At 49.3% G+C, this 144,179-nt stretch overlaps 1 protein-coding gene and 2 pseudogenes across 3 annotated transcripts; all 3 read right to left on the bottom strand.

Moving 5' to 3' along the window:
- Positions 1-11,921: 11,921 nt before the first annotated feature.
- LOC308252558 (phosphofurin acidic cluster sorting protein 2-like) lies at positions 11,922-15,274 on the bottom strand (annotated as a pseudogene). The gene is made up of 3 exons: positions 14,678-15,274; positions 13,480-13,791; positions 11,922-13,250 (listed from the first exon to the last, which is right to left on the bottom strand). The product of its transcript is annotated as a phosphofurin acidic cluster sorting protein 2-like (transcript).
- Positions 15,275-75,587: 60,313 nt separating this feature from the next.
- On the bottom strand, positions 75,588-78,398 carry LOC308252557 (phosphofurin acidic cluster sorting protein 2-like; the record flags this gene model as incomplete). Its single annotated transcript, XM_080677354.1, has 1 exon — positions 75,588-78,398. The coding sequence occupies one exon, from the start codon at positions 78,396-78,398 to the stop codon at positions 75,588-75,590; it is 2,811 nt and encodes a 936-aa protein (XP_080533480.1).
- A 75-nt stretch (positions 78,399-78,473) lies between these two features.
- Positions 78,474-119,107, bottom strand: LOC308252556 (phosphofurin acidic cluster sorting protein 2-like; annotated as a pseudogene). The gene is made up of 5 exons: positions 118,520-119,107; positions 107,171-107,384; positions 105,783-105,991; positions 104,208-105,561; positions 78,474-79,256 (listed from the first exon to the last, which is right to left on the bottom strand). The product of its transcript is annotated as a phosphofurin acidic cluster sorting protein 2-like (transcript).
- Between the last annotated feature and the right edge of the window lie 25,072 nt (positions 119,108-144,179).

Genomic DNA, 144,179 nt, shown 5'->3' with positions numbered 1-144,179 from the left:
ACTTCCAATTTCCCCTTTCTAATAGCTGACAATTTCCACATCAAGGTGGTTCTGGGTGTGTGGGTCAGGGCCCCAGAGTGGAGGTATCAGCACATTTCTTTGGTCAGACCACAGTGATGATGGTTGTATGTGGACATGTGACTTCAGTGAGTTTAATAAGATTCTTTATACTTGTGACCAGAAGAAAATTCTGGATGTTCTCAACTAAATTAGAGCAGCCAGCGAGTGAGAGAAAGAGACAGAGCTGTTCACCTGTAATAGTTGGGAGCCAGTGGACTGAAGGGTCTTGGGTTTGATTCCAGTTAAGTGTACATACTCAGTTGCAGGCTAGATCCTTAGCCCTGGTCTGGGCAAGCGAAGTAGGCAGCCAATCAATGTCTCTCTTTCTCACATCAATGTTTCTCTCTCTCTGTCTTCCTCCCTCCCTCCCAATCTCTCTAAAAACCAAGGGAAACTTATCCTTGAGTGAGAATTAACTAAAAATATTTTTAGTGAGAAGAATGGCACTGCCACTTGCATTGAAACCTCAGGCACGTTAGCTGAGTTCATTAAGGCTTGTTTTTTTTCACTTGAAAGATGAGTTGTAAGAATAAAATTGAGTAATAAAGTGCTTAACATAAAGAGTTGGCATGTGGTGGGCACTCAATATATATTACCCATTACTATTATAAATACAATAGAGGCCTGATGCACAAAATTCGTGCAAGGGGCTTGGCCCTCGCAGCTACTCACAGCACCGGCTTCATCAGGAATGTCGTCCGGACAGTCATTCGGCTTTTTGGTCTAATTAGTATATTAGCTCTTTATTATATAGGATATGTATGTAAACAATCATCAGGTGGAAATACAAAGTGTGACATCGACAAAATAATCTAAAGCAGTAAGATGTTAACAGGAATTGCCCAGGACCTTCCAATGTTCTATTTCTCCATTTAATCATAAATGCACGGACTTACTAATTTCTGAATAGAAAGATAAAATATCGCAAAGGCACATGTTCTCCTGAATTAGTCTAAAATTTACTTATTTGAAGTAAAAATCATAACAGGATTTTGGGGAAACAAAAAATATTCTAAACCTTATCTAAAAATAAATATGCAAACAAATCAGCAAACAGTTGAAAAGAATGTAATGGGACTTGCTCTGTCAAATAGACAGGATTCTCAAGCAGTGCGGAATGGGTGCTGGAGTGAGCAGGCCACAGGAGCTGGGCAGCGACATCAGGAACAGGGCTGAGCACAGATAGGACTGAGTGGATCATTATGGAGGCCCTTTGGCAATAAATAGCACTGGGACAGCTGCTCAGTTATTGAGGGGAAAACTTTATTTATTTTTTAAATATATTTTATTGATTTTTACAGAGAGGAAGGGAGAGGGATAGAGAGTTAGAAACATCGATCAGCTGCCTCCTGCACACCCCGCACTGGGGATGTTCCCGCAACCAAGGTACATGCCCTTGACTGGAATCGAACCTGGGACCCTTCAGTCCACAGGCTGATCCACTGAGCCAAAACAATTGGGGGATTGAGGGGAAAACTTTAGATCAATATTTCAGATCTTACAGAAAACATTTAAATGTATTTTAAATTAATACATTTTACTGTGTCTTTTTCCTTTTGAAAATCTAATGCAGGTGAAATGAAAATTTTAAAAATAAAAAATGAGAGAATATAAATAGACTCTATTTAATTCCATGATATAGAGATAGAGAACACTTTCCACATGTTGATGTCTTTTTTGGGTGAGATGTAAAGGAGAAAAAAGTCAGTCCTATGAAGTCCTGAACAAAGAGCCTTGCAGACAGAGAGGTGTGTGTGCCAAGGCCTGAGGTGGAGAAGGGCTCACTGGGTTGAAGGAATGAAATAGGGCCAGTGTGGCTGGAGTAAAGAGGAGAGTGTGAGACAGGAAGTTGTGCAGGCCAAAGGGGTGCAGAGCCTGCAGAGTCTTGTTCAGGCTGTAAAATTTATTCCAAGTGCAATGAGGCCTTTTAGAGGGTTTCAAGTGAAAGACATTTAGCAACTATCTTTCCGTTTGTATTTGACAATAGTACTTTAATAATCAGATATGGCTGTTGCATTTTTGATCAGACGCTTTTTCAGTGCCTATCACTTTTTATTAACTTTTATTAAGATACGTTTTTAAATTTTAGAATATTTATTCCTAGGTTTAATTTTATAAAAATCCTACAGCATCTGAGAAATTTATTTTTTATTTTTAATTTAAGTATAGTTGATATACAATCTTATATGGTTACTAGTGGCCTGGTGCACAAAATTTGTGCACAGGGGGCGGAGGGTTGTGTCCCTCAGCCTGGCCTGCACCCTCTCCAATCTGGGACCCCTCAGGAGATGTTCGACTGCGGGATCAAGCCTAAACCGGCAGTCAGACATCCCTCTCACAATCCGGGACCGCTGGCTCCTAACCGCTCACCTGCCTGCCTGCCTGATTGCCCCTAACCATTCTGCCTGCTGACCTGCTCGCCTCCAACTGCCCCCCCCTGCCGGCCTGATCACCCCCAATTGTGCCCCCCTGCCAGCCTTCTGGCCTCCAACTGTCCCCCCCCTGCTGCCCTGCTTGCCCCCAGCTGGTCCTCCCTGCCAGCCTGCTCGCCCCCAACTGCCCTCCCCTCCTGGCCTGATCGCCCCTAAACAACTCTGCCTTGACCCTGCCACCATGGCTTTGGCCGGGAGGATGTCCAGAAGGTCTCCCGGTTTGATTAGCATATTACCCTTTTATTAGTATAAATATTGTTTCAGGTGTATGATATAGTAATTGGACCATTTTATCACCTCACCAATTCTTATAATCAATCTGTCACCATGCAAACTTATCACAATATTATTGACTATATTTCCCTTCCCCTTTCACCCATCCCCCACACTGTCCCTTCTGGTAGCTATTCCTTTTTCTCTCTGTTTTTTTTTTTTTTTAATGAGTCTGTGTTTTGTTTTGTTTTTAGAGTCCACATATAAATAAAATTCTATGGTAATTGTCTTTTGCTGCCTGAGTTAGTTCGCTTAGTATAATACTCTCTAGACCAGCTGTGGGCAAACTACGGCCTGCAGGCCGGATCCGGCCTGATCGGCTGTTCTATCGGGCCCACGGAGCCGAAAGAGCGGAGGGTTCTCTTGCTCTCCCCTCTGCTTCTTCACCAGCAGCAGTGTTAACATGGCAACGTCGGGAAACACGGCCAACAGCTCCTTCTTCTGAGTGGGCAGATTTATATCCGCCCATTCAGTAGAAGGAACAACCTCTCAATCTTCCAGAGGCTCCTTGTAATGCCCGCGGACGGGTCCCCCGACATCACCCTGGGAATGCGTAGACATGTTATGGTGGTGATGTAGGGAGACACGCCCCTGGAGAGCACTGTATCAGAGCATTAGCTAAAAAGGAGACCAACAGCACTGTTCCCACTGAAGTTGATGTTTTAAAGACCAAAAACCTTTCAACCCAGTCTACATTGCCATCTACATCTACGTCCCGGGCATAATTTGGAAGTTGCACTAAAGAAAATGTTTAATTTACTGTTTACACATTTTGTTCTTTTCTATTTGTTTTAGTTTTAAATTATTTTATTATATTTAAGTTTCATTTGAAAGGCTATTGTACCTTTCCTTTGTTAGGCAATTTTATTTTGCCTTTGCCATCTTCAGTATAAGGTATGTTATTGTGCTATGATTCCTCCATTTTTTGAAGTTTCAAATTATAATAATTAGTGTTTACATTCTTCTTGTTAAAATGTTTGAAATGAATAAAACTATTGAAATAAAAAAAAAGACCGTACCCTTTTATGTAATGATGTTTATTTTGAATTTATATTAGTTCACACAAACACTCCGTCCATGCTTTTGTTCCAGCCCTCCTGTCCAGTTTAAGAACCCATTGGGGCCCTCGAGTCAAAAAGTTTGCCCACCCCTGCTCTAGACCCACCCATGTTGTTGCAAATGGTAAGATTTCCTTCTTCTTTATGATCCAGTAATATTCTGTTGTACATATGCACCACATCATCTTCATCCATTCATCTGTTGATGGACACCTAGGTTACTTCCGTATCTCGGCTATTGCAAATAATGCTGCAGTGAACATAGGGGTAGAGCATAGAGGCAGGGCTTTTAGAAGCTCTCCTAATATTAAACCATACTTGTGTTCCAGTATAACCTAATGAAGTAGATATGCTAATGTTTTATTTAGGCTTTTGTAGTCATATTTATTAATAAGTTGGTCCACAGCTGGTTTTTTGTGTGTGCCAAACTTACTTCTTATTACGATATCTGTTGCATTAACTTCCATATTGAATTTGCACTCACATATGTTTATTTTCTAATATTTGGATTTTGTTGAATTTTCTTTAATATCCTTAAGTATAAAATGTAAAGGAAGTAAAAATCACTCCAGGTCCTGTTTACATTTTCGTGAAAATTCTTCCAATTTTGTTTTCTTACTAAATTATTTTTATTCACTCAATGTGCTGGTGAACATACTCTGTAAATATTTTCATCATTTTTAATGGATGCATGCTATTACATTTTATGATTGCATCAGATATATTTTTAATCAATATTGTGATGATAATATTTAGCTTTTTTCCTGTTTTTCCTACTACAGACAATGAATCAGTAAATGTCTTTGTACATTATTTTTGGATATATTTCTAGGTACATTCAAAGGGAAGCACACTTCATTTTTATACATATTGCCAGAGTGTCGCTCTGGAGTGCCTCAGAGCAGCATGCCATTTGGTAAAGCCAGCATCCACTCTATTCTATCCACTGGGATTTTGTCTCTCAGGGCCAGACAGCAAAACAAAGGCACCAACTCAGCAAACTCTTTGAATGCCAACTGACAAATGCATTTGCAGAGCATGCCATGTGCTTCTCTGGGCACTTGAAGAAAAATGTCAAGGGAAGTCTCAGGGTCCTTGCCCCCAGTCAAAGATTCAAGGGATCACTTTAATCCACAGCCATTTATTGATACCTAATGGGTGTCTACTGCTGCCCTGGGCACCTAGGCACAGGCTACCAGACATGGTAGAAGTTTGGTCCCCAGATCTCCTGGGACCAGGTCAGAAACTTGTGCAAAGGCGAAATAACAGGACGTGTTAACCTGGATTATCTCTGAACCCAGAGATAAGACCAGGCTCCATGGAGCCCCCAGGGAAAGGAGGAACTAGGGTGAGAGGGAGCATCAGGAGCACCCACCAGGTCAGGCATGAGACTGCCTCAGTGCAACCATCTGTGCCCTCACTAATGCGGCTCCAGGGAGGTTCTGCCTCCTCCTCCCTCCAGGTTCCTTGACTCAGATGCTGCATTAATCACTAGGAAGGTCTCTGCCATCCAGGTCAACCCACTTAGTGGGTAAAAGTTGGATTATTTGGAAAGTTTCTCAGAAAACCTATTCCCCATCCCAGACATGGGTCTCCACAGGGCGAAGGAAAATAATGGGTAGGGAGGAGGGTGGTTGCTGTTTTGATTTTTGTTTTCTTGGTTCAGGTCTCCGTAAATCATATGCCTCAATTCATGACACCTCGTCACCACCATTCCTTGCAAGATATCTTCTTAATATTATTGTCTTTTATTACATCGAATCTCCATTCCCTTCTCCCTCCACAAAGGTAGCCACTTAAAAATAGGTATTGCACTTGAATAATTCATGTCTTTGTATGCTTGTGTGTTTTATATACACACAGTGTTGTGCTATAAACCCCATAGTGTTTCTTACTTTCTGAGCTAACATTATAATTTTTATGATCCACTCTGCTTGCTGTGTGGATACTCAAATACCTGCTTCTTTTATCTTTTTCCAAACCATTCTCTCTATACACAGATGAATTTTCTTACTCTAAATCAAACCCTATCTATTTCTTGCTCAAAGCATTTAAAGAACTTCCCATTACAATTAAAAATAAAGGAAACTAGCCTATGAGGTCTACTTGTTGGCTCCTACATACATCTCCAACCTCAACCAGTGTCCTTCTCCTTCTTCTGCTCCCCACACTTCAGCCATACTGGCTTTCACTCAGTTTGTGGAATTCACAAAGCTCTTTCATCTCAGAGCCTTTGCCTTCTCCCCCTCCCCCACCTCATCTCTTGGAAGGGCTTCCTCGTTCTCAGCCTTCAAGCCTCTCCTAACTGTGGACACTGGTGCAGCCCTTTTGGAGAGACCTTGGCAATATTAGTCATCTTGCGCCAGGCTCCCTGGAGGCAGTGACTCCTGGGAACTGGGACAGAGTTTAGTGAAGGAGTGACCGCAGAAGGAGAAGATGGAGGGAGGTGAGCAGAGATGTGGACTCAACACCTTACGTTCAGCCTGGTCTTAAGAGGAAATCTGGGACAGGAATGGTACCCATTGAATGAGTCCCATTGGAGGTAAGGAGCCAGGCTTGTCTACCCAGTGCCAGTCATTACTGGCCTCTGGCTGAGCCTACATCCCAGGGCAGTAGAGGGGGAGCACCTACCCCCTCTGGACAGGGAAAGGGCAGTCAGGAGCCATGAGCAGCCAACATCCAAGCAGCTGGGAGGCGGGGATGGCTGAACCAGCCAGTGAAGTTGCACCCACTAGTAAAAACTAAGGCATACATGGCCTTTCTGCTAGAAGTTCATTCTTAGCAACATACTCTAGAGAACCTTCATTCACGTGCCCATGAAGAAGGATACAAGAAGTCAATTTTAGCATTGTTTATGATGGTGGAAATCTAAAGATAACCTAAATGTCCTTCAACAAGAGAATAAAGTAATCATAGTAAATACCTAGTAAAGCGGTAAAAGTAGTGGACTTGAGTATGTGTAGCAACGTGGACAAATCTCATAAAGCATGGTTTGAGTGAAAAACCAACACTAAATATAACTTGTGTCTACACAACTTTCGAGTAAAATTATAGAAACCGACTTAAGGACAAGCACAAAGTGGATGATAGTAACTAGATCTGGGGAAGGAAAAACTGGGATGGAATCAGGAGTTCAACTGTCTCCCAACTCTCACCCTAATGTTCTATTTAAAGACACACAGGAATGGCAGCATTTTAAGATTCAGTAGTAACACAGGTGATCATAATTTATTCTACATATATTTTATTCTTTTACATTTAATCCATAATATTCACACTTTAAAATTATAAAAAATATTTATGTGGCTATATGTACACCTACAGTGATACTTTTTGTTTTTCCTGCATTATCATTTTACTTGCAAATAACAACAGAAACAAGTACACGGATGATCCATTTTCCTTTTTTAGGCTCCATCACAACACCTTGCCACGTTTCATCATGACACATGAGTTTGTTAGCCATGCTGTTCATATACAATATGATTAACATCGCAGAAGGATGTTTATGTCAGTGGAAAAATACTCATAAAAAGGCTAATGTTTTTGAGAGGGAATTGATAGGATAAGGTTTGGAAACCCACTTATTCCAGCTGTCTCTTTGCTATGTATTCTATAAAATATTTCCAGTGGTCCATTCCCACCCAGTGATGCTGATCAGAAGAACCAGGTTCAAATGAAACTAAAGCAGTCATATTTTTGTGCAAAAAGTTAAAATTTAAAGTTATCAAGACTGCATTATAAAATTTACAAAAGCCTCCATTAATCAAAAAAGGGGGGATAGTAGGGTAATATCATGTAAGGAAAAATATCCTATAAGTAAATTACATCTAGAAAATTTTTACTTTACAAAATTAATTTCTATTTGTAATGCTAACAGCAAAACACACATGGTGTCTAAATAAGACAAAGGAAAATCGTCTGGGCAAAAATAAAAAGGATCCCAAATCAATTATATAGAAAAGATTCCTTTATTAACTTTTGGTCGAGAATATGTTTGTATATTTTCAGAAAACAACTCCAAGACCATGTGGATTCCTGCAACAGAGAGGAATTGACAGGTCTGCTCCAACCATGAAGACAAGAGGAGAAACAGTCCAGAGATGGGAGACGCTGATGACGCCTTGCCACGCTAGCAGTCAGAAGCTGTGCGACGCAGCACTTGCCTTGGACCAAACCAGAGAGGATTGGACCTGTATTGCCACCATGTGCCCACCATCCAGATATCATTGCTGACATGTACACATAAGGAACTGTTTGACATTGAAACGGGGAATCAGAACTGTTGGACATTGAAATTGGGACTCAAACATTTATTTGTTATTTTATGTCTATTTCTAGTCTGCAGAGGCAAGATTTTTTAAAGGGAAGAAAGGGGGGAAAAATAGATACAGAAGCAAAGAAGCATTGAACAGACTGTCCAACTACAGTGGAAAGGCAGAGGAGGTTTTGGGGGGAGGGGGGCTGTAAGAGATCAACCGAAGGACTTGTACGCATGCATATAAGCATAACCAATGGATAAAAGACACTGGGGGGGGGGGGGGGCAGGTAAAGGCATGTACTGGGGGGAAGGGGAGGGTGGGGGGAGGTCAATGGGGGAAAAAAAGAGACATATGTACTACTATTTTTAATACTTCAAACAATTAAAAAAAATGTAAAAAAAAAAAAAAAAAGGAAATAAAACAGCAGGGCATAAGAGAGTGACAGTGAAAAAAAAAAAAAAAAAAAAAAAAAAAAAAAAAAGAACCAGGTTCATGCTCTTAGACTCTGGGGGGCTATATTTTGACACAGAAGCCCTGCTTTTCCCCTGTGTCCCAGCCGAGGAAATGTTATTCAAAAAGTGATCAGTTCAAGCTTGAGAATGAGAGGCCTATGTTATAGGTTCTCCTACAGCAGTGGTCAGCAAACCGCGGCTCGCGAGCCACATGCGGGTCTTTGGCCTTGAGTGTGGCTCTTCCACAAAATGCCACGTGCGGGTGTGCACGTACAGTGCAATTGAAACTTCATGGCCCATGCGCAGAAGTCGGTTTTCGGCCTGGGTGAATCTATTTTGAAGAAGTGGCATTAGAAGAAATTTAAGTTTAAAAAATTTGGCTCTCAAAAGAAATTTCAATCGTTGTACTATTGATATTTGGCTCTGTTGACTAATGGGTTTGCCGACCACTGTCCTACGGTGATTCTTCATGTTCTTTGGACTTAGCATAATTATATATGTGAATATTCAAATATCTAAGAGCATATTTAATTTTAATTTTGCTAAGTACTTATAGATGGGCCTCCTGGGTGCCTGTACTAGTTTACAGTCCCATCAGTCCACGATGTTTCCATTTGTCCCATAGACTCACCAACACTTGGCATCATCACATTCTAATCGTCATGCAGATTGGTGTAAAGAGCGCCTCATTACTTCTCTGACTACAAGTGCAATTTAACGTCTCTTCATATCTTGTTAACGTTTTGGGTTTCCCTTTATGAAATTCCCTTTTCATATACTCTACCCATTTTTTATGTGACAGACATTTCTTAAAAACTCTAGATATTAATCCCAACAAGGGATTTCAGAGAAAGCTTGCAAGTTTTAAGATGGAGCTCCTATAGGCATTTGTGCTCAGGTTTTTGAGTGGATGAAAGTTTCCATTTCTCTGGGATAAGTGCCCAGGAGTGCAATAGCTGGGTTGTGCGGTAGTTGCATGTTTAGTTTTATAAGAAACAACCAAACTGCTTTCCCCAGTGGCTGTAATGGTCTACATTCCCACCAGCCCTGAATGAGTGAGTTTCTCCACATCCTCACCAGCATTGAGTGTTATCACAGTCGTTTATTTTAGTTAGTCTCCTTGTGGTTTAATTAACCTTTTCCTAATGGCTTATGATGTTGAACTTTTCAAGTGCGCATGTGACATGTTATAGCCTCTTCAGTGAAGTGTCTGTTCATTTATTCCGTTTAATTCTCCAGTGAAACCACGTGGGCCTGGAAGCCCCTCATTAGAATGCTTTAACTACAAATTCAGTCTCTTTAATAGACTAGTCAGCGCATCACTTTCTTCTGAGGAAGGTTGTATAGTTTGTTTCTTTCCAGGAATCGGTCATTTCACCTAACCTGTTGGAACTATGTGCACAGCGCTCTTCTATTTCTTGGTCAGTCTGGCTAGAAATCTGTTTATTTTACCAATATTTCTAGAGAAGCAGTTTTCCAGTTTGTTGAGGGCTGTTTTGAAATTCTTTGTTTTACTGATTTCTGCCATTATGTTTTCCCCCTTCCTTGTTTCTTCAAGGTCACTCTATTGCTCTCTCTAATTTACTATTTGGAGACTTAGATCTCTCTTCACAGCTGTAATTCTTCCCTTAGAAGTCTATTTAAAACTAAAAGTCTCTTCTATAGCTGCTTTGATTGGCAGCTTTTCTTTATTGTTTTTTAGTTGTGAGTATTCCATAATCTCACTCATGATTTCCTTTGAACTCAGGGTTTATGTAGAATATACTTCACTTCAGCTTCAGTTATACCTTCTTCAGTGTCCAGATATTTGGGAATTTTAAAGTTATCCTTTATTATTAACTTCTTACCTTAATGCATTATGTTAGAGAACACATATGCATCATGCATTATGCATTATGGTTCATGAACATGTCAATGGAGAACAAACATATATTTCTTCACTGAAATTTATTGAGACTTCCTATGTGGCATACTACGTGGTAATGATGTATTTTGTTTAAAAGACTGGGTATAATCTGTTAGTCTATGTATAACAAAGCAAACAATAACTTCCATTTGTCAAATTTTCTTCTGATTTTTAGAAAATCATTTATTGCTTCTCATTTAATAGGTCCTATTTCTTAAAGGAGGTTAAAAATTAACACATTCTATTTTGCAAGACAGGATGCTTTCCCTTAAGTTAAAACACATTCAGTTAAATGTATCCCTGTGGTTTCTTACACATGTCTATATTTTCCTCAGCAAGACACGCTCTTTAACATGCTGTCCCTCATCCACTACACAGTGCTGACACTAACTGGTATTTTAGAATTTTTTTCACACTTTTTCTGTATTCTTTTAGTCAAGAATAAACTTAGCATGGGGCCCCATTGCTCACTCCTGGGATTTTTGGTTCTGGCTTCACCCAGGACATGGACCCCTCATAGAATCTCTAATCTCTGTATCTAAGGAGAAAAGACCTTAGCCCAAGGCCTCGTGGAGAATCACAAATGAGATAGAGGCTTTGTCACGAGGAAGAGAAAATGGCCAATGAGCTCAACCACAGCCCGTCCAGCAGACCTCTCCACTGTCCAGGCACCCAGACAGCGCTTTCCAGGGAGGACCCCACTGAGTCTCTACAATAAACCTGTGAGCTTGATCCTAAGCTCACCCCGTGTTTAGAGGCACAAGCACTCAGAGACACAAAGTGACCTGAAGGCTCACAGCAAGCAGGTGGCCAAGTGACCACTGTGCAGTGGAGGGGCAGGGTGCTCACCTGGTAAATAGATGGTCCCAGACCTGTTTGGTGGTACAAATGTTCTGTAATAACACAGAAATATGAGGGTGGAAGTGGAGTCCCTGCTCAGGAAGGCGGGCAGCTGGTATTCCACCAGTTTGTCTAGTCGGTGTTCCTGGAGGTCTGCACCATAGAGGTATTTTTTTAGGGAACCACGAGTGGGTGGTGCTAGGGCCACTGGGTGGTTGGCAGCTGGGGCCCAGGGCTGGGCTGACTGGCCTCCGTGTTCTGCTTAGGACTCCCCCATTGGGAGGCCAGCCCTTGGCATCTGACCACCAGCTCTGAGTTCTGTGGGGGCAGAGTCCTGGCTTCCAGGAAGGGCAGGTAGAGAAGGTGAGAGCCCTTCTCGCTGGGAGTGTTAGGGGTCCTGAGGCCAAACTCACCTCCCATGAGTCTCCAGCTCAGCACTGCCCGCCTGACCTCCCACCACCAGAGAGTTCTGGGTAATCAGCAGAGCAGTTGGGGGCTCCCACTGGGGGCACCACATTAGTTTCTGGGTTGTGAGCACATTCGCACTTAAGAAGGTTTCTTTTTGTGTTTCCAGGGTCGGTCTCTGTACTAAACTGAAACGTCCACAGAAAAGCAGCTGGGCCCTCCTGTGCTTGGCGTCAGCAGGGCCACAGGCAGGGCTGGAAGGTGGAGTCGGAGTGTCTGGAGTTGCAGATGGGGAAGTGCTGGACGTGGGAGGACCCCGGGCTGCCAGCTGGAAGAACTTCAGGTCATTCCACACCACACCTTTGATGAGGACCCGCAGCATGTTCTGCTGGTGCTGGCCCTGCGGACTAGGCAGCTTATGCCCTCCAGGCACTGGCTTTTGGACTCCACGACCTTGTCCTTGGTTTTCTTGGGCAAAAAGAGCACCTTCTTTTTCTTCTCCTTGGTGAGCACTGTCATGCACATGGTGGGTGTTGCTGCAGCCTCTCCCTTGCTGTGCAGCCTACTGACCTGGAGAGAGTGGAAGGTGCACTTGAGGGTGTTGTTGGTGGTAGACAGGTCTTTCTTCTTCGAGTCTCTCTTCCTGTCTGTGGGCTGGGCTGCAGTCCAGTAATCCACCTGCCGCTCCATCAGCTTCGTGCCATCGCCCTGGCTGGAGGTGGACAAGCCCCAGTCACTGACCGGGTGCAGAGTGGGGTGACAAGGCCTCATTGGCAACCAGAGGTATGGAGAGAGGGATGAACGAAAGCATGCTGCAGCCCAAGGGGGCCCATTATCTGAGTCTCCTGACATGTCTGAGGACTGTTGCACTATCCCAACTTTCACCCCCTCCCCGAAGGGAATGAACCATAAGGATTCCTCGTGGGGGCTCTTCTGCTTGTAGGAGAGCAGGGCTTCCTCGACGGGCAGCTGGTAGGCACAGTTGTCCCCATGATGTACTGTGTGATTCTCGTCACGATGTCCAGTGTGTCCTGCATGGCGCTCTGGGCCTCCAGCTTGTGGAACAGGTCCCGCCAGGCCAGGTCCTGGAAGAAGCTGTTGTAGAGGTAATGCATGGAGCCCAGGTGCCTGGCCACAGGGTGGGAACCCAGCGGGATGTCCAGGAAGTACATGTATCACAGCCAGTCCAGCATCTTGTAGGACAGCAGCTCCAGGAAGATGCGCAGCACAGCGCTGAAGTAGTTGTGCCCCTGCCACCAGTATCTTCACCGGCTTCGGGGGCTGGGAATTATAGTGACAGTATCTCTGTATCTGCCAGATGATGAAGATGAAGGCTGCCTGGACGTCAGCCATGAAGCAGGAGCACAGCAAGGCAGCGTGTGCCCTTGCAGGGTGTCCGAGGGGAACTGACCCTGCCAGTTGGAGGTGTTAACGAGGATGATGTTCTCCGGCAGCTGGTCATCAGAGATGAGGATGTGGTTCAGCTGGTTGTACGTGGTCTTCCTGGGGATCTGCAGCTGACTCCCTGAGTCCGGGCAGCGCTCATTGTCTAGGGCCCAGGCGTCCTCAAACTACAGCCCGCTGGCCACATGCGGCCCACCGAGACATTTATATGGCCCACCGGGTGCCGCTGCCTGTCCTGCTTAGCAGCCGACTCGTCCCAGGCCCGCAGTGAGCATAGGAATTTGTTCATAGTTTTTTTTTAAACCATAGTCCGGCCCTCCAATGGTCAGAGGGACAGTGAACTGGCCCCCTGTTTAAAAAGTTTGAGGACCCTGGTAGGCTGTTGACCTGCTTGTTCTGTGGCTGTGCCGTCTGCCGCTCCTTCAGGTACCTGCCCCAGTCATGGTGGCTGGGATGCTTCCCCTTGGCCTTGGTGGAGGGGATGATGAGAGCTTCGGTCTTGGTGATGCACCCACTGGGCAGTAGCTTCTTGGTGAGCATGTCCAGGGCTGAGGTCTCTACCTCGGGGCTGTCCTTGGGCCGTGCTGGCTGCTGCCCTGGGTGGGCATGCTCTGAGGCGCTAAGTGGGAGACACTGTCACTTGGCTATTGCTGCCTGGGCTTGGTCTTCTCGGGCACTGCGGCCAGACTAGGAGGCTCCTTTGTTTTGTTAACCTTCACTGGAGGTTATTTTTCCACTGATTTTTTAGAAAGTTGAAGCGAGGGGGAGAGACAGAGAAGGAGAGAAGTATCAATGTGAGAGAGACACATGGATTGGTTGCCTCCTGCATGTGCCATGACCAGGGCTGGAGATCAAGCCTGTAATCGAGACAGGTGTGCCCTTGACCAGAATTGAACCCGGGACCCTTTAGTCCATGGGCCAACACATTAGCCCTCAGTGAAACCTACCAGGCTTGGAAGCTCCTCTTGGAGCTGGGCACCATGGATGCTCCCCATGTCCATTTTCGAACTGAAATATGACAGGCCTTCTCAGTATGGCCAGAGCTTAGGCTTGATGGTACTGAGAAGGCTGTCATCTTCCTCCCTGTCTAGGCTACTGTCGCTGGTTCTCCAGCATCTTAGACAGAAGGTACAGGTCCTCCTCCATTCGGGGACATGATCTGCAGGGTCCTGCTCTGAGTGTAGGACCTCCTCTGACACTTGGGCCCTGCTCAGCCACGCCATGACATTCTGATTTAAATTTGGATGCCTTGTCATGGACATGGTTGTGACTTTCAATAGTCGCTGCTAAGTGGGCTCCCTCATGTCAAAGTCGTCCTGGTCTGGGTCCTACCCATGGGCGGCATCTTCACTGGCCTCCTGCTCTGAGAAGCTCTCATACTCCTCCTTTGAGTAGTGATCTGTGGACTTGGCCTTGGGCCGGCCTGCATGGCACTGTCCTCATGCAAGTCATGGAGAAGGTACAGGCCCAGGAGACCTTGGGGTTGAGGGTGCTGTGGGCCACCGTGTTCCAAACACTATCGATGGGCTATTTGATGCCTGAGGCTCATGTGTTCTCTCACACTTTGGCCAGTTTTGCAGGCTACTGTTGGTTCCGGGCCCTGTGGATGCTCCCCATCTTTGTCTGTGAGCTGGAGTGTGCCAAGCCTTCAAAGTACAGCCTGAGCTTGGGCTTGGGAGTGCTGAGGGTGCTGTTATCATCCTCCATGTCTGGGTCACTGTCTCTGGAGTTTTCTAGTGTGTCGAATAGAAGGTCGAGATCCTCCTCCAACCTGGGGACATGCTCGAGTCCACAACCTCCTCTGACACTTTGAACTTGTCCAGCCATGCCACGACTTTCTCCTTGATATTTTGTGGCCTGGTAATGGACGTCTTTCCTAATATCCATGGCCTCTGCTTCTTGGGCATCCCCATGACAATGCCCTCCTCAGCCCGGTCTAGGCCATGGGTGGCATTGTTGCTGGCCTGTTGTTCAGATGAGAAGCTCTGATATACCCCCTTGGAGTAGTTAACCCTTGACTTGGCCTTGCATCTGGCCTGTATAGCACTGTCCTCTTGGAGGATGGGCTGGCTGACAGGGAGCAGATCCACATCTCAGCCACTTTGGCAGAAGCCTCCTTGATGCTGCTGCAGAGGCACAGCCCCTGGCCACCCTTGAGGGGTTGCTGCCTGACCTCGGCCATGTGGATGGTGCCCACAGGGAGTGTCTTGTAGCTCCAGATGATCTGGTTCTTTTTTTTTTTTTTTTTTTTTTAAATATATTTTATTGATTTTTTTACAGAGAGGAAAGGAGAGGGATAGAGAGTTAGAAACATCGATGAGAGAGAAACATCGATCAGCTGCCTCCTGCACACCTCCTACTGGGGATGTGCCCGCAACCAAGTTACGTGCCCTTGACCGGAATCGAACCCGGGACCTCTCAGTCCGCAGGCCGACGCTCTATCCACTGAGCCAAACCGGTTTTGGCCAGATGATCTGGTTCTTAAAGCGCTTCCTCCAGTGCACAGGACCTGTAGCTTGTTGTAGCTTGTTGTCTTCTCCCGAGGAAGTTGGGGTCTTGCAGTGAGGTCAGCCCCAGGTCTGTCTCCAGTTGTCCACTAGGGAACAGCACACTCTCATAGGATGTGCTTGTAGCCCTGCATTTTCATGGTGATCACCATTGATATGAGGTTGGAGCCCTGTATCTTCATGGCAATCACCATGGAGATGAAGTCCTTCTCGAGCTCTTTGAAGACCACCATCTTCACTAAGGTCAGGTTGCACAACCTGGGCACGAATCTGAGGCTGGGGCTGTCCAACTCCTGGGTAGCAAACAGGTTCTTGGGCATTGATGTGTTGAGCCTGGGCACGGGGCTTGGGGTGCAGGGTGTTGTGGAGACCAGGACTGTGGGCATCAAGGAAGCTGCAGCTGCTTGCCCCATGCAGGTCCTTTCTGTATTCTGGGGTGATAGTTTCTCTTCCTGTGTTGGGACAGAAGAGAGACATTCCATCAGGGGCAGCTTATGAAGGTGGCTTGGGGGCTATAGTTCAGACTGAACCCCTAAGCACTCAGTTATTATTGTCAGGAGGTGGGACACGAGTGATCCAAGGACAGCGTATGCGAAAAGGGACCACATGCTCACTGACTAGCTCAGGGAAGGCCTGTGCGGTGTTCTTGCAAACTCAGAGACCTAAAGTTATTACAAAGGATGTTCTGAAATGAAAACTTTTAAGCTAAATGCAGTTTATGGTGGGTAGTCATGTCCTAGGCTGGCATCTTCCCTGACAAAGGTCAATCTTTACCTTAACTGAGCCTGTCTATTGTCTATTGGCATCTACAATAACATATCTTTGGAATGTCAAAGGAATTTCCCTTTTTCCGGACCCCTCAAAGCATAGACAATGCTCTGTGGAGACCACAAATGCCCTCATTGTACCCTAGATAATTGGTGACTTGAAACTCTCCTATATCCACCTATGTAAAAGAAATATGTCTGTATCATTTTAATGTTTATCCAGTCACATAGAATTCCCCACTTTGATTTCTCTGGGACCCTAATGTATCACCACTGGATTTCATGTTACCAACATACATCTCCTGTTTTAATTGAAATGTATAAAATAAGATGCACAACCGCCATTCTCCAGAGCATTCTCTCAATCTGCTGAGATTTTCTTCCCACCAATTGTTGACAGCTGGACTTAAATAAACTCACAAAAATTCTTCACAAGTTTGAGTGTTTCTTACTTTGACACTTACTTGGCATAGTGGGTTAGGATTCCAAAGAACCCGCTCCACCCCCCTCCTGGACCAAACTGTGGACCCGGTGCTAGGATTCAACAAAAAATCCATTGAACCCACTGGTTCCCCACCCATCAGGTGAACCTGGGTGAATTGTGTCTTAGATCTAGGACTTACCCTCTATGGTCATAGAGGGTTTGATTTATTTGAGCTGTATTTTTTTTTAATATATTTTATTGATATTTTACAGAGAGGAAGGGAGAGGGATAGAGAGCTAGAAACATCGATGAGAGAGAAACATCGATCAGCTGCCTCCTGCACACCTCCCACTGGGGATGTGCCCGCAACCAAGGTACATGCCCTTAACCGGAATCGAACCCGGAATCCTTCAGTCCGCAGGCCGACGCTCTATCCACTGAGCCAAACCGGTTTCGGCCTGAGCTGTATTTTTAAATACTCCAGGTGTAACTAAGATTAAGGGTTGAGGGAACTTAGGCTAAGACAAGACAGAAGGAACAATGGGTGCCTGGTTTTATACTGTGGTTTTCCAATTGGAATTGCTTTCTGAGAATCTGAGAAAAATTAACCTTTGCTGTATAAATTAAAGTTGAACTCGATCAGCTCCAAAAATACAGGGGCATGTCCTCCCTCCAGCCTGAATATCGGGTATTCTCAGGTGACTAAGAATCTCTGTGGAGGTGTCAGGTCATTCCTCATGACATGCAGGGGCCCCAAAGCAAAGATTTCAACTCAACTGCAATTAAAGTGACTGGTTCTGGTGGGGGAGCACCCATAAGTTTTGTTCAACTAGTTCCCTGAACCCTCTGGTTGTTTTAGACAGCAGGGAGATAAACCAAGGCAAATAAGAGGGTTGAATGTGACTTGAGGGGTGAGAGCCTCATGGAGCTCAACCATAAGCAATGCATGTTGACCAGCTACATTATATAACAATCCTAGAAAATTTGCTCAGATTCTGCAGATATCAGAAAAACAAACAAACAAAACAACAACAATAACACACACACACACACACACACACACACCCACACACACACACAACTACAAAACAACAAAAACAAAACACACCTAAAATTAACATGGGATTGTGCCTCCAAGGCCAGGAGATGCCAGATCCCAGCCCTCATTAATACTCCTGATAGGAAGCTTTTACTTGCAAGTGTTTTACAGAAATGGGAAGATTTAACTAGAAAATATTCTACTAAAAATGGCCAAAATGCAGTTTTATTTGCGTGCCTAATTTAATTTTTGGCATGCAAGAAAAATGCCAGGTCTAACATTAAACTGAATGAATGAATGGAAGCATATCTTGATTTGGAAATGAGGAGATTCTAAGGAGAAGCACATATAAATTCTTTTTTAAAAAATTAAGGAATTAGAAATTTTAGAGACTGTCTCTGAACTCTTCCAAAGCTAATGAATGCCAACACCCTATTCTTCCGCCTTCTCTAGTTCCACCACTACATCCTTCGCCCTTTCCCTCCCTTCTTCCTTCCCCTTCAGTCCCCTCCACTACCACTCCCCACTGACTTAAGGAATAATGAGAATAGGAATTCCAACAGCTTCCTTTGGAGAAAAGCTTGTCTCAGCAAAAGAGGAACCAGCAATTGTTCCTGATTTTCTCAATGACCCTGATGGGTTCACAAAGACATTTAACTGTTAGAACATGTAATCCTGGCTATTCTAACCAATTCCAATGGATATAGCTAATGGTTTCTGCCAGCAAATGCAACACAATTTCTAAATAAGGTTTGCAAGGAAATTCCTGTAGCGAAGTCTGTCCACTGTTAGAATCATAGAAAACTGAAATAGGATGTAGAAAAAGGAAAAAAAAAAGAAAAAAAAAAAACACAAAACAACCATAGGGTTGACCCAAGGGTGTTTCTCCTTCTCACTGATAGTTTGGGAGAAGTTAAAATGATCATAGAAAGGGAAGCCACTAAGACCCCTGTAGATACTGGGGCTACTTTATTTGTTCCTAACCACATCCAACTAAAAGGAATTTTTATTTTATTTTATTATTCTTTTTATTGTTTAAAGTATTACATATGTTTCCTTTTCCCCCGCCATGGGTCCCTCCCCAGCCACTCCCAACCCCTTGTGCATGCTCCCACACCCCCAGTGTCTGTGTCCATTGGTCAGAGTAAAGCTTCTGTGTAAATGGCAGGAATATTTAACCAATGTCTGTTTTTAATCAAAACCTGTTTCCAACTAGGGAATGTTATAGCAATATTAGCAAATATATATCTTTGCTAATAAAATCTGCCCCAATTCAACTGATAGGGAGAAGTGTTTTGTTTCTTAATTTGTTTTATGAAATCAGTGATACCCACACTTGCTTTTTACAGAAGGGTAATATGCATTTAGAAATAAATGAACAAGATACCGAACCCAACAGAGCCTCAGATCAATCCAGTAGGGTGTCCTTAAAGTTGGGATCCTGGCTGCAACCAGGTTTCCTCAGGGGCTCTGGAAAAGGATCTGCTGGTGGAGTCATGCACAGACATGGAGAGGCATGGGGGAGATGGTGAGCATTCAGCAGGCAAGATGGGCATTTGGCCAACATTTGTCTGAAAAGGAGCCCAGAGTTGGAACCACATACATGCACCTCTGTCCTATACCCACCCAGGGGGGAGGGAGCTGGGCCCCTTTGTTCTGAGCTCAGGCTTATGCAGTTCTGAACCCAATCCTCAATGGAAAATGAGGAAACTGATGTCCATAGAGTGGTAGATGTTACCCAATGTCCATGACATTCAGAGCCCAGAGTTCAGGAGTGTTCAGACCTTCCAGGCCAAGGATCCCACCTCTCCAACAGAGTTGGTCTTGACATTAGAAATCCTGACATACTGGGAAGCTCCTGCCTATTCTTCTGTATCTAGGGCCTAGGGTGGGAGGGAGGGGGTGCTTTGTTCTGGGATCCAGAAAGAGCACTAGCTCTTTTTTTATTTTTTTCCAAAGAGGAATTTTTATTTTATTATTTTTTTATTGTTTAAAGTATTATATATGTTTCCATTTCCCCTCATGGACCCCGGCGCAGGCACTCCCACCCGCTAGCACATGCTCCCATACCCCCAGTGTCTGTGTCCATTGGTTATGCCTATATGCATGCATACACGTCCTTTGGTTGAACTCTTACTCTCCCCCAGCCCCCCACACACTCTCCCCTGCCTTCCCATTGAGATTTGAGAATCGGTTCGATGCTTCTCTGTCTCTGGATCTATTTTTGTTCATCAGTTTATGTTGTTCATTATATTCCACAAATGAGTGAGATCCTGTGATATTTATTTTTCTCCGACTGGCTTATTTTGCTTAGCATAATGCTTGCCATGTCCATCCAAGCTGTTGTGAATGGTAAGAGTTCTTTCTTTTTTCACAGCAGCACAGTATTCGATTGTGCAGGTGTACCACAGTTTTTTATCCACTCATCTGCTGATGGGCACTTAGCTGTTTCCAAATCTTAGCTATTGTGCTGCTATGAATATATGGGTGCATATATGCTTTCTGATTGTTGTTTCTGATTTCTTGGGATATATTCCTAGAAGTGGAATTACTGGGTCAAATGGGAGTTCCATTTTTAATTTTTTAAACAAACTCCATACTGTTTTCCACATTGGCTGCACCAATCTGCATTCCCACCAGCAGTGCACAAGGGTTCCTTTTCCTCCACATCCTCACCAGTATTTGTCCTTTCTTGATTTGTTGATGATAGCCACTCTGACAGGTGTGATGGTATCTCATTGTGGTTTTTTTTTAATATATTTTTATTGATTTCAGAGAGGAATAGAAACATCAATGATGAGAGAATCATTGATTGGTTGCCTCCTGCACACCCACTATTGGGGATCGATCCCCCACCCTGGGCATGTGCCCTTAACTGCAATAGAACCCTGGACCTTTCAGTCCGCAGGCCGACACTCTATCCACTGAGCCAAACCGGCTAGGGCACTCATTGTTGTTTTGATTTGCATCTCTTGGATGATTAGTGGCTTTGAGCATATTTTCATAAGGACAAGAGACATATGAAAATAGAATTTTTTTTCTTGTGACTAATAAAAAGAATTTTATTAAACTCACTGAAGTCACATGTCCACATACAACCATCATCACTGTGGTCTGGCCAGTGAGATGTGCTGATACCTCCACTCTGGGGCCCTGAACCACACACCCCAGAACCACCTGGATGTGGAAATTGGCAGCTGTTAGAAAGGGGGAAATGGAAGTCATGTCCACCACAGGCCATTTCAAATAAAACATTGACTTCTGGTTCCCACTCTGACATATAAGAGCTTGGAAGTCCTTACGCTCATTCTTACAATAAAAAAAAAAAAAAAAAAAAAAAAAAGATGAACAATCCAAAAAACAGAAACTCTTTTTCAATCCATCTGAAATTAACTATGACTGTGAAGTACAATACAAGCTAGCCTATCTTCCTGATAAGATGGAAAACATCTTTTCCACTCAAAGTGAGAGACAAAATAAAAAAGCATAAGAGAAGACAGATCTGAACACATCAAAATGTAACACCTCTATTTGGCAAAACACACATCAAATTGAGACAAATGGTAAGCTAGAGAAACCATTTGCAAGTTACATGGCAAAAAGGTGATATCCATAACAGTTCAGATTTCCTAGCAATCCAATGGAAAAGAAGACAAAGGGTCTCAAACCGAAATTCCAAAACAAGGAATAGGCCAAAAAAGCATGTAAAAGATATCCAACTGCAGTTTAAACCAGAATGAACAATTCAAATGAAAATATTGCTCTTTCTCACCCTGGACAGGGTGCCTCATCAGTTGGTTGGGGAGTCATCCCATACACCAAAAGGTTGCAGGTTTGATTCCCGGTCAGGACACATACCTAGGTTGTGGGTTCTGAAAATGTTCTGGAACTACAGAGTGTTTGTGATGTTATGGAACAGTTGCAAAAAATTGTGAATGTACTTGATGTTGGAATTTATACTTGGAAGGATCAAAGAACTAAAATTTATATAATTTAAATTTCTTTTAATATAATATTTAAAATACATTTTATTTTACTCAATAGTATAAGGAAAATGCACTAAAGTTCTAAGTATGTGTAAGATAAACACAAAAATGTTTTAAATTGCTATTATTGGGGAGGGGAAGCCCTCTCTGCCATGGCAGCTGAAACAGGCTGCCGCCCAGGACCTGGGACCACAGGCCTCGCAGGAGCTGAGGCGAGTTGCTCACAAGCTGAGGTGGGTCCACATCTGAAAATTCAGTGACAGCTGTGCCTGGAGCCTGCTCTGGCTCTGGAGACGGCACCAGAGTTGGCGTTTCCTCTTTAGGTATTTCTTCATCTTATTCTGGAGCTGCTTCTAGAGATCCAGGAAGAGAATATGTTACACCATGACTGCCTTTTGTGTACCTTCCAAGGAAGGGAACCTCCCATCTCCATCACTAAAATCCCAGTTCAAACCCAAACCCAGGAAGTCCTCCAGACTGCAGGCCATGGGCACTGACCTGAGCAACTCTGTGCTCCTGCCTAACCCCAGCCTCTGGGAGCTCTTCTCTGTGTGGTCCAGCCCCATCCCACCCCCTCACACACACCACCCTCTCTGACTCCGCCTCCTTCTGTGTCTCAGCCTCAGTGGGCTCAGGTGCTCCAGCTGTGAGGGAGATACTGGGCCTGGTTTGGCAGGTCTGGGACTGGAAAGGTGAGCTCTATGGAGGCCAAAAGCGTGATCAGGCTGGGAAATTCTGGTGGCCGATAAAAATCTTGAGGGTACTGGTCCAGCCAGATGCCCAGAGTGCAGGAGATGGCCCTGGGGAGAGAGAGAGGTGGACAGCAGGGTCTGAGGCCTGGCCTTTCATTCCACATGGCCCTCCCAGAGCACCACTCAGAGAGACTGGGGTCCTGTGCCTGCTGCTCCTGCCCATCCAGAAGCCAGACCTACTCCTTGTCCACCTTCAACCTGGCAGTCCTGGCAGAGACGCGCCTGGTCACCCAGGAGGGGCTGGCAGAAAGCCCTCCTAACTGACAGCTCTGGATCAATGAGGGAACCACTTGTACCCCTTCTTCATGGGAACCTGACATGCTCTCTCAGTGTCCCTGTTCCCTCCCCCTACCCTCCCACCCAAATGTCAACTTCATGAGGACAGGGAGGGCTGGTGTCTGCTCTGTTCATGTCACTCATTGGCACACAGTAGGTGCTCCAGGAATAGCTGACCAATGAGCGAACAAAGAAAAACCGTCTCCACCTCTGCCGACCCAGAGACCTCCTAACACCTCAGACTTTGGCTCCTGGACCTACATGCTGCCCAATTTACTAGCTGCCTGATTCACTAGCTGCCTGTGGGGTTCTTCTCCTCCCGTTGACATTTACCTCCCATGGGTAGAGAGCAACAGCCACACTGCCACTGAGGAGGTTCTACAGATTAGTGAGCAAGGTCCCTGGATAGGGGTGCAGGCAGGGCTGGGATTAGGAGTGGACGGGTATGAATTTTCTGAGGGGCTCACTCTGTCCACTGACCTCCCCACTCGCCCACACCACCCATATCCACATGCACAGCTCTCTGATTCATGTCCTTTTCTCTAGGAGAAGCCCTCAGACCTCTGCCCTCTTGCAGAAATCCCACCATGAGTGGGATCCAGGGTTCTGCCAGCACCTTGAATTCACACTTTCCATACTCCTCTCCTGGCTCTGACCCAAAACTGACTCACGTTTTCTGCTGGAACAGAGGTCCACCGTCCTCTTCACAGTACGGGAAGATGCGCCATAGGTAGAGGAGGCCAGGATGATGTCACATCGGCTGTCCTGTGGACACTATGAGCCTGTGACTGAATCGCTGAGCCAACTGCAGAATCGCTCCCGATTAGAAGGAAGCTCTGCAGTGCAGGCTTGGAGTCTGCTCTGAGCACTGGATATGGTCAATGCCTAGAGACATGTCTGTACCTGGCAGACTTCTCATATATTTGCTGAGTGAGTGAGCCCAAACCAGCCCCATCTCAGATAGCTGGGTGAGCCTGGGCCCCACTGCTCACCCCTGGGGTTTCTGATCTGGCTTCACCCAGGACAGGGACCCATAATGGAATTTCCAAACTCTTTATCTAATGAAAAAAGTGCTTAGCCCTAGGCCTTGAGGAGAATCACGAATTTGGCAGAGACTTTGTCAATAGTAAGAGAAAATGACCAATTGGCTCAAACACAGCCCCTCCAGCAGACATCTCCACTGTCCAGACACCCAGAGGCACCCCACTGAGACCCTACAATAACCTATTGGGCCTCATTTCTCCCCATGTTCCGAGGAACAAAGACTCAGAGACATGCAGTGACCTGAAGTTTCACAGAAAACAGGTGGTCAAATGACCACTGTGCTGTGCAGGGGCAGCAGCTCACCTGGTACATGGCTGGTCCCTCACCTGTTGTAGCAAATGCTCTATAATAACAACGAAAGGTGGGGACAAATGTGGGGTCCCTGCCCAGGAAGGTGGGCACCGGTTTTTGAGCCCAGGTGGTCAGTACCACACTGGTCCTTTGCTTTTCCTCTTCTGTTTTGCCTTGTGAGGAGGGAGTTTATTGGACACCAGAGAGGGTGGGACTGGGGCCACTGGGCTGGTTGCAGCTGGGCCCAGGGCTGGCTGACCGGCCTCCGTGTTCTGTCAGGTGCTCCCATGGGAGGCCAGCGCTGAGTCGGGCACACAGTGAGGCTGACTCCCCGGGAAGCAGAGTCCTGGCTTCCAGGAGGGGCAGGTCTTGACGGGAGAACCTTTCTCAATGACGGTTTCTGGGTCCTGAGGGCCATCACCTTCAATGATTGTCCAGCTCAACCCGTCTGCCTGACCCCCCACTCGCCAGAGTGTTCTGGGTAATAAGCAGAGCAGCTGGGGGCTCCCTGTGGGCTCCACCACGTTACTTTCCAGGTTGTGAGCTCATTCACACTGAAAAGGGTTCCACTTTGTGTTTCCAGAGTCTGTCTCGGTGCTAAACTGAAATGTGAACAGAAAATGCGGCTGGTCCTTCCCGGGCTTGGCCAGGGCAGGGGAAGGGCATGGGACGGGCAGGCTTGAAGGTGGGATTGGAGCGTCTGAAGATGCAGGTGGGGAAGTGCTTGACGTGGGAGCTTCACGTTGTTCCACTCCACGCCGTCGAAGAGGACCTGCAGTGTGTCCTGAGGGTGCTTGGCCCTGCAGATCAGGCGGCTGATGCCCTCCCGGCACTGGCTCTGGTACTCCACGTCCTTGTCCTTGGTTTTCCTGGGCAAACACATCACCTTCTTGTTGTTCTCCTTGTCCACAGTCATGGACCTGGAGGGCGTGGCTGCAGCCTCACCCCTGCTGGGCAGCCTGCTGAGCTGCAGAGACTGGAAGGTGCACTTGAGGGTGCTGTTGGCAGTAGCCTGGTCTTTGTTCTCGGTGTCTCTCTTCCTGTCTGTGGGCTGCCCTGCCATCCAGTAATCCACCTGCAGCCCCATCAGCTCAGCACCAGCACCCTGGCTGGAGGAGGACTCGTCTCCACTCACAGAAGGGGAGGAGGGAAGGATGTGTGAGGCCTCCTTGTTTGCCACAGACCTGTGTGGCGGGGTGGACGACAGCACGCTAGAGCCCAAGTGGGCCACATAATCTCAGTGTCCTGATGCGACCCAGAATGGTCCCACAATTCCAATTCCACCACCCCCACAAAGGGAATGATGGTCAAGGACTCCTCATTGGGGCTCTTCTGTTTGTAGGTGAGTGTGGCCTCCACGATGAGCAGTTGGTGGGCACAATTGGCCCCTGAGACGTACTGTGTGATTCTCAACACCAAGCCCAGCGTGTCGTGGACAGCCCTGTGGGCCTCCTTGTAGAACAGGTCCTTCCAGGCCAGGTCCTGGAAGAAGCTCTTGTAACAGTAACGCACGGAGCCCAGGTACCTGGCCACAGTGTGGGAACCCATCAGGATTACCAGGAAGCGAATGTAGCCCAGCCGGGAGGGGCGGGGGGGGCAGATTGTAGGACAGCAGCTCTAGGAAGAGCCACAGCACAGCGCTGAAGTAGTGCAGTGCCCCTGCCACCACGATCTTCACAGGCTTCGGGGGCTGGGAATTGAGGTGACAGTACCTCTGTATCCACGAGATGATGGTGCTGAAGGCCGCCTGGACCTGAGCCTTGGAGCAGGTGCACACCCCGGGCAGCATGTGTTGCTGCAGAACTCAGACGGGAACTGCCCCTGCCAGTCGGAGGCATTGAGGAGGAGGATGTTCTGGGGCAGCTGGTGTCAGAGATGAGGATGTGGTTCAGCTGGTCGTACACCGTCTCCCTGGGGATCTGCAGGTGGCTCAGCGGGTTGGGGCAGTGCTTGTTGTCCAGGCTGTGGACCCACTTGTTCCTGGCTGTGCCTCCTGCTGCTCCTTCAGGAATGTGCTTCAGCCCCAGCAGCCCTCCTGCTCCTCTGGGATCTGGTGGAGGGGATGAGGAGAGACTCGGTCTTGGTGATGCGCCCACTGGTTGCTTGGGGCTCGTCTTCTCAGGCACATGGGTTGGACCTGGAGGCTCCTCCTGGCACTGGCACTGTGGATGCTCTATCTCTCCATGAGAGCTGGGCTGGGACATGTCTTCCAAGTATGGCCTGAGCCAGAGCTTCGGGGTCCTGAGGACACGCTCATGGGCCACTGTCCCTGGGGCTCCCTAGTGAGTCATACAGAAGATCCAGGTCCTCCACCTCAGGGACCTGCTCCGAAGACTCCTGCTCTGAGTCCAGGACCTCCTTCCACACTTGCACCCTGCGCAGCCACGCCCCAACTTTCTTGTTGGCATCTTGTTGCCTGGTCATGAATGGCGATCTTACTTCTCCTTGGCGCTGCTTTTTGGGTGACTCAAAGTCAAAGTCCTCCTCCTCCTGGTCCTGCCCGTGCCTGCAATCATGGCTGGCATGTTGCTCCGAGAACATTTCATATTCCATCTCTGAGTAATGAACCCTGGACTGGGTCTTGGGGCCGGCCCGCCCGGTGCTGTCCTCGGGGTCAATGGGCTGGCTGCACGGGGAGGCGATGCTGACCTCACCCACGTGGGCACATGCCTCCATGATGGTGCTATCTGAGGCTCAGAATCTGGCCACCCTCAAGGGGTCGCTGCATCACCTCAGCCATGTCGATGGTGCCCAGGGCGAGCTTCCGGTAACCCAGGATGGTCTGGTTTTTAAGACACTGCTTCTGCTGCAGCATGATCTGTAAGCTGTTGCCTTCTCTCTTTAGGAAGTGAGGGTACTGCAGTGAGGTCAGTGCCAGGTCGGTCTTCACGTGACCGCGAGGGGGGCAGCAGAATCTCGTCTGACCTCAAGATGTTTTTGGAGCCCTGCAGTTTCACAGTGATCCCCACAGCGCTGAGCTCCTTCTCCAACTTCTTGTAGATCAGCAGCTTGGCTAAGGTGAGGCTACACAGCCTGGGCAGGCAGGTGGGGCTGGAGCATTCAAAAACAAGTTCATGGGCACTTGTGTGTTGAGTGCGGTGAGCATGCTGTCCAGGCCCGCAGGCGCCAACATAGCATTCTGATTTCTACCCTGTGTTGGGAGAGGGGGCACATGCCATCAGAGGCAGCTCATAAACTGCCAGGTGAGTTGGGGGCTGCAGCTCAGACCGAACTTCCAGGCACTCAGTGATTGGCAGCAGGAGGTGGGACAGAAGTGACCACAGGTGCCACATGCTAACCTGGCGGCCTTGCAAACTCAGAGACCTAAAGTGACCACAAAGGATGGTCTGAAATTAAAACTTAACTAAATGCAGTTTGTGGTGGGTAGTCAAGTCCTAGGCCTACATCTTCCCTGACGAGGGTCAATCTTTACCTTAACTGAGCCTATTGTCTTTTTGCATCTAGAATAACATATCCTCTGAATGTCAACATAATTTTCCTTTATTCAGATCCCTCAAAGCACAAGCGCCACTCTGCTCTCTGCAGAGACCACACATCCCCTCATTGTTATTGGGTTCGTTGTTGACTGTTAACTACCCTGCACACACCCAAGTGAAAGAAGTACGTGTCACCATTTTACTATTCATCCAACCTCAGAGTTTTCCCCACTTTGCTTTCTCCTGGCTCCCTAGTCTATCACCAATGGATTTCATGGGACCCACAGAGGTCTCCTGTTTGAATTTTAATGTATAAATAAGGTGCAAAGCTGCCATTCTCCAGAGCATTATCTCCATCCATTTGAGATTTTGTTTCCCAGCAATTGGTGACACTTTGGCTCAAATAAATTCACAAAAATTTTTCACAGGTTTGAAAATTTTTTACATTGACATGAGAAAAGATACTTGACAGGAAAAGTAGAATTGTAGGGGAGGAATGATGAAAAACATTAGTACCTTAGGTCATTTCTTAGCAGAGGATGGACAGCACCTCCCTGTATTAACAGCATCAGTCCTGGGATTTCTGACAAAACATCTCATTCTAAGATGGGAACACAGAGGCTTTTCCTGGGGTGGGAGGGTCTGGATATTAGGACAATGGGGTGGGACTTGTATGTGATCCCACAATTGACATGTCAACAGGGCAGCACAGCTGACATGTCAACAGGACGGGATCATATCCAGGTCCCACAGCAGTGAAGAGATGGATCGCTAGCCTTGATAACAGGTCTCCCTCCTGGTATGTTGTGCAGCCCAAGGAGACCTCAGCTCCTGACCTGGAGGGTCTATGGGGATGTGGTTCTCGGGGCAGCAAAGGGTAAAGCAAAAGACTTGGTACCCTGAGCCCCATGTCCTTTTGGCAAAAGCATCCCCACTAATCACGATGATGTGTAAGAGTGGGAGAAGGTGTGTAAGGATTGTCAGAACAACATGGACACATGGAGATGGGCGTTAAAAAGAGAAAGTCTGTAGAAAAATGCAAAAATACTCTTGACTGAGAATAAAGTGAAATGGAACAATGTCTCTCCTCTGGTATTCCTAACACTTTGTGGGCAGTGACTTTGCATCTCTTCTGAAAGGGGCTGGACAGTGAGAGTGGGTTGTGGGGAGGATACGGGCCCCAAATTCCTTTGGAAATTGGACTCTAGGAGGGACCTAGGGGCCTAGCAGAGCAGCTTCTGGAACCCAGGGCTCTCTTCAACTACATGGGATCCTGGAGTCAGGGTCACCTCAGCACCTGCACTCACCCCGCAGCCGTGCTGCACACTGGAGGATGGATGGGGCACCTGTGCCTCCTGCAGGGGCATGGAGTTGAGGACCCCATCTGATGCCTCCAGTCCGTTCTCCTGTGTGGAGCTCTGTAAAGACAGTTCCCAGTCACCAGGGGAAAGCCTCAGAGCCCTGTTTTGCTGGTTCTGTGACCCCTGTGACCCTCCACTCCAGAAACACACACAGTGTGATCCGTTCAGACCTCCACTGCAGAGGAAAAGGAGTGACAGCCTGAGGGCCTAGGACTCCCATTGGCGCAGATAAGGGACCCCTCTGGAAGCCCATCTCCAATGGCCTGCCCTGCCCTGCCCTGGGGTGTGATCACAGCAGAGCCTCTAGGTGATCCTCTGCCCCAAAAGCTGTACCTGCCCCAGGGTTCTCCCTTCAGGTTCCTCTTCCCAATACATGAAGAGGAGGGGATGTGGGTTGCACAGGGATGGTGCACAGAGGTGGCCTGGCCTGAATGGGTCTGACCCAGCCCACCTTGTGTTACCTGAGGCCATATTTTTGAAAATGCCAAAAAACGTCAGGGACAAGGGTTGAACCAACGTCTGCACCGTCTGGAAAAGCTCTCACTGCAGGGTCTCCGGAAGCAAGAGCACCAATCACTGGGAACACAGCAAGAGAACATCTTGCATTGGCAAATGCCTCTTGGCAAGTGAGCTGCCTGTGGGGCTAGATGTGGGGGCCTGGTTACAGGGTTTCCAAGTTCTATTGGTTAGTGACCTCAGTACCTGGGATTGTCTTGCCTGAGTCCCCTCATCTCATGACAGCTATGCAAATAGTCCTGTGGGCGCTGTCAGTGGACCTCTCTTCCCCGTGAAGCACCTGATCTGTACACAGTTGCACCAACACACCCCTAGCCCCCTAGAAACTCTGGGTGCAGCCAGGATCCCAGAGTTGAGGAAACTGACTTGGGCTCAGACTCAACCCCTCATTCTTACTTCTTCTGGATCCTGGATAAGTCATTGTGCCTGTCAGGGTTCGTCTTTCTCCTGCCCGCACAATGGGTTATGCAGCAAGTGCTTCTTAGGGCTGTTCAGGCTCATGTGGGGAGTAGCTGTAAAGTAGGAGGAGGACTGTCACATGTAGGTAGTGCCTCCAACCTCTTTTTCCCTCCTGTTATCACCTCCTCTGAGTCTGCTTTTCTTCTAATCCCACCCAAGATCATCACATCTAGAGTGTGTGTGTGTGTGTGTGCGTGCGCGTGTCCATGCCAGTGCTCCCTTTCTGGATCCCAGAACAAAACAGCCCCACATAGGGAGGAACAGGCAGGAGCTGCCCAGTAAGTCAGGATTTCTAATTTCCAGACCAACTCTGTTGGGGAGGTGGGAGCCTTGGCCTGGAAGGTATGAACATTCCTGAACTCTGGACTCTGAATATCATGTACCCTGTCCAATCCCTGCCTGACTATGGGCTTCTGTTTCCCATTTATACAATGAGGGTGTGATTCAGGACTGTGTAAGCATGAGCTGAGCATAAGGGGGCCCAGCCTCAGCTTTCTCCACCATGGGTGGGTTGTGGACTGAGGTGCACCTTTGTGATTCCAGATCTGGGCGCCTTTTCAGACAAATACTGTCTAGGCTGCCAAATGCTCACCGTCTCCCCCAGGCCATTTCCATGTCTGTACACGATTCCACCAGCACCGCCTTTTCCAGAGCCCCTGATGGAACCTGGGTGCACCTAGGACCCCACCTTGAGGACACACAGCTGGGTTTATCTCACGCTCTGCATTCTGACCATCTGTGATCCTGGGCAAGGCATGGACCTCTCGGGTCACCGGTTCTCTCCTCAGTGACTCCCCATGGTCTTCACCTTCCTCATGTGGTGTGAATGTGTGCCCTCCCCTTAAGTGTGGGTGTCAGTAGTGACTCCATAGAAGATGGCAAAAGGATCCAATGACCTCCATGATTTGGTTCTAAAAGTTAGTGCCTAGCCCAGCCAGAGTGGTTGAGCATCATTCTGGGCACTGAAAGTTTGCTGTTTGGTTCCTGGTCAGGGCACATACCTAGGTTGTGGGTTTGATCCCTAGTTGGGGTGCATACAGGAGGCAACCAATTGATACTTCTCTCTCACATTGATGTTCCTCTCTCTCTCTCTCCTCTCTCTCTCTCTCTTCCCCTCCTCACCCCCCGCTCTGCCTCAAGTCAATTTTTTGAAAAAGAAATTTAATTTAACAATTTTAAAGCAAATTCATTTTTTTTATTTTTTAATCTTTATTGTTGAAAGTGTTACATATGTCCCCTTTTTCCCCCATTGATCTCTTCTAGCCAATCCCTGCCCCCACCCCAGGCCTTCACCACCCTATTGTCTGTGTCCCTGGGTTATGCTACATGCATTCAAGTTCTTTGGTTGATCTCTTCCCACCCTGAAAAGTTTTTTAAAAAGTCAGTGCCTACCACTTGCTCACTCTGATCTGTTCTCTTCCCCACACACACACACTGAGGAATAAGCCTCTGTGCTGTGAGCTGCTATCTGGAGAGACCCCCATGGCCTAGCACTGAATGAGACCAACAGACAGAGAGGAAGTCAGGCCTTCCATCCAAACTGAATCCCAGAGTCCCCCCCGAGTGAGCTCAGACCCTCAGTGACATGGATCCTGCCTCAGGTGACACCACAGTAGTTCCAGCTGAGCCATGTAGGATTCCTCGTCACAGACGTGTGAGCTAATAAGTGTGTCTTGGTTAAGTCTCTAATGTGGGGGAACTCTCAGCAATAGATCACTAGCACGGTCATCCCACATCAGGCCCTGGCCCTGCCCTCCTATCTCCCTCATTTTTCTCCTTCCAGGTCCCTCCAGCCCCCACCCTCTAATTTCTAACACCCTCTGCCTCCAGTTTTGAGGATGGCTGTGAAACTTAGGAAAGGACCCTGGAAAGTAGAGCCAAACTGAAAAGTGTAATTTAAAATAGGAAACAGCATCTGTTGAGACCACAGTTCTGAGCTTCCAAGGTGAGGAGACGCTCCACGCAAGGCGGGTGGCTGCTCCTCCAGGCCCATTGCCAGTGCGCACAAGTGCACTGACCATCACCACAGACCTCTAAGGTAGACCTGCCCCTTGATTTCCAGACCTCCATTTAATTTCACAAAGCTTTCATCGGCTGCCATTGTGAAATCAGGATGAAGAGGGTAGACAAGTACTTACTCTTCTTTCTGGTTTAGGAATTGCACCCTAAAGAGAGTCTGTACAATGTTCCCGCGATGGGCTCACGTTCTCAGTGCTTATGGTCCTCAGGGTCAACGGTAGGACTCCTCACACTCCATTAGAATTTCCTTCCTATCCGTGTCACCAACAGGGCTGAACTCCTTGAGAGCAGGGACCCTGGGTGTGGTCCAAAGTTAACACCCATTTGTCCTGAGACGGTGTAGCTTGTGTCATGCAGGGTGCCATACGAGGCTGTTAGTCTATCCTTACCCGGTGGTTCAGAGCTTCGAAGAGGATTGATGTAAAGGGAGAAGCCAGGCTGATCCACAACCTCGTTCAGCCTTGGGCCATGAGAAGGAATGGCCGCTGGGCTCTGGTGAGACGGAAGAGCCTCAGGAAAAAGCTCAGCTGAACCAGGGCTCAGGGGCTGAGGTCGGAGAGAGGCTCTGACCCCAAAGAAGACTTGGAAGCGGTACCTGTGGAGGAGATGAGTGTGGACCCCGGGCCCTGGGACATTCCCTGTCCCCTCTTCAGTGCTATGGGCCAACATAGGAGATGCTTGGAATGCTATTCAGTGCAAGTGGAGGAGGGTGGAGTTTCTGTCCAGGTGCAGGTGGCAGTCAGTGTTCAGGAACAGCTTGCTGCTGGTTAAACCCTACAGCATTCTGCAACGTGGAAGCCAGGGGGTGCTTAAGACCATGCTTTGCCCATGTGCTGGTGGGAGATGAAGTCAAATGAAATGTGGATTCCTAAGGACATTCGTGACATAAAGGGTCCCTGCCCCAATGCACATCAGTCAGTTCCACCCACAGTCCCATTGTCCTCGGTCTCAAGAATGTCACATCCTTAAAGCAGGTGGCTCTTCGGGGACAATCTATTCCTAACCTTAACTTACGGTAACACAACCAAGGCCCAGAGAAAAACTGACTTGCTCAATATTATGAAGGTTGTTTGGTGACACTGCTGACCACAAGGACAGTCCCCTGATTCTCAGTGAACACTCATGCTGGTTCCAGCCTTTGCAAATTGCTAACCTGTCTTCCATTGATTTCCTCAACTTTAGATGAGTACTATTACCTCACTACATTTGATGGGCACTTTTACACCCTTTATCTCATGTGATTGAGTTGAGTATCCTGTGGGGAATGATTCTTATTCCTCTTTGACACTCTGCTAAACCAAGACAAGGTGAGTCTCTCCCCTGAGTCACACAGAGAGTTATGGTGGAGCTGCGACTGGAGCTCAGAAATCCTGACCCTGGGACAAGTTGTTAAGTTCTATTCCCATTTTTTAGATTTATTGATGGATTTTTAGAGGGGGGGAGAGGAGAGAGAGAGAGAGAGAGAGAGAGAGAGAGAGAGAGAGAGAGAGAGTCATCAATCAATTGTTCCACTTATTTGTGCACTCGTTGGTTGATTCCTGTATGTGCCCTGACTGGGGATCAAACCTGCAAACTTGGTGTATCGGGATGATGCTCTAACCAATGGAGCTACTAGGCCAGGGCCTCTAATCACATCTTCTTGTGATTTGTCTTTTCATTCATCCGATGAGTACTCAGTGAGAGTCTGTCGTGTGCCAGAACCCTGCTCCTCGGGCAGTTCCTTGCCAGGTTGTGGGGAGGGCAGTACATCAATATTATCAGAAAAAATACAGGCGTTGAAAATAGTGATGCAAAGCTGTCATGGGATTCTGCAAGAAGCAATAAAAACCATTCGGGAGATTCATAGGGCCTCACAGAACAGGTGGCTGTAGAATGGGGTCCTGAAAGGTGAGCTCAGTTCTGCAGGTGGAAAGAGTGCAAAGGGAACAGCGGGGCGGCGGTGGGGGGGAGCAGAACATCCCAAAAGAGCTGCTGGGTTTGATCCACACCCAGATTGTTCCCCACACCTTGCCACCATCCTCGCCCAGGAAAGGATTGTCAGATCCTAGAGACTATGTGTTGGAACTAAGTGTAAGATAATATCTCATGGTTGCTCCAAACAGGATTCAGCACAGTGTAAGCTTCAGTGCTCTGCTTCCATTTGCCTCAATATTATGGGATAAAATAATTGCTACTTTTCATTCAGAGCTTCCTTTTATTTCCCATGGTCCTCAGTTTCAGAGTCAATTGCTGAATCTCAAATGAAGCCTTTGATTTCTTTGCTTTGTGTTTTTATTCTTAAAATAAAAAATACTTTTCCTTGTCCTACTGAACTATTAAAAACTAGCCCAGCTGGTGTGGCTCAGTGGTTGAGCATCAACCTATGAACCAGGAGATCACGGTTCGATTCCTGGTCTGATTCCCAGTCGGAGTACATGACCAGGTTGCAGGCTCAATTCCCAGTGTAGGGCATGCAAGAGGCAGCTGATCAATGATTCTCTCTCATCATTGATGTTTCTATCTCTCTATCCCTCTCCCTTCCTCTCTGAAATCAATAAAACGATTTAAAATTTAAAAAGCTACATGAACGCAGTCCAAGTGAGCCAACCAGGTTCTGTGGGAATCATGTAGCAGAGGACGGGACCCCTGCCTCGTGCAATCCAACAAAGCAGCCTTCAGATGTGGAGAGGAGCAGCCGCTGGCATCCCTGCTGCTCCACGTACATCTATTTGATAACCTCTGTGCTGCTTTTGCTCTGTGATGTGAAGTCACCATATTTTGCTCCCCACCGTTAACCCTCCATTCATATTACCTCCAAGTCCCGACCACCACAAATGCTTTGTTCTACACAAAACAAACATAATTATCTGGTCCCTATGGCTCTGTGAACATTTCCTTGGAGCCTGTACTCTAGAGTAGAATGTCTGGGACACGATTTACCTGTGTTCTTAGCTGGACGGATACATCCTCACCAGCAGTACCAAGAGTTCCTGAAACTCTGAGTACTGCCAATAGGCCTGCTCTGGCTATGGTACATTATTGCAGGAGACCGATTATTTCAATAAAACATAGAGAAAAGCTGGATCCAGCTTCGTAAATAGTTTCTGTGTGGCCATAAGAAAGCAACCACGTCAGCCAGGAATGGCAGATCCAGACCCCCAAGAGAAAGGAAACTCAGTGAGTGAGCGTGGCCCCTGCACTGCTTTTCCTCTCGAGACATTAGCCATGGTTTGTTGTTGTTGTTGTTGCTGCTGCTGCTGCTGCTGCTGTTGTTCATGTTTGTGTTTTGGCATCTCTCCATGTTAATGCAGAGGCAGGTTGGGCCATCTCCCATCACACTTTAGCTCTGATATTCTTCTTTGGGGGAAAATACAGATGACAGTTGAGCATTGACCTATGAACCAGGAGGTCACGGTTTGATTCTGGTCGGGGCACGTGCCTGGGTTGTGAGCTCAGTTCCCAGGAGGAGGCAGCCAATCAATGATTCTCTCTCATCATTGATGTTTCTATCTCTCTCTCCCTCTCCCTTCCTCTCTGAAATCAATAAAAATATATTTAAGTAAATAAATAAAATGCATCTTATAAATTGTAACTATATCCATTGAATAACTCCTCCTTGCCCTGCTCCTCCCAGACCCTGATGACCATGAATCTTTCTGTCTCTATGAAGGATACTAATCTAGGAACCTCGTTAATGGGATTCATAGGGTTTGGGTACTTAATTATGCTCTCTATCCCTCATGCAGCCAACCTGAGTTTTAACCAAGGATGTTGGTGGCCCACTAGCAGCGACGTCCTCACTCCCCTGGAAAAGGAGGGTAACCCGGTGCTCTCTTCCCCCAATTCCAGGGCTGGGCTTGAGGATGGGAAGAGTTGACCCCTAGAGGGATGCCAGACGCCTGCTGCATCCCACCCCTCTCGGCCGTCTTCACAGACCACTGCGTGGTGGGCGATGCTGAACTGTAGAGTGGGCAGGACTCATCATGCTCCACTTCATACTAAGATGGGGCTTCCCAGAGGACATCAACGCACACCAGGATTAGGGTTCACCTGTGCCCTTTGTCCTTCCAGAGGGTGAGATCACAGCAGAGGCCTGCACACCGCCCCTCTGTGCTGAGTTCCAGCTCGGAGGCTGTGTCTTTGAAGAGGGTGACAGGGGGCGATCAAACCACCCCTCCCTGATGGGCATCTTCTCCATTTGCTTTTGTTTTCTCCCCACATTGTCTGAGTACCTTTTAGTTCCTTTTTTTATTTAAATATATTTGTATTGATTTCAGAGAGGAAGACGAGAGGAAGAGAGAGATCGAAGCATCATTGATGAGAGTGAATCATTTATCGGCTGCCTCCTGCACACCAGACACAGGGAATCAAGCCTGCAACCCAGGCATGTGCCTGACCGGGAATCGAACCGTGACCTCCTGATTCATAGGTCAATGCTCAACCTCTGAGCCACGCCGGCCAGGCTACCTTTTAGTTCTCGGTAAAATACAAAGAAAATAAAGAGAGAGCCTTATCATAAAAGTTCAGATGGCGGCTATGGAAAGAGAGGGGGTGGCAGTAGCCGGAGAGACGTCCATAATGTTCTGTTCATTGACCCGGGCGACAGTCCCAGGCGCAGAGGTAATTCATTGGACAGCACATTGTGCTTTTCCTATATTTCCCGGTGTTTGATCTATACCAAACACAAATAACAAGTAGCATGTACACCAATACAACTATCTGCATTTGCAATAGTGCGTAAAAGTAAGCAGAAAAATAAACTGCTTTTGGGTGGGGAACTGAATGGGAATGGAGATATGAGGAAAATAAAAGGATGAATAAAGTAAGAGAAGGACTTCAACATCAACAGATCAATGATGTTTAGATTCCTGGAGTTGAGGATTAGAAATAGCTCAGACTCTGAAACTGAGGCCAAGATTGTACAAAAGGAAAACCTTCAATATAAAAATGAATAACTTATTGTAAGCATTTTGACATGCAAAATCCAAAAGCTACACCAGGGCTTACATGGAAATGAAATCTCCGTTTCCTCCTCAACATGAGGATAACAGCTCCATCGCATAAGGCTGTGAAGGTCAAGGAGGATGTTAGACGGCAGGTATCGTGATTCCTGGCACATTTAAGGGCTCATTGACGGTGGGAGGAGTTCCTGCCAGCTGTCAGAACAAACCTGCAGGACAACTGGGGATGAGTCAACAGAGCATGCTGCCTTCAGAGTCCCACCCTCTTTATGTCCAGAAACCCAGTTTCTATTCCAAATTTCTTGTCCTGTTATGATGCATCCCACTGCACCCCCTCCCCGCCCCCCAGCCCCATTCAATTTTGGGACAGGAGACAATTCTAGGTGTTGTCGCTTGGGGGTTGCATGGAATTTTACCAGGAAATGCTGAACACACGCCTAGGTGTGTCCCACCCACCTGAGTGAGACAGTGGTCCAGGCTGAGCTTTATAAAGGGACCAGTCTTTGCCCAGATGCACTGCACACTCATCCTTCCCCTCAGCACTGCCTCCTCGGCTCCAGGAAGTCTGCACCAGGTGGGGTTCTCAGGGCCCAGCATGTCTGCTGTCTGCAGGAGCAGGGGAAGCAGTGATGGGAGAGGATTCAGGAGCCTGGGCCCAGTCTCCGCTCTGCCTCCCATGGGGCTGAGGCTTCACACTGAGGTCCTCTTCTGCAGCAAGATGAAGGGACCAGACCTTCCCCATTGCTCTGTTGGCTCCCTGTGACAACCCTTGTGGAACATCCCCAGTTGTAACTGAGGACATGACCCTCCCTCTCCTCCTTGTCTTCTCTCTCTCTGGACTCAGCGAACTGTCAGGCCCCAGATTGCTGTAGACCCACTGTGCACCCAACCTCAAGGTAGAGTGGCTGTCCCTTCCGAATCCTTGAAGATTCTCCTAACCCCAAGCCTGGGACCTCCATTCTCCTTGCCCTGGTGACGAGACCTGCCCTTACCTGGGTCAGGGACTGATCCAAAAAGATCCCCAACCTCCTCTCTGCCTGAGGGAATGATGGTGACCTCCTAGGCACAAGCCTCAGCTCTGCACTTGGCCCAGTTGACAGGAGCCTTGGCTAGCTCCACTTAGCGAATAACAATAGGGAAGTTTCTCCCAGATCAGTAGAAGATGGTGGCTTGTGGGCACCCGTGTGAGCCATGGGCACTTCCTGGGTGCTTTGGTAATTCTGTGATGTGAGGGCAGCACTGTCCCATTTCTCTGGCTTTAGATCCAGAGTATTGGGGAAATTACCAGCTTTAGGCTACAGGATGTTCTCTTTATTTAAATGTGGTCTAGACTTTTAGTTCCAGAGAGCAGGGAGACACAAAGGACAAATAATCCCCAATAATAGACAACCCAAGGATCCCAGCTCACTTCCACTCAACAGCCTAAGATCCGGGGCAGGTGTTTCTCTTCTCATAAACCTGAGCCTGGCTCCTAGTCCCTCTTTCTCTCGCCCACGGGTGGCCCCATAAGGTTTCCACCGGGGCCCAGGACAGGGCTGTGTTTCTCTGCTCACACTCACCATCCTACTCACCAGCCCACTTCACGCAGCTCTTGCTGTATGGTCTGGTCAGCCCTCAGGGGACCTTGTTCAAGCCCAGTAGGGTCAGACCAGATCGTTCAGATGTTATTTTGTCCAGAGACCCAACCCTGACATTGATGCTGGAGATTAACTCGGTGCTTCTGGAAGCGTGGGGGGTGTCTAAATGCTCTGTTGGGCTCGGCGCCCCACCTGGGGCTTCATTCCTTCTCCTTGTGGTTGACCCCTCCCCTCTCTGCTTCTGCCTCCTGTGGTCCTAACCTCCATGCACTTCTGTTTTCTCCTCCATTTCCTCTGGACCCTGACCTGCACGGGCCCCATCCCAGCCTTGGTCCCAACCTGTACCTCGTGAGCATCTCATCCCACCTCCTAGGGGAACACAGTTCCTCCTGCTCTACCTGAACCTCCTTTCACTGGCTCCTCAGCCCCCACCCCTTTGTCTAACTATCAGATTTCACCCAGTGAACTCTGAGGTTACTGACCAACTGGGCTCAGGAAGAGGTTGCTGCCCAGAGAAGCAGCGGGCCCCAGGTGCTGCTAGCTGCCGGGCACCGCAGGAGCCAGACACTGAATGAGCTGCAGGAACCTAGGATTGGATGCGCTGCCCAGGCTGCAGGAGCCAGACCTGAGCCCCAAGCATGCGCCTGTGTCCCAGAGTTTGCCCAGCAAGCACAGAACCAGAAACAGAAGCCTTCTCCTGCAACGTGCCTCTTCCGCCCTCTACTGGCAAAGCTGAACATGGTGCCAGTTGACAAGGGAAACATGACTCTTGCGCCCTCTACTGGCAAAGATGAACATGGTGCCAGTTGACAAGGGAAACATGACTGGATCCATTTCACAGTCTAGGCCTGAAGGGAAAACTTGGTGCTGAGACCAGCTCAGCTGCTCTTCAGGGCGAGAATAAAGGTAAACAAAAAATTATCACAAACCCGTAAGGAAAAGACCAACCACCCAATAGAAAGAAAAGAAATACGGAGAAGCACAGAGAAAAGCTGAAAGCGGAGGCAGATAGGACCTTTGCTGTCCTTCCGGGGGCTCAGCTGCACCCCTGCCCTTTGATTCTAGAAGACACCCCTGTCTCTTTTGAATGAATGCCTCCTTTTCTGTCAGCTTAAACTAGCTGGAGCTGGCTTGAAGCCCTGCCACAAAGTCAGCCTAATCAATACAAGCTGGCAACAAGTCACTGAATTAAAATCTTAGATAATTTTATCATCGCTGAGTCCTTGTAATAGTTTGCAACTGTTGGTATCTCTGGAATTTTAACCTTTGCAGTTTGGGGAAGCTTTCTTCCCTAGGGGAAAATTCTATAATAAAGAAGTTAAAATCTTTTTTCATTATATTCATTATTGCACTCTAAATAGCTGGATGACATCTGGGCCTCCTTGTCCATTTTCCCTGGACGTTTTCTGAGAGCCCTTACTAGTGACAAATTCTTGTAAAACCTGCCGATTGATATTTTAGAGCAAAGGTATAAAGACTTCCTTGTCAGTTTTATATTTAAATTCCTTAAATATAATACCTTGCAGGAGATTACTAAGATTCATCTGACCCAATAATTTGAGCAAGTTCTCTACCCTCTTTCTCATAAACACGCCTTTCCATAGTACAGTCTTGCTGCATCTATCCCATCTTCATCTGTATGTTTTCATGTGGACCCATTTATGTTGCATTTCTTTTTATTCCCTCTTTCATAGGGGCTGTGTCATGTTATTCATCCACTCGATGGAGTCAATTCATCAACCACATTCTTCGCCTACTGGAGTTACGAGATTCACTCACCTTTAACACCATTAGTGCCACACACACTTAACCCTGGGTGTCTTCAGCTTTTCCCAGCAGCGATTTCATTCCTAGATGGCAAGTAGGTTTCCGCAGTCTCACATCCCATCTCTCATCTGATCATTTGTTTTGATTTGAAGAAAGGGGCTCTAGCTGTTTTCAATTTTAAGTTTCCATTTAACTTTTGATTCTCTCAGTATCTGATTTTCCTTTTCACCAAATTCCTTCTGCTTCCTGCATGATGCTCATATTTTCTCCCAATGTTCCTATTACAGGCTGCCCTGTAATGTCCTCCATGCAGCCATAGTCCATTCTCCCCTGAAACTACTCCTTACAAGCTTTATTTGATGCATATTTCTCTATTCTGTTCTCTCTGGCAACTCCCTTTCATTTTCCTGCAAGATCTTGTGCCTCGCTGGGACACAAGACATTTGTGTGACAATGATTATGACAGTCCCTTAGGTGGGGGGCCGGCATCTTTCAACTCCCTTGCACCCTCAATTCCCCCACGGCTTCCTCACTGGGCCTGAGACACTGTAACAGGAGAGAGGCTTACACAGAGCCTGCACACTGGATCAGTGGTTCCCAAAGGGAAAGGCCACAGCAGAACCCCTCCTGTGCTTGGTGAGATACAGGACCCAGGGCCCACCCTGTCCAGTGAGTTCTAGTCTCTGGAATCTGCATGTTAACATCACTCCAGGGATTCCTATGTGCCCTGAGGCTGAGCTGCTAGAGAAGGCCTCCCTCCACAGCTGGGAGCAGCATCCTGTTCTGAGTGGAGAGGGCTGCTCTGAAGTTGGGGATGACCTTCTACAAAGTTTCTCCAGGTGTTATCTCCAGGTATGTTTCCAGCAGGTATTATCTCTGCCTAAGGAATTGGAAACCGCCCGGCCGGTGTGGCTCAGTGGTTGAGCATCGACCTATGAACCAGGAGGTCGTGGTTTAATTCCCAGTCAGGGCATATGCTCGGGTTGCAGGCTCGATTCCCAGTAGGGGGCGTGGAGGAGGCAGCAGATCAATGATTCTCTCACATCACTGATCTCTCTCTCTCTCTCTCTCTCTCTCTCTCTCTCTCTCTCTCTCTCTCTCTCTCTCTCCTCCCTCTCTGTTCCTCTCTGAAATCACGTCCCCTTCTGAGGATCACTGGCCTTAGGTGGCATGACTAGGTCTCAGAGTTCTTCTCTGGAACATCAGCTTGGCTCCCATAAGCAGTGCCCACCATGAGAACACCATTAAATATCTAAGGGCAGATGTTTGAATGGGCCATAGCAGTAAGCCACCCAATTCACATTTCAAATTCAGGGAACTGCTGGAGTCACAGGAACCAGCCATGGAGCCAGTCCACACTGTGGAGAGGCACCATTTCATCGGAACACCCTGCCTCATTCCAGACAGTGGAAGAGGAGCCCTGGCTCTGTGTGGGAAGGAGAACATTTGACATGTCTCTCTATTTCTACAAGATTGAGGGTCCTCCAAACACGCCCCCAATGGGTCATGGTGTGGTGATTGTCTTTACATTGCCAAGACCACCTGTCGCTGGAGGGTCTGGAGGAAGGAGGAAGGAGACTCCGGGTGAGGTGAAAGCATGTTAGGGTGTGGCACCGCACAGCAGACATCGCTACCCGCTGGGGTGGTCGGGATGAGGGCACATCCTGAGGGCTGAGTGGCACCGAGGAGGCAGCGGGGCTTGCAGTTCACACCATTAGCCAAAGGTTGCAAGGCAGACCTCTCAGAGCAGGGGCTGAGAAAGGGGAGACGTGGTCCCGCCTGAGCCCCGTCTCTCATGGCAGAGGCCTTGTGACAAAGCAGCAGCACTGGAATGCCCGCCACGCAAAAGGACTGAGAGGCAGAGAGAACCAAGAGAAAGGGGGCCTCACCTCCCCCTAAACTAGTGAGGGCCTCTCTACTAAGGAGGGGATACTGTCAACCACCAAAACTGGGGCCTGCCTACGGCGACCATGAGACTGTGCCTCTCAGGTGTCCAACTGCAGGGGGCATGGCTGACCAGTGGCCCCAGCTGCCGCGCTCTGAGACCCATCGCTGCGTTCACATCACTGCCAGGCCCCCACAGGCTGCTCTCCCCCAGGGACTGGGCGTGGCGGGCAGAGTGATGAAGGCTCATTCTCGTGATATGCAGGACTCCACCGGTGGGAGACTTTGGCTAGGGCTTCCCCTGGCCCCACCACCACTCCCCGCCCCCCACCCCCCACCCCCCGGCACCCACCCAGGAAGCAGCCTTGCTGAATTTTTCTTAGAAATGGACTGATATCAAAGATGCCTCCATCCTGCCATGGTTCTCCCATCTCTCCTTCACCAGGGGCAAGCCTGCATCACAGCCTGAGGGCTCTCCAGCCTTCTCCAGCTCCTTCCCCATTTCCTCTCACAGGTCATTCCTCTACATTCCTATTCCCCTGGGGATGTCTGCTTCTCAGAGTACCCAGACTAGCATGGAGGTCTTTCAGGGGCAGTCCCCAAAGGAGAGGCCTCTTTGCCTCTCCCTTCCCCACCCCAACACTGGAGGAGAAGTGCAGAGGAAGGAGGGGCTTGGACATAGCGGGCAGGGGAAGCAGCTACCAGTCAAAAATCTGCACCCAATGAGTCAATGAGTTCAACAGGCAAGGAGGACTGTATTGAAGACTATTGCAATAGGGGAGCGAGATTGACCGCAGCTCCACATACAACAGGAACGAGTGGGGAGTTCTAGCCAGCAGGCAGGGTGAGCGATTGGATGGAAAATTACTACGAGGAACTTGGTTATGTATCAAAGGCTGGGGAAGGGCAACTTGGATATCAAAGGTGATGAGTGGGGAGGATTCTTGATAAACCAGTTTAATGGGATGCTTTGCTAAAACAGGGCTGGGCAGGCCGAGGACGGGCCAAAGATGACAACTAGCTGAAAAGGGGGCTCAGAGATGTGGTCAAGGAGGGGGTCTTTGCCACACACAGGACCCTGGGCCCAACAGGCTAACCTGCCCTAGAAGGTTGGTGGGGATGCTAGAACGGGATGTGAGCTGATGTTTAAAACAAACAGGACTGAGTGAACTGAAATGGCCCTGTTTTAATAACTGGCTGCTACTGCAAAGTGAGAGAATTGGACTGCGGTAGTGGTATTGGCGCCAGCTACCCCGGGGGCAGAGGCGGGTTGGCTGGCACTCTGCTGGCAGGACCACAGGCACAGCAGGCACTTGGAGAGTGAGAAGGAAGACCCAGCCGAGCAGCTGCAGGGGCCTCTCCCCGTGGGGAGGCTGAGTGATGGCCCAGGATGTCTGATGACTGCTGCGAGCTGCTGGACACTGAGGTGGGGGAACAGGTGGCAAGAGTCTGAAGACCCAGCCCCTAACTTGGCAGAGTGCCCCATCTAGTGGGGGCACACCTGAACAGACCCAGGTGAGCTTGCTGAGAATCTGAAGGTTTAAAGGAACTGAACAGGCCCAGCTGAAGGTTTAGCGAGGGTGGGGACGTCCGGCTCACAGGCCGCACAAGGCCGGAGAAGTCATTGGTCCAGCCCTTCCAGGCAGTAGGGGTGAGTTAATTAAATGTTTGACCAGATACAGCAGGCCACTTTCTAAGCTGGTAGTTTTGTGTGGCCCGAGAATGATGTTGTAAATATCCACATGGCCCTCGGCAGAAAAGAGGTGCCCCTCCCCTGGTCAGAGGACCTGTAACTGGCCCAGCTGGAGTCATCCCTGCCCCCGACAGCCCTTCCCACACAGACAGGAAACAGTCACCCTCCACAGAGCTCCATGGAATCAGCGATCCCCCCGCGTCTGGGAAGAACGCATGAACCCAGGAAGCAGACAACCCATGAGGTGCAGACGGGCCTGGATGTTGGTGTAGAAGATGCAGCTTCACTTGCAGCCATGGGGACTCCGCAGATGGAACCTAAAATCTGAGAAATAGGAAGCCTGAGACCACAGGCTCGGGGGAGGCCCCACGTGACGTGGGAGTGACCACAGGGCCCCACATGACGTGGGAGTGACCACGGAGCCCCACATGACGTGGGTGTGACCACAGCGGCCCAGGATACTGCAGACATGATTCCCGGACTGCAGCTCCGAGCCGGGCAGAGGAGCCAGAGGGCTGGATGCACTTTACCGGGTCCATCCCGATGCGTCTGGAACCCCAGTCCAGAACACACCCTGCACCAAACTTGCATTCCAAACTGAAATTTGATCCTGGTTCTTTAACAACATGGAGACAATAACACACACTTTAATGGGCTGTTTGGATGACTAAGTGAGATAATACAGTCAGTTCTGCTGAAATACTTGTTTTGAAAATGGTAGTTTGGTCCAATGCCATTGATATATTAGAAGAAAATATAACACAAACTGCATGTTTGAATATGCAACCCTCCCATGAGAATATTAGGTGCACGCGGAAAACCGCACCCAGCTAAATCGAGCTGCATAGGAACACACAAAGCCCACATGGACACAGCTCCAACATCCACCAGCCTCAGGGCACACCACTGTTATGAGCTGCACCCCTCCACATCTGGCGTTACTGCTGTCCCGGGGTTTCAGAAACTCTTACTCCACCTCTCGGTAACTCACACACGGCAACCCTTCCAACACCGGCCTTCACAATCAAACTTCAGGTCTGACTCAAAGTAAGAACACCGTGTTTATTGTAGAGTTTATATATTTCTTAATCCTCTAACGTGTAAAACTGTGCTACCGTTTCCACTCAGTAGTGAATGAATTTTTTTAATTAGCAATGCTGTTTTATTTGAATTACAATAGAATCTACTTGATAATTTTCATAAATGCAATTTCCAACTCTAAAAGCAAGTTTTTTGTTTGTTGTTTTCATCTTCATTGTTGAAAGAATTACCTATGTCCCTCTTTTTCCCCCATGGACCCCCTCCAGCCCACCCCTGTCCCCCGCCCCAGACCTTCACAAACCATGAATTTTTTTTAATCCTCACCCAAGGATATGTCCATTGATTTTTAGAGAGAGAGGAAAAGAGAAAGAGAGAGAACAAGCTGTGAGAGGAACATTGGTCAGTTGCCTCCCGTACGCACCCCAACCAGGGATCAAACCCACAACCGTGATAGGGAATGTGCCGTGACAGGGAATCGAACCGGCAACCTTTAGGTATACAGGAGGACGCTCCAACCAACTGAGCCATACGAACCAGGACTAGTGAATGAATTTTTATTTTTATGTGTCACTGACAGCGTTTGTAAGTGTTATGTCCTTCGCTCTGTTTTTCCCACTTGCACAACTTTGCACAGTGTTGTGATTTTTTTAGGAACTAATATGTTGTGTTACAGGAAAACTGGCTGAATATGTACAACACTTAACCTCGTGGTAACAGTCAATACATGTCAGCTGCTGTTCCAGTTATTACAATAACAATCATCATGGAACCTCTGGCGCTTGAATAACACTTGCCAGTTTTTTTCAAAGCTCTTTCCCAATTATAAACTCACTTCTCTCCTCATGCTTCCCTTGTAGATGGTTTTTCCAATTACACATAAAAGAAAATGCAAATCCAAGAGGTTAAAAAATTTGCCCAAGATCACACAACCAAGTCCCAATAAATAAAGGCCTGTTCCTTGCCTTCAGATTTCTTAAGGGAAAACACACACACACACACACACACACACACACACAAACACACACACACACACACACAAAACCTCCAAACATTATAAAACAAAGTGTATCTATGTAAGAGTGTGGCCATGCAGGAGTCAAAGGGGATAGGAGGGAGGGCACTTAATCATGAAAGAATCCCTGAAGAAATAAACTGGGACTCTGGAGAGAAAGTGGGCAGAAGGAAGAAAACCCCAGGTTGAAGACAAATCGGTGAATGGCAGGGGTCTCAAACTCAGATGCCCACCTGGGCCAGGCCCAGCAATAGCAGGAAAGGGTGAGATCCTCCAGGTGTAAACAAGGGAACTACGGTGCACAGGCCCCACCTAGGGGCCTCTGTAAGCTCTGAGCAATCCCTGCCACTCCACAGGCGTGGATACCGCATCGGATTTGTAACAGAAGTGGGAAGTTTCTGTGATTTTCTAGGTTTTCAAAAAATGTTTGTGGTCAGTATTTTGTTTATTTTTTTTTAATATATGTTTGTTGATTTCACAGAGGAAAGGAGAGGGAAAGAGAGAGACACATCAATGATGAGAGAGAATAATTGATTGGCTGCCTCCTGCATGCCCCACACTGAGGATGGAGCCCACAACTCAGGCACGCGTCCTGACCGGGAATCAAACGGTGACCTCCTGGTTCATAGGTTGACACTCCAACACTGAGCCATGACCGGCCAGGCTGTAGTCAGTTTTTTAAACATCAGCAACTCATTGGGAAAATTTAAAACACTTTCGAGGCTAAAGTAACACATCTGCAGGCCCCACATGGCCCGGGGGCTGCCAGTATTCAACCTCTGGTGAGTTAAAGGTGACGCTCACTCGGGGGTGGGGCCCCAAGCAAAGAAGTCTGAACACTGATGGACACAAAATATGTTATTTATTGTCAATTTCTGCAAAGACACATTTAAGCAACAAAATATACATTTGTCAACCTTTTAGAATTTGTTTTATACATTAACAAATACAATGTGCTACCATAGCAATAAATTAAATGTACACTATTTACATGACATAGGCAGTCAGGGTCCACAAGTGACCCCCTCACAAAGAGGGAAGGAAGGGAAGTCACCACCACGGGGGGCCTCAGGGCCAAGCTGCACCCCTCGGGCCCTGCGCCTGCCCAGAGGAAGCGCTCACACGGAACGGCATCCTTCCCCGGGCCGGGGTGTGGAAGGGGAGCACATGACAGGGAGCGTTGGTGCACATGCGAAGGAGCAGCGAGGGGGGACTGACCCTTCCAAGCGGAAATGTCACAAGATCAAAGACAACAGCTTTGAAGTTCCAGCCTTCCCACCAAACACCCTCTCCCCGGGACTGGTAAGGCACAGAGCAGAGCCGCTGCCCCAGCACCTCTCCCTAGGCAGGGCTCCTGGTCCTTGGCCCTGCTGGGGGCTGTCTCCTTCCTTCCCCAGGGGCCCATGGTCCAGCTAAAAGGGGGGACATGTGGGTTTGGGTTGGGCAAAGGGCTCGTGATGAAACAGATATCAGAACTTGTACTAGAGAATGCCCCAACCGCCCCTGGCAGGCTGCAGGACAGGCTTGGCAAACCCCACTGACCCACCCTTGCCCTTGAGGGAGGGGTAGAAAGAGGCTGGGAGGAGCCTCGGGGTCCTGAGCGGCCAGGTCCCTGCCAGACAGCTGCAGCCCTAAGATCTGCCTGAACCCCAACCATCCCCCCCACCACAGACCTGCCTCTGGCGCCTCACGACTGAATGAAGAAGGTAGTGTTTGCATTGGCACCTTAAACCCTCAGGGCGAGAAACTGAAACAGGCTCCCTCCCGTCCCGCCTGGTCACCTGCGTCTACATTTTCACTAACCACCATGGTTTAAGGATCAGAGAGAATCAAAGGGTTTTCTCTTACACTTTTCTTAACTGAAAAAAAGGGAAACTGAGTGTTGGATAACTGCGTCTACGCCCTGGCCTCCTTCCCCCTTACACGCCCCAGTGGAAGGGCCAATGTCACTGAGGAACAAGCCACTGAAATCTCTTTTCCCGCCTCGTCTTCAGGGCCCAAAGCTGCATCAGAGCCCCAGGCCCTCTCTGAAAAGTCCCAGCGAATATCTCTCCCGATGAACAGCCCCACCAGCACCCTGGGCGGCTCACACCCCCCAGCCAGGGCCCAGACCCCAGCTCACCGGCTCCCACACCTCAGGGCCCCAGCACACGCAGCCACTTGCTGCGCCAGCCACGTAGGCGGTGCGAGGAAGGGCCCTGGGTTGCGTGTTCTCAGCCCGGCTTTGCCGCTGGCTGGTCATGTGGCCTCAAGCAAGTTATGCTTCCCTCTCAGGGGCTGAGGCTTCTCCTCTGGACAGTGGCCTGGCTGGATTCGATGCTCAAAGAAGCCGGGGGAGCGTGAACAGCAAAATGCTCCCGACAAGGCTGAACCACAGAATCGTTTTCAGGAAACCCCGTGTTCCACTCATGACAGAAGCTCCAGCTAAGACCCCGCAGAAGCTCTTCCTGCCTCCGTTTTTAAGCATCATCTGAGCAGAGGCACCTGGGTGCCTACAGAGCCCATGGGCAGTTTCTTCCTTGAGTGAGCCAGGCGATTCCCGCAGCAAGAGGCGCGAGCGGGAAACACTTCTCCTGTGTCGGGGGCCACAAACAGAGCCCCTCAGGTACCAGCATGAGCACCATCGGGACGGATCTAGTTACAAGGACCCGTGAGGCTTCAGCACATCTATGAGCCCAAAACTGGGCGCAGCAATTAACGGAAAGACATCTGAGCCCAGAGCAGATGCAAGGAGACTGTCCAGGCACGCAAGCTGCCTGCCCCGTGGTCCCGAGGGCCTGGGACGACTGCGGGTCCTGCTTCTCCTCTCCTCTCCCCTCGCCCTGGCCATGTACATTCTGGAAGCTACAGGATGGACTTGCTAAAGATGGTGATGCAGACACAGAGGGAGGGACCTTTCAGATCCTTCCCAGGCATCCCCGTTAGCAGAGGGTAGACCCACTGCTCAGGCCTGCGATTCTTGGGGCAGATCTGTGCCTCTTGGTTTCCGGGACACGCCCAGCCACCCTAGCCCCGGGCTCAAGAGGCAGGAGCAAGGCCGACCTGGGAGGCGAGGGCTGCAGGAGGGTGGGGGGAGAACGGTGGGGGAAGGTGGGTATGAGGTTCCGAAGCAGGACGGAGCGGGGACCACCTGGAAACCCCAGAGGACCCCCCAGACCATGAACACAGCACCACCACCCAGCAGCTGCAAATACCAGCTCTCCAGAGAAGCAAGCCAGAGCCTGGGGTTGTTTTTAAAGAAATGCAGTTCGACCTTCCAAGTTCCTTCAGAAACCCAGCCAACAGGACGCCGCCAGGACCTGCAGGCCTCGTCACTGCAGCGGGTGCTGCTGCAGGAACGATTAATCCACGCCACGCAGACATTTGTTGACCTTCTAACCAGAATAAATTCCACGGGGCTAGGACTTGAAGTAAACAAGTTTCCCAGACAGTGTGAGGGGAGGGGCCCACCGGCCTGCAAACAGGACCCCACAGGGTCCACGTGAGTGGGGGACGAAGGACCGAGGTTTTGCTCTCATTGCAAAAGCAACAGGGAAACGGTCACAAAAGCAGGTGTAACATTTATATGCCTTACTCAGGAATAAGCCCAGATCTGATGCAAATAAAGCACTGGGCAGGAGACCCTTGTCATCTGCTCGTTAAAGCCCTGGCCGCCCGTGTCACAGAGGGCCCAGGTGCACTTGAAACTGCCGCACCTCCAAGGGTCTGCTCTTCAGACTCCGTTTTCCTGGAGGACACTCAGAAACCACCGAGGACTCAGGGGTGGGGAGCAGCCAAAGAGCGGGCTGTCCCACAGAGAGCACGCTGGCTCACCCCCGGGGAGGTGGCTCTGGCTGAGGGGCCCTGGCAGGCAGTGTCTCAACTGCATCAGCTGGGGCCCAGGCTGCAGGAATCCCACCGGTGTGACAGCTGCCTGGAGACCCACAGTGGAAAGGGGAAGAGGAGACTGGGGGGGGGGGGGTGGCAGAGATCGAGCCGACAGCCCAAGGACACAGCCCCCGGGCAGCACTAGGCCTCCCACAGATGCCAGAACGTAAGCGCAGAGGGAGGCCGCCCCTTCCCCTCACCTGAGTCCTCCTCCCTCGCCAAGGCCTGACCGCACCTGAGTCCTCCCCCTCACCTCTCCGCTCTCACCAAGAGGTGGGTTGAAGTAACTCCCCACGAACCTACGAACCTCCGCCACCCGCAGGGACAGGGATCCTGGCCTGGCCTGGGTCTCAGGGTCTCCAGCCAAGGCCCAGGCGCTCACTGCCTTGCCCCTTCCCAGCTCCTCCTCTCCTGGCACCCACCCCTTCGTGGGAAAAGCATCTGCTCAAAGGGAGAGACTGGCTCCGGCCTCTCCCACAGCAACCACACAGGAGCCTGTGTGAATGAGGCCACGAGGAAGAGTGTGGCGCCCGCTCCCACATGCCCAGCCCTGTCGCAGCTTCACCCAGCCATGCCCGGGCAGCAGAGACAGAGGCCCCGGCAGCTGTCAGCAGATGGGGAAGAAGCTCCTAGCACAGAAGCAAACAGATGTTGGGAGCTCCAGAAATGTGGGAGCGACAGAGCCGACTTCTACCAGGACATCCTCAAGGAGCTACAGACTCGGCTGCTGGAAAAGTGCTCCCTCCAGCAGCACAAAATGCCTGCCTGTCAGGAACCGGCGCCGCCCCTCCCCAGGCGCAGCCCCCTCCGGGCCTCTACTCCCCACCACACCAGGCTCTGCCTCTCGGCTCTCTGAGTCCCCAGTACCCAGACCCCTCTCACCCAACACTGGCTGCTGCAGACAAAAACAAGGTAACAAATGACCCAGACACACAGCACATGGGGGGTCAGGAGCAGGGGAGCCTGGAGGAATGAGGCCTTGTCCAGAGATGGGGAGGTGCTCGCAGGGTGTCTTGGCAAAGAGTGGGCAGGGCTGTGCAGGTCGGGGCACTGGGAAAGGTAGCTGTTCTGGTGGGCAGGTGGCCGGTGGAGCAACAGGCCTGTGACGGTCAGAGTAGTGAATGGCACCCCAAACTGCTAGGATAGGAGCATCTCCAAGACAGAATCAGGGCTTCCCTGGAGGAGACAAGAAGGAGGGAGGCGATCAAACACTGGGTGAAGGAAGGAAGGGCAGACACGTGTGCCCATGGCCACAGCCCATGGATATGCTCGGACAGGAGGGGCCCACACTGGGTACCCGGCGTCAGACAGCCGAGCAGTTGGGCATCGACAGGAACCTGGTGAACAGGGTCTGCAGTGCAGGATGGGAGCTGAGCTTGCCGGCACCCCCAGCTCACCTGCTTTTCTACAGATCAGGTTTGTACAAATGGGCTCAGCTCTGCCCCTCCCCTTGGTTCCAACTGTGACTCTCAGCCCTGCAGCCCCGTAGCAGGGCGGAAATCAGAGGGTCTCTGCTAACTTCACCCGCACACATTCAGGCCTTGGGGGGAGCTGGGCCCAGGCCCGATGTGCTGAAAACCACACACTCCTGCCCGCCCCAACTGGCTGTGGCTGCCAGCAGGGTCCTCCCTTGGGGCGCCTCACAGTGTTTAGGGTGCTGAGGCATCTCTGGACACTCAGGTAGGAGAGCTCAGCCCAGAGCCCTGGGAAAGGCCACTGATGGCAGAAAGGCAGGGGCAAACGGACACCTCTCCCTCCAGGAGAGGAAGCAGCTGTGGGCGACTGCCCCAGCCAGGCACCTCTGGGGCAAGGAGACCAACTCAGTGAGTCCGGCCCAGACCCACACAACCCTTCCCATCCACACCGAGGCCACCCGCCTTCTTCCCATCCTGGGCCCCATCACAGAGGCTTCAGAAGAGGTGACTACCCTCCCCAGCCGTCAGGGTCTCGGGACAGTGTCGGGTTAGCAGGCCCCGTGGCCACAGCAGGACACACACTTGACCCACCTTTGACAGGCGAAGGTCTCCTCTTTCACATTAGTGACCCTGTTTCAAGAAAAATCCACGGGAGAGTTTTATAAAACTAGGCAACATAACCCCTGCCGACTGCACCTTCTGTGCGCCCAGCTCTCCACTCTCCAGTGAGCTCGGAAGGGACCCAAGGCCCCGGGAGCCAACCATTCACAACTCACATCTGTGTGTGTCCGAGGGTGCGGCTCTAACCCAGGACATGGGGCAGAGGTGGCTGGCGACCCCCAGGCTGCTGCACCACGTGGCACCAACAGCCTCACCCCCAGGTGGGACCAGAGGTTCCTCCCCCCGCTGTGACATGCCCAGGAAGGAAGGCTGGCTGGGAAGAGGTTGGAATGTGGGATGCGGGAGGCTCCCGCTGCCACCCCCACACCCATAGATCCTTACTGCACTGGAGCTCGCATGGCTGAGCTTATCAAAGCGGAATTTCAGGTTTGACCTCGGGGAATTTCGGCCTTTGGCATCTAGGAAAAAGAAGAATGCCCATGAAGAGGGTGGGGCTGTGGCGGTCATGGGCTGCTGGGGAACTGGGCAGGGAGGCCAGAAGGGGCGCTCCCCTCCACGAGACACTCTAGCTAACACACCAATTCACAAGAGCCAACCCTTAAATTTTTACAAATGTTGTGAGCTGGTTGTTACACACACAGTCACAAGCTTAGCCCTGACCGGTGGCTCAGCGGTTAGAGCGGCAGCCTGAGCGATTCCTGGTCAAGGGCATGTACCTGGGTTGCAGGTTTGATCCCCAACCCTAGTTTGGGGCATATGCAGGACGCAACCAATCAATGTATTTCTCTCACATCAATGTTCCTCTCCCTCTCTCCCTTCCTCCCTCCTTTCCACTCTCTCTAAAAAAAATCAATGGAAAAAATATCCTCCAGTGGGGATTAATAAAAAAAATTAATTATAAGCTTATAATTAAGTGATATTCATCAAAGGTAATAAATACTCAGAAGTCATCGCTTCCTCGTTATTTCTCTACATTTTACCACTCCCTATTCTTTTAAGGTTATTTACATCAGTCACATTGGTGGCTTGAGATCAGCAAATGCTACCAATCAACTTAATCTGCTGTTTTGTTGCTGAGACTTCAGAAACTAATGGAGAGAATATTAGCAATATAGATGCAATGTGAAAGTGTATGTGTCTATAGCACTGCGAATAACACGGAAAACTGAGTAAATATTCTTCCGGTACTTGAGGCATGGGAAGGCTGAGGAACGTGTCCAATGTCACATCGCTCGTCAGTGGTGGACCCAGGGTCCTGTGCTTGCCCCCACCCCACCGTGCTGCCCTCCTGGAGGGCGGGACCAAGGCTCTGACTTCTGGGCACCCACAGAGCCCATCAGTGCCTACCAGGCATGTCTACCGACATGCCCCTCAGGTGCCAACCTTCACCCTCTCCCCAGAGCCGGCTCCTCCTACTCTGTCCAACTGCAGGGATCCCAGAACCCCGAAGGCCCAGACTCCTTGCTCTCCCTGAAGCCCCTGCTACTGAGCCCCGAAGATTTACCTCCTTGGCATCTCTTGAATCCAATGCTCTATCACCCCACAATCCACGGCCCATCACCCCTCACCACTCACTGTGACCCTCGCTGATCTTCCCCCCTGCACCTGCTCCAACCAGTCCTTCCTCCTGGGCCAGCTGCAGCCACAAAATGGTCTTTCTCAACACCAGATGGCGCTTCTCTACTTAAGAACCTTCAAAGACTTAAGACCTTCCCATGGCTTCCACTGCCTGCAGGACAGAGCCCAAATCCTCACCAGGGGCAGCCCTGGCCCTGTCCCCTAACCATGGTCTCCTCTTTCACCTGTCCCCTAGCACCCTGGCCCTGTCCCCTAACCACTGACTCCTCTCTCACCTGTCCCGTCACCATTGTGAACTCCAGCCCCCCTGACCCACATGTGGTTCCAGATCACGGCCTCTCATGTGCTGTTCCCTCCACCTGCAACGCTCTCCCCACCTGGTACCCTTGCATTTTGAGGACCATCGCTGTGATGGGGGGCCCTGAGTCGGAGATGGGGAGGAGCGAGAGGTCCGTGGAAAGAACCTCGGCTTTCGACTCACACAGTCCCAACTCCCCTCTGAGCTCGGTTCCCGTGAGTAACGAGAGGACAAGAACAGGCCCTGAAGGCTGATGTACAGACACAGTGAGGGAGCAGAGCTCAAGGCCTCACACTGGGGTTGGACCGAGACTGGCCAGTTACAGACACCTGGGGCTGGCGCCCCACAAACAGTGCTCAGGGCACAGCCCCCGCCCTGGCTGCGTGGTGCACACCACGTGGTGCACACCGACCTGTCGGACTCCGGCTCATGATGATGGGGGTGGTGGCCGCCCCCAGGCTGGGGCTCTCGCTGCTTGGGGACGAGCTGTAGACAAACACCTCCTGCTTGAAGGGCGAGGTTGTGGACGGCTGGCTGCTCTGGGGAGAGAGGCCGGGTGAGCGAGGTGGGCCCACCCTCAGCTGACCTGGGCAGCCCCTGCCTCCCACTGCCCACTTGGACACGCTCTTTCCTCCTGCTGCCTCCAGCCCTGGCTCCCCTCCAGCCCTGGCTCCCCTCCATCCCCAGGCAGTGCCCCTGACCACACCCATGCAGCGCTGAGCCCTCTCCTCTCCAGCCAAGAACTCCACGGCAGGGACACGCTCAGCCTGACCTCTGACCCTCTGCTGCTGCTGCTCCTCTGTCACCCCAGGGAGACCCTAAACCACCGCTGCCAGAGGGTGGAGATGGCTGGGTGGGCCACCTCTTGTTTCCATACTCCCCGCTCTCCCCGGAGCCTGGAGGGGGCTCTGCCCACAGGAGCTGTTTTAACACACCGAGCGGTGGGCCCAGGTGCCTCCCCGCTGCCCAGGTTGGCCAGGCCGCACCTACCCCACTGTCACACTCCTCCATGGCTTCGCCCTCCCCGGCCGTGCTGCTGAAGCTGCTGGTGCTGGAGGAGGAACGGGAGATGTTGGCCCGGCCGATCTCCTTCAACTTCATGAAGGGCCTGCAGGGGGGCGGGAAGGCGGCCCTGGTCACACGTGGGAGCCGAGGGCAGGGCAGGCCCCGCAGAGACTGAGTGGCTCCCCGTGGCCCTGCCTGCTGGCTTGTGCATTCCAGGGGGTCCCCAAAGCGGGAGATGCCAGAGCAGAGACCTATTCCAGGTCCCGCGGGGCTAGAGCCAGCTTCACTCTTACTTCTCCTTGCTGGGGCAGATCTCCGGAGAGCTGGGGTTGGACGAGGTCTCAGACTTTATCTCCTGAGAAGAGTGCCCACCGTCCACAGTCTTGGGGTTGCTGGATGCACTGTCACTGAGGAGATGAGGATGAAGAGAGGTGAGCTGGTTCCCAACTCCCACCTCACTCCAGGCCCGAGACTGCACCATGGGGTCCTGTGGGGTCACAGCATCCCCGACAGAGCACAGCCTCCGGGCCATCTATCCCACCATGCCCCCATCAGACAACAGGGTTTTCTGCTTTGCCAGGGTCCCTCCCCTGCAGGCTCCTGGGTGAGAGTCCAGAGCTACCAGGCAGGAGTCCCAGCTTGAGGCCACCGAGCCCAAGTCCATCCCAGCTGGCAGAGCTCTGGGTCAAGGGCTGGCCACAGAGGGAATGGAGTGAGGTCTGGGACATCCACCATCACAGCCAGCACACACGCACCCCTCGGGGCCCCGGCAGGGCCACGGCTGCAGAACGCCAGGGGACACCCTTCACACAGACTACAAAATGGCTCCCCGGATACGTGTGCTGAGTGCTGGGAAGGGCTTCTGGGTAAACAGGCTACTCCCAGCCAGCGCCAAGGGTTTCCTTCTGCCGTTTAACAAAGGCCACAAACACTGCCCATCAGTTGCTCAGTGTCCACTGTTGGGGCCCTGTCCCTAATGTACTTTTATTTTCATGACAGCTTCATGGACATACAATCCACATACAACTCACTCATTTAAATTGTGCAATTCAATGGTTTTTAGTATATTCACAACCATGACTACCATCTAATTTTAGAACATTTCTACCCTCCCTCAAAGAAACCCCACTCACTCACAACCACTCCCATTCCTCCCTCCCCCCAGCCCCTGACAGAATCTACTTCCTGTCCCTATGGATTTGCCTATTCTGGACATTGCATGTGAATGGAGCCATACAATACGGTGTGGTCTTTTTGTGAATGGCTTCTTTCACTCAGCTAGTGTTTTAAAGGCTCATCTATGTTGTAGCATGTGTCCATCAAGCTTCACTCCTTTTTATTGCAAGGTAATACTTCACTTTTTGGGAGGGCATGTGGATCGTTTCCGCTTGGGGCTACTATGACAATGCTGCCACGGACATCCGTGTGCTGGTGCTTATGCAGACACTTGTGTTCTTTCCCTTGGGTGTGCACCTGGCGGGGAATTGCTGGGCCTTGTGGCAACGGCACGGTTAACCCTCTGAGGAGCTGCCAGGCCGTGGTCCAAAGCAGCCTCACCAGTTCACATTCCCACCAGCCATGCACGAGGTTCCAGTTTCCCTACGTCCTTGCCAACACTTCCTTCTTGTCTTCTGTATTATAGCCATCCTGGAGGCATGAGGTGCCCCGATGTACTTCTAACGAGGTCAACAGGGACCTCCTCACTGTCCACCCCACCAGGGGCTGGGGTCACTGTGCTCTGCTCGGCTGCCACTGCAGGCCTCTCTCCTGCAAGGTCTCCTGCCCTAGCTTCCGAGGGTCCCCCCTCCCCAGGCTCTCTTCCTCCTCGCTCCCCTTCCTTCCCTGTCTTTTTCACTGGCTCTGCCTCCTTTCTCCACTTGCCCTTAAGTGCTGGTGTTCCCCAGGCATTCTCCACACCCCCTTGGGTGAGCATATTCATTGATTCATCTTAAGCACCACCTCCTCCCACCTCCCAGTGACTCCCACCTCTCCTTTAGTTACCGCCTCTCTCCCAAGCTCAAGATGAGCAATTCTGAGCACTCAGAGCCCTGGGTCTCCCTACTGAGTGGGCCACAAGGACTCACTCACACACACAGCTTCCAAACAGAGCTCTGCATCCTCCTCCATCACCGCCCTCGTCCTGCGTGCCCACGCCCGGGGCTGGCACCACCGCCAGGGCTACAGGAAGGCACTTGTACACGTGGAGGTCAACCTGCCTGCCTCCCTTTCCTTCGTGAGACTGTAAGCTCCTGGAGGGCAGGTTTGAGTCTTTGGAGCTCCTGTCTGAGCTCTGAGCTCCCACACACCAGGCACTCGAGGGATGCTGCTTGCCGAATTCAACACCAGGTGGGCTCACTGACTAAAGGATCAGAAAGACAATTAGCAAGAACGGGGTAAGTAGGATATGAGAGCTGTTGAGCTGTGTGAGTTCTTTACATATTTTGGAAATTAACCCCTTCTCAGATGTTCATTGGATAATATGTTCTCCCATACAGTGGGCTCCCCTTCCTTTGGTGGGTGGATTCTTTTGCTGTGCAGAAGCTTTTCAGTTTCAGGTAGTCCCCTCTGTTTACTTTTCCCTTTGCTTTATGCTAAGCAAAATAAGCCAGTCAGAGAGAGGCAACTATCACATGATCTCACTTACACGTGGGATCTAATGAACAGAATAAACTCACGAACAAACAGACATGGAAACATGGAACTGACAGAGATCTCAGAGGGAGCGGGCGGGGCGGGAGAGATTAACCAAAGGACCTATATGCATATATGCACAGCCATGGACACAGCCAGCAGTGCGGTGAAGTCCTGGGAGGGGTAGGAGCAGGGTGGAGGGAGCAAAGCGGGGAGAAATGGGGGACATCTGTAATAAACAATAAAAATAAATTCTAAAAAAGGAAGGAAGAAAGAAAGAAAGGGAGGGAGGAAGGAAGAAAGGAAGGAAGGGAGGGAGGAAGGAAAGAAGGAAGGAAGGAAACAAACTCTGGAAGTCCAAAGGCATGTTCCACGAACTCTGCTGTCAGAATCAGGGGAGGCTTCCATAAAGGGACATGTGAGTGAGCTTCGCAAAAGGAAGCACAGAAAGAAACGACTCTGAGCCGCATTTCTAGCTGGGGCCAAACTGCGAGACCCATTCTGTCAGGTGCAGGGACCTCAAAGCTGCCCGAGTGGACGATGCACTGCATGAGTGACAGAGGACATAGGGGACAAAGCACTGAATGAGTGATGGGGGGACATGGGGGACAATGCACTGAATGAGTGACGGGGGACGTGGGGGATGAAGCACTGAATGAGTGACAGGGGATATTGGGGGACAAAGCACTGAATGAGTGACGGGGGACGTGGGGGATGAAGCACTGAATGAGTGACGGGGGATATTGGGGGACGAAGCATTGAATGAGTGACGGGGGATAGTGGGGGACGAAGCACTGAATGAGTGACGGGGGATATTGGGGGACGAAGCACTGAATGAGTGATGGGAGATATTGGGGAACAAAGCACTGAATGAGTGACAGGGGATATTGGGGGACGAAGCACTGAATGAGTGATGGGGGATATTGGGGGACGAAGCACTGAATGAGTGACGGGGGATATTGGGGGACGAAGCACTGAATGAGTGACGGGGGACATGGGGGACGAAGCACTGAATGAGTGACGGGGATATTGGGGGACAATGCACTGAATGAGTGACGGGGGACGTGGGGGCCTGACGTGGGGACCAGGGTTAGATGGAAGCCATCGCTCGAAGCTGAAGCTGCGGGCAGCCCTCCCGACGGAGCCCACCCACGCCACGTGGACACTCACCACCGCGGCCGGCTGTCCCCTTGGCCTTCAGAGCCCGTGTGCAGACGGGGGAAGAGCCCCGACCACCGCTTGATGGGGCTCCGCGACTGGTTCTTCGCAGTTGCCGCCGCCACTGGAGGCTGCCAATGTGACCACCAAAATGAGCGCTCACTCCCCAAACCCAGGTCTCCTTCCCTTCACCCCCCTTCCTGGTCTACAAGAGCCTGTGCACCACCTCCCACCCCCACAGCTGGTCTGGATAGATCCCCAGAAACACAGCAGTAATCACTAGAACAGAATTCTTGGAGGAACATGGGGTCAGAGCCACCCTAAGGAGAACCCCAGGTACTGAGAGGACGGGATGACTGAGGGGGTCACAGACTGGGAACCACAAAGCTGAGAGAGTCCTGGGAGTGCCCTGGTCCAACTCCTCGCTTTACTGAGGAGGTCCTGGAGGAGTCGAGGGGCGAGGGAATTTGGTCAAGGTCACGTAGCAAATCCCTGGCAGGACAAGCATGCGGTCCACATGCACCCACAGGCAGAGAGAGCCTGCCAAGCATGTGGCTCTGCTTCTGCCACATGTGGGGGACGACGGACGGAGGGTGGCAGAATGAGAAGGGGGAGATGGGAGCCCGCCAGGCCTCTAAACCAGGCAGGCCCCAGTGTTTGCCATTCACACGCGGTGCAGCCTTGGGCAAGTGGAAGAATTCTCTGGGCCCCAGTCTCAACCACAGATTGGAGATAATTGCCCGGCCCTGCTCCCTTCACAGACCCGCTGGGAGGAACAAGATAATAGCTATGAAAACACTATTTGGTAAATCAAATGCATTACACACGATCGTTTACAATACCAATTGTCAGTATCGTGGTGGGTATGTTCTGCTATTACAAAAAAGAACAAGAAAACCCCAACGTGCACAAACACAAAGCCACTTTGCTTTATAAAAGGAGGGACGCTGGTCCCCTCACCTGGCCAGCTCCTGGTGCAAGCTGACCAGACCCAAAACCGGGACCGGCCGGGCTCTCTTTTCTTAGAACTGTACACACAGCGATTAAGAGCAGAGACTTAGGATCTGGGCAACCTAAACGCGAATCCCAGTTCTTTGGCATAGCTGGGTGACCTCCAGCAAGTTACCTAACCCCTCGGGGCCTCCCCTTCCTCAGATGTGCAATGGAGAACACTCAGCACCTCCCTCAGACAGCTGTCACAGGGACCCATGAGTTACTTAGCTCAGTGCCTGGGGCACCGCAAGCAGGGGGCAGCTGCGTGTCATTAGGAATAACAAAGGGAGGGCCCTCTCACAGTCCCAGGGCCCAGGACCACTGCGCAGGGCTGGTCCTGAGGAGGCCCAGGTGTCAAGGAAACCCCGAGAGAAGGACAACAGGTGCGCTCCGGTCTGGGCCAGCCCCAAGTGCTGCCTGGCTGGAGGCTCTCACTTCAAGGGGAGGGGTCGCCCCTGGGCAGCCTCAGTCTCCCTCCCCATCATTCAGCTCGCCCTGCTGATCACCTGGCCCAAACCTGGGTGAACACACCCCTGCCCCCACCAAGGCCTGGGGGACCCCAGGGCCCGCAGACACTCACCGAGAAGGTGGTCTTGGTGACCTCCACGCTGTTGTGGGAGATGCCCCCGCTGAGGCTGCCGGGGAGGCCCCCGCCGTGCGGCTTCTTCTGGCTGGTCACCATGGTCTCCATGGAGTGGCTGCGCACGCGGATGGCCCTCTGTGGGGACAGCAGGTGAGGGAGGCCTGAGAGTTGGAGCCAGGCCTCTCCAGATGACCCCGCTGCCTCAGTGGGATCTGCAGACACACTCCAGGCTCTCCTCGCTCCTCTCTCTCGCTCTCGCTCTCTCTTTCTCTCTCCCTCTCTCTTGGCGGCCCACATGCTAATCACTACAGTCTGCAGAGGACTTTCAGAGGCTCTGGACACGTGGCACTCTGCAGGCAGAGGCGAGGGAGGACACTGGACAGAGGAGTCTGAGGGGTCAGTGCCCCAGATGCCCTGCAAGGTGGACAAAGGTTGTTACAGGGAAGGAAAGTGAGGCTTGGAGAGCTTACCAAGCCTGAGCTTCCTCATCTGCAAGTCAGGAATGACATGGTCCAAGCAGCAGAAAACTAAGCATTCTCCTATATTTAAATACCGGGTATCCATTCTGCGTCACCCCAAAGTGTGCCTGCTACAACTTGGTGTATGTTCGCAGTTGGTGCACTGTGGCCAGAGCACTTCCGGGTCCGTACACTGAGCCACACCACACCCGCAGAGGCTAGAGATGAGCCCGCAGCTGGTGCCGCTGCCGACACAGCATACGCATCTCAGACTCCAGGCTTTCGGCCTCAGAGGGCCCGGAGCTTCTCAGGCCGCGTGGAGCCCTGTGGCCACTTAGGGCCACCAAAGAACGAAGGGCCCATCTGTACACATCGCAGTGTCCAGGAGGGGACAATCAGGACAGTCACTGGTCCCGGTGCCTGCAAGGATGAGTACAGTTAAAATGAAGATTGTTGCGCCCACAGCAGGGAGAGGGCGGGGAGGTGCCGGCTGCTCTCGGACTGCTCGGCAGAGCTCTGCCGGCCACCTGTGTTGCTCTGGAACCTGACCCAAGGTTAGAGTGAGGCAGACAGATCCCACGTGGACCCGAGGGAGGATTTCCTGACACGGGAAGTCCTAGAGGCTTCCACCCACCATGTGGACGATGCTCCCTGGTTCTGAAGGCCTTCAAAGACGACAGGAGTTCTAGGGAGGGAAGTTTCTCTCCAGGATCCCACAAACCCCACATCGTTTCCCTTTGACCAGTCATTCAGTCCCTCGATAATGCGGCCAGGTGGCCACACATACAAATCTCTTAGCAGAGCACCCGGCACAAACTAAGTACCCAATCAATGTGGCTGCTCTTCTTGTTAATAGCAAGCATTTGTCACGTGCTACCTGTGTGCCCAGCACTGCAGAAACTGGGAGAATTGTAGGAGGGGAGTCAAAGACGTAGGAGAGATGGCCCCTGCCTCCAAGGAGTGTACAGTCAGCAGGGAAACAAAACATCCCTAAACTTAGGGCAATGGAAAAGGCCCAGAGCCGCTGTGTTAACCAGCTGTCCAGGTCCCCACGGCCTCAGAGCCACATGCAAAGACTCACGGATGCAGACATTACTAGTTGCTCACATACAAGTGCCATCCTCCCATGTTCCTTGCTGGCAGAGCCACAGTCTGGCCCAACGTCTCCTCTTCCTCCACAGGACAAAGGAGTAAATCATGACCCTCTCAGGCAGTCACATCATCCAAGCCCTTGCCAGTGGGACATGAGGGGACGTCACTGTGGGCTTCGAGGAAAGATCTCCTCTGATTCCCAAAAGAGGTGTGACACCTCTGCGCCTAGGACCGCAGCAGCCGCCATGGGCTGTGAGGGGTCAAGCCTACGGGCAAAGCTAACAAGATGGGGATGGCAGAGGGGCAAGGGGATGGAACCTGCCTGCCACTGACCACGCGGAGCCATGAGCCACCTGGGCCTTCTGGTTAAGTGAGCTAGTGGATCTTCCTCATTGCGTGAGTCAGCTGAGGTGGGGAGTTCTCGGAAACCTCAGCTTCAAAACACTGATGCAGAAGGACAAAGGTGGGACACTGCCCCCATCCTCACCTGGTTCACACCCCGCGTGAACCCATGTGTCTGTTTACACGCTCCACGTGTCCACCTACGTGGAACGGCCGCCCTTCCCTCCCTTGAAGCATTGAGTCTACAGAAAGGTCGTCCCAAGAAAGCAGCAGGAATGCTGCACCCACCCCAAATCGCAGGTCCCCCGGGAGCTCTCCCCAATGTCAGGAATTTGCCAAGCTCAGGAATGGCCGAGGACCGCACCCTGCCTGCCTTTCAATCCTGGGAAGGAAGCTGACTCAGAAAGGAGGGCCGTTTGCAAAGATGATGGTCCTGGAGGCGAGCTCCCCTTGAACGAGGCAGGGAGCCCACCAGCCGTGGATCCCTGATGGCATTCATCTGGCCTGGCCTGTCTGAGCCAAAGATGCCCCCTCGAGGGACTTCAACTCTCTCTCTTTCTAGACCACAGAAGAGCGTCACCTAGCAACATGGATAAACAGCCAGCACCTTCTCTTCATTCCACCACCCAAAGATCAGTCAGACGTGTGCCCTTGGGAAAACTGAAGGCAGGGAAGGCGTGGCACCACTCGGAGGTGTCCTTGGATAAACAGTTTCCTTAAATGAGTCACGTGCTCCATCAACTCAACCTCATTCCATTCTGTTGGTGCCTCGTGTGTGCCGCCACCACCATCGTCATCAACTGTGATATGTCAATGAATCATTTATATTCGGATGCTTTCTCACGGTCTCTCTGCAGAGGAGATTAAATGAGCCCTGCGTGACGGCAGCTGATCCACTGAGCTTCACACACGTGATCTTATTGCATCCTTCCAGCTCTGAGATGCAGAGAAGACAGACACAGAGAAAAGGTCCTGAAACGCAAAGGACTGCCGAGGGAGGTCACACCAAAGGTAATAGATGGAATCAGGACCCTGGGTTCCAGATGAAAGGGTCCCAAAAACCAGCCCAGCTTGAACATATAATTCAACTGGTTGATGGACTGAGGGTGATTAGAAACCAAGTGATTTTGGCCTCCTTGACATTAGGGAGGACTCGTGTCCTCAAAAGCCGTGGTGCTGCTGAGTCAGTGAGGTAAGTCTGAGGACATAGTGGCTGGCAGGGAACTCCAGGGATGTGCGGGGCTTGACTCCTGGTTTCCAATGGCACTTGGTATGTGAGCCTCTCTGAGACAGTCTTCTCCCCTGTATAGCGTGGTGATGGTCCCCACGTGAGCATGACACGATGGATGACCAATCCCTGGCGTGACACCTGCTTACTCAAGGTCATCTCTCCTCCCCACTCTTAGGGATGGGAAAAGAGGTGATGGCTACCTTGAAACCCTACAATGATGCTCCATTTGGACAAAATCACGCAGTGACATGGTCTAAAGAATGTCACATGTCAATCTGAGGTAGAGCTGGACACACTAGCCTTTTCAAATCGGTCAGAAGAGTCAGGTACAGGGCGAAGAAGAGGACAGAGGGCAGTGATGTGGACAGAGGGAGGCAGGAGAGAAGAGGACAGGCCCATGAAGCCTTTGCCAGGGCATCAGTAGGTCTCCAGGGACCACCTGGCACCTCTCCCACTCAGGCCCTGCATATCCAGGCCACAGTTCATGTCCTCTCCACTTGCACCTTCCCAGGGATGGGCTGCTCACTGCCTTCGTGGGCGAACACCCTGGCCTTTGAAAAGATCTTCTGCACACCATGCTGAAATCTTACCATTTCCAGATGTTGGCGCCATGGACTAGTCTGTTCCATACTTCACACAACTATCCCTATCTGTCCTCAGATGCTCTCCTCCAAGCTCATCACCTCTGGTTCTGCCCCCCACCCTGAGTCACCGCGGTTTCCCAGACCTCAGCACACCTTGGGGGGAGTGAGAAAAGAGGGGTGGAGTCACTCCCGCATGTCTGCGTGTGTCACACCAGCTAGTGTCACAGAGGGAGCCCGTCTCCTCCGGGCCTACCCCAAACCCCACTTCTTTACAAATGGGTTTTGTGAGCTGTTTCAATCTAACAAATTCAACTTGGGGGACTCAATGCACAAGGATAACACTAAGGGAAACGCATGCTTATCTGTACCAAGTAAGCAACAGAAGCAGGGCCGACGGAGAGAAAGATGCTAATTTCTTGCCAGCTGTGATGGCCCCCTAATCAGAAGAATCTGAGGTCCAAAACAGGGTCTTCTGCCCCTTTGGCAGCACAAATAAAGGAGGAAGGCTGATGGGAGTAGGAAATATCCCTCCATGTCTCCTTTCAGTCAGACCAGAGCTCCAATCCATGAGCTGCCCCAGCCAGGGAGGGCACTTTGCCAGAGTTACTTGCAGAGTGGCACTCTGGCCACTAGGGGTCAGAGCAGACCAGTGCATCGGCTGCCAGCCCCTCACAGGTGGAGAGACATTCACCCAATACTCCTGCTCTCCTTTGTCCCAGTTCTGGGGTTGGTGGTGACACTCTCCTCTGGCCCTCAGGGTCCCCTTCTGCATGAGGTCATCAGAGGGTTGGGCTAGCTCAGGATTTCTCAAAATGTGGCTCCCACGTGCCTTGTGTACATATGTTGATACATCAAGTAGCATCCCTTTGCCTTTCATTTTATTAGGGACCAACAGAAACTTCAACAGCGGGCAGTGGCTGAGCATGGCATTTGAGAACAACAGTTCAGAGATCAATATTTTTCAAATGTGAGTAATACCCAGCTGCTTGAAAAAGAAAACTATTCTGGGTGGAGGAGGGCGATGGGGGAAGGAATGCGGGACATCTGTAACACTGTCAACAATAACTAATGTATATGTTTTTCAAATAAAACTATTCTTGCAAGACTCCAAGACTATGTCCATACACCCCCAGCACCGGTGGCGCCGGCTGCACTGGCCCCTACCTACTTAATTTTGTCTTTCGATGGTGAGTCTCACTGCCAAAGTTTAATCTCGACTGGAAATGGATTTTTTATATCATCCACTATGTAAAAATGCAAAATGTGTAAGTGTTTGTAGAACTGGAGGATTCCCGAGAATATCCCCAAGCTTCTCAGAAGCAGGTCTAGGCGTCCATGAACTAACTGTTCTGTTTCTCATGGAAGAAACACTAAGCCGACAGCCAGTGAACTGAAGCCAGACGTGGAGAGGAGAAGAGCTACTCTAAGTGGTGTGAGGAGCCAGGAGCACAGCCTGGGGCAGCGACGGGTCTGCTTCTAGGCAGAGGGACAAAGGGTCCCTGGGCTGTAGGGGAGGGGGAACAGCCACAGAGGCAGGGATGGGTGACTGGGGTCGCTGTGAGCCCTGGGACTTCTCGATTATGTTTCTGTGTATCTGTGTGAGGAGACCTGTGACAGCAAGGAGACAGCAGGAACTTCTCCTCCTGGAACTGTTTCATGCACCACTCTTGCAAGGACTTCGTGGCAGTCCAGACGGAACGCCAAGAGGAATGCCAATAATTCTGACACCACAGCACCGTCCAAGGTGCCTGGGAAGAAATAGCGAAACTAAAGACAGTTTCCTGAGCTGGGGCAGACCACAGCCTGGGACACCCACCGAAGGCAGTGATGGAACGCATAGGGCAAAGAGCTAGTGCCCCGACGGGAGGAGGAAACAAAGCTACTCATATCCGGCAGAGCTGGGAAGGTGTGCTTTGGGCGACTGACCGTGACGGCCCCTCCCTCACCCCACAGTGCCCCTCGGACACGGGCATGGAAGCAGAAGGTAGAAGGGACTGTCCTCAGCCCACAGTTGGAAGGAGTTAGGGTTGAAGAGAAAACTTCCCTGGATTACTGGATCAGAGACAAGGAATGGGCAAGGCCTGAAGATCTCCCTCCCCGTAGTCAAGCCACTGGAGTCGGCCCAGAGGCAGGGGACTGGGAAATGGCCTCGTGTCACTGTCCTTTAGACCCACAACCTGAGGTCGCTGCCGGGCCGTTTTATCCGCTGGGCACCGTGGGCATGGTGTCCACGGCCTGCAGGAGTTGACAGGTTACAGAAATATTTGAAAACTGAAAAAACTATTGTTAACTCCAAAAGGCAGAGAGAAACCTGCAAAACGGAAAGCAGCAAATCACTAGATGTCTGCAGTCAGCAACAGCTCGAGTCATGTATAAATTACATCTGCTATGGAGCCTGGAGCATTTGACATGCTTACCAGGATGTGGGCGGAGCCCACGGAGGTGTTCCTAGTTACCTGGTCTCCCATTCACCCCTCCCTCTGCCGGGCTAGCTGCCCTGGCTCCCTCTCCTCCCCCCTCCGCTTCCCCCCATCCCCCTTTCCTCTGAATCTCCATTTCTCCCATTTCACCCTGGCCGCCACTGTCCATCAGGGCTGAGACAGATGTCCCAGGAATCTCCCACCAGCCTGGACATGCAGTTCGGCTCCTGCCTGCACCCGCGTGAGGAATCTCGGCAGCTGGCCCTTGGGGCCAGCAGGCCCTGCCCTGTGCTCTGTGCCACTGCCTGGCAGGGGGGCAGACCCCAGGCTTGCCCGGGCCAGGCTAGTGGGTGGAATCTCAATTGAGTTGGGACCCAGAGGCGGTGTCATGTGGCAATTGGGAACACACGCTTCGGAATCTGCCAGACACAGCTTCGATTCCCGAATCTGTTGGGTGACTTGGGACAAATTATTCTGTTTCTTCGGGTCTCCGTTTCCTCATATGCAAAATTACACTCCTAATTATTAAAACTGAGTATCAGTGATTCTACCCATAATCCCAGCCTTGCACCGGGCATAGGGAGCAGCCGTGAGAGTTTAGAGGGATGATGGGTGTTAAGCTTTCACTTTACAGGGCAAAGCTAACAGCGTACATGTTCACCGGGCATTGACTGTATTCCGGGCTATGCGACCTCTTCAGACTATTTCCATGAATTCTCCCAACAGTGCCAAGACACAGGTCCCGTTGATCATCCCTGTGCTGTTAATGTAGCTCAGAGACTTGAAAGACTGTGCCCAGGATCACACAGCTGGGATTCTAATACAGGCAGGTCCAACCCCAACCACACACACTGTCCCCAAAACGGTAGCTTTATAAATCCTTCTGCCACGGGCAATCAACAGAACATTGACTAAGAACCAGAAAACCCGGGTTTGAAACAAGGCTTTACCTCTGAGCGGGTGTGAGGTTTTTTTGTGGGTTTTTTAAAATATGTTTTTATTGATTTCAGAGAGGAAGGGAGAGGGAGAAAGAGATAGAAACATCAATGATGAGAGAGAATCATCGATAGGCTGCCTCCTGCATGGCCCCTACTGGGGAATCGAGCCCGCAAACTGAGCATGCGCCCTCCTTACCAGGAATCTAACCATGACCTCCTGGTTCATGGGTCAACACTCACCCACTGAGCCACGCCGGCCAGGCAGTGGGTGTAGGTTTTGAGCAATCCTGTGGCCTCTCGTCCTGTCCCCTGTGTGGGAGTGGAAATAGCAAGGCCCGTGCTAACCGGAAGGGTAACAGCCAGGCTCAGATCAGATGCTGGATGTCAGTGCTGTGTGGACCAGCAAGCGCTTGGCAAGCACATGACAACGGATCTTCTTTATGCCAGGCCAGCGAAGTGGCAGTCCCAGATCCCCTTGAATACTCCCAGGGACAGGGAGCTCGCTACTTATTTTAGCAGCTCATTCTGGCTAGAAAGTCCTTCCCTTTGCAAAGTCCTCAGGGACTTGCCTCTAACTCCATCACACTGGCCCTGGCCAGGTCCTCGGTGCCCTGCCAGCTGGAGAAATCCTTGCGGAACCCCACACCAGCTGCTGAAGACAGCGAAGACCTGTGTCCTTGCTCCCGTCATTCTGCCCTGGGCGCCTGACCACAGAAGGAGGCAGGTGGGAGCAGGAGTGTTCTTGGTTTGCACTGGCTTCTCCCCTGCTAACTCTTCCCCCAGCCCCAGACTCCGGGCCAGCAGGAGAGGATCCAGGTCAAGACACTCGCACTCACACTTCCTGATGCCCTTGTCCTCTGCCAACCCCTGCAGTGCCCCTGCTGGTCCTGCCACATCTGGCTGGCACTGGGCTCTGGGGTCAGGATCATGTGGATCTTGGACTTCTTCCCTTGTTTGTCCCGACCCTCCCGGCCACAGCAATCGGCAGCCGCCCTTGTGCCTGTACCTTGAAGGACTCCAGGAATCCCCCGTGGCCCCCGTTCTCAAACTTGTCCTCTTCCGGGCCAAGTCCCAGCATGGCCTGTGTGTGGGCATGGAGCTCATCATGAAGGTTGTCCAAGAGGGCAGCCCTCGTCCGGTCCTGAGAGGGAGGAGGGTGGAGTTTGTGGAGCAGGCACTGAGAGCAGAGGGGGCTCCAGATGCCTGGCTGAGGACTGCTCTTGGGGCCAAGTGCATCTTGGTGACGGTGTGGACCTCAGGCCAGGCGGGCTCCACGCTCACAAATGTCGCAATTGACACTACAGCTCAATGCCCAGCCCTCTGCTCTCTTCCCTCTGCCCCTTCTCCGTGGGCTGCCCCACCCTCCCAGCTCTACCTGACTCCTGGCCCGGCCCGGATCTCTACCCCAAGCTCCACATCCATATACCACTGCCCACTGCTCCTCTCCATCCAGATGTTCCTCCAGAGCCATCCATACAACCTCCAGGGGGCGCCATGCACCCAGATCGGGACTGGCCCTTTCAGTAACCCAGCCTGTGCAGGCACCTCCAGATCAGCAGTCCCTAGCACAGCTACCTCCCACAGGTGGGGGTGTCTCCGTGGTGCCAGCAGGCCAGTCAGCACTCATCTGTATACACAGGGCCACCTCCAGACATGCTTCTGTCGCTTCAGGAGCCCCCCTCCTTGAGATCCCATCATCCCGGTGGGTCACTCCTACCTCCTACCACAGTCTCCTACTAACCCCTCAATCAGGCCACATTCTTTAGGGACAAATTAGGCAACTGTCTCCAAAATCTTCTTCTGTTCCACCTGCAGGAAACTCAGTACTTGTCCATAAGGTTGCCTCCTCCACCTCCTACTCTCACCATTTCATTAGCACCTCAGTGCTGAGACAATCACCTTCCTCCACTTCAGGGACATCCTGTCCTCACCATACTCCGCAGCTTGTCATCATTAAGGACATGTCTGACTTCTCCCCGCCTATGCCTCACTCTCCCCTTACTATTGTCCATTCCCTTCCCCTTCTCATTCCACCCGCTCTCAAACTCAGGAACATCTGCTTCCCCTCTCTCCTCCTCACCAGGACTGCTCAGGAACTATCATGCCTTGAACCATCATGCCAGGGCTCCCAGAGCTGGTGTCTGACTTGCTCTCTGCTCAACCATCCCTGTTCCTGTCCTGGGAACCAACCTCCTGATGATCCCAGAAATTGCAACCCCACCCCCACATCCCTGACTGTATCCTGACTCAATTCTGTTTTTCTAATTCTTCCCTCTGCCTGAAATGTCTCTCAATGCCTGGCTTACCTGGTTAACATCCTATATCTCCACAGACTAGAAATGGCAAGTTCTCTTTAGGGACTCTCTTTGGAAGTGGACACACAATACTTCTCCATAGAGAAATGTCCTCTTCCTGTCACCCTAAGCCCACTTGTGCTATGGGAACCACATGGCATCATTGTCCTCATATATCTGTATTCCAATGAGAATGGTGATGGAAAAGACTTTACCATCACTGGTCTCTAGTACTTAGCAGTTCCAGCACACTGGACTTACTCTAAAACCATTTTTTGTTAAAATGTATTTGTTCAAATTCTGGTCCATCCCATCTACTGTTACCAGCAATCCTAAAGGTAAAAAGGCCCATGGCCTCTAAGGTAGACCTAGCCTCCCTTTACTTCTCCAGCCTTTGTTTAATCTCACAATGCTTCCCTCAATTGCCATGGTGCATGAAAAAGCAGGATACAGTGGGTAGACAAATCCTTATTCATCTTCTGGTTTGCTTTAGGAATCCCATCCTAAGGAGCCTTGTGTGATCCGCAGACGGGCTCGTGTTCTCAATGCTTGTGATACTAGGTCAACCATAGGACTCATCACACCCCACTAGAATTTCCTTAATATCCCTGTCAGCCCAGAGAGGTGCTCACCTTGAGGGCATGGACTGTGTGCCTGGTCCAAAGCTTATTCCCATTTGTCCTGAGACATTGCAGCTTTTTGCAGGGCAAGGAGCCTAAAAGGGTGTTAGTGCCATCTCTACAGGGTGGTTTGGAGCACTGAAGAGGATTGGTGTAAAGGGAGAAGCCAGGCTGTCTCCAAAACCTTGTTCAGCCTTGGGGCGTGAGAAAGAATTGCCTCTGGGCTCTGGTGAGATGCAAGAGCCACAGGAAAAAGCTCAGCTGAACCAGAGCTCAGGGGCTGAGGGCGGAGAGAGGCTCTGACCCCAGAAGAGATTTGGAAGCGGTGCCTGTAGAGGAGATGAGTGTGGACACCGGGCCCTGGGACATTCCCTGTCCCCTCTTCAGTGCTATGGGCCAACAGAGGAGATGCTCAGAATGCTGTTCAGTGCAAGTGGAGCAGGGTGGAGTTTCTGTCCAGGTGCAGGTGGCAGTCAGTGTTCAGGAACTGCTTGCTGCTGGTTAAACCCTACAGCATTCTGCAACGTGGACGCCAGGGGGCACTTAAGACCATATTTTGCCCATGTACTGGTGGGAGATGAAGTCAAACAAAATGTGGGTTCCCAGGGGCAGCCCTGACATAAAGGGTCCCTGCCCCAATGCTCATCAGTCAATTTCCCCCAAAGTCCCATTGTCCTGAGCCTCAAGAACGTCACATTTGTAGAGCAGATGGTTCCTCAGAGACTAATTATTCCCAACCTATAAGTCATAGTAACACGCTGGAGGCCCAGAAGAAACAGACTTGCTCAAGGCTCTGAAGGTTTATAAAGTTAAATTTTATAGAATCTAAATTAAATTTATGTTTAAGAGTATTTCATTAAATTTTCTTTAAAATAGACTGTAGATTACTCAATAGTATGAGAAAAATAGAGTAACATTGTTAGCATATATAAAATAGACACAAATATTTTAAAACTGTATCTATAGGGCTTGTAGGAGCCCCATCTGCCATGGCAGCTGACATGCGCTCTGGCCCAGGACCTGGGACCACAGGCTTCCCAGGAGCTGAGGTGAGTTGCCCACAAGGTGCAGGTGGTTCCACATCTGGAAGTTCAGTGACGGCTGTGCCTGGAGCCTGCTATGGCTCTGGAGAGGGTACTAGAGTTGGCATTTCCTCTTTAGGTGTTTCTTCATCTTGCTCTGAGCTGCTTCTGTAGATACAAGAAGAGAACATGTTACCACCATAACTGCCTTTTTTGTGCCTTTCTAGGAAGGGAACCTCCCATCTCCATCACTGAAGTCCCAGTTCAAGCCCCCACCCCAGGAAGTCCTCCAGACTGCAGGCCACAGTCCCTGACCTGAGCGACTCTGTGCTCCTGCCTAACCCAGCCTCTGGGAGCTCTTCCCTGTGTGGCCCAGCCCCATCCCCTCCCCACTCACCCACACTTCCCAATTCCACATGCACAGCTCTCTTTGACTCCCTCCCTTTTTTCTAGGAGAAGCCCTCAGACCGCTGCCATCTTGCAGAAATCCCACCATATGTGGGAACCAGGGTGTTTCCACCTTCTCCAAGTCACAGTCCCCATACTCTCCTTAAGGCTCTGATCCAAAGCCCATTCACTTTTTCTGCTGGTCCAGAGATCCACTTTCTGCTTCAAAATATGAGAAGATGCGGGGATACTTCGAGGAAGAAGTCACATTGACTGTCCTGTGGACTCTACCTGCCTGTGCAGCCTAGTGTGACTGAGTCACTCCTGACTAGAAGGAAGCGCTGGAGTGCAGTCTGGGGACAGAGCATTTGCTGAATGAATGAGCCCAAACCAGCCTCATCTCAGATAGATGGGTGAGCCTGGGGTCCCATTTCTCACCCCTAGGATTTCTAATTGACTTGACCCACTACAGGGATGCATAATGGAATCTCCAATCTCTTTATCACAAGAGAAAATAGCTTAGCCTAAGGCCTGAGGAGAATCACAAATAAGGCAGAAGCTTCTTTAAGAAGAAAATGGCCAATTAGAACAACCATAGACCCTCCAGCCACCTCTCCAGTGTCGAGGCACCCAGAGGGCCTTTTCCCAGGAGGAACCACCCCCCTACCCCCCTGAGTCCCTACAATAACCCTATGAGGCTGGGCCTAGGCTCTCCCCATGTTCAGAGAAACAAACACTCAGAAAGATGCAGTGACCTGAAGACTCACAGCAAGCAGGTGGCTGAGTGGCCACTGTGCTGTGGAGGGGCAGGGCTCACCTGGTACATGGTTGGTCCCACACACGTTGGTTAGTAGCAAATGTTCTGTATTAACACAGAAGGGTGGGTGGGGACGATGGTGGGGCTGCTGCCCAGGAAGCTGGGCACCAAGTACTTGATCAGTTTGCCCAGTCACTGTTCCTGGGCAGCCTGTACTGTACATCCGTCTATTTTATTTTATTTTTGCCCTGTAAGGGTCAAGTTTATTTGGAAGCCTGAGTGAGTGGTGTTGGGGTCAATATGAAGGCCCAGGGCTGGGATGTCTGGCCTCCATGTTGGGCTCAGGATGCCCCCCAGGGAGGCCAGTCCTTGGCCTCTGGCCACCCAGCTCTGAGTCTGGGCACAGGATGGAGCCAGCACCCTGGGAAGCAGAGTCCTGGCTCCAGGGAGGGCAGGTGGAGAAGGTGAGGACAGTTCTCCCTACGTGGGTCAGGGTCCAGAAAAACAGACTTGCTCAAAGCTCTGAGGGTTTATAGGGTTAAATTTTATAGAATCTAAATTAAGTTTATGTTTAGGAATATTTCATTAAATGTTCTCTAAATACACTCTATGTTACTAAATATCATAAAAAATACAGTAAAATTGTAAACACATGTAACATGAACACAAAACATTTAACACTACATCTAAATGGGGGTGGGGGTGCCCTTTCTTCCATGGCAGTTGACAATCGCTGTGGCCTGGGTTCTGGCACCACAGGCCTCCCAGAAGTTGGGTGAGTTTCTCAAATGCTGCAGGTGGTTCTTCTGCCTCTAGAAGTTCAGTGAAAGCTGGGCCTGGATCCGGCTCTGGCTCTGGAGAGGCCACTTGGGTGGCGTTGCCTCTTGAGGGTTTTCCTGATGTTGCTCTGGAACGGGTTCTGTAGATCCAAGAAGAGGACATGTTACCACCCTCACTGCCTTTTGTGTGCCTTCCAAAGGCACACTCACCCACACCACCTCCAGAGGCCTCTTCCTCCTCCTGTCTCGGCCTCAGTGGGCTCAGGTGCTCCCGCTGTGACTGGAGGTACTGGGCCTGGTTTGGCAGGTTGAGGACTGGAAAGTTGAGCTCTATGGAGGCCAACAGCATCATCAGGCTGGGAAATTCTGGAGGTGCTGGTCCAGCCAGATGCCCAGCGTGCAGGAGATGGCCCTGGGGAGAGAGAGAGGTGGGCAGCAGAGTCTGAGGTGTGCCCATTCCTTCCACACGGCCCTCCCAGAGGTCCTTTGCCTCCTGCTCCTGCCCACCCAGAAGCCAGACCGACTCCTTATCCACCTTCAGTCTGGCAGTCCTGGCAGAGACGCGCCTGGTCACCCAGGAGGCGCTGGCAGAAAGCACTCCTAACTGACAGCTCTGGATCAATGAGGGAACCACCTGTCCCCTTCTTCAAAGGAACCTGACATGGTCTCTCAGAGTCCCTGTTCCCTCCCATTAGGACTGAGAGGGCTGGTGTCCACCTTGTTCATGTCATTCAATGGCACAGAGTAGGTGCTTCAGGAATACTGACCAATGAGCGAACAAACGAACCCCAGGGCCTTCCTATCACCTCAAACTTTGGCTCCTGCACCTACATGCTGCATAATTCACTAGCTGTGCTGTGTGGTTCTTTGCCTCCCACTGAAACTGAACTCCCAACTGCTGGGGTACACCTGACAAGCTGCCACTGAGAAGGTTCTACCAGATTAGTGAGCAAAATCCCTGGATAGCGGTGCAGGCAGGGCTGGGATTAGGAGCGGAAGGGTATGAATTTTCTGAGGGTCTGACTCTCTCACTGAGCTCCCACTGCTCGCCCACACCACCCATATCCACATGCACAGCTCTATGATTCATGTCCTTTTTTCTAGGAGAAGCCCTCAGACCTCTGCCCTCTTGCAGAAATCCCACCATGTGTGGGATCCAGGGTTCTGCCAGAACCTTGAATTCACAGTCCGCATACTCCCCTCCTGGCTCTGACCCAAAACTGACTCACGTTTTCTGCTGGAACAGAGGTTCACCTTCCTCTTCACAAGACAGGAAGATGCAGCCACAGGTAGAGGAGGCCAGGAGGACGTCACATCGGCTGTCCTGTGGACACCACGAGCCTGTGCAGCCTAGTGTGACTGAATAGCTCCTGACTAGAAGGAAGCTCTGGAGTGCAGGCTTAGGATCTGCTCTGTGCACTGGGTTATGGTCAGTGCCTAGAGATGAGTCTGTACCTGGCTGGGCTTCTAATATTTTTGCTGAATGAATGAGCCCAAACCAGCCCCATCTCAGATAGCTGGGTGACCCTGGGGCCCCACTACTCACCTCTGGCATCTCTGATCTGGAGTCACCTGGGACAGGGACCCCTAATGGGATCTCCAATCTCTTTATGAAATGAGAAAAGAGCTTAGCCCAAGGCCCCAAAGAGAATCACAAATTTGGCAGAGGCTTCCTCAACAGGAAGAGGAAATGACCAACTGGCTCAATCACAGCCCCTCCTGCAGACCTCTCCACTGTCTAGGCACCCAGAGAAAACTTACCTGTAGGACCCCAGCCAGTCCCTACAATAACCCTATGAGCTGGCTCCCGGGATCACCGAGGGTTCAGAGGAACAAACACTGAGGGAGTGCAGTGACCTGAAGGCAAACAGCCAACAGGTGGCCTGGTGACCATGTGCTCTGGAGAAAGAGGGGCTCACCTGGTAAATAATTGGTCCCACAGCTGTTGGGTGGTAGCAAATGTTCTGTAGTAACAGACAGGAATGAAGGTGGGTTCCCTGCTCAGGAATTCGACCACTTTGTCCAGACAGTGTGCCGGGGCGATGCGCACCATACAGGTCTTTTTTTTTTTCTCCCTGTGAGGCCGAAGTTCATTGCGAAACTCCAGTATGTGGTACTAGGGCCAGTTGGCTGGTTGGCAGCTGGATCCTAAGGTTAAGCTGACTGGCCTCGGTGTTCTGCTCAGATGCCCGCAATCAGAGACCAGCCCTTGACCTCTTGCCACCCAGCTCTGAGTCTGGGCACAGGCTGGAGCTGGCTCCCAGGGAAGCAGAGTCCTGGCTTCCAGGAAGGGCAGGTCTTCAAGGCCAGAACCTTCTCGCTAGGAATGTTGGGCATCCTGAGGCCAAAACACATCTCCCATGATTCTCCAGCTCAACACTGTCCTCCTGACTCCCACCTGCCAGAGCGTTCTGGTTATTGAACAGAGCAATGAGGAGCTCCCAGTGAGGGGCAACCCCCTTAGGTTCCAGGCTGTGAGCGCATTCAAACCCAAAAAGGTTTCCCTTTGGTCTCCAGGGTCTGTGTCTGTAGTAAACTGAACTGTTCACAGAAAAGCAGCTGGGTCCTTCTGGGCAAGGCCAAGGCAGGGTGAAGGGCGGAGGGGGGGGGGGGGGCGAGGCGGGGCAGAGCTAGAAGGTGGAACTGGAGTGTCCAAAGATGCAGACGGGGAAGTGCTTGACGTGGGAGGACCACTGGGCTGCCAGCTGGAGAAATGTCACGTCGTTCCACTCCACATTGTCGATGATGACCGGCAGCATGTTCTGCTGGTGCTTGGCCTTGCAAACCAGGCGATGGATGCCCTTGATGCACTGGCTATTGGACTCCACATCCTCGTCCTTGGTTTCCTTGGGCGCCTTCTTTGTTTTCTCCTTGGTGACCACTGTCATGGACATGGCAGGTGTTGCTGTGGCCTTGCCACTGCTGTGCAGCCTGCTGACCTGGACAGACTGGAAGAAGCACTTGAGTGTGCTTTTGGCGGTAGGCAGGTCTTTCTTCTCCACGACTCTCTTTGTGTGTATTGGCTGGGCTGCCGTCCAGTAATCCACCTGCAGCTCCATCATCTCTGCATGGACACTCTGGCTGTGGGAGGACAGGCCCCCACTCATTGACGGGGGGGAGAGTGTGTTGGATGAGGCCTTCCTGGCAGGGGTCGGAAACTCACTGGAGCATGAGGGGGCCGCATCACCTGAGTCTCCTGACATGGATGAAGATGGTTCCACTCTTCCAACCTTCACTGCCCCCACAAAGGGGATGAACTTCTTTGAGGACTTCTTGTTGGGGCGCTGCTGCTTAGACATGAGCATGGCCTCTGCGATGGGCAGCAGGTAGACACAGTTGGCCCCCGCGACGTATTCTGTGATTCTCGACACAACGTCCTGTGTGTCCTGCAAGGTGTTCAGAGACTCCAGGTTGTTGAACATGTCCCACCAGTACAGGTCATGGAAGAAGTTGTAGTAGCGGCAATCCATGGAGCCCAGGTAGCTGGCCAAGGGGTGGGAACCCAGTGGGATGACCAGGAAGCGCATGTAGTCTAGCCATTGGGGTGGCTGGTGGGACAGCTGCTCCACGAAGACCCCCAGCACAGCGCTGAAGTAGGGCTGTGCTCCTGCCACCGCGATCTTCACAGGTGTCAGAGCCTGGGAATTGCAGTTGCAGTATCTCTGCATCCAGGAGACGATGATGCTGAAGGCCTCCTGGACGTCATCTGTGGAGCAAGTGCACACCACGGGCAGCGTGTGCCCCTGCAGGATGTCCGAAAGTAACTGGCCCTGCCATTCTGAGATGTTAACCAGGATGATGTTCTCAGGCAGCTTATCGTGGGAAATGAGGATGTTGTTTAGCTGGTCACACACGGGCTTCCTGGGGATCTGCCGCTGTCTCTGTGGTTCTGGGTCCTCGTTGTCCGGTCTGTTGCACCACTCATTCAGGGATGTGCTGCAGCCCCGGTGGCCAGACTGCTTCCTCTTGGACCTCCTGGAGGGGATGCCTAGAGACTTGGTGAAGCGCACTATGGATGGCAGCTTCCTGGTGAACCAACCCCGGGCGGAGGACTCTGCCTCCCGGCTGTCCTCCAGCTGTGCCAGCTGCTCCCCAGGGGAGCGAATTCTATGGGCCATTGAGTCAGAGCCACTATCACTTGACGTGCTGTCAAAGTATCGCCTGAGCTTGGGCTTTGGGGTGCTGGGGACGCTGATATCGTTCTCCATGTCCAGGCTACTCTCGCTTGAGCTCTCCACAATGTCATACCGACGGTCCAGGGCCTTCTCCACTTTGGGGACATGTCTCACAAGGGCCTGTTCTGAGGACGCGACCTTCTCCGACACTTGGGCCGTGAGCATAGATGCCACGGCTTTCTGGTGGTAATTCTGTTGCCAGGTCATGCACCTCCTTCTTACTATCAGGTTCCCTTCCTCAAAGTTCTTCTCCTGGGACTGCCTGTGGGCAGCACTGTAGCTGGCCACCTGGTGAAAGAATCTCTCAGACTGGCCGGCAGAGTCGGTTGGCGAGGTCTGGGCCGTGGTGCTGGCCTGCCTGGCACTGGCCTCATGATCGATGGGCTGGCTGGACAGGGAGGCCATCCGGATCTTGTCCACCTTAGTGGTGGGTGTGCTGTAGGCCACAAATTTGGAGTCACTGTGGCTTGGCTGCTTGCCTCCCGGGGAGCACGTGTTCTCAGGCAGGTGGGCCAGACTCAGAGGTTCCTTTCGGATCCTGGCGCTGTGGAGGCCCCACATCTCCATCTGCAAGCTAGAGTCTGACAGGCCTTCGATGCATGGCCTGAGCTTGGGATTGGGGCTGCTGAGGACACTGTGATTGTCCTTCATGTCTGGGCCGCTAGACAGGCCTTTGAAGTATGGCCTGAGCTTAGGTATGGGAGTGCTGAGGACGCTGTCATCGTCCTCAATGTCTGGGCCACTGTCACTGGGGTTCTCCAGCATGTCATACAGGAGGTCCAGGTCCTCCTCCACCTCCGGGACATGCTCCCCATGGTCCTGCTCAGGGTCCAGGACCTCCTCCCACACTTGGACTGTGTGCAGCCATAACAGGACTTTCTGGTGGTAGTTCTGTTGCCCGGTCATGGTCCTCTCTCTCACTTCCGGATTCCCCTCATTGAAGTCATCCTCCTCCTGGTCCTGCCTGTAGGCATCATTGGAACTGGCCTCCAGCTTGGAGAAGAAGTCCTCACACTTGCACTCAGAGTAGTTATCCGAGGACTCAGCCTTGGGACTGGCTTGCCTGGCGCTCTCCTCATGGTCGATGGGCGGCCTGGACAGGGAGGCCATCTGGATCTTGTCCACCTTGCTGGTGGGTGTGCTATAGGACACAAATGTATTGTCACTCTCACATGGCTGCTTGCCTCCCAAGGCCCACGCATTCTCTGGCATTTGGGCCAGACTCAGAGGCTCCATTTGGGTCATGTCACTGTAGCTGCCCCACATCTCCGTCTGCGAGCTAGAGTCTGACGGGCCTTCAAAGTATGGCCTGAGCTTGGGCCTGGGGATGCTGAGGACGCTCTAATCATCCTCCATGTATGGGTCACTTTTCCTGGGGTTCCCCATCATGTCAGACTGACGGTCCCTCTCTGACACTTTGGACCTGTGAAACAGCGCCAGGACTTTTCGCTTCAAGTTTCCTCGTATTGATCGCCGCTGCTTCTTTGGCTTCCCCTTCTCAAAGTCATCCTTGTGCAGGTCCTGTCTGTGCTTTCTACTGCAGCTGGCCTCCCGCTCAGAAAAGGAGCTATCATCCTGCCCCCCGGTGTAGTTACCTGTGGACTTGGCCTTCGGGCTGGCCTGCATGGCAACGTCCTCATGTTCGATGGGCTGACTGCACAGGGAGGAGATCCAGATCTTGGCCACCTTGGTGGAGGACTGCTTGACACTGCTGTAGAGGCTCAGCATCTGGCCACACTTGGGGTTTTGCTGCATGACCTCAGCCATGTGGATGGCGCCCGTGGCCAGTGTCTTGTAGTGCACGGCAGTCCTGTTCTTATAACGCTTCCTCTGCTCCAGCATGACCTGTAGCTTGTTGCCTTCTCCCTTGAGGAAGTGGGAGTACTGCAGGGAGAAGGTCAGTGCCAGGCCGGTCTCCACTGGTCCACTGGGAGGCAGCACAATCTCTTGGGACCTCAGGATGCACTTGGAGTCCTGCATCTTCACAGAAATCACCACAGAGTTGAGGTCTTTTGCCAGCTCCTTGAAGATCACTAGCTTCTTTAAAGTGAGACTGCACCACCTGGGCACGCAGCCGGGTCTGGAGCAGTCCACCGCCCAGATGGCGAACAGCTTCTGGGGTACCTGTGTTTTGAGCACAGTGGATGTGCTGGCCAGGCCCACAGTTCGTGAGGAAGCTGCAGCTGCTGGCACCTTACTGGTCCTTTTCCTACTCAGGGTTGATGGTTTGTCCTCCTGTGGTGGGACAGAGGAGGGACATGATTGGTGACAAGAGGTGGGGCATAAGTGATCGAGTGTGGAGACACAAAAAGTGGCCACTCGCTAACCTGTAATTAGGTCAGGGAAGGCCTGGGTGGTGGTCTTTTAAACTCAGAGACCTGAAGTTGTCACAAAGGATGTCCTAAAGTTAAAACTTTTTATCTAAAAGCAAATTATGGTGGGTCGCCATGTGCTAGGCTGGAATCCTCTCTTAAAAAAAGTCAATCTTTACCTTCACTGAACATGCCTTAACTTAACTGAACATAGCTTTAGAATGTCAAAGGAATTTTCCTTGTTCTGGACACTCTGTGCTCTGTGGAGACCACAAATCCCCTCATTGTTATTGAGTTCATTGTTGGCTGTTCTATCCTATATCCACCTATGGAAAGAAGTATGTGTCTATCATTTTACTTTTTATCCAATCTATCACCAATGGATTTCATGCAACCCACATACATCTCCACTTTTGACTGTAATATCTAAAATAAGGTGAAAACTGCCATTCTCCAGAGCATTATTTCAATCCATTGAGATTTTGCTTCAAGGCAATTGACAGTTTGGCTCAGATAAAATCGCAACAATTGTTCACAGTTTTGACTGCTTCTTACATTGACATTTACTTGGCACAATACAGCAGGATCCCAGAAAAGCTTGCCCAGCACCACCCTGCAGACCTACACCTGGTACTGGGATGCAGAAAAGGGCCCATTAACCCACCAGTTCCCTGCCCGTTGGGTGAACTTGTGTGAGTTGTCTCTTGGATCCAGGCCCTTCCCTTGCTTGTGCTGCTGACTTTATTTGAGCCATATTTTTGAATACTCTTGGTGGAACTAAGGTTAATGGTTGACAGATCCCAGGCTAAGGAGAGACAGGAGGAAAAATGGGCCTGGTTCTGTGTTTTCTAGTGGAATTGCCTTTTGAGAGACTGGGGACAACACCTTGGCTGTATAAATGAGAGCTGATCTGGTTCACCTAGGAAGATAAAGGGGCACATCCTCCTAGCTACACGAATTTCAGGTGTTCTTAGACAACTGAGGATCTTTGCAGATGTGTCAGAGGTCATTCCTCACAACATGCCCGAGCCCCGTAGGGAAACTCCAACACAACTGTAACTAAACCAACTCGCTCTTCACGGAGAGCACTAATAAGGTGTGGTCCATCTGCACTGGTAGCCCTTCTTGTTGTTTTACACAGCATGGAGAGAAACCGAGGCACAGAATAGGGTTGAATGAGACTCTAGGGGATGAGCATCGTGCAGCTCAACCCACAAAGCAACACACTTCAACCCACTACATCACACCCTCAAAAATGTGCTGAGACTCTGCAGACACCAAACAACAATAAAAACAACAGCAGCAAACAAACCTCTATTTAACATGGGAAGTTGTGCCTCCACGGCTGGGAACTCCCAGACTCCAGCCCTCATTAATATCCCTGATACGGAGCCTTGACTTGCAAGTGCTTTACAGAAATAGGAAGATTTATCTAGAAAATAGCAACTATAAAGTGACCAATACACAGTTGTCTTTGCGTGCCTAAGTTAATTTTTCGCAGGGAAAAAAGAAAAACTAGAAAAATGCCGGTCTGAAAATTAAACTGATTGAATGAATAGGACGCATATCTTGATTTGGAAATTAGAAACTTCTAAGGAGAAGCACCAATAAACTCTCCTTCAAAAAGAAATTAATAAGAAATTAAGATGGCGGCATAGGTAATCACCTATACTTGCTGCCTCTCACAACCACATCAAAACCATGACTAAATGGCAGAACAACTACCACCCAGAACTGCGGGAAAGCTGGCTGAGTGGAAGTTCCACAACTAGAGAGGTGAAGAAAGCGCATTGAGACCAGTAAGAGGTGCAGAGGCGAGGAAAGTGCTGGCACCTGGATGTGCTGCTCTTTAAACCTAGAGATAAAAGCTCCCACTTGCTCTGAACTCCAGTTCCCTGCGAGACTCTGGGGGACCCAGGTACATACGGGGTGAAACTGGACTGTCTGGCATTGGGACAGGAACGCGAGGGCGGCTTACTCTTAGAGATGCCCGCAGCGATCATTGTTCCTGCATGGGGGCGCAGGACGCAGAGAACCTGGGACTTTCCAGTTCAGGGCAGCCATTGCTGTTTGCTCTGTCCTGGTGATTCTCAGAGACCCCGCCCCATGCCATTTACAACCCCACCCAAGCTGTGTGCAGCAGCTTTTGCATATGAATGGCCTGTCCTTTAGCCTAAAACAAACTACAGCTGGGTCAGAGAGACCCAGAGATTCCAAAAGAAGAGATTCCCACCACCTGGCAGCAGCAGCGGCCTTGCTTCACAGCTGGGCCTTGTCTGGGCACTTCCAAACCCCATACAAAGAGGAGGAATCTGCAGATGTCTCTGTAGCTCCTGCTGGGCGGCCCCAGACAATGACTGACCTTGCACCTCCTTGGAGATCCAAGAGCCAGTGTACCCAGTGGTCAGAGTGAGACCATACTGGATTACAACTCTTCACATCCCTAAGAGACACACACACAAGGAGCAGACTCAGTGAGCACCAAAGCCCCACTGAAGCAAGTTCTGCCCCGTAAGGGTGTGTCCTGTGCAACAGATCTTCCAGTGTAGACACAGCTGGTCATCACAGCCTATTGGCCTGGAGGTCAATTCGTTCCAGTGATATCAACAGCAATCAAGGGTTAACTACAACAAGGCTGTGCAAACAGCCCCCAAAGGGGTGCAACAAGAGTGTCCACCTCGGGTGACTGGGGAGGCTGAACCACTGAGCCCTATAGGACAATAACCACACAAGGCCACTCTATCAACTCAAGGACACTTAGCAGCTACCCAGTACATAGAAACAAACACAGGGAAGCAGCAAAAGTGTGGAGACAAAGAAACAAGTCACAAATGAAAGAAATGGATAAAAACAAAATACTGGATATAGAGTTCAAAGCCACAGTTATAAGGTTACTCAAGAAACTTCTAGAAACCTCAGAGAAGTTTAGTGAGAACCTCAAGGATATGAAAAAGGACCAATCAGAAAAAAAGTATACACTGACTGAAATTAAGAATAATATACAGAGATCCAACAGCAGACTACAGAATCCCAAGAATCAAGCCAAAGATTTGAAATACGAAGAAGCAAAATACACCCAACTGGAAAAGCAAAATGAAAAAAAGAATCCAAAAATATGAAGATAGTGTAAGGAGCCTCTGGGACAACTTTAAGCATACCAACATCCAAATTATGGGGGTGCCAGAAGAAGAGAGAGAGCAAGATATTGAAAACCTATTTGAAGAAATAATGACAGAAAACTTCCCCTACCTGGTGAAAGAAATAGACTTACAAGTCCAGGAAGTGCAGAGAACCCCAAACAAAAGGAATCTAAAGAGGACCACAACAAGACGCATCACAATTAAAATGCCAAGGGCAAAAGACAAAGAGAGAATCTTAAAAGCAGCAAGAGAAAAACAGTTAGTTACCTACAAGGGAGTACACATACGACTGTCAGCTGATTTCTCAACAGAAACTATGCAGGCCAGAAGGGAGTGGCAAGAAATATACAAAGTGATGAATAGCAAGAACCTACAACCAAGATTATGCAGCAAAGCTATCATTCAGAATTGAAGGTCAGATAAAGAGTTTCACAGACAAGAAAAAGTAAATGAGTTCATCACCACCAAACCAGTATTATATGAAATGCTGAAGGGTATTCTCTAAGAAGAGAAAGAAAAAGGTAAAGATAAAAATTATGAACAACAAAGTGACAACAAATATATGTCTATCAACAAGTGAATCTAAAAATCAAGTGAATAAAAAATCTGAAGAACAGATAAACTGGTGAATATAATAGAATCAGGGGCATAGAAAGGGAATGGACTGACAATTCTCGGGGGGGAAGGAGGTGTGGGGGGTGCGGGAAGAGATTGGACAAAAAGCTTATACCTATGGACAAGGACAATGAGGGGGGTGGGGGTAAGGGCATGGGGTGGGGTGGGAACTGAGTGGAGGGGAGCTATGGGGGGAAAAAGAGAAACAACTGTAATAATCTGAACAATAAAGATTTATTTTTAAAAAATGAAATTTCAGAGATTATCTCTGAACTCTCCTGAAGCTAATAAATGCTAACACCCCATCTCCCCCTTCTATAGCACTTCCACTCCATCTTTTGCTCTCTGAGCTTCCTTGTCCAGACGTGTTCTTTCCCTTCCCTTCTTCATTCCTCTTCTGTCTCCTCCACTACCACTCCCTACTGACTTAAGGGAAAATGAGAATAGGAATCCTACCAGCTCCCTTTGGAGAAAAGCTGCTCTCAGCCAGGGAGCAACCAGCAATTGTTCTCGATTTTCTCTATGGCCCTGATTGGTTCACAAAGAAATTTCACTGTTAGAACATGTAATCCTGGCTATTCTAACCTATCCCAATTAATATACTCCTGGTGCCTGGGAGCAAAAGCAACAGAATTACTAAATAAGGTTGTAAGAAAACTCCTGTAGAGAAGTCTGTCCACGTGAAAGATTATAGGAAACTGAAATAGGATTTAGAAAAAGTAAACAAACACAAACAAGCATAGGTTGCTCCAAGTGTGTTTCACCTTCTCACTGATACTTTGGCAGAATTTTAAATTATCATTAAAAGGGAAGCCACTGCCCTAGCCAGTTTGGCTCAGGAGATAGAGTATCGGCTTGCAGACTGAAGGGTCCCATGTTTGATTCTGGTCAAGGGCACAAGCCCAGGATGCGGGCTCTATCCCCAGTAGGAGGCGTGCAGGAGTCAGCCAATTAATGATTCTCTCTCATCATTGATGTTTCTATCTCTCTCTCCCTCTCCCTTCCTCTCTGAATTCAATAAAAATCTATTTAAAAATGGGGGGAGGGGAGAAGCCACTAAGTACCCTGTATATACTACGGTTGCTTTATTTGTTCTTAACCGCGCCCAATTGCTTTCACCATCTAAATAAAGCTTCCCTACAAATGTCTGTTTTTTAATCAAAACCTGTTTCCTTCCAACTAGGGAATGTTATGGGAATATATATATATATATTTATATATTTATATAGGTTGCTTATCAAATCTTCCCCAATTCACCTGTTAAATGAGTGGGGGTTTTTCTTTTTAATGAAATCAGTGATGCTTATATATGCTTTTTCCAGAATAGTTACATATATACTCAGAATAAGTGAACCAGATACTGAACCAAAAGGGAAATTAATGATTTTAAAGGAACCTTGCAGGAGGAAACTAAGCTTGAGATTGACCGAACGTTTGCTAATCATCTTTTCTTCATTATTATCTTCCACAAGAGCCTGAGAGATGGCTTCACAGGGTCCCCACCCTACTCAGAATGGCCTCAAACAGCCCAAACACCTGCCTGTAACACTTGGCTTGCTCTTATGTCTCTCTATAAATGGGGAACCAGCCCACAGTGACTTGAGAATCCTCTTTTGGGGTACATATTCACCAAATGGGAGAAACTTGACCCTGAGTCCTTCAAGAAAGAATCCAACCTTCATTTGTTACCCCACCTACCTGGTCCCAATATAAAGTGGGTGATAGAGAGGTTTCACACCATTAATTTCAAGATTATCTTGCAGCTAGGACCTGTTTTGCCATTCCCAAGGGAGATGGACAGAGGTTTCATATACCTGAAAGCCTTTATTCCTCTCAGACGTATGTGCTTTCTGGAAACTAGAAAAATGTACCCAAATAGAAAGAAACATTCAAAAAATGAGTGAATGATTTGGTCAGTCCCTTGCCAACATTTGAGTGGCAACCCAGTCCCTGAGGTATTGAAAATGACTATCCTTGTTTGACAAATGAAGTTGTCAAGGGGCCAGAGGTTTGGCTCTAGAAACAATTCAAAGCCCATCAACTCCTTTTACCTTCCACAAACCTCCCCTATTCATTTCAGAGGCTTGTAGATAATTGGCTTTATGCAACCAAAGTCCCAGAACCTTTGTAGTGGTAATACCTGAGTTCACCAAGACCTCTTGTCTAGGCCATTTTTAAAAAAACAAATCTCTGGAAGATATGTCTTATCCCAATAGAAAAAAATATCTTACCAACCAACACAAATCACTTTAGCTTATTTCAACTATTTCTTTCTAACTTAGTAAGTTTTAATGAAAGTTATAGAATATCTAGATATTTTGAAATAACATGAAATACTGAAACATTGATTGCTAGACAAGTCTTAAGTTCCCCTGCTTTTGGGTTTTTTATTACAGGACTGTAAAATTGATTTGGAGCTGTTGATGTAATGTTTTGTGCTTTGTTGAAGGTGTGTTTCTTTTTTTTTTTTTTAACTTATTTTGTGTGTTTTTTTGTTGTTTTTTTAATTTAATAAATCTTTATTGTTCAAATTATTACAATTGTTCCTCTTTTTTCCCCATAGCTCCCCTCCACCCGGTTCCCACCAATCCTCTGCCCTTACCCTCCCGCACTGTCCTCATCCATAGGTGTACGATTTTTGTCCAGGCTCTTCCGTCATCCCCCACACCCTTTTTCTCCCGAGAATTGTCAGTCCACTCCCTTTCTATGCCCCTGATTCTATTATATTCACCAGTTTATTCTGTTCATCAGATTTTTTTATTCACTTGATTTTTAGATTCACTTGTTGATAGATATGTATTTGTTTTTCATAATTTTTATCTTTACCTTTTGCTTCTTCTTCCTCTTCTTAAAGAATACCTTTCAGCATTTCATATAATACTGGTTTGGTGGTGATGAACTCCTTTAGCTTTTTCTTATCTGTGAAGGTCTTTATCTGCCCTTCAATTCTGAATGATAGATTTGCTGGGCAGAGTAATCTTGGTTGTAGGTTCTTGCTCTTCATCACTTTGAATATTTCTTGCCACTCCCGTCTGGCCTGCATGAGAAATCAGCAGACAGCTGTATGGGTGCTCCCCTTATAGGTAACTAACTGTTTTTCTCTTGCTGCTTTTAAGATTCTCTCTTTGTCTTTTGCCCTTGGCATTTTAATTTTGATGTGTCTTGGTGTGGTCCTCTTTGGATTCCTTTTGTTTGGGGTTCTCTGTGCTTCCTGGACTTGTAAGTCTATTTCTTTCACCAGGTGGGGGAAGTTTTCGGTCGTTATTTCTTCAAATAGGTTTTCAGTATCTTGCTCTCTCTCTTCTTCTGGCACCCCCATAATTCTGATGTTGGTATGCTTGAAGTTGTCCCAGAGGCTCCTTACACTATCTTCAACTTTTTGGATTTTTTTTTTCTTTTTGCTTTCCCAGTTGAGTGTTTTTTGCTTCTTCGTATTTTAAATCTTTGACTTGATTCTTGCGAACCTCTAGTCTGCTGTTAGATCTCTGTATAATATTTTTTATTTCAGTCAGTGAATGTTTGATTTCTAGTTGGTCCTTTTTCATATGCTCGAGGGTCTTGCTAAATTTATTGGCCTTTTCTAGAAAATTCTTGAAAAACCTTATAAGTTTTGAACTCTATATCCAGTTGTTTGCTTTCCTCCATTTCTTTCATTTGTGATCTGTTTCTTTGTCTCCACATTTTGGCTGCTTCCCTGAGTTGATAGAGTGGCTTTGTGTGCTAGGTGTCCTATAGGGCCAGTGGCTCAGCCTCCCCAGTTACCTGAGGTGGACACTCTTGGTGCACCCCTTTGTGGGCTGTGTGCACAATCTTGCTGTATTTAAGCCTTGATTGTTATTGGTATCACTGGGAGGAATTGACCTCCAGGCCAAATGGCTGTGAGGATCAGCTCTGTCTTCGCTGGGAGAACTTCTGTGCTGGAGACACCCTTATGAGACAAGACTTGCAAAAGCCTCTGTGCTCAGCTTGGATTGGGCAGAGTCTCAGGGCAGAGCAGACAGCATTGGTTTCCCATTAGCCGTGCCCTAATAGGCCCCTGTGTCACAGTGTCCCATGGTAATCGCTGCAAGCACCTCTGAGGGAAAGCCGCACTCAAGTTCCACCTGCTGCCAGACAGTCCAGTTTCTCCCTGAATGAGTCTGGGTCCCCAGAGTCTCTCCCGGAACTGGAGTTCAGTGCAGTTGGGAGCTTTTGTCTCCCTCCGGATTGAAAAAGCCAGCCGCGTATTCAGTTGCCAGCCCTCACCACGCCCATGTGCCTCAGTACCTCTGCCTTCCGCAGTTCCTCTGAGTCTCAGTATACTTTTCTCTTTCCTGACAGTCCAGTTTCACCCCTTATGAGTCTGGGTTCCCAGAGTCTTGCCCGGAACTGGAGTTCAGCGCAGTTGGGAGCTTTTGTCTCCCTCCCGCTTGATAAAGCCAGCAGCACACTCAGTTGCCAGTCCTCTCCGCGCGTGCGTCTCAGTACCTCTGCCTCCAGCAGTTCCTCTGAGTCTCAGTGTGCTTTTCTCTACCCTTCTAGTTGTAGAATTTTCACTCAGCCAGCCTTGCCGTGTTTCTGGATGATGTCCATTTTGTCTTTTAGTTGTAGTTTTGAAATTGTTGTGCAAGGCAGCAGTTTAGGTTTTTACCTATGCCGCCATCTTGGTTTCTCCTCCCAAAGGTGTGTTTCTTGAACGTGAGAGTGTGACTAAAATATGTTCATCAACATAAGTCTAAGGAACGCTGGTTGTTCACTTTTGTGCTTATCACTGGAAATTAAGGCTCCTAAGAGTTAAAAGTTCCAGTTAAGTTGGAAGAAATTATATAGTTGTGCTAATAGAAGGCTTGAGGTATGGGGAGTCATATTTGAAGGAAAAGCACAAATGTAATTTTCTCTAAGGATAGTGATTTCTGAATGGGTAAGAAGGTTTGTGAAAGTTCATGAAAGGTTTGTAAAAGGGGGTACGGGCTATAAACTTTTGTGAAAGTTTTATATAAAATATTCTTGTATTTTCTCTGAAAAAAATTATGTGTATAGCCTTTATGTGATATGTGTTCATCGATGTGATATGTGTGGTGAATTTTCAGCCTCCAGATGTCATTAGTAGGATATAATCTTTTACCTAAAAGATTAAATACTTATGTAAATTAAGGTGAATTCTGTAGTCTGGACTAAATATTTAATATTAAAACTGTTTGTAAGTATGATTAATGTCTTTAGAGTTATTACCATAAGCCTGTGTTTGCTTTACTTAGATTTACAAAAAGGACAAGGTATAATCTTTTGCATATGTATATTTGACAACCTTCCTAAAGTTCCCATTTTAAGAGACTTTTTTAAAAAATATATATTTTATTAATTATTTACAGAGAGGAAGGGAGAGAGATAGAGAACTAGAAACATAAATGAGAGAGAAACATCGATCAGCTTCCTCCTGCACACCTCCTACTGGGGATGCACCTGCAACCAAGATACATTCCCTTGACCGGAATCTAACCTGGGACCCTTCAGTCCACATGCCGATGATCTATCCACTGATCAAAACCGGTTAGGGCTTAAAAGACTTTTTATACAAAAGGTGGCTGTGTTGGTAAGGATGCAGAGAAAAAGGAACTCTTTTGCACTGCTGGTGGAATGCAGACTGGTGCAGCAACTGTGGAGAACAGTATGGAGTTTCCTCAAAAAACTAAAAATGTAACTCCCATTTGACCTAGTGATCCCACTTCTAGGAATATATCCCAAGAAACTAGAAACACGAATCAGAAAGGATATATGCACCCCTATGTTCATAGCAGCACAATTCACCATAGCTAAGATTTGGAAACAGCCTAAATGCCCATCAGCAGATGAGTGGATTAAAAAACTGTGGTACATCTACACAATGGAATACTACGTTGCAGTAAAAAAGAAGGAGTTCCTACCATTTGCAACAACATGGATGGAGATGGAGAGCATTATGCTAAGTGAAATAAGCCAGGCAGAAAAAGATAAATGTCACATGATCTCACTCATTTGTGGCATATAATCAACGGCATAGACTGATGAACAAGAACAGATCCAGAGACTGAGAAATGTCGATCAGAACCTCAAACCTCAGGGAAGGAGGGGGTCGGTGGAATAAGGGAGAGAGATCAACCAAGGGACTTGTGTGCATGCATATGAGCCTAATCAATGGATGCAGACAACAGGCGGGTGGGGCATGAGTGGGGGGTGGGAGGTAATGGGGGAATAAGGACACATATGTAAAAAAATAATAATAAAAATAATTTTTTTTAAAAAAGGTGGCTTTGAGTTAATTCCAATGGGCCCTGGAATACCTCAAGGATATATTCTCTCTCCTTATTAAAGGGCCATTGTTGAACTGAAATAGTCCTACTTAATATGCTTGAAATTACTTGAGAAGCTTTGCCAAATTAAAAAATGAAAACAACTGTGCTATTTGTGTACATATATTTTTATTAAAATGGATGTTCTAAAGATTTCAACCTGTCCTAGGAAGGAACATAGAAAGATTCAAAGAAAAGTTCAAATTGGAAACTCTCAGATGTAACAGGGGTCTTGGTGTCAGCGACACCAGGCCAGCCAAGAGGGATGGTTCCCCATGAGGACATCTGGCAGTGGGACTCTGGTTATTTGTGGCTCAAACATTGGAAGTTTATGAATTATACCCAATGCTCAATACAAGAAGCCATGGACAATGTTTTAAAATCTTACATATTATTTGTTCTTTTTATATTGAAATTGTGTATTGAATCCAAATATATACATATACTTATATATTTTCATATTATTCTCTGTCATTTTATAGTAATTATTATTTTCCAAAAATTATTGCCTTGAAATGTTATAGTTTACAAAAAAAGCAAAGTTTTTTATCAATTGCATTACAATAAAAACTATAACCATGCCACTTTGTTTTGTCATTCGTAGTTATTGTTTTATTCTAATGAATTTTCAAATATGTTACATCTTTAGAAAAATCCATGAAAAGGACTGTGACTTACTCTAAATTACAGGTTACTAAGCAGGTCACATCTTTGAACTGAATGAAGAAGTATAGAATTCTAAGGAATAACTGAATTCATGAAAATACTGGCAAATAATCAGGATAAACAAAAAAAAATGGGTATGGAACTAAATGAAGTGAAGATGATTATTGTTGTTATGACTCTGTTTAAAATACTGCTGATTTTTAAATCTTTTTTATTTCCAAATGTAAGGGAAAATAAAAGCAGACATTCTATATTACTATCAATGACTCACTAAGGTTATAGGCCTGAAATGAGTGACATTCATTTCATAGTACTCCCAAGAGACAAAGACTTTAAAGACCAAAACTTACAACCAGGAGATTTTTATTTATTGAAACATTAATTAAAGACTCTCTCCAATGTGGAAAAAAGGGTGTTACCTTATCAGATGCCCTACCACAAATGGACATCTGTCTCTGACACTGGCCTCCATCCACCATGGAGATTGAAGACTTTTCAAGGGTGAGAAACCACTGGCCATGGGGGCTGACAGCTATCCCAAGAAGTCAACAAGGCCTGGATGCTCACAAATTACTGCTGCTCAAACCTTGTTCTTCTATCTCCTAATTGTTATTGATTAAATGTACATCAACTGACTTTATATTGTTATGACCCTCTTTATGGTTTCCTAATGGAAACAATATCTGTCTCCCCAGGCCCCTCCCTTATTACACATGAAAAGTTGAATTTGGATACCTGCTAATTTTTCCCATCTACTAGACAATGACATTATGATGATCAGTTATGATAACGAAAGAGTAGAGAGTCTTAATTCATCTGGCCAAACATAGCATAAGTACAAGTGACAGTGGATGAAGGAGGAAAACATATACTTAGCTTAATGAACCATTATGATAATGCATGCAAAGGGTTTTTTGGTTGGCTGAGATGCTTATTCCCCTCAGTCTAGCACTAGATATTTTCTATTCCTAAATGGTGTTACTGCTTTAATACTGTTGCTTTTGTTCTTGGTATGGAAATATTATACTCGATGCAAAATACTAAAACTTAAGACAAGCAGCAAAAGTACCCTGCTCATGGTAGCTCAAAATTTAAAATTGATCCAGAATATTTTGTAACAAGGACATAGAGGATCTCATGGCCTCCCATTCACCTGCCTTTTATTTTAAATAATAATAAAAATTACACCTTGAAAGCCATTTAAGTTTATTTAAGGTCTTGTCTCATCCCCAATGATCCATTGTTCAGCAAGACAAAACACTAACACTGATCATCAATGCATAATGTGTATTGATTTATGAACAAAAGGAGAATGTGTGGACGAAAAAAGGGGCCACATGCTCACCTGACTACGTCAGGGAAGTCCTGTGTGGAGTCCTTGCAAACTCAGAGACCTTAAGTAATTACAAAGGATGGTCTGAAATTAAAACACTAACTCAATGGAGCTCATGGTGGGTAGTCATGTCGTAGTCTGGCATCTTCCCTGACAAAGGTCCATCTTTACCCTAACAGAGTCTATGTACTGCCTTTTTGCATCTATGATAACATGTCTTTGGATTATCAAAGGAATCTTCCTTATTTTGGACAACTCATGCACAGGCACCACTCTGTGCTCTGCAGAGATCACAAATCCCTTCGTTGTTATTGAGTTCATTGTTGACTTGAAGCTATCCTACATCCACCTATGGAAGTATGTGCCTATCATTGTACCGGTGATCCAATCACAGAAGTTTCCACACTTTGCTTTCTCCTGTCTGCCTAATCTATCACCCATGGATTTCATGTGACCCACATATGTCTGCACTTTGCTTGTAACTTATTTTTTTTTTAAATATATTTTATTGATATTTTACAGAGAGGAAGGGAGAGGGATAGAGAGCTAGAAACATCGATGAGAGAGAAACATCGATCAGCTGCCTCCTGCACACCTCCCACTGGGGATGTGCCCGCAACCACAGTACATGCCCTTGACCGGAATCGAACCTGGGACCCTTGAGTCCGCAGGCCGACGCTCTATCCACTGAGCCAAACCGGTTTCGGCTGCTTGTAACTTATAACATAAGGTGCAAAATTGTCATTCTCCCGTGCGTTCTCTCAACCCATTGAGATTTTGCTCTCTGGCAATTGTCGACACTTTGGATCAAATAAAGGCACAAAACTTCTTCACAGCTTTGAAAGTTTTTCACATTGATAAGAGAAAAGGTTCTTGGCAGGAAAAGTAGAATTGGAGGTAAGGAATATGAAACACATTAGTATCTTAGGTCATTTTCTTAGCAGAGGACAGACAGCACATGATGTATTAACAGTGTCACCGTGTGATTTCTGACAAAACATCCCAATGTAAGATGAGACACAGAGGCTTTTCGTGGGGTGGAGGGTCTGGATATTAGGACATGTGGATTGTTCAGGGTGGCACCGTTGTCATGGCAACAGAAGGTTATAAGGTCTAGGTCCCACAGAAATGAAGACATGAATCACCTTGATAACCAGTCCCCGTCCTGGTACAATGTGCAGCTCAGGGAGGCCCCAGCTCCTGACCTGGAGGATACAGGGACCCAGATCCCTTTGGGAACTGGACACTAGGAGGGATCTTAGGGGAGGAGCAGGGTGCCTTCTGGAACTCAGGTCCTATTGACACCCAGGGGTTCTGGAGTCTGGATCAACTGGGCACCTATACTCACCCTGCGGCCATGCTGCATGCTGGAGGAGGTATGGGGCACCTGCGCCTCCTGCAGGGGCATGGAGTTGAGGACCCCATCTGTCAGCTCCTCTCTGTTCTCCTGTGCGGAGCTCTGTAAAGACAGTTCCCAGTCACCAGGGGAAAGCCTCAGAGCCCTGTTTTGCTGGTTCTGTGACCCCTGTGACCCTCCACTCCAGACACACACACACACTGTGATCTGCTGAGACCTCCACTGACGAGGAAAAGGCGTGACAGCCTGAGGACTAGGACTCCCATTGGCACAGATAGAGACCCCTCTAGAAGCCCATCTCCAACTACCTGCCCTGCCCTACCCTGGGGTGTGATCACAGCAGGACCTCTAGGTCAGTGGTTCTCAACCTTTCTAATGCCGCGACCCTTTAATACAGTTCCTCCTTTGTGGTGACCACCAACCATAAAATTATGTTCGTTGCTACTTCATAACTGTAATTTTGCTACTGTTAATGAATCATAATGTAAATACCTGTGTTTTTTGATGGTCTTAGGCTCTAAAGCAGCGGTTCTCAACCTGTGGGTTGCAACCCACAGGTTGAGAACCACTAGCAGGGTCGCCTAAGACCATTGGAAAACACAGATATTTACATTGCGATTCATAACAGTAGCAAAATTACAGTTATGAAGTACCAAAAAAAATAATTTTATGGTTGGGGTCACCACAACATGAGGAACTGTATTAAAGGGTCGCGGCATTAGAAAGATTGAAAACCACTGCTCTAGGTGATCCGCTGCCCCCAAAACTGTTCCTGCCCCAGTGGTCTCCCTTCAGGTCCCTCTTCCCACCACATGAAGGGAAGGCATGTGGGCTGCACAGGGATGGCCCACAGAGGAGGCAGGCCTGGCGTGAATGGGTCTGACCCAGGCCACCTTCTCTTACCTGACGGGATCTTCTTGAAAACGGCCAGAGGTGTCGGGCACGAGTGTTGAACCGTCTACAGAGTCTGGAACAACTCTCACTGCAGGGTCTCTGGGAACCAGAGCCCTGATAACTGGGAACACAACAAGAGAACATCTTGAACTGTCAACCGTCTCTTGCCAAGTGAGTGGCGGTTGGGCAGTTGCTAGAAAGTGGGTGCCTGGTTACGGGGGTTCCAAGTTCTATTAGGAAGTGACCTCACTTCCTGGGATTGCCACCCCCCCCAACACCCCTCACCTAATAACAGCTATAGATAGTCCTGTGGGCTACTGACTGCTCACCCACCTTCTCCATGGAATACCAACAGTGTACACAGTGACACCAACACACCCCTCTCCACAGCCCCTAGAAGATTTGGCTATAGCCAAGGTCCCAGATTTGAGGAGACAGACCTGGGCTAAAACTCAACCCCTCATTTTTACCACTTCTTGATCCTGGATAAGTCACTGTACCTGTCAGGGCCTGTCTCTCCCCTGCCTGCCCAATGGGTTATTGCAGCATGTGCTTCTTAGCGATGTTCAGGCTCATGAGGGGGAGTAGCTATCAAGTAGGAGGAGGACTCTCACAGGCAAATGTGCCTCCAAACTCTTTTTCTTCCTATTGTCACCTCCTCGGTGTCTGCTTTTCTTCTGTCTGTGCGCACACACACACAAGAGCTAGTGCTAGGTTGCATTGTGTTAACAGAGCCCTGAATCTCAGTGGTTTGCAGCAGCAAAGGTTAATTTGATAGCCATGTGACTTCAATGATCTGATGGATCTAAAAAGAGTTCCTATCTTTTGGATTGTTCATCTTTTCTCTTCTTGTAAGGATAACAGTAAGGACTTCCAAGCTCTTATATGTCAGAGTGGAAACCAGAAGTCAATGTTTTATTTGACAATGGCCTGTGGTGGACATGACTTCCAATTCCCCCTTTCTAATAGCTGCCAATTTCCACATCCAGCTGGTTCTGGGGTATGTGGGTCAGGGCCCCAGAGTGGAGGTATCAGCACATTTCTTTGGTCAGACCACAGTGATGATGGTTGTATGTGGACATGTGACTTCAGTGAGTTTAATAAGATTCTTTATACTTGTGACCAGAAGAAAATTCTGGATGTTCTCAACTAAATTAGAGCAGTAAGCGAGTGAGAGAAAGAGACAGAGCTGTTCGCCTGTAATAGTTGGGAGCCAGTGGACTGAAGGATCTTGGGTTTGATTCCAGTTAAGGGTACATACTCAGTTGCAGGCTAGATCCTTAGCCCTGGTCTGGGCAAGCGAAGCAGGCAGCCAATCAATGTCTCTCTTTCTCACATCAATGTTTCTCTCTGTCTTCCTCCCTCCCTCCCAATCTCTCTAAAAACCAAGGGAAACTTATCCTTGAGTGAGAATTAACTAAAAATATTTTTAGTGAGAAGAATGGCACTGCCACTTGCATTGAAACCTCAGGACTGTTAGCTGAGTTCATTAAGGCTTGTTTTTTTTCACGTGAAAGATGAGTTGCAAGAATAAAATTGAGTAATAAAGTGCTTAACATAAAGATTGGCATGTGGTGGGCACTCAATATATATTGCCCATTACTATTATAAATACAATAGAGGCCTGATGCACAAAATTCGTGCAAGGGGCTTGGCCCTCGCAGCTACTCACAGCACTGGCTTCATCAGGAATGTCGTCCGGACAGTCATTCGGCTGTTCGGTCTAATTAGTATATTAGCTCTTTATTATATAGGATATGTATGTAAACAATCATCAGGTGGAAATACAAAGTGTGACATCGACAAAATAATCTAAAGCAGTAAGATTTTAACAGGAATTGCCCAGGACCTTCCAATGCTCTATTTCTCCATTTAATCATAAATGCACGGACTTACTAATTTCTGGATAGAAAGATAAAATATCGCAAAGGCACATGTTCTCCTGAATTAGTCTAAAATTTACTTATTTGAAGTAAAAATCATAACAGGATTTTGGAGAAACAAAAAGTATTCTAAACCTTATCTAAAAATAAATATGCAAACAAAGCAGCAAACAGTTGAAAAGAATATAAGGGGACTTGCTCTGTCAAATAGACAGGATTCTCAAGCAGTGCGGAATGGGTGCTGGAGTGAGCAGGCCACGGGAGCTGGGCAGCGACATCAGGAACAGGGCTGAGCACAGATAGGACTGAGTGGATCATTATGGAGGCCCTTTGGCAATAAATAGCACTGTGACAGTTGCTCAGATATTGAGGGGAAAACTTTATTTATTTTTTAAGTATATTTTATTGATTTTTTACAGAGAGGAAGGGAGAGGGATAGAGAGTTAGAAACATTGATCAGCTGCCTCCTGCACACCCTGCACTGGGGATGTTCCCGCAACCAAGGTACATGCCCTTGACTGGAATCGAACCTGGGATCCTTCAGTCCACAGGCTGATCCACTGAGCCAAAACAATTGGGGGATTGAGGGGAAAACTTTAGATCAATATTTCAGATCTTACAGAAAACATTTAAATGTATTTTAAATTAATACATTTTCCTGTGCCTTTTTCCTTTTGAAAATCTAATGCAGGTGAAATGAAAATTTTAAAAATAAAAAATGAGAGAATATAAATAGACTCTATTTAATTCCATGATATAGAGATAGAGAACACTTTCCACATGTTGATGTCTTTTTTGGGTGAGATGTAAAGGAGAAAAAAGTCAGTCCTATGAAGTCCTGAACAAAGAGCCTTGCAGACAGAGAGGTGTGTGTGCCAAGGCCTGAGGTGGAGAAGGGCTCACTGGGTTGAAGGAATGAAATAGGGCCAGTGTGGCTGGAGTAAAGAGGAGAGTGTGAGACAGGAAGTTGTGCAGGCCAAAGGGGTGCAGAGCCTGCAGAGTCTTGTTCAGGCTGTAAAATTTATTCCAAGTGCAATGAGGCCTTTTAGAGGGTTTCAAGTGAAAGACATTTAGCAACTATCTTTCCTTTTGTATTTGACAATAGTACTTTAATAATCAGATATGGCTGTTGCATTTTTGATCAGACACTTTTTCAGTGCCTATCACTTTTTATTAACTTTTATTAAGATACGTTTTTAAATTTTAGAATATTTATTCCTAGGTTTAATTTTCTAAAAATCCTACAGCATCTGAGAAATTTATTTTTTATTTTTAATTTAAGTATAGTTGATATACAATTTTATATGGTTACTAGTGGCCTGGTGCACAAAATTTGTGCACAGGGGGCGGAGGGTTGTGTCCCTCAGCCTGTTCTGCACCCTCTCCAATCTGGGACCCCTCAGGAGATGTTCGACTGCGGGATCAAGCCTAAACCGGCAGTCAGACATCCCTCTCACAATCCGGGACCGCTGGCTCCTAACCGCTCACCTGCCTGCCTGCCTGATTGCCCCTAACCATTCTGCCTGCTGACCTGCTCGCCTCCAACTGCCCCCCCCCCTGCCGGCCTGATCACCCCCAACTGTGCCCCCCTGCCAGCCTTCTCGCCTCCAAGTGACCCCCCACTGCTGCCCTGCTTGCCCCCAGCTGGTCCTCCCTGCCAGCCTGCGCGCCCCCAACTGCCCTCCCCTCCTGGCCTGATCGCCCCTAAACAACTCTGCCTTGACCCTGCCACCATGGCTTTGGCCGGGAGGATGTCCAGAAGGTCTCCCGGTTTGATTAGCATATTACCCTTTTATTAGTATAAATATTGTTTCAGGTGTATGATATAGTAATTGGACCATTTTATCACCTCACCAATTCTTATAATCAATCTGTCACCATGCAAACTTATCACAATATTATTGACTATATTCCCCTTCCCCTTTCACCCATCCCCCACACTGTCCCTTCTGGTAACTATTCCTTTTTCTCTCTCTCTTTTTTTTTTAATGAGTCTGTGTTTTGTTTTGTTTTTAGAGTCCACATATAAATAAAATTCTATGGTAATTGTCTTTTGCTGCCTGAGTTAGTTCACTTAGTATAATACTCTCTAGACCAGCCGTGGGCAAACTATGGCCCGCGGGCCGGATCCGGCCCGTTCGGCTGTTCTATCTGGCCCGTGGAGACGAAAGAGCGGAGGGTTCTCTTGCTCTCCCCTCTGATCCTTCACCAGCAGCAGTGTTAACATAGCAACGTTGGGAAACACGGCCACAGCTCCTTCTTCTGAGTGGGCAGATTTATATCCGCCCATTCAGTAGAAGGAACAACCTCTCGATCTTCCAGAGGCTCCTTGTAATGCCCGCGGACGGGTCCCCCGACATCACCCTGGGAATGAGTAGACATGTTATGGTGGTGATGTAGGGAGACACGCCCCTGGAGAGCACAGTATCAGAGCATTAGCTAAAAAGGAGACCAACAACACTGTTCCCACTGAAGTTGATGTTTTAAAGACCAAAAACCTTTCAACCCAGTCTACATTGCCATCTACATCTACGTCCCGGGCATAATTTGGAAGTTGCACTAAAGAAAATGTTTAATTTACTGTTTACACATTTTGTTCTTTTCTATTTGTTTTAGTTTTAAATTATTTTATTATATTTAAGTTTCATTTGAAAGGCTTTTGTACCTTTCCTTTGTTAGGCAATTTTATTTTGCCTTTGCCATCTTCAATATAAAGTATGTTATTGTGCTATGATTCCTCCATTTTTTGAAGTTTCAAATTATAAAAATTAGTGTTTACATTCTTCTTGTTAAAATGTTTGAAATGAATAAAACTATTGAAATAAAAAAAAAAGACCGTACCCTTTTATGTAATGATGTTTATTTTGAATTTATATTAGTTCACACAAACACTCCGTCCATGCTTTTGTTCCAGCCCTCCGGTCCAGTTTAAGAACCCATTGGGACCCTAGAGTCAAAAAGTTTGCCCACCCCTGCTCTAGACCCACCCATGTTGTTGCAAATGGTAAGATTTCCTTCTTCTTTATGATCCAGTAATATTCTGTTGTACATATGCACCACATCATCTTCATCCATTCATCTGTTGATGGACACCTAGGTTACTTCCGTAACTCGGCTATTGCAAATAATGCTGCAGTGAACATAGGGGTAGTGCATAGAGGCAGGGCTTTTAGAAGCTCTCCTAATATTAAACCATACTTGTGTTCCAGTATAACCTAATGAAGTAGATATGCTAATGTTTTATTTAGGCTTTTGTAGTCATATTTATTAATAAGTTGGTCCACAGCTGGTTTTTTGTGTGTGCCAAACTTACTTCTTATTACGATATCTGTTGCATTAACTTCCATATTGAATTAGCATTCACATATGTTTATTTTCTAATATTTGGATTTTGTTAAATTTTCTTTAATATCCTTAAGTATAAAATGTAAAGGAAGTAAAAATTACTCCAGATCCTGTTTACATTTTCGTGAAAATTCTTCCAATTTTGTTTTCTTACTAAATTATTTTTATTCACTCAATGTGCTGGTGAACATACTCTGTAAATATTTTCATCATTTTTAATGGATGCATGCTATTACATTTTATGATTGCATCAGATATATTTTAATCAATATTGTGATGATAATATTTAGCTTTTTTCCTGTTTTTCCTACTACAGACAATGAATCAGTAAATGTCTTTGTACATTATTTTTGGATATATTTCTAGGTACATTCAAAGGGAAGCACACTTCATTTTTATACATATTGCCAGAGGGTCGCTCTGGAGTGCCTCAGAGCAGCATGCCATTGGGTAAAGCCAGCATCCACTCTATTCTATCCACTGGGATTTTGTCTCTCAGGGCTAGACAGCGAAACAAAGGCACCAACTCAGCAAACTCTTTGAACGCCAACTGACAAATGCATTTGCAGAGCATGCCATGTGCTTCTCTGGGCACTTGAAGAAAAATGTCAAGGGAAGTCTCAGGGTCCTTGCCCCCAGTCAAAGATTCAAGGGATCACTTTGATCCACAGCCATTTATTGATACCTAATGGGTGTCTACTGCTGCCCTGGGAACCTAGGCACAGGCTACCAGACATGGTAGAAGTTTGGTCCCCCGATCTCCTGGGACCAGGTCATAAACTTGTGCAAAGGCGAAATAACAGGACGTGTTAACCTGGATTATCTCTAATCCCAGAGATAAGACCGGGCTCCATGGAGCCCCCAGGGAAAGGAGGAACTAGGGTGAGAGGGAGCATCAGGAGCACCCACCAGGTCAGGCATGAGACTGCCTCAGTGCAACCATCTGTGCCCTCACTAATGCAGCTCCAGGGAGGTTCTGCCTCCTCCTCCCTCCAGGTTCCTTGACTCAGATGCTGCATTAATCACTATGAAGGTCTCTGCCATCCAGGTTAACCCACTTAGTGGGTAAAAGTTGGATTATTTGGAAAGTTTCTCAGAAAACCTGTTCCCCATCCCAGACATGGGTCTCCACAGGGCGAAGGAAAATAATGGGTAGGAAGGAGGGTGGTTGCTGTTTTGATTTTTGTTTTCTTGGTTCAGGTCTCCGTAAATCATATGCCTCAATTCATGACACCTCGTCACCACCATTCCTTGCAAGATATCTTCTTAATATTATTGTCTTTTATTACATCGAATCTCCATTCCCTTCTCCTCCACAAAGGTAGCCACTTAAAAATAGGTATTGCACTTGAATAATTCATGTCTTTGTATGCTTGTGTATTTTATATACACACAGTGTTGTGCTATAAACCCCATAGTGTTTCTTACTTTCTGAGCTAACACTATAATTTTTATGATCCACTCTGCTTGCTGTGTGGATACTCAAATCCCTGCTTCTTTTATCTTTTTCCAAACCATTCTCTCTATACACAGACGAATTTTCTTAGTCTAAATCAAACCCTATCAATTTCTTGCTCAAAGCATTTAAAGAACTTCCCATTACAATTAAAAATAAAGGAAACTAGCCTATGAGGTCTACTTGTTGGCTCCTACATACATCTCCAACCTCAACCAGTGTCCTTCTCCTTCTTCTGCTCCCCACACTTCAGCCATACTGGCTTTCACTCAGTTTGTGGAATTCACAAAGCTCTTTCATCTCAGAGCCTTTGCCTTCTCCCCCTCCCCCACCTCATCTCTTGGAAGGGCTTCCTCGTTCTCAGCCTTCAAGCCTCTCCTAACTGTGGACACTGGTGCAGCCCTTTTGGAGAGACCTTGGCAATATTAGTCATCTTGCGCCAGGCTCCCTGGAGGCAGTGACTCCTGGGAACTGGGACAGAGTTTAGTGAAGGAGTGACCGCAGAAGGAGAAGATGGAGGGAGGTGAGCAGAGATGTGGACTCAACACCTTACGTTCAGCCTGGTCTTAAGAGGAAATCTGGGACAGGAATGGTACCCATTGAATGAGTCCCATTGGAGGTAAGGAGCCAGGCTTGTCTACCCAGTGCCAGTCATTACTGGCCTCTGGCTGAGCCTACATCCCAGGGCAGTAGAGGGGGAGCACCTACCCCCTCTGGACAGGGAAAGGGCAGTCAGGAGCCATGAGCAGCCAACATCCAAGCAGCTGGGAGGCAGGGATGGCTGAACCAGCCAGTGAAGTTGCACCCACTAGTAAAACCTAAGGCATACATGGCCTTCCTGCTAGAAGTTCATTCTTAGCAACATACTCTAGAGAACCTTCATTCACGTGCCCATGAAGAAGGATACAAGAAGTCAATTTTAGCATTGTTTATGATGGTGGAAAACTAGAGATAACCTAAATGTCCTTCAACAAGAGAATAAAGTAATCATAGTAAATACCTAGTAAAGCGGTAAAAGTAGTGGACTGGAGCATGTGTAGCAAAGTGGACAAATCTCATAAAGCATGGTTTGAGTGAAAATCCAACACTAAATATAACTTGTGTCTACACAACTTTAGTGTAAAATTATAGAAATCGACTTAAGGACAAGCACAAAGTGGATGATAGTAACTAGCTCTGAGGAAGGAAAAACTGGAATGGAATCAGGAGTTCAACTGTCTCCCAACTGTCACCCTAATGTTCTGTTTAAAGACACACAGGCAATGGCAGCATTTTAAGATTCAGTAGTAACACAGGTGATCATAATTTATTCTACATATATTTTATTCTTTTACATTTAATCCATAATATTCACACTTTAAAATTATAAAAAATATTTATGTGGCTATATGTACACCTACAGTGATACTTTTTGTTTTTCCTGCATTATCATTTTACTTGCAAATAACAACAGAAACAAGTACACAGATGATCCACTTTCCTTTTTTAGGCTCCATCACAACACCTTGCCACGTTTCATCATGACACATGAGTTTGTTAGCCATGCGTTCATATACAATATGATTAACATCTCGGAAGGATGTTTATGTCAGTGGAAAAATACTCATAAAAAGGCTAATGTTTTTGAGAGGGAATTGATAGGATAAGGTTTGGAAACCCACTTATCCAGCTGTCTCTTTGCTATGTATTCTATCAAATATTTCCAGTGGTCCATTCCCACCCAGTGATGCTGATCAGAAGAACCAGGTTCATGCTCTTAGACTCTGGGGGGCTATATTTTGACACAGAAGCCCTGCTTTTCCCCTGTGTCCCAGCCGAGGAAATGTTATTCAAAAAGTGATCAGTTCAAGCTTGAGAATGAGAGGCTTATGTTATAGGTTCTCCTACACCAGTGGTCAGCAAACCGCGGCTCGCGAGCCACATGCGGGTCTTTGGCCTATGTTTTCCCCCTTCCTTGTTTCTTCAAGGTCACTCTATTGCTCTCTCTAATTTACTATTTGGAGACTTAGATCTCTCTTCACAGCTGTAATTCTTCCCTTAGAAGTCTATTTAAAACTAAAACTCTCTTCTATAGCTGCTTTGATGGGCAGTTTTTCTTTATTGTTTTTTAGTTGTGAATATTCCATAATCTCAATCATGATTTCTTTTGAACTCAGGGTTTATGTAGAATATACTTCACTTCAGCTTCACTTATACCTTCTTCACTGTCCAGATATTTGGGAATTTTAAAGTTATCCTTTATTATTAACTTCTTACCTTAATGCATTATGTTAGAGAACACATATGCATCATGCATTATGCATTATGGTTCATGAATATGTCAATGGAGAAGAAATATATATTTCTTCTTTGGAATTCATTGAGACTTCCTATGTGGCATAGCACATGGTAATGATTTATTTTGTTTAAAAGACTGGGTATAATCTGTTAGTCTATGTATAACAAAGCAAACAATAACTTCCATTTGTCAAATTTTCTTCTGATTTTTAGAAAATCACTTATTGCTTCTCATTTAATAGGTCCTATTTCTTAAAGGAGGTTAAAAATTAACGCATTCTATTTTGCAAGACAGGATGCTTTCCCTTAAGTTAAAACACATTCAGTTAAATGTATCCTTGTGGTTTCTTACACATGTCTATATTTTCCTCAGCAAGACACGCTCTTTAACATGCTGTCCCTCATCCACTACACAGTGCTGACACTAACTAGTATTTTAGAATTTTCACACTTTTTCTGTATTCTTTTAGTCAAGAATAAACTTAGCATGGGGCCCCATTGCTCACTCCTGGGATTTTTGGTTCTGGCTTCACCCAGGTCATGGACCCCTCATAGAATCTCTAATCTCTGTATCTCAGGAGAAAAGAGCTTAGCCCAAGACCTCGTGGAGAATCACAAATGAGGCAGAGGCTTTGTCACGAGGAAGAGAAAATGGCCAATGAGCTCAACCACAGCCCGTACAGCAGACCTCTCCACTGTCCAGGCACCCAGACAGCACTTTCCAGGGAGGACCCCACTGAGTCTCTACAATAAACCTGTGAGCTTGATCCTAGGCTCACCCCGTGTTTAGAGGCACAAGCACTCAGAGACACGAAGTAACCTGAAGGCTCACAGCAAGCAGGTGGCCAAGTGACCACTGTGCTGTGGAGGGGCAGGGTGCTCACCTGGTAAATAGATGGTCCCCCACCTGTTGGGTGGTACAAATGTTCTGTAATAACACAGAAAAATGAAGGCGGAAGTGGAGTCCCTGCTCAGGAAGGCGGGCAGCTGGTATTCCACCAGTTTGTCTAGTTGGTGTGCCTGGAGGTCTGCACCACAGAGGTATTTTTTTTAGGGAACCACGAGTGGGTGGTGCTAGGGCCACTGGGTGGTTGGCAGCTGGGGCCCAGGGCTGGGCTGACTGGCCTCCGTGTTCTGCTCAGGACGCCCCCCTTGGGAGGCCAGCCCTTGGCATCTGACCACCAGCTCTGAGTTCTGTGGGGGCAGAGTCCTGGCTTCCAGGAAGGGCACGTGGAGAAGGTGAGAGCCCTTCTCACTGGGAGTGTTAGGGGTCCTGAGGCCAAGCTCACCTCCCATGAGTCTCCAGCTCAGCACTGCCCGCCTGACCTCCCACCACCAGAGAGTTCAGCAGAGCAGTTGGGGGCTCCCACTGGGGGCACTACATTAGTTTCTGGGTTGTGAGCACATTCGCACTTAAGAAGGTTTCTCTTTGTGTTTCCAGGGTCAGTCTCTGTACTAAACTGAAACATCCACAGAAAAGCAGTTGGGCCCTCCTGTGTTTGGCGTCAGCAGGCCACATGCAGGGCTGGAAGGTGGAGTCGGAGTGTCTGGAGTTGCAGATGGGGAAGTGCTGGACGTAGGAGGACCCTGGGCTGCCAGCTGGAAGAACTTCACGTCATTCCACACCACACCCTTGATGAGGACCCGCAGAATGTTCTGCTGGTGCTGGCCCTGCAGACCAGGCGGCTTATGCCCTCCAGGCTCTAGCTTTTGGACTCCACAACCTTGTCCTTGGTTTTCTTAGGCAAAAACAGCACCTTCTTTTTCTTCTCCTTGGTGAGCCCTGTCATGCACATGGTGGGTGTTGCTGCAGCCTCTCCCCTGCTGTGCAGCCTACTGACCTGGAGAGAGTGGAAGGTGCACTTGAGGGTGTTGTTGGGGGCAGGCAGGTCTTTCTTCTTCGAGTCTCTCTTCCTGTCTGTGGGCTGGGCTGCAGTCCAGTAATCCACCTGCCGCTCCATCAGCTTCGTGCCATCGCCCTGGCTGGAGGTGGACAAGCCCCAGTCACTGACAGGGAGCAGAGGGGGGTGACAAGGCCTCATTGGCAACCAGAGGTATGGAGAGAGGGATGAACGAAAGCATGCTGCAGCCCAAGGGGGCCCATTATCTGAATCTCCTGACGTGTCTGAGGACTGTTGCACTATCCCAACTTTCACCCCCTCCCCCGAAGGGAATGAACCATAAGGACTCCTCGTGGGGGCTCTTCTGCTTGTAGGAGAGCACGGCTTCCTCAACGGGCAGCTGGTAGGCACAGTTGTCTCCGTGATGTACTGTGTGATTCTCGTCACGATGTCCAGTGTGTCCTGCATGGCGCTCTGGGCCTCCAGCTTGTGGAACAGGTCCCGCCAGGCCAGATCCTGGAAGAAGCTGTTGTAGAGGTAATGCATGGAGCCCAGGTGCCTGGCCATGGGGTGGGAACCCAGCGAGATGACCTGGAAGTACATGTATCCCAGCCAGTCGAGCATCTTGTAGGACAGCAGCTCCAGGAAGATGCGCAGCACAGCGCTGAAGTAGTGGTGCCCCTGCCACCAGGATCTTCACCGGCTTCGGGGGCTGGGAATTATAGTGACAGTATCTCTGTATCTGCCAGATGATGGAGCTGAAGGCTGCCTGGACGTCAGCCATGGAGCAGGTGCACAGCAAGGCAGCGTGTGCCCTTGCAGGGTGTCCGAGGGGAACTGGCCCTGCCAGTTGGAGGTGTTGACGAGGATGATGTTCTCTGGCAGCTGGTCATCAGAGATGAGGATGTGGTTCAGCTGGTTGTACGTGGTCTTCCTGGGGATCTGCAGCTGACTCCCTGTGTCCGGGCAGCACTCATTGTCTAGGGCCCAGGCGTCCTCAAACTATGACCCGCTGGCTACATGCGGCCCGCCGAGGACATTTATCTGGCCGACCGGGTGCCGCTGCCTGTCCTGCTTAGCAGCCGGCTCGTCCCAGGCCCGCAGTGAGCATAGGAATTTGTTCACAGTTTTTTTTTAAACTATAGTCCGGCCCTCCAATGGTCTGAGGGACAGTGAACTGGCCCCCTGTTTAAAAAGTTTGAGGACCCTGGTAGGCTGTTTACCTGCTTGTTCTGTGGCTGTGCCGTCTGCCGCTCCTTCAGGTACCTGCCCCAGTCATGGTGGCTGGGATGCTTCCACTTGGCCTTGGTGGAGGGGATGATGAGAGCTTCGGTCTTAGTGATGCACCCACTGGGCAGTAGCTTCTTGGTGAGCATATCCAGGGCTGAGGTCTCTACCTCGGGGCTGTCCTTGGGCTGTGCTGGCTGCTGCCCTGGGTGGGCATGCTCTGAGGTGCTAAGTGGGAGACCCTGTCACTTGGCTATTGCTGCCTGGGCTTGGTCTTCTCGGGCACTGCGGCCAGACTAGGAGGCTCCTTTGTTTGTTTTGTTAACCTGCACTGGAGGTTATTTTTCCACTGATTTTTGAGAAAGTTGAAGCAAGGGGGAGAGACCGAGAAGGAGAGAAGCATCAATGTGAGAGAGACACATGGATTGGTTGCCTCCTGCATGTGCCATGACCAGGGCTGGAGATCAAGCCTGTAATCGAGACAGGTGTGCCCTTGACCAGAATCGAACCTGGGACCTTTAGTCCATGGGCCAACACATTAGCCCTTAGTGAAACCTACTAAGGCTTGGAAGCTCCTCCTGGAGCTGGGTACCATGGATACTCCCCATGTCCTTTTTCAAACTGAAATGTGACAGGCCTTCTCAGTATGGCCAGAGCTTGGCCTTGATGGTGCTGAGAAGGCTGTCATCTTCCTCCCTGTCTGGGCTACTGTCGCTGGTTCTCCAGCATCTTAGACAGAAAGTGCAGGTCCTCCTTTACTCGGGGACATGATCTGCAAGGTCCTGCTCTGAGTGTAGGACCTCCTCTGACACTTGGGCCCTGCTCAGCCAAGCCATGACATTCTGATTTAAGTTTGGATGCCTTGTCATGGACATGATTGTGACTTTCAATAGTCGCTGCTTCCTGGGCTCCCCCATGTCAAAGTCGTCCTGGTCCGGGTCCTACCCATGGGCGGCATCTTCACTGGCCTCCTGCTCTGAGAAGCTCTCATACTCATCCTTTGAGTAGGGATTTGTGGACTTGGCCTTGGGCCGGCCTGCATGGCACTGTCCTCATGCTAGTCATGGAGAAGGTACAGACACAGGAGACCTTGGGATTGAGGGTGATGTGGGCCACCATGTTCCAAACACTGTCGATGGGCTGTTTGATGCCTGAGGCTCATGTGTTCTCTCACGCTTTGGCCAGATTTGCAGGCTACTGTTGGCTCCGGGCCCTGTGGATGCTCCCCATCTTTGTCTGTGAGCTGGAGTGTGCCAAGCCTTCAAAGTACAGCCTGAGCTTGGGCTTGGGGGTGCTGAGGGTGCTGTTATCATCCTCCATGTCTGGGTCACTGTCGCTGGAGTTTTCTAGTGTGTCGAATAGAAGGTCCAGATCCTCCTCCAACCTGGGGACATGCTCGAGTCCACAACCTCCTCTGACACTTTGAACTTGCCCAACCATGCCACGACTTTCTCCTTGATATTTTGTGGCCTGGTAATGGACGTCTTTCCTAATATCCATGGCCTCTGCTTCTTGGGCATCCCCATGTCAATGCCCTCCTCAGCCAGGTCTAGCCCATGGGTAGCATTGTTGCTGGCCTGTTGTTCAGAGGAGAAGCTCTGATATACCCCCTTGGAGTAGTTAACCCTTGACTTGGCCTTGCATCTGGCCTGTATAGCACTGTCCTCTTGGATGATGGGCTGGCTGACAGGGAGCAGATCCACATCTCAGCCACTTTGGCAGAAGCCTCCTTGATGCTGCTGCAGAGGCACAGTCCCTGGCCACGCTTGAGGGGTTGCTGCCTGACCTCGGCCATGTGGATGGTGCCCACAGGGAGTGTCTTGTAGCTCCAGATGATCTGGTTCTTAAAGCGCTTCCTCCAGTGCACAGGACCTGTAGCTTGTTGTAGCTTGTTGTCTTCTCCCCTGAGGAAGTTGGGGTCTTGCAGTGAGGTCAGCCCCAGGTCTGTCTCCAGTTGTCCACTGGGGAACAGCACACTCTCATAGGATGTGCTTGTAGCCCTGCATTTTCATGGTGATCACCATTGATATGAGGTTGGAGCCCTGCATCTTCATAGCAATCACCATGGAGATGAAGTCCTTCTCCAGCTCTTTGAAGACCACCATCTTCACTAAGGTCAGGTTGCACAACCTGGGCACGAATTGAGGCTGGGGCTGTCCCAACTCCTGGGTAGCAAACAGGTTCTTGGGCATTGGTGTGTTGAGCCTGGACACGGGGCTGGGGGTGCAGGGGTGGAGACCAGGACTGTGGGCATCAAGGAAGCTGCAGCTGCTTGCCCCATGCAGGTCCTTTCTGTTTTCTGGGGTGATGGTTTCTCTTCCTGTGTTGGGACAGAAGAGAGACATTCCATCAGGGGCAGCTTATGAACTGCCAGGTGGCTTGGGGGCTATAGTTCAGACTGAACCCCTAAGCACTCAGTGATTATTGTCAGGAGGTGGGACACGAGTGATCCAAGGACAGCGTATGCGAAAAGGGACCACATGCTCACTGACTAGCTCAGGGAAGGCCTGTGCGGTGTTCTTGCAAACTCAGAGACCTGAAGTTATTACAAAGGATGTTCTGAAATGAAAACTTTTAAGCTAAATGCAGTTTATGGTGGGTAGTCATGTCCTAGGCTGGCATCTTCCCTGACAAAGGTCAATCTTTACCTTAACTGAGCCTGTCTATTGTCTATTGGCATCTACAATAACATATCTTTGGAATGTCAAAGGAATTTCCCTTTTTCCGGACCCCTCAAAGCATAGACAATGCTCTGTGGAGACCACAAATGCCCTCATTGTACCCGAGTTAATTGTTGACTTGTAACTCTCCTATATCCACCTATGTAAAAGAAATATGTCTGTGTCATTTTAATGTTTATCCAGTCACATAGGATTCCCCACTTTGATTTCTCTGGGACCCTAATGTATCACCACTGGATTTCATGTTACCAACATACATCTCCTGTTTTGATTGTAATGTATAAAATAAGATGCACAACCGCCATTCTCCAGAGCATTCTCTCAATCCACTGAGATTTTCTTCCCACCAATTGTTGACAGCTGGGCTTAAATAAACTCACAAAAATTCTTCACAAGTTTGAGTGTTTCTTACTTTGACACTTACTTGGCATAGTGGGTTAGGATTCCAAAGAACCCGCTCCACCCCCCTCCTGGACCAAACGTGGACCCGGTGCTATGATTCAACAAAAAATCCATTGAACCCACTGGTTCCCCACCCATCAGGTGAGCCTGGGTGAATTGTGTCTCAGATCTAGGACTTACCCTCTATGGTCATAGAGGGTTTGATTTATTTGAGCTGTATTTTTAAATACTCCAGGTGTAACTAAGATTAAGGGTTAAGGGAACTTAGGCTAAGACAAGACAGAAGGAACAATGGGTGCCTGTTTTTATACTGTGGTTTTCCAATTGGAATTGCTTTCTGAGAATCTGAGAAAAATTAACCTTTGCTGTATAAATAAAAGTTGAACTTGATCAGCTCCAAAAATACAGGGGCATGTTCTCCCTCCAGCCTGAATATCGGGTATTCTCAGGTGACTAAGAATCTCTGTGGAGGTGTCAGGTCATTCCTCATGACATGCAGGGGCCCCAAAGCAAAAATTTCAACTCAACTGCAATTAAAGTGACTGGTTCTGGTGGGGGAGCACCCATAAGTTTTGGTCAACTAGTTCCCTGAACCCTCTGGCTGTTTTAGACAGCAGGGAGATAAACCAAGGCAAATAAGAGGGTTGAATGTGACTTGAGGGGTGAGAGCCTCATGGAGCTCAACCATAAGCAATGCATGTTGACCAGCTACATTATATAACAATCCTAGAAAATTTGCTCAGATTCTGCAGATATCAGAAAAACAAACAAACAAAACAACAACAATAACACACACACACACACACACACACACACACACACAACTACAAAACAACAAAAACAAAACACACCTGAAATTAACATGGGATTGTGCCTCCAAGGCCAGGAGATGCCAGATCCCAGCCCTCATTAACACTCCTGATAGGAAGCTTTTACTTGCAAGTGCTTTACAGAAATGGGAAGATTTAACTAGAAAATATCCTACTAAAAATGGCCAAAATGCAGTTTTATTTGCGTGCCTAATTTAATTTTTGGCATGCAAGAAAAATGCCAGGTCTAACATTAAACTGAATGAATGAATGGAAGCATATCTTGATTTGGAAATGAGGAGATTCTAAGGAGAAGCACATATAAATTCTTTTTTAAAAAATTAAGGAATTAGAAATTTTAGAGACTGTCTCTGAACTCTTCCGAAGCTAATGAATGCCAACACCCTATTCTTCCGCCTTCTCTAGTTCCACCACTACATCCTTTGCCCTTTCCCTCCCTTCTTCCTTCCCCTTCATTCCCCTCCACTACCACTCCCCACTGACTTAAGGAATAATGAGAATAGGAATTCCAACAGCTTCCTTTGGAGAAAAGCTTGTCTCAGCAAAAGAGGAACCAACAATTGTTCCTGATTTTCTCAATGACCCTGATGGGTTCACAAAGACATTTAACTGTTAGAACATGCAATCCTGGCTATTCTAACCAATTCCAATGGATATAGCTAATGGTTTCTGCCAGCAAATGCAACACAATTTCTAAATAAGGTTTGCAAGAAAATTCCTGTAGCGAAGTCTGCCCACTGTTAGAATCATAGGAAACTGAAATAGGATGTAGAAAAAGGAAAAAAAAAAAACAAACCACAAAACAACCATAGGGTTGACCCAAGCGTGTTTCCCCTTCTCACTGATAGTTTGGGAGAAGTTAAAATGATCATAGAAAGGGAAGCCACTAAGACCCCTGTAGATACTGGGGCTACTTTATTTGTTCCTAACCACATCCAACTAAGAGGAATTTTTATTTTATTTTATTATTCTTTTTATTGTTTAAAGTATTACATATGTTTCCTTCTCCCCGCCCCCCCCTGCCATGGGTCCCTCCCCAGCCACTCCCAACCCCTTGCGCATGCTCCCACACCCCCAGTGTCTGTGTCCACTGGTCAGAGTAAAGCTTCTGTGCAAAAGGCAGGAATATTTAACCAATATCTGTTTTTAATCAAAACCTGTTTCCAACTAGGGAATGTTACAGCAATATTAGCAAATATATATCTTTGCTAATAAAATCTGCCCCAATTCAACTGATAGGGAGAGGTGTTTTGTTTGTTAATTTGTTTTATGAAATCAGTGATACTCACACTTGCTTTTTACAGAAGGGTAATATGCATTAGAAATTAATGAACAAGATACCGAACCCAACAGAGCCTCAGATGAATCCAGCGGGGTGTCCTTAAAGTTGGGGTCCTGGCTGCACCCAGGTTTCCTCAGGGGCTCTGGAAAAGGATCTGCTGGTGGAGTCATGCACAGACATGGAGAGGCATGGGGGAGATGGTGAGCATTCAGCAGGCAAGATGGGCATCTGGCCAACATTTGTCTGAAAAGGAGCTCAGAGTTGGAACCACATACATGCACCTCTGTCCAGTACCCACCCAGGGGGGAGAGAGCTGGGCCCCTTTGTTCTGAGGTCAGGCTTATGCAGTTCTGAACCCAACCCTCAATGGAAAATGAGGAAACTGATGTCCATAGAGTGGCAGATGTTACCCAATGTCCATGACATTCAGAGCCCAGAGTTCAGGAGTGTTCAGACCTTCCAGGCCAAGGATCCCACCTCTCCAACAGAGTTGGTCTGGACATTAGAAATCCTGACATACTGGGAAGCTCCTGCCTATTCCTCTGTATCTGGGAGCTGGGGAGTGGGCTGGGGAGGGGGTGCTTTGTTCTGGGATCCAGAAAGAGCACTAGCTCTTTTTTTTTTCCAAAGAGGAATTTTTATTTTATTATTTTTTTATTGTTTAAAGTATTATATATGTTTCCATTTCCCCTCATGGACCCCTGCGCAGGCACTCCCACCCGCTAGCACATGCTCCCATACCCCCAGTGTCTGTGTCCATTGGTTATGCCTATATGCATGCATACACGTCCTTTGGTTGAACTGTTACTCTCTCCAACCCACTCCCCGCCCCCCCCCACCCCACCCCCCCACTCTCCCCTGCCTTCCCATTGAGATTTGAGAATCGGTTCGATGCTTCTCTGTCTCTGGATCTATTTTTGTTCATCAGTTTATGTTGTTCATTATATTCCACAAATGAGTGAGATCATGTGATATTTATTTTTCTCCGACTGGCTTATTTCACTTAGCATAATGCTTGCCATGTCCATCCAAGCTGTTGTGAATGGTAAGAGTTCTTTCTTTTTTCACAGCAGCACAGTATTCGATTGTGCAGATGTACCACAGTTTTTTATCCACTGATCTGCTGATGGGCACTTAGCTGTTTCCAAATCTTAGCTATTGTGCTGCTATGAATATATGGGTGCATATATGCTTTCTGATTGGTGTTTCTGATTTCTTGGGATATATTCCTAGAAGTGGAATTACTGGGTCAAATGGGAGTTCCATTTTTAATTTTTTAAACAAACTCCATACTGTTTTCCACATTGGCTGCACTAATCTGCATTCCCACCAGCAGTGCACAAGGGTTCCTTTTCCTCCACATCCTCACCAGAATTTGTTCTTTCTTGATTTGTTGATGATAGCCACTCTGACAGGTGTGATGGTATCTCATTGTGGGTTTTTTTTTAATATATTTTTATTGATTTCAGAGAGGAATATAAACATCAATGATGAGAGAATCATTGATTGGTTGCCTCCTGCACACCCACTATTGGGGATCGATCCCCCACCCTAGGCATGTGCCCTTAACTACAATAGAACCCTGGACCTTTCAGTCCGCAGGCCGACACTCTATCCACTGAGCCAAACCGGCTAGGGCACTCATTGTTGTTTTGATTTGCAACTCTTGGATGATTAGTGGCTTTGAGCATATTTTCATATGGACAAGAGACATATGAAAACAGAATTTTTTTTCTTGTGACTAATAAAAAGAATTTTATTAAACTCACTGAAGTCACATGTCCACATACAACCATCATCACTGTGGTCTGGCCAGTGAGATGTGCTGATACCTCCACTCTGGGGCCCTGAACCACACACCCCAGAACCACCTGGATGTGGAAATTGGGAGCTGTTAGAAAGGGGGAAATGGAAGTCATGTCCACCACAGGCCATTGTCAAATAAAACATTGACTTCTGGTTCCCACTCTGACATATAAGAGCTTGGAAGTCCTTACTCTCATCCTTACAAGAAAAAAAAAGATGAACAATCCAAAAAACAGAAACTCTTTTTCAATCCATCTGAAATTAACTATGACTGTGAAGTACAATACAAGCTAGCCTATCTTCCTGATAAGATGGAAAACATCTTTTCCACTCAAAGTGAGAGACAAAATAAAAAAGCATAAGAGAAGACAGATCTGAACACATCAAAATGTAACACCTCTATTTGGCAAAACACACATCAAATTGAGACAAATGGCAAACTAGAGAAACCATTTGCAAGTTACATGGCAAAAAGCTGATATCCATAACAGTTCAGATTTCCTAGCAATCCAATGGAAAAGAGGGCAAAGGGTCTCAAACCGAAATTCCAAAACAAGGAATAGGCCAAAAAAGTATGTAAAGGATATCCAACTGCAGTTTAAACCAGAGTGAAAAATTCAGATGAAAATATTGCTCTTTCTCATCCTGGACAGGGTGCCTCATCAGTTGGTTGGGGAGTCATCCCATACACCAAAAGGTTGCAGGTTTGATTCCCGGTCAGGACACATACCTAGGTTGTGGGTTCTGAAAATGTTCTGGAACTAGAGAGTGTTTGTGATGTTATGGAACAGTTGCAAAAAATTGTGAATGTACTTGATGTTGGAATTTATACTTGGAAGGATCAAAGAACTAAAATTTATATAATTTAAATTTCTTTTAATATAATATTTAAAATACATTTTATTTTACTCAATAGTATAAGGAAAATGCACTAAAGTTCTAAGTATGTGTAAGATAAACACAAAAATGTTTTAAATTGCTATTATTGGGGAGGGGAAGCCCTCTCTGCCATGGCAGCTGAAACAGGCTGCCGACCAGGACCTGGGACCACATGCCTCGCAGGAGCTGAGGCGAGTTGCTCACAAGCTGAGGTGGGTCCACATCTGAAAATTCAGTGACAGCTGTGCCTGGAGCCTGCTCTGGCTCTGGAGACGGCACCAGAGTTGGCGTTTCCTCTTTAGGTATTTCTTCATCTTATTCTGGAGCTGCTTCTAGGGATCCAGGAAGAGAATATGTTACACCATGACTGCCTTTTGTGTACCTTCCAAGGAAGGGAACCTCCCATCTCCATCACTAAAATCCCAGTTCAAGCCCAAACCCAGGAAGTCGTCCAGACTGCAGGCCATGGGCACTGACCTGAGCAACTCTGTGTTCCTGCCTAACCCCAGCCTCTGGGAGCTCTTGTCTGTGTGGTCCAGCCCCATCCCACCCCCTCACACACACCACCCACTCCTCCTCCTTCTGTGTCTCAGCTTCAGTGGGCTCAGGTGCTCCAGCTGTGAGGGAGATACTGGGCCTGGTTTGGCAGGTCTGGGACTGGATAGGTGAGCTCTATGGAGGCCAAAAGCATGATCAGGCTGGGAAATTCTGGAGGCCGATAAAAATCTTGAGGGTATTGGTCCAGCCTGATGCCCAGGGTGCAGAAGATGGCCCCAGGAAGAGAGAGAGATGGACAGCAGGGTCTGAGGCCTGGCCTTTCCTTCCACACGGCCTCCCAGAGCACCACTCAGAGAGCCTGGGGTCCTGTGCCTGTTGCTCCTGCCCATCCAGAAGCCAGACCTACTCCTTGTCCACCTTCATCCTGGCAGTCCTGGCAGAGATGTGTCTGGTCACCCAGGAGGGGCTGGCAGAAAGCCCTCCTAACTGACAGCTCTGGATCAATGAGGGAACCACTTGTACCCCTTCTTCATGGGAACCTGACATGCTCTCTCAGTGTCCCCGTTCCCTCCCCCTACCCTCCCACCCAAATGTCAACTCCATGAGGACAGGGAGGGCTGGTGTCTGCTCTGTTCATGTCACTCATTGGCACACAGTAGGTGCTCCAGGAATAGCTGACCAATGAGCGAACAAAGAAAATCCGTCTCCACCTCTGCCGACCCAGAGACCTCCTAACACCTCAGACTTTGGCTCCTGGACCTACATGCTGCCTAATTCACTAGCTGCCTGTGGGGTTCTTCTCCTCCCGTTGACATTTACCTCCCATGGGTAGAGAGCAACAGCCACACTGCCACTGAGGAGGTTCTACAGATTAGTGAGCAAGGTCCCTGGATAGGGGTGCAGGCAGGGCTGGGATTAGGAGTGGACGGGTATGAATTTTCTGAGGGGCTCACTCTGTCCACTGACCTCCCCACTCGCCCACACCACCCATATCCACATGCACAGCTCTCTGATTCATGTCCTTTTCTCTAGGAGAAGCCCTCAGACCTCTGCCCTCTTGCAGAAATCCCACCATGAGTGGGATCCAGGGTTCTGCCAGCACCTTGAATTCACACTCCCCATACTCCTCTCCTGGCTCTGACCCAAAACTGACTCACGTTTTCTGCTGGAACAGAGGTCCGCCATCCTCTTCACAATACGGGAAGATGTGCCATAGGTAGAGGAGGCCAGGATGATGTCACATCGGCTGTCCTGTGGACACTATGAACCTGTGACTGAATCGCTGAGCCAACTGCAGAATCGCTCCCGACTAGAATGAAGCTCTGCAGTGCAGGCTTGGGGTCTGCTCTGAGCACTGGATATGGTCAGTGCCTAAAGACGTGTCTGTACCTGGCAGACTTCTCATATATTTGCTGAATGAGTGAGCCCAAACCAGCCCCATCTCGGATAGCTGGGCGAGCCTGGGCCCTACTGCTCACCCCTGGGGTTTCTGATCTGGCTTCACCCAGGAAAGGGACCCATAATGGAATTTCCAATCTCTTTATCTAATGAGAAAAGTGCTTAGCCCTAGGCCTTGAGGAGAATCACGCATTTGGCAGAGATTTTGTCAATAGTAAGAGAAAATGACCAATTGGCTCAATCACAGCCCCTCCAGCAGACCTCTCCACTGTCCAGACACCCAGAGGCACCCAACTGAGACCCTACAATAACCTATTGGGCCTCATTTCTCCCCATGTTCCAAGGAACAAAGACTCAGAGTCATGCAGTGACCTGAAGATTCACAGCAAACAGGTGGCCAATGACCACTGTGCTGTGCAGGGGCAGGGGCTCAACTGGTACATGGCTAGTCCCTCACCTGTTGTAGCAAATGCTCTACAATAACACGGAAAGGTGGGGACAAATGTGGGGTCCCTGCCCAGGAAGGTGGGCACCGGTATTTGAGCCCAGGTGGTCAGTACCACACTGGTCCTTTGCTTTTTCTCTTCTGTTTTGCCTCGTGAGGAAGGAGTTTATTGGACACCATGAGAGGGTGGGACTGGGGCCACTGGGCTGGTTGCAGCTGGGCCCAGGGCTGGCTGACCGGCCTCCGTGTTCTGTCAGGTGCTCCCATGGGAGGACAGCGCTGAGTCGGGCACACAGTGAGGCTGACTCCCCGGGAAGCAGAGTCCTGGCTTCCAGGAGGGGCAGGTCTTGACGGTGAGAACCTTTCTCAATGGCGGTTTCTGGGTCCTGAGGGCCATCACCTTCAATGATTGTCCAGATCAACCCTGTCTGCCTGACCCCCCACTCGCCAGAGCGTTCTGGGTAATAAGCAGAGCAGCTGGGGGCTCCCTGTGGGCTCCACCACGTTACTTTCCAGGTTGTGAGCTCATTCACACTGAAAAGGGTTCCACTTTGTGTTTCCAGAGTCTGTCTCGGTGCTAAACTGAAATGTGAACAGAAAAGCGGCTGGTCCTTCCCGGGCTTGGCCAGGGCAGGGGAAGGGCATGGGACGGGCAGGCTTGAAGGTGGGATTGGAGCGTCTGAAGATGCAGGTGGGGAAGTGCTTGACGTGGGAGCTTCACGTTGTTTCACTCCATGCCGTCAAAGAGGACCCGCAGTGCGTCCTGAGGGTGCTTGGCCCTGCAGATCAGGCGGCTGATGCCTTCCGGCACTGGCTCTGGTACTCCACGTCCTTGTCCTTGGTTTTCCTGGGCAAACACATTACCTTCTTGTTGTTCTCCTTGTCCACAGTCATGGACCTGGAGGGCGTGGCTGCAGCCTCACCCCTGCTGGGCAGCCTGCTGAGCTGCAGAGACTGGAAGGTGCACTTGAGGGTGTTGTTGGCAGTAGCCTGGTCTTTGTTCTCGGTGTCTCTCTTCCTGTCTGTGGGCTGCGCTGCCGTCCAGTAATCCACCTGCGGCCCCATCAGCTCAGCGCCAGCACCCTGGCTGGAGGAGCACTCGTCTCCACTCACAGAAGGGGAGGAGGGAAGATGTGTGAGGCCTCCTTGTTTGCCACAGACCTGTGTGGCGGGGTGGACGACAGTACACTAGAGCCCAAGCGGGCCACATAATCTCAGTGTCCTGATGCGGCCCAGAATGGTCCCACAATTCCAGTTCCACCACCCCCACGAAGGGAATGATGGTCAAAGAATCCTCATTGGGGCTCTTCTGTTTGTAGGTGAGTGTGGCCTCCACGATGGGCAGTTGGTGGGCACAATTGGCCCCTGAGACGTACTGTGTGATTCTCAACACCATGCCCAGCGTGTCGTGGACAGCCCTGTGGGCCTCCTTGTAGAACAGGTCCTGCCAGGCCAGGTCCTGGAAGAAGCTCTTGTAACAGTAATGCACGGAGCCCAGGTACCTGGCCACAGGGTGGGATACCCAGCAGATGACCAGGAAGCACATGTAGCCCAGCCAGGGGGGGTCAGGTTGTAGGACAGCAGCTCTAGGAAGAGCCACAGCACAGCGCTGAAGTAGTGCTGTGCCCCTGCCACCACGATCTTCACAGGCTTCGGGGGATGGGAATTGAGGTGACAGTACCTCTGAATCCACGAGATGATGGTGCTGAAGGCCGCCTGGACCTCAGCCTTGGAGCAGGTGCACACCCCGGGCAGCATGTGTTGCTGCAGGACTCAGACGGGAACTGCCCCTGCCAGTCGGAGGCGTTGAGGAGGAGGATGTTCTGGGGCAGCTGGTGTCAGAAATAAGGATGTCGTTCAGCTGGTCATACACCGTCTCCCTGGGGATCTGCAGCTGGCTCAGCGGGTCGGGGCAGTGCTTGTTGTCCAGGCTGTGGACCCACTTGTTCCAGGCTGTGCCACCTGCCGCCCCTTCAGGAATGTGCTCCAGCCCCAGCAGCCCTCCTGCTCCTCTGGGAACTGGTGGAAGGGATGAGGAGAGACTCGGTCTTGGTGATGCGCCCACTGGTTGCTTGGGGCTCGTCTTCTCAGGCACATGGGTTGGACCTGGAGGCTCCTCCTGGCACTGGCACTGTGGATGCTCTAGCTCTCCATCTGAGAGCTGGGCTGGGACAGGTCTTCCAAGTATGGCCTGAGCCAGGGCTTCGGGGTCCTGAGGACACACTCATGGGCCACTGTCCCTGGGGCTCCCTAGTGAGTCATATAGCAGATCCAGGTCCTTCACCTCAGGGACCTGCTCCGAAGACTCCTGCTCTGAGTCCAGGTCTTTCTCCCACACTTGCACCCTGCGCAGCCACGCCCCAACTTTCTTGTTGGCATCTTGTTGCCTGGTCATGAATGGCGATCTTACTTCTCCTTGGCGCTGCTTTTTGGGCTCCTCAAAGTCGAAGTCCTCCTCCTCCTGGTCCTGCACGTGCCCGGAATCATGGCTGGTCTGTTGCTCCAAGAAGATTTCATACTCCATCTCTGAGTAATGAACCCTGGACTGGGTCTTGGGGCTGGCCTGCCCGGTGCTGTCCTCGGGGTCAATGGGCTGGCTGGACAGGGAGGCGATGCTGACCTCACCCACGTGGGCACATGCCTCCATGATGGTGCTATGGAGGCTCAGCATCTGGCCACCTTCAAGGGGTCGCTGCATCACCTGAGCCATGTCAATGGTGCCCAGGGCGAGCTTCCGGTAACACAGGATGGTCTGGTTTTTAAGACGCTGCTTCTGCTGCAGCATGATCTGTAAGCTGTTGCCTTCTCTCTTTAGGAAGCGAGGGTACTGCAGGGAGGTCAGCGCCAGGTCGGTCTTCACGTGACTGCTAGGGGGCAGCAGAATCTCGTCTGACCTCAAGATGTTTTTGGAGCCCTGCAGTTTCACAGTGATCCCCACAGCACTGAGCTCCTTCTCCAGCTTCTTGTAGATCAGCAGCTTGGCTAAGGTGAGGCTACACAGCCTGGGCACGCAGGTGGGGCTGGAGCATTCAAAAACAAGTTCATGGGCACTTGTGTGTTGAGTGCGGTGGGCATGCTGTCCAGGCCCGCAGGCGCCCATATAGCATTCTGATTTCTATCCTGTGTTGAGACAGAGAGGGCACATGCCATCAGAGGCAGCTCATAAACTGCCAGGTGAGTTGGGGGCTGCAGCTCAGACCGAACTTCTAGGAGTTGGTAGCAGGATTGGTAGCAGGAGTTGGGGCAGAAGTGACCACAGGTGCCACATGCTAACCTGGCGGCCTTGCAAACTCAGAGACCTAAAGTGACCACAAAGGATGGTCTGAAATTAAAACTTAACTAAATGCAGTTTGTGGTGGGTAGTCAAGTCCTAGGCCTGTATCTTCCCTGACTAGGGTCAATCTTTACCTTAACTGAGCCTATTGTCTTTTTGCATCTAGAATAACATATCCTCGGAATGTCAACGTAATTTTCCTTTATTCAGATCCCTCAAAGCACAGGCACCGCTCTGCTCTCTGTAGAGACCACACATCCCCTCATTGTTATTGTTTCGTTGTTGACTGTTAACTACCCTGCACACACCCAAGTGAAAGAAGTCACCATTTTACTATTCATCCAACCTCAGAGTTTTCCCCACTTTGCTTTCTCCTGGCTCCCTAGTCTATCACCAATGGATTTCATGGGACCCACAGAGGTCTCCTGTTTGAATTTTAATGTATAAATAAGGTGCAAAGCTGCCATTCTCCAGAGCATTATCTCCATCCATTTGAGATTTTGTTTCCCAGCAATTGGTGACACTTTGTCTCAAATAAACTCACAAAAATTCTTCACAGGTTTGAAAATTTTTTACATTGACATGATAAATGATACTTGACAGGAAAAGTAGAATTGTAGGGGAGGAATGATGAAAAACATTAGTACCTTAGGTCATTTCTTAGCAGAGGATGGACAGCACCTCCCTGTATTAACAGCATCAGTCCTGGGATTTCTGACAAAACATCTCATTCTAAGATGGGAACACAGAGGCTTTTCCTGGGGTGGGAGGGTCTGGATATTAGGACAATGGGGTGGGACTGGTATGTGATCCCCCAATTGACATGTCAACAGGGCAGCACAGCTGACATGTCAACAGGACGGGATCATATCCAGGTCCCACAGCAATGAAGAGATGGATCACTAGCCTTGATAACAGGTCTCCCTCCTGGTATGTTGTGCAGCCCAAGGAGGCCCCAGCTCCTGACATGGAGGGTCTGGGATGTGGTTCTCAGGGCAGCAAAGGGTAAAGCAACAGACTTGGTACCTTGAGCCCCATGTCCTTTTGGCAAAAGCATCCCCACTAATCACGATGATGTGTAAGAGTGGGAGAAGGTGTGTAAGGATTGTCAGGACAACATGGACACGTGGAGATGGGCGTTAAAAAGAGAAAGTCTGTAGAAAAATGCAAAAATACTCTTGACTGAGCATGACATGAAATGGAGCAAAGTCTCCCTTCTCATATTCCTAACACTTTGTGGGCAGTGACTTTACATCTCTTCTGAAAGGGGCTGGACAGTGAGAGTGGGTTGGGAGGAGGAGATGGAGACCCAGATGCCTTTGGAAATTGGAATCCGGGAGGGATCTCGAGGGAATAGCAGGGCAGCTTCTGGAACCCAGGGACTCCTTTGACTGCAAGGGATCCCGGAGTCCGGGAGGGGACATGGGTGGCTGGCCAGCCTGCCTGCTGGTCGAACTCCTGGTCGAGGGGACAATTTGCATATTAGCCTTTTATTATATAGGATATACACTGAGTGGCCAGATTATTATGCATTCAGAGATCATAATAATCTGGCCACTCAGTTTATAATAAAGAGTTAATATGCAAATGGTAATCATGCCCTCGCAGCGGGGCCTGGGAACTTGAGGCCGCACCCCCAACCTAGCACCAGGCCAGGGGACCTGAGGCTGCACCCCCTGCCTGGTGGGGCTTGATGGGGGACCTGAGGCTGTGCCCCCCACCCAGTGGGCCTTGATGGGGGACCTGAGGTTGCACCCCCCACCCTGGCACCAGGCCAGGGGACCTGAGGCTGTGTCCCCCACCTGGCAGGGCTTGATGGGGGACCTGATGCTATGTGCCCCCCGTCCCCAGCACCACGGCCGGGGTACCTGAGGCCAGGCCAGGGGACCTGAGGCCGTGCCCCCCACCCGACAGGGTTTGACGGGGGACCTGAGGCTGCACCCTCTGTCCTGGGGGCTTGACGGGGGTGGTGCTAGCTGGGTCTGGGTCTCATGCAATTTCAAGACTTGCGCAGGTGGGCAGGGACTTGACTCTGGGTCCTGCGGCACTCCCCAGACTCTGACAGGGGGAGATTTTCATATACATTTTACTAAGTTTCTTTCATCTCTGACACTTCTATTATAGAGAAGGGCAAATAGCAATATTAAAATATTTCCTCTAATTAATTCCCTTTTAATATGCATGAATTTCGTGTACTGGGCCACTAGTAACAACATAATTTTGTAATGTCAAAATAATTTTCCTTTATTCAGACCCCTCAAAGCACAGGCACTGCTCTGCTCTCTGCAAAGACCACACATCCCCTCATTGAGTTCATTGTTGACTGTTAACATCCTGCACACACCTAAGTGAAAGAAGTACATGTCTATCATTTTATTTTATTTTATTTGGGGGGGGGGGCATAATAAATTTTTTTAATATTGATTTCTTTAATTTTATTGTTTAAGGTATTAAAAATAGTAGTACATATGTCTCTTTCCACCCCTTCCCCCCAGTGACCTACCCCGGCCTCCCCTACCACCCTGCACTTGCCCTCAGTATCTATCATATTTATTACCTTTTATCCAGTCCCAGAGATTTCCCTGCTGTGATTTCTCCTGCTTCCCTAATATATCACCAATGGATTTCATGAAACCCACACAAGTCTCCACTTTTGATTGTAATGTATAAAATAAGGTGCAAAGCTGCCATTCTCCGGAGCATTATTATCTCATTCGGTTGAGATTTTGCTTCAGTGCAATTGTCTACACTTTGGCTCAACTAAACTCAGAAAAATTCTGCACAGGTTTTCATGTTTTCTACATGGACAAGAGAAAAGGTTCTCGGCAGGCAAAGTAGATTTGGAGGTGAGTGATGATGAGACACATTGGTATCTTAGTCATTTCTTAGCAGAAGATGGACAGCACCTCCCTGTGTTAACAAGGTAACCCTGAGATTTCTGACAGAACATCCCATTCTAAGATGGGAACACAGAGGCTTTTCCTGGGGTGGGAGGGTCTGGGTATTAGGACAAGTGGGGTGTTCAGGGCAGCACCACTGACATGACAACAGGAGGGGATCACGTACAAGTCCCACAGCAGTGAAGAGATGGATCACCAGCCCTGGTAACATGTCCCCCTCCTGGTATGTTGTGCAGCCCAGGGAGGACCCAGCTCCTGACAGGGAGGGACCATGGGGATGTGGTCCCCAAGGCAGCAAAAAGCAAAGCAACAGACTTGGTACCTTGAGCCCCATGTCCTTTTGGCAAAAGCATCCCTACTAATCACAATGATGTGTAAGAGTGAGAGAAGGTGTGTAAGGATTGTCAGGACAACATGGACACGTGGAGATGGGTGTTAAAAAGGGAAAGTCTGGCCCTGACCGGTTTGACTCAGTGGATGGAGTGTCAGCCTGTGGACTCAAGGGTCCCAGGTTCAATTCCAGTCAAGGGCGTGTACCTTGGTTGCGGGCACATCCCCAGTGGGGGGTGTGCAGGAGGCTGCTGATTGATGTTACTCTCTCATCAATTTTTCTAACTCTCTCTCCCTCTCCCTTCCTCTCTGTAAAAAATCAATAAAATACTTTTTTTTAAAAAAAAAGGGGGGGGGGGAGTCTGTAGAAAAATGCAAAAATACTCTTGACTGAGAATAAAGTGAAATGGAACAATGTCTCTCCTCTGATATTCCTAACACTTTGTGGGCAGTGACTTTGCATCTCTTCTGAAAGGGGCTGGACAGTGAGAGTGGGTTGTGGGGAGGATACGGGCCCCAGATTCCTTTGGAAATTGGACTCTAGGAGGGACCTAGGGGCCTAGCAGAGCAGCTTCTGGAACCCAGGGCTCTCTTCAACTACATGGGATCCTGGAGTCTGGGTCACCTCAGCACCTGCACTCACCCCGCAGCCGTGCTGCACACTGGAGGATGGATGGGGCACCTGTGCCTCCTGCAGGGGCATGGAGTTGAGGACCCCATCTGTTGGCTCCTCTCTGTTCTCCTGTGTGGAGCTCTGTAAAGACAGTTCCCAGTCACCAGGGGAAAGCCTCAGAGCCCGGTTTTGCTGGTTCTGTGACCCCTGTGACCCTCCACTCCAGACACACACACAGTGTGATCCGTTCAGGCCTCCACTGCGGAGGAAAAGCAGTGACAGCCTGAGGGCCTAGGACTCCCATTGGCGCAGATAAGGGACCCCTCTGGAAGCCCATCTCCAAGGGCCTGCCCTGCCCTGCCCTGGGGTGTGATCACAGCAGAGCCTCTAAGTGCTCCGCTGCCCCAAAAGCTGTTCCTGTCCCAGGGTTCTCCCTTCAGGTTACTCTTCCCAATACATGAAGAGGAGGGGATGTGGGTTGCACAGGGATGGTGCACAGAGGTGGCCTGCCTGAATGGGTCTGACCCAGCCCACCTTGTGTTACCTGAGGCCATATTTTTAAAAATGGCCAGCAACGTCGGGGACGAGGGTTGAACCAACGTCTGCACCGTCTGGAAAAGCTCTCACTGCGGGGTCTCCGGAAGCAAGAGCACCAATCACTGGGAACACAGCAAGAGAACATCTTGCACTGGCAAATGCCTCTTGGCAAGTGAGCTGCCTGTGGGGCTAGATGTGGGGGCCTGGATACAGGGTTTCCAAGTTCTATTGGATAGTGACCTCAATACCTGGGATTGTCTTGCCTGAGTCCCCTCATCTCATGACAGCTATGCAAATAGTCCTGTGGGCGCTGTCTGTGGACCTCTCTTCCCCGTGAAGCACCTGATCTGTACACAGTGGCACCAACACACCCCTAGCTCCCTAGAAACTCTGGGTGCAGCCAGGATCCCAGAGTTGAGGAAACTGACCTGGGCTCAGACTCAACCCCTCATTCTTACCTCTTCTGGATCCTGGATAAGTCATTGTGCCTGTCAGGGCCCGTCTTTCTCCTGCCTGCACCATGGGTTATGCAGCAAGTGCTTCTGAGGGCTGTTCAGGCTCATGTGGGGGTAGCTGTAAAGTAGGAGGAGGACTGTCGCATGTAGGTAGTGCCTCCAACCTCTTTTTCCTTCCTGTTGTCACCTCTTCTGAGTCTGCTTTTCTTCTAATCCCACCCAAGGTCATCACATCTAGAGTGTGTGTGTGTGTGTGTGTGTGTGTGTGTGTGTGTTTGTGTGCGCGCGCACGCACGCGCGTGCATGCCAGTGCTCCCTTTCTGGATCCCAGAACAAAACAGCCCCACATAGGGAGGAACAGGCAGGAGCTGCCCAGTATGTCAGGATTTCTAATTTCCAGACCAACTCTGTGGGGGAGGTGGGAGCCTTGGCCTGGAAGGTCTGAACATTCCTGAACTCTGGACTCTGAATGTCATGTACCCTAGCCAATCCCTGCCTGACTATGGGCTTCTGTTTCCCACTTATCCAATGAGGGTGTGATTCAGGACTGAGTAAGCATGAGCTCAGCATAAGGGGGCCCAGCCCCAGCTTTCTCCACTGCGGGTGGGTTGTGGACAGAGGTGCACCTTTGTGATTCCAGATCTGGGCGCCTTTTCAGACAAATACTGTCTAGGCTGCCAAATGCTCACCGTCTCCCCCAGGCCATTTCCATGTCTGTACACGATTCCACCAGCACAGCCTTTTCCAGAGCCCCTGATGGAACCTGGGTGCACCTAGGACCCCACCTTGAGGACACACAGCTGGGTTTATCTCACGCTCTGCATTCTGACCATCTGTGATCCTGGGCAAGGCATGGACCTCTCGGGTCACCGGTTCTCTCCTCAGTGACTCCCCATGGTCTTCACCTTCCTCATGTGGTGTGAATGTGTGCCCTCCCCTTAAGTGTGGGTGTCAGTAGTGACTCCATAGAAGATGGCAAAGGGATCCAACATGACCTCCATGATATGGTTCTAAAAGTCAGTGCCTAGCCCAGCCAGAGTGGTTGAGCATCATTCTGGGCACTGAAAGTTTGCTGTTTGGTTCCTGGTCAGGGCACGTACCTAGGTTGTGGGTTTGATCCCTAGTTGGGGTGCATACAGGAGGCAACCAATTGATACTTCTCTCTCACACTGATGTCTCTCTCTCTCTCTCTCTCTCTCTCTCTCTCTCTCTCTCTCTCTCTTTCTCTCTCTCTCTCTCTCTCCCCTCTCTCCCCCCCCCGCCTCAAGTCAATTTTTTGAAAAAGAAATTTAATTTAACAATTTTAAAGCAAATGCATTTTATTTATTTTTTAATCTTTATTGTTGAAAGTGTTACATATGTCCCCTTTTTCCCCCATTGGTCTCTTCTAGCCAATCCCTGCCCCCCACCCCAGGCCTTCACCACCCTATTGTCTGTGTCCCTGGGTTATGCTACATGCATTCAAGTTCTTTGGTTGATCCCTTCCCACCCTGAAAAGTTTTTTTAAAAGTCAGTGCCATGGCCAAAACTGGTTTGACTCAATGGATAGAGCGTCAGCCTGTGGACTGAAAGGTCCCAGGTTCGATTCCGGTCAAAGGCATGTAACTTGGTTGCGGGCACATCCCCAGTAGGAGGTGTGCAAGAGGCAGCTGATCGATGTTTCTCTCTCATCGATGTTTCTGACTATCTATCCCTCTTCCTTCCTCTCTGTAAAAAATTAATAAAATATATTTTTTAAAAAATAAATAAAAATAAAATAAAAGTCAGTGCCTACCACTTGCTCACTCTGATCTGTTCTCTTCCCCACACACACACAGGAATAAGCCTCTGTGCTGTGAGCTGCTATCTGGAGAGACCCACATGGCCTAGCACTGAATGAGACCAACAGACAGAGAGGAAGTCAGGCCTTCCATCCAAACTGAATCCCAGAGTCCCCCCGAGTGAGCTCAGACCCTCAGTGACACAGATCCTGCCTCAGGTGACACCACAGTAGTCCCAGCTGAGCCATGCGGGATTCCTCGTCAGAGATGTGTGAGCTAGTAAGTGTGTGTTGGTTAAGTCTCTAGTGTGGGGTAACTCTCAGCAATAGATCACTAGCATGGTCGTCCCACACCAGGCCCTGCCCTGCCCTCCTATCTCCCTCATTTTTCTCCTCCCAGTTCCCTCCAGTCCCCACCCCCTCATTTCTAACACCCTCTGCCTCCAGTTTTGAGGATGGCTGTGAAACTTAGGAAAGGACCCTGGAAAGTAGAGCCAAACTGAAAAGTGTAATTTAAAATAGGAAACAGCATCTGTTGAGACCACAGTTCTGAGCTTCCAAGGTGAGGAGACGCTCCACGGGAGGCGGGTGGCTGCCCCTCCAGGCCCATTGCCAGTGCGCACAAGTGCACTGACCATCACCATGGACCTCTAAGGTAGACCTGCCCCTTGATTTCCAGACCTCCATTTAATTCCACAAAGTTTTCATCAGCTGCCATTGTGAAATCAGGATGAAGAGGGTAGACAAGTACTTATTCTTCTTTCTGGTTTAGGAATTGCATCCTAAAGAGAGTCTGTACAGTGTTCCCGCGATGGGCTCACATTCTCAGTGCTTATGGTCCTCAGGGTCAATGGTAGGACTCCTCACACTCCATTAGAATTTCCTTTCTATCTGTGTCAACCAACAGGGCTGAACTCCATGAAAGCAGGGACCGTGCATGTGGTCCAAAGTTAATACCCATTTGTCCTGAGACAGTGTAGCTTGTGCCATGGCTGGGCGCCATACGAGGCTATTAGTCCATCCTCACCCGGTGGTTCAGAGCATCGAAGAGGATTGATGTAAAGGGAGAAGCCAGGCTGATCCACAACCTCGTTCAGCCTTGGGGCCTGAGAAAGAATGGCTGCTGGGCTCTGGTAAGACGGAAGAGCCTCAGGAAAAAGCTCAGCTGAACCAGGGCTCAGGGGCTGAGGGCGGAGAGAGGCTCTTACCCCAGAGGAGATTTGGAAGCGGTGCCTGTGGAGGAGATGAGTGTGGACCCTGGGCCCTGGGACATTCCCTGTCCCCTCTTCAGTGCTATGGGCCAACAGAGGAGATGCTCAGAAGGCTGTTCAGTGCTAGTGGAACAGGGTGGAGTTTCTGTCCAGGTGCAGGTGGCAGTCAGTGTTCAGGAACTGCTTGCTGCTGGTTAAACCCTACAGCATTCTGCAACGTGGAAGCCAGGGGGTGCTTAAGACCATGCTTTGCCCATGTGCTGGTGGGAGATGAAGTCAAATGAAATGTGGATTCCTAAGGACATTCGTGACATAAAGGGTCCCTGCCCCAATGCACATCAGTCAGTTCCACCCACAGTCCCATTGTCCTCGGTCTCAAGAATGTCACATCCTTAAAGCAGGTGGCTCTTCGGGGACAATCTATTCCTAACCTTAACTTACGGTAACACAACCAAGGCCCAGAGAAAAACTGACTTGCTCAATATTATGAAGGTTGTTTGGTGACAGTGTTGACCACAAGGAAAGTCCCCTGATTCTCAGTGAACACTCATGCTGGTTCCAGCCTTTGCAAATTGCTAACCTGTCTTCCACTGATTTCCTCAACTTTAGATGAGTACTATTACCTCACTACATTTGATGGGCACTTTTACACCTTTTATCTCATGTGATTGAGTTGAGTATCCTGTGGAGAATGATTCTTATTCCTCTTTGACACTCTGCTAAACCAAGACAAGATGAGTCTCTCCCCTGAGTCACACAGAGAGTTATGGTGGAGCTGCGACTGGAGCTCAGAAATCCTGACCCTGGGACAAGTTGTTAAGTTCTATTCCCATTTTTTAGATTTATTGATTGATTTTTAGAGGGAGAGAGAGAGAGAGAGAGAGAGAGAGAGAGAGAGAGAGAGAGAGAAAGAGAGAGTCATCAATCAATTGTTCCACTTATTTGTGCACTCGTTGGTTGATTACTGTATGTGCCCTGACTGGGGATCAAACCTGCAAACTTGGTGTATCGGGATGATGCTCTAACCAATGGAGCTACTAGGCCAGGGCCTCTAATCACATCTTCTTGTAATTTATCTTTTCATTCATCCTATGAGTACTCAGTGAGAGTCTGTCGTGTGCCAGAACCCTGCTCCTCGGGCAGTTCCTTGCCCGGTTGTGGGAAGGGCAGTACATCAATATTATCAGAAAAAATACAGGCGTTGAAAATAGTGATGCAAAGCTGTCATGGGATTCTGCAAGAAGCAATAAAAACCATTCGGGAGATTCATAGGGCCTCACAGAACAGGTGGCTGTAGAATGGGGTCCTGAAAGGTGAGCTCAGTTCTGCAGGTGGAAAGAGTGCAAAGAGAACAGTGTGGAGGGGGAGCAGAACATCTCAAAAGAGCTGCTGGGTTTGATCCACACCCAGATTGTTCCCCACACCTTGCCACCATCCTCGCCCAGGAAAGGATTGTCAGATCCTAGAGAATATGTGTTGGAACTAAGTGTAAGATAATATCTCATGGTTGCTCCAAACAGGATTCAGCACAGTGTAAGCTTCAGTGCTCTGCTTCCATTTGCCTCAATATTATGGGATAAAATAATTGCTACTTTTCATTCAGAGCTTCCTTTTATTTCCCATGGTCCTCAGTTTCAGAGTCAATTGCTGAATCTCAAATGAAGCCTTTGATTTCTTTGCTTTGTGTTTTTATTCTTAAAATAAAAAATACTTTTCCTTGTCCTACTGAACTGTTAAAAACTAGCCCAGCTGGTGTGGCTCAGTGGTTGAGCATCAACCTATGAACTAGGAGATCACGGTTCGATTCCTGGTCTGATTCCCAGTCGCAGTACATGCCCAGGTTGCAGGCTCAATTTCCAGTGTAGGGCATGCAGGAGGCTGCTGATCAATGATTCTTTCTCATCATTGATGTTTCTATCTCTCTATCCCTCTCCCTTCCTCTCTGAAATCAATAAAACGATTTAAAATTTAAAAAGCTAAATGAACGCAGTCCAAGTGAGCCAACCAGGTTCTGTGGGAATCATGTAGCAGAGGACGGGACCCCTGCCTCGTGCAATCCAACAAAGCAGCCTTCAGATGTAAAGAGGAGCAGCCTCTGGCATCCCTGCTGCTCCACGTACATCTAGTTGATAACCTCTGTGCTGCTTTTGCTCTGTGATGTGAAGTCACCATATTTTGCTCCCCACTGTTAACCCTCCATTCATATTACCTCCAAGTCCCGACCACCACAAATGTTTTATTCTACACAAAACAAACATAATTATCTGGTCCCTATGGCTCTGTGAACATTTCCTTGGAGCCTGTACTCTAGAGTAGAATGTCTGGGACACGATTTACCTGTGTTCTTAGCTGGACGGATACATCCACACCAGCAGTACCAAGAGTTCCTGAAACTCTGAGTACCGCCAATAGGCCTGCTCTGGCTATGGTACATTTCTGCAGGAGACTGATTATTTCAATAAAACATAGAGAAAAGCTGGATCCAGCTTCGTAAATAGTTTCTGTGTGGCCATAAGAAAGCAACCATGTCAGCCAGGAATGGCAGATCCAGGACCCCCAAGAGAAAGGAAACTCAGTGAGTGAGCACGGCCCCTGCACTGCTTTTCCTCTCAAGACATCAGTCATGGTTTGTTGTTGTTGTTGTTGTTGTTGTTGTTGTTGTTGCTGCTGCTGCTGCTGCTGCTGCTGTTGTTCATGTTTGTGTTTTGGCATCTCTCCATGTTAATGCAGAGGCAGGTTGGGTGATCTCCCATCACACTTTAGCTCTGACATTCTTCTTTGGGGGAAAATACAGATGACAGTTGAGCATTGACCTATGAACCAGGAGGTCACGGTTTGATTCTGGTCGGGGCACATGCCTGGGTTGTGGGCTCAGTTCCCAGGAGGAGGCAGCCAATCAATGATTCTCTCTCATCATTGATGTTTCTATCTCTCTCTCCCTCTCCCTTCCTCTCTGAAATCAATAAAAATATATTTAAATAAATAAATAAAAGGCATCCTATAAATTGTAACTATATCCATTGAATAACTCCTCCTTGCCCTGCTCCTCCCAGACCCTGATGACCATGAATCTTTCTGTCTCTATGAAGGATACTAATCTAGGAACCTCATTAATAGGATTCATGGGGTTTGGGTTCTTACTTATGCTCTCTATCCCTCATGCAGCCAACCTGAGTTTTAACCAACGACGTCGGTGGCCCACTAGCAGCGACGTCCTCACTCCCCTGGAAAAGGAGGATAACCTGGTGCTCTCTTCCCCCAATTCCAGGGCTGGGCTTGAGGATGGGAAGAGTTGACCCCTACAGGGACACCAGACACCTGCTGCATCCCACCCCTCTCGGCCGTCTTCACAGACCACTGCGTGGTGGGCGATGCTGAACTGCGGAGTGGGCAGGACTCATCACGCTCCACTTCATACCAAGATGGGGCTTCCCAGAGGACATCAACGCACACCAGGATTAGGGCTCACCTGTGCCCTTTGTCCTTCCAGAGGGTGAGATCACAGCAGAGGCTTGCACACCGCCCCTCTGTGCTGGGTTCCAGCTCAGAGGCTGTGTCTTTGAAGAGGGTGACAGGGGCTAATCAAGCCACCTCTCCCTGATGGGCATCTTCTCCATTTGCTTTTGTTTTCTCCCCACATTGTCTGAGTACCTTTTAGTTCTTTTTTCTATTTAAATATATTTGTATTGATTTCAGAGAGGAAGACGAGAGGAAGAGAGAAATCGAAGCATCATTGATGAGAGTGAATCATTTATCGGCTGCCTCCTGCACACCAGACACAGGGAATCAAGCCTGCAACCCAGGCATGTGCCTGACCGGGAATCGAACCGTGACCTCCTGATTCATAGGTCAATGCTCAACCACTGAGCCACGCCGGCCAGGCTACCTTTTAGTTCTCGGTAAAATACAAAGAAAATAAAGAGAGAGCCTTATCATAAAAGTTCAGATGGCGGCTATGGAAAGAGAGGGGGTGGCAGTAGCTGGAGAGACGTCCATAATGTTCTGTTCATTGACCCGGGCGACAGTCCCAGGCGCAGAGGGAATTCATTGGACAGCACATTGTGCTTTTCCTATATTTCCCCGTGTTTGATCTATACCAAACACAAATAACAAGTAGCATGTACACCAATACAACTATCTGCATTTGCAATAGTGCGTAAAAGTAAGCAGAAAAATAAACTGCTTTTGGGTGGGGAACTGAATGGGAATGGAGATATGAGGAAAATAAAAGGATGAATAAAGTAAGAGAAGGACTTCAACATCAACAGATCAATGATGTTTAGATTCCTGGAGTTGAGGATTAGAAATATCTCAGACTCTGAAACTGAGGCCAAGATTGTACAAAAGGAAAACCTTCAATATAAAAATTAATAACTTATTGTAAGCATTTTGACATGCAAAATCCAAAAGCTACACCAGGGCTTACATGGAAATGAAATCTCCGTTTCTTCCTCAACATGAGGATAACAGCTCCATCGCATAAGGCTGTGAAGGTCAAGGAGGATGTTAGACGGCAGGTACCGTGATTCCTGGCACATTTAAGGGCTCATTGACGGTGGGAGGAGTTCCTGCCAGCTGTCAGAACAAATCTGCAGGACAACTGGGGATGAGTCAACAGAGCATGCTGCCTTCAGAGTCCCACCCTCTTTATGTCCAGAAACCCAGTTTCTATTCCAAATTTCCTGTCCTGTTATGATGCATCCCAGTGCACCCACTCCTCGCCCCCCAGCCCCATTCAATTTTGGGACAGGAGACAATTCTAGGTGTTGTCGCTTGGGGGTTGCATGGGATTTTACCAGGAAATGCTGAACACACGCCTAGGTGTGTCCCACCCACCTGAGTGAGACAGTGGTCCAGGCTGAGCTTTATAAAGGGACCAGTCTTTGTCCAGATGCACTGCACACTCATCCTTCCCCTCAGCACTGCCTCCTCGGCTCCAGGAAGTCTGCACCAGGTGGGGTTCTCAGGGCCCAGCATGTCTGCTGTCTGCAGGAGCAGGGGAAGCAGTGATGGGAGAGGATTCAGGAGCCTGGGCCCAGTCTCCGCTCTGCCTCCCATGGGGCTGAGGCTTCACACTGAGGTCCTCTTCTGCAGCAAGATGACGGGACCAGACCTTCCCCATTGCTCTGTTGTCTCCCTGTGACAACCCTTGTGGAACATCCCCAGTTGTAACTGAGGACATGACCCTCCCTCTCCTCCATGTCTTCTCTCTCTCTGGACTCAGCGAACTGTCAGGCCCCAGATTGCTGTAGACCCACTGTGCACCCAACCTCAAGGTAGAGTGGCTATCCCTGCCAAATCCTTGAAGATTCTCCTAACCCCAGGCCTGGGACCCCCACTCTCCTTGCCCTGGTGACGAGACCTGCCCTTACCTGGGTCAGGGACTGATCCACAAAAATCCCCAACCTCCTCTCCGCCTGGGGGAATGATGGTGACCTCCTAGGCACAAGCCTCAGCTCTGCACTTGGCCCAGCTGACAGGGGCCTTGGCTAGCTCCAGTTAGCGAATAACAATAGGGAACTTTCTCCCAGATCAGTAGAAGATGGTGGCTTGTGGGCACCCGTGTGAGCCATGGGCACTTCCTGGGTGCTTTGGTAATTCTGTGATGTGAGGGCAGCACTGTCCCATTTCTCTGGCTTTAGATCCAGAGTATTGGGGAAATTACCAGCTTTAGGCTACAGGATGTTCTCTTTATTTAAATGTGGTCTAGACTTTTAGTTCCAGAGAGCAGGGAGACACAAAGGACAAATAATCCCCAATAACAGACAACCCAAGGATCCCAGCTCCCTTCCACCCAACAGCCTAAGATCCGGGGCAGGTGTTTCTCTTCTCATAAACCTGAGCCTGGCTCCTAGTCCCTCTTTCTCTCGCCCACGGGTGGCCCCATAAGGTTTCCACCGGGGCCCAGGACAGGGCTGTGTTTCTCTGCTCACACTCACCATCCTACCCACGCTCATGCCTGGGACCTTCCCCAGCCCACTTCACACAGCTCTTGCTGTATGGTCTGGTCAGCCCTCAGGGGACATTGTTCAAGCCCAGTAGGGTCAGACCAGATCGTTCAGATGTTATTTTGTCCAGAGACCCAACCCTGACATTGATGCTGGAGATTAACTCGGTGCTACTGGAAGTGTGGGGGGTGTCTAAATGCTCTGTTGGGCTCGGCGCCCCACCTCGGGCTTCATTCCTTCTCCGTGTGGTTGACCCCTCCCCTCTCTGCTTCTGCCTCCTGTGGTCCTATCCTCCATGCACTTCTGTTTTCTCCTCCATTTCCTCTGGACCCTGACCTGCACGGGCCCCATCCCAGCCTTGGTCCCAACCTGTACCTCGTGAGCATCTCATCCCACCTCCTAGGGGAACACAGTTCCTCCTGCTCTACCTGAACCTCATTTCATTGGCTCCTCAGCCCCCACCCCTTTGTATAACTATCAGATTTCACCCAGTGAACTCCGAGGTTACTGACCAACTGGGCTCAGGAAGAGGTTGCTGCCCAGAGAAGCGGCGGTGCCCCGGGTGCTGCTGGCTGCCGGGCACCGCAGGAGCCGGACACTGAATGAGCTGCAGGAACCTAGGATTGGATGCGCTGCCCAGGCTGCAGGAGCCAGACCTGAGCCCCACGCATGTGCCTGTGTCCCAGAGTTTGCCCAGCAAGCACAGAACCAGAAACAGAACCCTTCTCCTGCAACGTGCCTCTTGCGCCCTCTACTGGCAAAGCTGAACATGGTGCCAGTTGACAAGGGAAACATGACTCTTACGCCCTCTACTGGCAAAGATGAACATGGTGCCAGTTGACAAGGGAAACATGACTGGATCCATTTCACAGTCTAGGCCTGAAGGAAAAACTTGGTGCTGAGACCAGCTCAGCTGCTCTTCAGGGCGAGAATAAAGGTAAACAAAAAATTATCACAAACCCGTAAGGAAAAGACCAACCACCCAATAGAAAGAAAAGAAATACGGAGAAGCACAGAGAAAAGCTGAAAGCGGAGGCAGATAGGACCTTTGCTGTCCTTCCGGGGGCTCAGCTGCACCCCTGCCCTTTGATTCTAGAAGACACCCCTGTCTCTTTTGAATGAATGCCTCCTTTTCTGTCAGCTTAAACTAGCTGGAGCTGGCTTGAAGCCCTGCCACAAAGTCAGCCTAATCAATACAAGCTGGCAACAAGTCACTGAATTAAAATCTTAGATAATTTTATCATCGCTGAGTCCTTGTAAAAGTTTGTAACTGTTGGTATCTCTGGAATTTTAACCTTTGCAGTTTGGGGAAACTTTCTTCCCTAGGGGAAAATTCTATAATAAAGAAGTTAAAATTTTTTTTTCATTATATTCATTATTGCACTCTAAGTAGCTGGATGACATCTGGGCCTCCTTGTCCATTTTCCCTGGACGTTTTCTGAGAGCCCTTACTAGTGACAAATTCTTGTAAAACCTGCCGATTGATATTTTAGAGCAAAGGTATAAAGACTTCCTTGTCAGTTTTATATTTAAATTCCTTAAATATAATATCTTGCAGGAGATTACTAAGATTCATCTGACCCAATAATTTGAGCAAGTTCTCTACCCTCTTTCTCATAAACACGCCTTTCCATAGTACAGTCTTGCTGCATCTATCCCGTCTTCATGTGTATGTTTTCCTGTGGACCCATTTATGTTGCAGTTCTTTTTATTCCCTCTTTCATAGGGGCTGTGTCATGTTATTCATCCACTCGATGGAGTCAATTCATCAACCACATTCTTCGCCTGCTGGAGTTATGAGATTCACTCACCTTTAACACCATTAGTGCCACGCACACTTCACCCTGGGTGTCTTCAGCTTTTCCCAGCAGCGATTTCATACCTAGACGGCAGGTAGGTTTCCACAGTCTCACATCCCATCTCTCATCTGATCATTTGTTTTGGTTTGAAGAAAGGGGCTCTAGCTGTTTTCAATTTTAAGTTTCCATTTAACTTTTGATTCTCTCAGTATCTGATTTTCCTTTTCACCAAATTCCTTCTGCTTCCTGCATGATGCTCATCTTTTCTCCCAATGTTCCTATTACAGGCTGCCCTGTAATGTCCTCCATGCAGCCATAGTCCATTCTCCCCTGGAACTACTCCTTACAAGCTTTATTTGATGCATATTTCTCTATTCTGTTCTCTCTGGCAACTCCCTTTCATTTTCCTGCAAGATCTTGTGCCTCGCTGGGACACAAGACATTTGTGTGACAATGATTATGACAGTCCCTTAGGTGGGGGGCCGGCATCTTTCAACTCCCCTGCACCCTCAATTCCCCCACCGCTTCCTCACTGGGCCTGAGACACTGTAACAGGAGAGAGGCTTACACAGAGCCTGCACACTGGATCAGTGGTTCCCAAAGGGAAAGGCCACAGCAGAACCCCTCCTGTGCTTGGTGAGATACAGGCCCCGGGGCCCACCCAGTCCAGTGAGTTCTAGTCTCTGGAATCTGCATGTTAACATCACTCCAGGGATTCCTATGTGCCCTGAGGCTGAGCTGCTAGAGAAGGCCTCCCTCCACAGCTGGGAGCAGCATCCTGTTCTGAGTGGATGGGGCTGCTCTGAAGTTGGGGATGACCTTCTACAAAGTTTCTCCAGGTGTTATCTCCAGGTATGTTTCCAGCAGGTATTATCTCTGCCTAAGGAAGTGGAAACCGCCCGGCCGGTGTGGCTCAGTGGTTGAGCATAGACCTATGAACCAGGAGGTCGTGGTTTAATTCCCAGTTAGGGCATATGCTCAGGTTGCAGGCTCAATTCCCAGTAGGGGGCATGGAGGAGGCAGCAGATCAATGATTCTCTCACATCACTGATATCTCCCTCTCTCTCTCTCTCTCTCTCTCTCTCTCTCTCTCTCTCTCTTCTCTCTCTCCCTCCCTCTCTGTTCCTCTCTGAAATCACGTCCCCTTCTGAGGATCACTGGCCTTAGGTGGCATGAATAGGTCTCAGAGTTCCTCTCTGGAACATGAGCTTGGCTCCCATAAGCAGTGCCTACCATGAGAACACCATTAAATATCTAAGGGCAGATGTTTGAATGGGCCATAGCAGTAAGCCACCCAATTCACATTTCAAATTCAGGGAACTGCTGGAGTCACAGGAACCAGCCATGGAGCCAGTCCACACTGTGTAGAGGCACCATTTCATCGGAACACCCTGCCTCATTCCAGACAGTGGAAGAGGAGCCCTGGCTCTGTGTGGGAAGGAGAACATTTGACATGTCTCTCTATTTCTACAAGATTGAGGGTCCTCCAAACACGCCCCCCCAATGGGTCATGGTGTGGTGATTGTCTTTACATTGCCAAGACCACCTGTCGCTGGAGGGTCTGGAGGAAGGAGGAAGGAGACTCCAGGTGAGGTGAAAGCGTGTTAGGGTGTGGCACCGCACAGCAGACATCGCTACCCGCTGGGGTGGTCGGGATGAGGGCACATCCTGAGGGCTGAGTGGCACCGAGGAGGCAGCGGGGCTTGCAGTTCACACCATTAGCCAAAGGTTGCAAGGCAGACCTCTCAGAGCAGGGGCTGAGAAAGGGGACACGTGGTCCCGCCTGAGCCCCGTCTCTCATGGCAGAGGCCTTGTGACAAAGCAGCAGCACTGGAACGCCCGCCACGCAAAAGGACTGAGAGGCAGAGAGAACCAAGAGAAAGGGGGCCTCACCTCCCCCTAAACTAGTGAGGGCCTCTCTACTAAGGAGGGGATACTGTCAACCACCAAAACTGGGGCCATGCCTATGGCGACCATGAGACTGTGCCTCTCAGGTGTCCAACTGCAGGGAGCATGGCTGACCAGTGGCCCCAGCTGCCGCGCTCTGAGACCCATTACTGCATTCACATCGCTGCCAGGCCCCCACAGGCTGCTCTCCCCCAGGGACTGGGCGTGGCGGGCAGAGTGATGAAGGCTCACTCTCGTGATATGAGGGACTCCACTGGTGGGAGACTTTGGCTAGGGCTTCCCCCGGCCTCACCACCACTCCCCACCCTCCCCCCGCCCCTCCACCCCCGCACCCACCCAGCAAGCAGCCTTGCTGAATTTTTCTTAGAAATGGACTGATATCAAAGATGCCTCCATCCCACCTTGGTTCTCCCATCTCGCCTTCACCAGGGGCAAGCCTGCATCACAGCCTGAGGGCTCTCCAGCTTCTCCAGCTCCTTCCCCATTTCCTCTCACAGGTTGTTCCTCTACATTCCTTATTCCCCTCGGGATGTCTGCTTCTCAGAGTACCCAGACTAGCATGGAGGTCTTTCAGAGGCAGTCCCCAAAGGAGAGGCCTCTTTGCCTCTCTCTTCCCCACCCCAACACTGGAGGAGAAGTGCAGAGGAAGGAGGGGCTTGGACATAGCGGGCAGGGGAAGCAGCTACCAGTCAAAAATCTGCACCCAATGAGTCAATGAGTTCAACAGGCAAGGAGGACTGTATTGAAGACTATTGCAATAGGGGAGCGAGATTGACCGCAGCTCCACATACAACAGGAACGAGTGGGGAGTTCTAGCCAGCAGGCAGGGTGATCGATTGGATGGAAAATTACTACGAGGAACTTGGTTATATATCAAAGGCTGGGGAAGGGCAACTTGGATATCAAAGGTGATGAGTGGGGAGGATTCTTGATAAACCAGTTTAATGGGATGCTTTGCTAAAACAGGGCTGGGCAGGCCGAGGACGGGCCAAAGATGACAACTAGCTGAAAAGGGGGCTCAGAGATGAGGTCAAGGAGGGGGTCTTTGCCACACACAGGACCCTGGGCCCAACAGGCTAACCTGCCCCAGAAGGTTGGTGGGGATGCTAGAACGGGATGTGAGCTGATGTTTAAAACAAACAGGACTGAGTGAACTGAAATGGCCCTGTTTTAATAACTGGCTGCTACTGCAAAGTGAGAGAATTGGACTGCGGTAGTGGTATTGGCGCCAGCTACCCAGGGGGCAGAGGCGGGTTGGCTGGCACACCGCTGGCAGGACCACAGGCACAGCAGGCACTTGGAGAGTGAGAAGGAAGACCCAGCCGAGCAGCTGCAGGGGCCTCTCCCCGTGGGGAGGCTGAGTGATGGCCCAGGATGTCTGATGACTGCTGTGAGCTGCTGGACACTGAGGTGGGGGAACAGGTGGCAAGAGTCTGAAGACCCAGCCCCTAACTTGGCAGAGTGCCCCATCTATTGGGGGCACACCTGAACAGACCCAGGTGAGCTTGCTGAGAATCTGAAGGTTTAAAGGAACTGAACAGGCCCAGCTGAAGGTTTAGCGAGGGTGGGGACGTCCGGCTCACAGGCCGCACAAGGCCGGAGAAGTCATTTGGTCCGGCCCTTCCAGGCACTAGGGGTGAGTTAATTAAATGTTTGACCAGATACAGCAGGCCACTTTCTAAGCTGGTACTTTTGTGTGGCCTGAGAATGATGTTGTAAATATCCACATGGCCCTCGGCAGAAAAGAAGTGCCCCTCCCCTGGTCAGAGGACCTGTAACTGGCCCAGCTGGAGTCATCCCTGCCCCCGACAGCCCTTCCCACACAGACAGGAAACAGTCACCCTCCACAGAGCTCCATGGAATCAGCGATCCCCCCGCGTCTGGGAAGAACGCATGAACCCAGGAAGCAGACAACCCATGAGGTGCAGACGGGCCTGGATGTTAGTGTAGAAGATGCAGCTTCACTTGCAGCCATGGGGACTCTGCAGATGGAACCTAAAATCTGAGAAATAGGAAGCCTGAGACCACAGGCTCGGGGGAGGCCCCACATAACGTGGGAGTGACCACGGAGCACCACATGATGTGGGAGTGACCATGGGGCCCCACATGACGTGGGAGTGATCACGGCGGCCCCACATGACGTGGGAGTGACCACAGCGGCCCAGGACACTGCAGACATGATTCCCGGACTGCAGCTCCGAGCCGGGCAGAGGAGCCAGAGGGCTGGATGCACTTTACCGGGTCCATCCCGATGCGTCTGGAACCCCAGTCCAGAACACACCCTGCACCAAACTTGCATTCCAAACTGAAATTTGATCCTGGTTCTTTAACAATATGGAGACAATAACACACACTTTAGTGGGCTGTTTGGATGACTAAGTGAGATAATACAGTCAGTTCTGCTGAAATACTTGTTTTGAAAATGGTAGTTTGGTCCAATGCCATTGATAAATTAGAATAAAATATAACACAAACTGCATGTTTGAATATGCAACCCTCCCATGAGAATATTAGGTGCACGCGGAAAACCGCACCCAGCTAAATTGAGCTGCATAGGAACACACAAAGCCCACATGGACACAGCTCCAACATCCACCAGCCTCAGGGCACACCACGGTTATGAGCTGCACCCCTCCACATCTGGCGTTACTGCTGTCCCGGGTTTCAGAAACTCTTACTCCACCTCTCGGTAACTCACACGCGGCAACCCTTCCAACACCGGCCTTCACAATCAAACTTCAGGTCTGACTCAAAGTAAGAACACCGTGTTTATTGTAGAGTTTATATATTTCTTAATCCTCTAACGTGTAAAACTGTGCTACCGTTTCCACTCAGTAGTGAATGAATTTTTTTAATTAGCAATGCTGTTTTATTTGAATTACAATAGAATCTACTTGATAATTTTCAAAAATGCAATTTCCAACTCTAAAAGCAAGTTTTTTGTTTGTTGTTTTCATCTTCATTGTAGAAAGAATTACCTATGTCCCTCTTTTTCCCCCATGGACCCCCTCCAGCCCACCCCTGTCCCCCGCCCCAGACCTTCACAAACCATGAATTTTTTTTAATCCTCACCCAAGGATATGTCCATTGATTTTTAGAGAGAGAGGAAAAGAGAAAGAGAGAGAACAAGCTGTGAGAGGAACATTGGTCAGTTGCCTCCCGTACGCACCCCGACCAGGGATCAAACCCACAACCGTGATAGGGAATGTGCCGTGACAGGGAATCGAACCGGCAACCTTTAGGTATACAGGAGGACGCTCCAACCAACTGAGCCATACGAACCAGGACTAGTGAATGAATTTTTATTTTTATGTGTCACTGACACAAAACACTGTAAGTGTTATGTCCCTCGCTCTGTTTTTCCGACTTGCACAACTTTGCACAGTGTTGTAATTTTTTAGGAACTAATATGTCGTGTTACAGGAAAACTGGCTGAATATGTACAACACTTAACCTCGTGGTAACAGTCAATACATGTCAGCTGCTGTTCCAGTTATTACAATAACAATCATCATGGAACCTCTGAATAACACTTGCCAGTTTTTTTCAAAGCTCTTTCCCAATTATAAACTCACTTCTCTCCTCATGCTTCCCTTGTAGATGGTTTTTCCAATTACACATAAAAGAAAATGCAAATCCAAGAGGTTAAAAAATTTGCCCAAGATCACACAACCAAGTCCCAATAAATAAAGGCCTGTTCCTTGCCTTCAGATTTCTTAAGGGAAAACACACACACACACACACACACACACACACACACAACCTCCAAACATTATAAAACAAAGTGTATCTATGTAAGAGTGTGGCCATGCAGGAGTCAAAGGGGATAGGAGGGAGGGCACTTAATCATGAAAGAATCCCTGAAGAAATAAACTGGGACTCTGGAGAGAAAGTGGGCAGAAGGAAGAAAACCCCAGGTTGAAGACAAATCGGTGAATGGCAGGGGTCTCAAACTCAGATGCCCACCTGGGCCAGGCCCAGCAATAGCAGGAAAGGGTGAGATCCTCCAGGTGCAACCGAGGGAACTACGGTGCACAGGCCCCACCTACGGGCCTCTGTAAGCTCTGAGCAATCCCTGCCACTCCACAGGCGTGGATACCGCATCGGATTTGTAACAGAAGTGGGAAGTTTCTGTGATTTTCTAGGTTTTCAAAAAATGTTTGTGGTCAGTATTTTGTTTATTTTTTTTTTAATATATGTTTGTTGATTTCACAGAGGAAAGGAGAGGGAAAGAGAGAGACACATCAATGATGAGAGAGAATAATTGATTGGCTGCCTCCTGCATGCCCCACACTGAGGATGGAGCCCACAACTCAGGCACGCGTCCTGACCGGGAATCAAACGGTGACCTCCTGGTTCATAGGTTGACACTCAAACACTGAGCCATGACCGGCAAGGCTGTAGTCAGTTTTTTAAACATCAGCAACTCATTGGGAAAATTTAAAACACTTTCGAGGCTAAAGTAACACATCTGCAGGCCCCACATGACCCGGGGGCTGCCAGTATTCAACCTCTGGTGAGTTAAAGGTGACGCTCACCCGGGGGTGGGGCCCCAAGCAAAGAAGTCTGAACACTGATGGACACAAAATATGTTATTTATTGTCAATTTCTGCAAAGACACATTTAAGCAACAAAATATACATTTGTCAACCTTTTAGAATTTGTTTTATACATTAACAAATACAATGTGCTACCATAGCAATAAATTAAATGTACACTATTTACATGACATAGTCAGTCAGGGTCCACAAGTCACCCCCGCAGGAAGAGGGAAGGAAGGGAAGTCACCACCACGGGGGCCTCAGGGCCAAGCTGCACCCCTCGGGCCCTGCGCCTGCCCAGAGGAAGCGCTCACACGGAACGGCATCCTTCCCCGGGCCGGGGTGTGGAAGGGGAGCACATGACAGGGAGCACTGGCGCACATGCGAAGGAGCAGCGAGGGGGGACTGACCCTTCCAAGCGGAAATGTCACAAGATCAAAGACAACAGCGTTGAAGTTCCAGCCTTCCCACCAAACACCCTCTCCCCGGGACTGGTAAGGCACAGAGCAGAGCCGCTGCCCCAGCACCTCTCCCTAGGCAGGGCTCCTGGTCCTTGGCCCTGCTGGGGGCTGTCTCCTTCCTTCCCCAGGGGCCCATGGTCCAGCTAAAAGGGGGGACATGTGGGTTTGGGTTGGGCAAAGGGCTCGTGATGAAACAGATATCAGAACTTGTACTAGAGAATGCCCCAACCGCCCCTGGCAGGCTGCAGGACAGGCTTGGCAAACCCCACTGACCCACCCTTGCCCTTGAGGGAGGGGTAGCCAGAGGCTGGGAGGAGCCTCGGGGTCCTGAGTGGCCAGGTCCCTGCCAGACAGCTGCAGCCCTAAGATCTGCCTGAACCCCAACCATCCCCCCCACCACAGATCTGCCTCTGGCGCCTCAGGACTGAATGAAGAAGGTAGTGTTTGCATTGGCACCTTAAACCCTCAGGGCTAGAAACTGAAACAGGCTCCCTCCTGTCCAGCCTGGTCACCTGCATCTACATTTTCACTAACGACCTTGGCTTAAGGATCAGGGAGAATCAAAGGGTTTTCTCTTACACTTTTCTTAACTGAAAAAAAGGGAAACTGAGTGTTGAATAACTGCGTCTACGCCCTGGCCTCCTCCCCCCTTACACGCCAGAGTGGAAGGGCCAATGTCACTGAGGAACAAGCCACTGAAATCTCTTTTCCCGCCTCGTCTTCAGGGCCCAAAGCTGCATCAGAGCCCCAGGGCCTCTCTGAAAAGTCCCAGGAATATCTCTCCCGATGAACAGCCCCACCAGCACCCTGGGCGGCTCACACCCCCCAGCCAGGGCCCAGACCCCAGCTCACCGGCTCCCACACCTCAGGGCCCCAGCACACGCAGCCACTTGCTGCGCCAGCCACGTAGGCGGTGCAAGGAAGGGCCCTGGGTTGCATGTTCTCAGCCCGGCTTTGCCGCTGGCTGGTCATGTGGCCTCAAGCAAGTTATGCTCCCCTCTCGGGGGCTGAGGCTTCTCCTCTGGACAGTGGCCTGGCTGGATTCGATGCTAAAAGAAGCCCAGGGGGTGTGGACAGCAAGATGCTGCTGACAAGGCTGAACCACAGAATCGTTTTCAGGAAACACCGTGTTCCACTCATGACAGAAACCCCAGCTAAGAGCCTCCGTTTTTAAGCATCATCTGAGCAGAGGCACCTGGGTGCCTACAGAGCCCATGGGCAGTTTCTTCCTTGAGTGAGCCAGGCGGTTCCCGCAGCCAGAGGCGCGAGCGGGAAACACTTCTCCTGTGTCGGGGGCCACACACAGAGCCCCTCGGGTACCAGCATGAGCACCATCGGACGGATCTAGTTACAAGAACCCGTGAGGCTTCAGCACATCTATGAGCCCCAAAAGTGGGCACAGCAATTAACGGAAAGACATCTGAGCCCAGAGCAGATGCAAGGAGACTGTCCAGGCACGCAAGCTGCCTGCCCCGTGGTCCTGAGGGCCGGGGACGACTGCGGGTCCTGCTTCTCCTCTCCTCTCCCCTCGCCCTGGCCATGTACATTCTGGAAGCTACAGGATGGACTTGCTAAAGATGGTGATGCAGACACAGTGGAAGGGACCTTTCAGATCCTTCCCAGGCATCCCCGTTAGCAGAGGGTAGACCCACTGCTCAGGCCTGCGATTCTTGGGGCAGACCTGTGCCTCTCGGTTTCCTGGACATGCCCAGCCAGCCTGGCCCCGGGCTCAGAGGCAGAAGCAAGGCCGTCCTGGGAGGCGAGGGCTGCAGGAGCAAGGCCGTGGGGGCGAACGGTGGGGGAAGGTGGGTATGAGGTTCCGAAGCAGGACAGAGCGGGGACCACCTGGAAACCCCAGAGGACCCCCCACCCCCCAGACCACGAACACAGCACCACCACCCAGCAGCTGCAAATACCAGCTCTCCAGAGAAGCAAGCCAGAGCCTGGGGTTGTTTTTAAAGAAATGCAGTTCGACCTTCCAAGTTCCTTCAGAAACCCAGCCAACAGGACGCCGCCAGGACCTGCAGGCCTCGTCACTGCAGCGGGTGCTGCTGCAGGAACGTTTAATCTACGCCACGCAGACATTTGTTGACCTTCTAACCGGAATAAATTCCACGGGGCTAGGACTTGAAGTAGACACGTTTCCCAGACAGTGTGAGGGGAGGGGCCCACCGGCCTGCAAACAGGACCCCACAGGGTCCACGTGAGTGGGGGACAAAGGACTGAGGTTTTGCTCTCATTGCAAAAGCAACGGGGAAACGGTCACAAAAGCAGGTGTAACATTTATATGCCTTACTCAGGAATAAGCCCAGATCTGATGCAAATAAAGCACTGGGCAGGAGACCCTTGTCATCTGCTCGTTAAAGCCCTGGCCGCCCGTGTCACAGAGGGCCCAGGTGCACTTGAAACTTCCGCACCTCCAAGGGTCTGCTCTTC

This window comes from Plecotus auritus (genome assembly GCF_963455305.1).
Source record: "Plecotus auritus genome assembly, chromosome: 7".
Taxonomy (NCBI): Eukaryota; Metazoa; Chordata; class Mammalia; order Chiroptera; family Vespertilionidae; genus Plecotus; species Plecotus auritus.
This window is presented reverse-complemented; position numbering and strand designations above follow the sequence as displayed.